Here is a 144179-nt window from a genome sequence, read left to right on the forward strand (position 1 = left end):
TATCGCATCGGAAAATTATGATGGAAACGCCAAAATTGGAATTAAAATCCCCTGATTCGCACAAACTGAAATACACTCACTTTAGCCGGGTTTTGGTTGATTCGAAAAAATGTTGATTCGCAAAACGGGGGATGGAAACAGTTATGTTCGAATTAAGTCTGACGTAGCGCACCTCTCTCCATGGTGATATCCACACTCCGGGTCGGGAAGGCGGTAATGCATTTACAAGCTGGTTGCCAACTGCCAGAAAACGTAGAGGAAGAAGAATGCGAGACTTGTTTTGTTTCCGGTTCTGCGGAAAACTCGCGCGTGTTGGTAGTTTTCACCAAAGTCTGTACATTTAATGGAAACACACAGGATTCGTATTTCTTTTAATGCCCATTTCCCAATGATTCGAATCACCTTTGGATGGAAACATAGCTAATGTCTCCTGTGAAAAGAAGCTTCGAAACACACAACTTAACTTGTTTCAGCAGGAATATGATCCAAAATACGGGAAAAATGTTGCCTTCAAATAAAACTCATGAGCTTATGGTTATGACATGGGAGATCGTGTACACGATATGTTTGCTGTTCAAGAGGTTTAAGCTGTGAGAACTCCGCTGCTAGGCAATGGCAACATGTACGCTACTAACGGCATCTAAGGGCCACAGAGGCACACTATGTCTTTGCAGGAGATGCAAAGACATAGTGACAGAGGAAAAAGATGAGACCGCTGCAAATATCAACATTTTCCTCAGACATAAAATGACAAAGAAATACTGTGTATTTAGCCTATGACTAAATTAACAGTATATCAACGTGTCATCCACCAAAAAATGAACTTCCACGATCTCCGCTATGTCTCAAAAACATCAGTAAACATGTTACAACATGTGAACTTGGAGCTTTTAGAAAATTTCCACTTGCGAGGCTGTGAACACAAGAAGTGGACGTTCGCTCTTTTAGTGAACACAATAAACACAACCTCATTTGAATAACATCAGCAAGCAAGATAACATGTTTCCCTGACGTTAGCATGTAGCTACATGTAGCAGTGTACTTGCAGCCAGGGAATGAGTGTAACAGGGAATAGCAGCACTTTCTGAGGCGGCAGTAGCTCAGTCCATAGGGACCTGGGTCGGGAACCAGAGGACCACTAGCTCAAGTCCTCGTCTGGACCAAACATGGAGTGCCAGCTCGCCTCCTGGGAAACTGCCGAGGTGTCCCTGAGCAAGGCACCAAGCTCCCAACTGCTCAGAGTGCATGTCAATGGGCAGCCCCCTCACTCTGACATCTCCCTTTAATGCCTTTATAGGTCCTGTTTATGCATGTGTGTATATTTCAGGCCTGTGTGTGTATGACAACAGAGTGAAAAAACTGAATTTCCCCTCAGGGATTAATAAAGTACATCCTTTTCTTCTTCTACTGCAAAAAATCACCAATAAAAATAACCAGGACCCTCACAAGTGGGCATGTTCTAGCAGGAATATGATCCAAAATCAGGGAGAAATTTACATCAGCAACCAAAGTTACATGTTTCCCTGATGTTAGCATGTAGCTACATGTAGCAGTGTAAGCTACATGATGTAAACACTTGCAGTAGCGTGACTGGAGCAGATGAGCATATTAAGAATTCCTCTTGCGATCTGATGCTTTTTTTTTTATGAAAATAGAAACAAATAGTCAAATACCGAGTATTAAGAACAGTCTGAAGCTTTAGGGGTTACTTTTGCATACATTTACCTCATTATTTCAAACTTTGGCCACCTTTAATATGAACATCCAACACTATAACATCATTTTTTTATGTATATATGTGACAGAAAATAAGGAAAAGCTTAGGAGGTCCCCTTTGAAATGTTAAATGTGCAATTAAACTTTGCTCCATCAAAACGTTGTTGCTTTTGAGTTCTACCACCCGAGGTCTCCTGAGGCCTTTTGGAAAATTCCCCAAAACAAACTGTGAACTGTCTATTTTTAATTGTTCTAAATATTGTGTACAAAAGTCTCCAAAGCAGAACTTGAGTAAAACAAATGTGTGTCACTATGTACTGAGGATTTACTGTGTCTCTGAGCTGCCTAAACGGACAAAATGCTGGTTTAACTGCTTTGTTTTTGGAGTTCAGTTTAACACTCCTCCATAAAAAGGTGGCAGTTCTTCAATCTGTTGTACTTGGCCGGCAGCAGCACCAGCAGGGCTTCAGACTCCAGCCCCTCCCCACAGGAGTCAGATACCTACTGAGGGCCCCCTGTGTTTGACGTGGAAGGTATAAATCCGCCCTGTTACATAAGAGATCCTGCCTTTATGCTGCTCCTTTAAAGCGCTCTGCTTCCTCTGTGTTGGTTGGATCCCCGAACCGACTCAGGAAGTCGTTTCCTGCTGTCAAGTCTGGGCTTCCCTTTCTGGCTCTTTGAGACGCCTTTAGCACTTCCTCCATGAAGGTTTGCCTCAGAAGAACAGAACAGAAAATATCCTGATAGAAATCTCTCTGTCGCCCTCCATGTTCCTATATGTGTTCAACATGGCTCTTCATCTACCATGGTGAAGAGGTCCCATCCCAGCGGGGGAAACCATGCTAAAAATATGTCCACACATGGTGCTGTGAGCCACTTTGGATCTGAAAACAGACTGTTTGTTGTACTAATGTTTGAAGCAGAATTTGAGCCAACAAGCAACAGTTTTTCTGGCTTCTCTAAAGTTTTAAAGTCACAGTCCACGTTTTAAAACTCAAAACACAGGAGCAGATCCTTCTGTCGCCCCAGATTGGTTGATAGGTTGTTTAATATACCGACTAACACCAGGACATCTGAGGCAGAGAGCTGCTCCCCCTTTATTTTGAGAGGAGCCAGTTGTCTTCTGGACACTTCCATGTGGAGGCATCCTAGAAACATTCAACTGGAGACAAGAGACCCCACAGCAGATGCAGTACATGCTGCAGCCAGGGAAGAAATGTAACAGAGAATAGCGGCACTTTCTACCGCAAAAAAAATAACCAATAAAAGCTTCTAAACCAAAACCTTCACATCTAGGCATGTTCTATCAAGAATATTATTCGAAATCGGGGAGACATTAACATCAGCAACCAAGATTACATGTTTCCCCGATGTTAGCATGTAGCTACATGTAGCATGTAGACTACGTAATGCATTAACGTGCCTGGAGCAAAAGACCATATAAAGAATTCCTCCTATGATCTGACGTCACCTTGTTATGAAAGTAGAAAAAGATAGTCAGATACCTGTCTGAGGTTTTAACTCACAGGGGTTACTTTTACATATGTCTACCTCATTATTTAAACTTTGACCACATTTAATATGAACATCCAACATGTACTCCACCTGGCCTTTAAATAGTCGGCCCCTGGGCACAGATAGGCAAAGGGCCCCACCACCTCTACTACAGAGGAGCAAGACACACAGACAATTTTAGGTAATTTTATTCTCTTTTTGATCATTTTATGTCTCTTTTAGGTCATTTTTGTCTTTTGTGGTAATTTTGCGTCTCTTTTAGGTCAGTTTGTGTCTCTTTAAGGTCATTTTGTGTTTTATTGAGGTAATTTTACATCTCTTTTAGGTAATTTTACGACTCTTTTTGATCATTTTATGTCTCTTTAAGGTCATTTTGTGTTTTATTGCGGTAATTTTACATCTCTTAGGTAATTTTACGTCTCTTTTTGATCATTTTATGTCTCTTTTAGGTCATTTTGTGTCTCTTTTAGATAATTTTACTTTTCTTTTAGGTAATTTTGTGTCTCTTTTAGGTCATTTTGTGTCTCTTTTAGGTCATTTTACTTTTCTTTTAGGTCATTTTACTTTTCTTTTAGGTCATTTTATGTCTCTTTTAGGTCATTTTATGTCTTGTGGATATTTCACGTTTCTTTTAGGTCATTTTGTGTCTTATTGCGATAATTTCACGTCTCTTTTAGGTTTATGTCTCTTTTAGGTAATTTTATGTCTTCTGCCGTAATTTTACGTCTCTTTTTGATCATTTTATGTCTCTTTAAGGTCATTTTGTGTTTTATTGCGGTAATTTTACATCTCTTTTAGGTCATTTTACGTCTCTTTTTGATCATTTTATGTCTCTTTTAGGTCATTTTGTGTCTCTTTTAGATAATTTTACTTTTCTTTTAGGTCATTTTGTGTCTCTTTTAGGTCATTTTACTTTTCTTTTAGGTCATTTTATGTCTCTTTTAGGTCATTTTATGTCTTTTGCGGAAATTTCACGTTTCTTTTAGGTCATTTTGTGTCTTATTGCATTTTGTGTTTTATTGTCGTAATTTTACATTTCTTTTCGGTAATTTTACGACTCTTTTTGATCATTTTATGTCTCTTTAAGGTCATTTTGTGTTTTATTGCGGTAATTTTACATCTCTTAGGTAATTTTACGTCTCTTTTTGATCATTTTATGTCTCTTTTAGGTCATTTTGTGTCTCTTTTAGATAATTTTACTTTTCTTTTAGGTAATTTTGTGTCTCTTTTAGGTCATTTTGTGTCTCTTTTAGGTCATTTTACTTTTCTTTTAGGTCATTTTACTTTTCTTTTAGGTCATTTTATGTCTCTTTTAGGTCATTTTATGTCTTGTGGATATTTCACGTTTCTTTTAGGTCATTTTGTGTCTTATTGCGATAATTTCACGTCTCTTTTAGGTTTATGTCTCTTTTAGGTAATTTTATGTCTTCTGCCGTAATTTTACGTCTCTTTTTGATCATTTTATGTCTCTTTAAGGTCATTTTGTGTTTTATTGCGGTAATTTTACATCTCTTTTAGGTCATTTTACGTCTCTTTTTGATCATTTTATGTCTCTTTTAGGTCATTTTGTGTCTCTTTTAGATAATTTTACTTTTCTTTTAGGTCATTTTGTGTCTCTTTTAGGTCATTTTACTTTTCTTTTAGGTCATTTTATGTCTCTTTTAGGTCATTTTATGTCTTTTGCGGAAATTTCACGTTTCTTTTAGGTCATTTTGTGTCTTATTGCAGTAATTTCACGTCTCTCTTAGGTTTATGTCTCTTTTAGGTAATTTTATGTCTTTTGCCATAATTTTACGTTTCTTTTAGGTCATTTTGTGTCTATTTTAGGTCATTCTGTGTCTATTTTAGGTCATTCTGTGTCTCATTGTGTTTTTTTGTGTCCTTTTGTGGTCTTTTGGTTCTCTTTTAGGCACATTTATGCATTTTTGGTCACTTTGTAGTTATTTTGTGTCTCTTCACAGTTCTTTTGCATCTCTCTGTTGTCTTTTCAGCCTCATCCTGGTCAGTATGAGCCAAACAACAGCTGATTAACTGTTCATAATAACTGGCAAATAGCAGTAATATGTGGATGCATACACATAAGTAGGTGCTGCTATTCCGAATTTGCACTTGTTTTAAAACCCAGTGCTGCTTTGATATCGATCACGGCAAGAGCAGTTCTTGGTCTGGGTTGTATTTCTTCACAGCCAAACACACACACACATGTTCAAAGTGATTTAGGCCAGTTTACGTCTGCAGAGATCCTAAATGTCCTGGCCATGTATGCAAGCTTATAAATTTGAATCTGACAGCCTGGTTTGGTCCGTCCTGCTCAGACTTAAGATGCTTAACACCCCATAAACTGCTTGTCTATGTCTCTCTCTGCAGTCCATTGTCAGCCTTCAGTAAGACAGCAGTCTTGTTTCAGCCTCTCCCAGGTCAATGCAAATTAAATTCTTCATTCTCAGATGTTTTTGTTTGACGGGAGAGTGGGTGAGTGACACTTACGTAAGCGCCATGTGCCGGCCGCGATCCTCGGCCAATAATGAACTCTCTCTTCCAGGCGTCGGTCCTGACTCGCAGCCTCTGTTTAATGAAAACAAGTCTCTGTGAAATACGGTGAGGAGGACGGAGGACACGGCTGGTGAGACAACCGGAGATCTGTTTTCCCTGTTTCCCACAGGACACACAGAGATGTATTAATAGTAACCTACTGAACATATCAGATCCTCCGTGGATTTACTGTCTCATGAGGAGAATGAGGCTCCTTTTCTGAACACAGTCCCAGTGTTTGTGTTGGATTTCCCTCCTCCTTTCCTTCAGCGTGGTTAAACATCCTCCTGGCTTTTGTAGCTTTTTGTGGATTGTTTTGTTATTTCTTGACAAAGAGAACAATCTATTTATGTCATGTTATTCCTATTTCAGTCATCTCTGGATGATTAACTGTATAGATCTTCTTACCAAAACTCCTTTAAGCATGTAATTCCACCTAGATGGAAAAATGTCAAAGTCTTTAGGTGTTATTGTGCTTATATTTGACTTTGTTGAACAGTTGATACCAGTATTAGCAGTATCTGTTCAGACCATGCATTTGAAAATGCTCTAAAAATCCTATTGAAATAATAATTTAAACAAATATACAATGAAATAATGTTAGATTTATCATATTGACAGCAGTTTATGATCAGAAAACATTGCATTCTTGGTAATATTCAGTGTTACCACCACTTTAAAACACTTTATAAAGTCTTTATTCCTGCAGGCACATCCACAGGTATTAACTTGTATGTGCTAGTGTACTTAAATCAGTCCATTGATATCATGACATCACGCCTCTGACTCACACATCACCAGCTGTATGTGTGACTGAGCATCTGCATTCAAGTCGCGCTGACTGTGAGAAGTCCCAGGAGCTCCTGTGATGAGTGTTCGTGACGGGACTTTGACACTTGTACCTGCAATTACGTGTAAAAACAACACTTTGCTGCATGCCTGTATGGTGCAATAATCCGTCTCACCTACAGACTGTGAGGGGATGATCCCATGTCTCGCTGCAGGAGCGCCACACGGGATCATCATGATTCAGACTTTTTGTCACGAGTATGATTACCTCAGGGTTGTTTTATTTTCCCAACGGAAATCACATCCTGAGGGAGCAGACTGTTTTATCCCAGATAATCCTCACAGTAATAGTTTAGATGAAGTCAAGAGCCAGATTTCAACATAGCGTGAAAAAAACTCACTTAAATGATTAGTTAATTGTTTAATATGTGGCTAAAAAGGTCTCTTTATAGAACAAAGCAAAATACACTGGCAGTTTTCATGACCGACAACAATAACAACATTTAAATTCTTTCACGGTCTTACAGGAGCCAACATCCCAGACAATATCCAGTCTCTGGTCACAGCATGTATTAATGACATGTAATCACATGTCTCCCATCTATAAAAGACTGTACAGTGCACAGTAAAGTTAGTGTAGAGAGTTAATCGTGAGCTCTTTGAATCATTAATCAGTGGAAATTAATCAGTACACGAAAGTGGAGAATTGAAATGTGTTTATTTATGATTAATAATGTTTATAGTTTAATATTGCATTACAAATTTGACCAATTCAGTATTTGTTCATGGATGTTAGGACTTTATTATTGCAGCATGTCACACAGGCCAATTCAGTGTGACAGACTGTTCCTACAGAGAAAAAGGACATTCTGGCTCAGTATAGAGCAAGGAAAATTCATACAGAGTTACAAAATAATCAAATTACAGTTTAGGTTTTGCACAACAATGTTCAGGCATTGAAATAATCAGTTTTGTGCTTTATGACACACTTGACACACTGTTGAAAATAAACCTAAAACCTGGGACATGCCCAGAAAATCCCACACACTGCTCTTGCTCAGCTTCACAATTTATAAGTGACCCTAACATTTCGGTCCCACTGGACCTTCGTCAAGACTGTTCAACACCATTTTTTACAGCATTGAGCTTAAATAGAAACTGCTCCCCCCATTCCAAGTGCACAGGTGTGTAGGGATTATTAATCAGCTGTGGGTGTGTTTCACATTAACTGACAACAACCTGTGTACCATCTGTCACAAACCCCACAAACAAAAGACAACAAGGGAACAAGAAAATCACACCCACGCTAAAACATTATTAGAACAGGATTGTACATAGAGCAGTGTGTCTGGGCACACATTGATCATGACCAATTGAACTCTGCTCAAGTGTGGCGTATACGCACATACCCAGGAATACATGGGGTGCACTGCTCAATCTATGTGTTTGCGAGGTACTGAGCGTACAACTGGATGAACGAGACTTGGATTGTACTGCACAAGTTGTGTGGAAGTTTTTTAAACGGACGTTTCGATATAATTCAGTTTTTGTTGGACGTTGTCCCCTGTGACTTCAATTCATGGGGGACCACGGCGGCCATGGTTCAGAGGTAGAGCGGGTCGTCCACTGGTCATAAGGTTGGTGTTTCGATCCCCGGCCCCTCCAGTCTTCATGTCGAAGTATCCTTGGGGAAGATACTGAACCCCAAATTGCTCCCGATGGCTGTTCCATTGGTGTGTGAGTGTGTTACTGAGTAGCAGTTGGCACCTTGTATGGTAGCCTCAGCCACCAGTGTGTGAATGTGATACGTAGTGTAACTGATATACAAATGGTCACTTTGCAGCTGAAGTATTCCTTTAATGCATTGCATTGTGGGAGAACAGCATCCGTCCTCAGCACATTCAAAATTTGACCATATTTAGTTTACATTTGTCTGATTTGAGCATATTAAGTTTGAATACACACGCTCTCTAGTCACTACATCTGCTTAAAATTAATATGTACAGTATGATGAACAGAGACACAGTTTATGTCTCATAAACTGAAGGAAACCTGAGGACAGTACATTCAGCTGGAGAGGTGTCGACAAAGTAGAGAAAGATAAAGATAAAAACAACCAAACAGACTCAACCTATAGAATGTTCTTAACTACAACATGTTAGTGAGTGGAGACTGAACTGTTCTAAATACAGTACGAAGTGTTTCAGGCTTATCTGGACAGTTTGTGAATGAGACTACTCTCTGGGAATGCCGTCACTAAGAAGTAGATAGTGTCAGAGAGATATAAGAGCTGTCCCACAGATAAAGTATCATCAAAGCTTTTAGAAGTCATTTAGAATACATTAGTAGTTTCTTCTACACCAGTGTGCCAGTGTTTTCTCGTGTTAGAGCGAAAAAAGCTTTAAAATAAACTTCCTCTGTTTGACTTGCATTTTGTTTTTCAACTTAATGAATGATGAAATTCATTTTAAGTAGCATTTTCCCACCAATTTAATACTGCTGCTGAAGTCAGTTGACATTTTGTGGTATTTTTATCTCATCACTGTTTGTAATTTTTGTGGTTTTATAATTGTTTTCCTGGGAATTAAAATTGGAAAGCAGTGAGTCACATCAACATTTGCGCTCTGTAGTCCAGTACGTATCTGATCGGCCCAGCTCTGTCTTTCATACTGCAGGGGTATTATGACGCAGTGTCATGTTAATCATGCCACCATTAACAGAAAATGCAGAGGAAATAAGGCACAATGTGATTTGACCAAGTAGGACATGCTCCTGGATCAACACCCAGCATTGTATTCCTGGACAATCAACCAATCACAGCCCTCTGACATCATCAGTGTGCTGTTCCTGTGCTTCTTTCAAAATGCCTTTGTGCTTCCTCTGAGCTAAGCTAGTTTCCAAATTGAAGTTAGCACAATTAAACATAATCTTCCTTATGAGCTACTGCAGGGTTAGCGAGTTAGTTTGCTAAGTAGGTAGGCTGTACTAACAAGTAAGCTTGCGAACAGGCTAGGATAATAGTGAGTTAGCTTGCTAAGTAGGCAGGCTATGCTAACAAGTAAGCTTGACAACAGGCTCCAATAATATGTCTTTTTTAAAATAAAAAGTATAATAGCATCTGTGACCTTATGCGCCCCTCCTCCTCCGTTTCGCTCAAATGAGGAAGGAACCGGCACCTTTGGCGATAGAAGTGATCATAAACAAACATAAACCCTGCACGGTCCGCCATGTTGCTTTGACAGTTTGGCATGACTTGCCTGGAATGCTATGAAGTCGTGAGTCGTGACTTGAAGTGGTGACTTGCGGGCTCAGAAACTTGCCTGGAATGCAGCATTTGTTTGCTAATTAGGTGGACTATGCTAGCAAGTAAGCTTGCCAACAGGCTAGAATATTAGTGAGTTAGCCTGCTAGAATATGCTAACAAGTATGCTTGCCAACAGGCTAGGATATTATGGAGTTAGCTTGCTAAGTAGGTAGGCCATGCTAACAAGTAAGATTGCCAACAGGCTAGGATATTCGGGAGTTAGCTTGCCAAGTAAATAGAATATGCTAACGAGTAAGCTTGCCAGCAGGCTAGGATATGAGCGAGATAGCTTGCTAAGTAGGTAGTCAATGTTAACAAGTAAACTCACTTGCTAATATTCTAGTCTTGGCAAGTTTACTTGTTAGCTTAGCCCACCTAGTTAGCAAGCTAACTCAAAAAAAACAACAACCCTGCAGTAGCTTATAAGAATTTTGTTCAGTGTTTCTGAGGGTTTTGTTAAATTGCACTTACTTCAATTTGGAAAACTAGCTTAGCTCTGTGTCAAATTGTCTCAGTCTCTTTTAAAGTTAAAAAGGAATCATATTTTTACAAACATTTCTAAGATGTTGACAGCATGATTGTACAATCTTTGTGACATGATGCTCAAAACTTAAATAACTGTTAAACCAGACTTTTACTTCTAACAACAAGTCTGATATGATTCAACAGGGACTGAAAATGAGGCTGCTGACCATCAGGACAGAGAAACGTTGGCTCACAGATGATTTGCACTATTTCCTGCTCTGGCTGGAAATAAAGGGTCGTGACCTGTGATATTTTTACTCTGGTGGTGGACTCACAGCCTCTCACTGTTATCATGGTGTTTCTCTATTTCGGGCTCTTTATAAACCCTGTTATCCCACGCACACAGTGGAGGGAAAAGCACCGAGCTATTCAGCGTGTCAGCAGTCTGTCAGATTGTCTCTGTTTGTTTCTGTGAAGATTCGGGGTTTTCAGACACAGCGTGACCCTCAGTAGCTGCACCACACTGATTGTTGCCAAAATAAACTCCTACTGTTTGATACAAGCACTGAAGAGTGTTTCTAGTCAGGAAAAAGTGACATAACATGTCGAGGAAAATTCAAAGATTATCCGGGTTTTTACTCCCAACATAGATCTTGTTTTGTTTTTCAGGGAAATATAGTAAAATATTTAGTTTTTATTTTGTTGTTTACACTCACAGTGACTTGGTTCAAATGTTTTACCTCACAGTTATTTAATAGCTTTCAACTGCTCATTTAACTTTGTCCAACTAATTACAGATTAATATCAAATAATTAAATTTTACAATTTGATTTGACATTTATTTTGGTCTGTAATTAAAAGTAGGTAAAACAAAATTACACCCTAAAAACAGTACATGAGAAAACAGTGCAACATAGTAAGACAAAACAAGAGAGAAACATCACACTACTTTATTTATTTATTTGTTTATTTATTTATACAGTATCTGTATTATAAGGTCAAATGCTATTCTGATCATATATTTTTATATATATTAATTGAACCGTAACTTACATTCCATTGATAAAAATAAGAGTAATAGTTAAATTAAAAAAAATAATAATGATAAAATAAACAAATAAAATAATTTATGAAAATAAATAAATAAATTAAAAATAATGAATAAATAAAAATACTTTCCTCTCCATAAATTAAACCCTTAAACTGAAATATAATATTTTTATATTAGATTTGATCCTTTACATCTTTACAACATGCACATTACCCCTCAAATTAAATTGTCTTTCCTTTATTTTAAACAGGATCATTTGAGGTAGTCATGCAGCAGGTGCATTTGAGGACACAGCGATCTAATGGAGCTAAAATCAATAGCAGAGAACAGACGGTTGTGTAAACAGTGAAAGGAAGTCGACTTTATATCATCAAAAAAACATGACGGTGTTGAACACAGGTTGCAGTCCGGCCCTCAGAGTGAACTTTGGATTATTCAGACTTTCTTATCAATGAATACGACCTGAATGTTCAGCGGCGGCCAATCAGCTGTGACGGCGGAAGCTTTCCTCTGTATTCCACAGAACTGTTTGTCATAAACGGACAGGTTGTTATCAGCTGAATCACCATATGCTACGCAGGGACGATAATCATCCTCTGTGTGTCAAGGACAATATCCACGTGTCTGACTAGTGTGAAAGAACACATTTATTAAGCCTTCAGTTAAACGGTCTAAGTTTCACCTCCTTGAAATACCTTAAATTTGGACATATGATGGTTGGACAAAGCATCATCTGATTTGACTTTGGTGGTGATATCATCCACCTAAAGTATTTATTCATTTCTGTGTTCAGGTGTTTATGTAACGTCCAACATCTGGCACCTTCTTGCTGCTAAACTGTTTTGTATTTTGTGTTTCTTGATTCGAAATCAAACATAGAAAGCCAGGAATAAATATACATAACTGTTGTATGTTTTGCTCTGGTTGGTATTGTTAGAATCAGACACATGCTGTTGTTTAAAAGGTTATTTTATTTTGATATTTGATAAACCCGGTCCACTTTAATTAAAACAACTTGAACATTTTTGATTGTTAGAATTTGGACATTAAGTTTTTCTTGGATTCAGTGCACTGTTGCACCATCTGTTAGAGGGTAGCTTCGGTATTTTCCAACCTCAGCTCTATTTCCCCGTGTTTTTGTATCTATGTGGCTGAGTGGAGCAACAGTTTTCGAAAATGGTTCAGTATTGAGCGGGACCGCTGCAGCTGGCAGTGGTGAAAGAGGCTGCCATTCAACCACGTGGGGCAATTGTGCATCATCAATGTACCGCCACTAAAAGTGTTTGTTTTTGCCACTGACAGGCTCAAAGTGTCTGACAACATTATGAAGGATCCCTACAGAGATAGACCTCTTTGTTAAAGAGTAAGATCCTTTTTGTTTAACCATAAACAGCCCCAAAATAGCCATCGGCAAACTAACCAGACTCCATTTAGATAAACAGTAATCTTAACATGCATAGAGGCAGCAAGTTTTCACATCTAACTGGGTGAATTAAGGGTTTATTTTAACCAAACTAGAGTTGGTGATCATACCAGTTTGCATCTCTCCTCTCTCATACTCTCTGCACAGCTATACCCCACCCACAGTTTCTCCAGCAAAAGCAAGAGAGACACAGAAATGCTCCTCTATTTAATCTGTTTGATTAGTCTATAATCATCGATCTATAATTTGCACGTGCTACGCTAAATCAGTCTGTGAGATGAGTAAAATTACTGTAGCAGCAAACGCACAATACTGTGGACCTTTTCCACTCTCACTTTTTGTCACGCTGAGTCAAACCATGTCGCACCAATTTGTGTTTCCATTGTCAGTTTAGACCATAGACTGTATAAAAATATGGACGTAGTCACCGTGATGTCACCCATTGGTTTCTGAGGAGCGGGTTTGAAGCTCAAAATAGGCGGCTCTGGCCGGCGCCATCTTGGCAGAGCCTGACTCCACCCAACTCCCAGCCAATCAAAGATGAGCAAAGAGGCGGGCCAAATGAAGCCTGGTTGCTTAAACGCTGAGCGAGGTGGGCGTGCTAAGTTAGCTAAGTTAGCTAAGGCTAACAAGCTAGGCTAACACGCTACGCTACTTTGCCTAGCCCTGTGGTGTTGGCTGCTCCCGCTCATGCTAGGTGCCAGCTCCCTCACGAAACAAAATATCCAAAAGGCACAAACACAGCTGAGAGGTCAGGTTCAATGACTTGCAAATTAGCTGAGATGACGCCTAGCAGACAGCCAGCGGCTAGTTAGCCACCCGTGATGGCGCCACCTGTCAAAGTGATCACGCCCTTAATTATGCACAGCTTTAAGCCTTAATAAAATTTAAACAGATGAGTTGTAAAAAAAAAATTCATCCCCTGTACATTTGTCATGAAAGAGGAAATTAGCTATAGAGACCAGAACCGTTTTTTGTAACAGGCTGTAAACATATTTATTTCTGCTGTAAAGTTGAGCATTTTAACATGGGGGTCTATGGGGATTGACTCACTTTTGGAGCCTGCCTCAACTGGCCATTAGAGGAACTGCAGTTTTTGGCACTTCTGCATTGGCTTCACTCGTCATCCCTTGATGTTGCCACTTGGTTTAGACGCACTGTGCCATGCCGTGCTGCACTAGAGATGGACCTTCTCTGGAGTAGGTTTAAAAGCCGGGCCACCCACCCTCAAGCGGGTTGTGGTGATGTCTTGCCGACCTCAGCCAGCCAATCCCCGACAACCCTACTTCTCTCTTTCAAACAAGCTGAGTGTGTTGCAAGACTCATTCACTTTCAGTGAACGTACACTGATGGTGCATAATTGCCCCAAGTGGTTACATTACAGCCTGGTTTGCTGCTGATGACTGCAGCCCTCTCGCTCAATACTGAGCAGTTTCAAAAACTGTTGTTCCCATTAGTCACTTGGACAAAAAAATGATGGGAAAATAAGCTCCAGTTTTCTGAAGTTATCCTTTAAGGTAGGGAGACGCCAGATTTGTAATGTTTTAATTGGATGTCCTGCCAAACATTTTATCTGAATCACTTTTACAGCAGGTTGTTTGTTTTGAATATGCACCAAAAGAGTTAAAGGTAAGTTAAATTTGATTACGTGTATTGAAGTCTACTGCTTTTCTAACAGCACTAACAGTCCTTCATAGATCCACATACTGCTGGTGTCCTGTGAGCAGAACAGTGGGTGGTAAACGGTTCATTTAGACTTTCAAGCTTTATATCCTTTCTTCTTCTTTGGTGTCTATTACAGCTGGTTGGAAGTACACAGAGAAAAGTCACTTTATTTTCTTTCACTGTATTATTCTTTCATGCCTGAGGACCTGCTGGCTCTCAGATATCAACATCTGTCTCCTTACACCCATAAATCTTTGCATTGTGGGATCACTTCCTCAAACTGGCTCAGATTACTCTTTGCACTACAAATAAACACAAATATAATCCTGTTTAAAGAACATAAGATTACTTTTCCCAATTAAACTAAAGGGAGAAAACTCCTCTGCAGCGTAAATAAACAGTCCCAGGCTTGTTAAACGTGCCTGAAAACCCCCAAAACACCGAGCTTACATGTTAAATACAGTAGATCCTAAACATTAGTGCAAATACAACTCAGTAAAGGATATATAAACACGCTGAATGTGTTTTGACTCGTATTAACTGCTGTATCATCAGTGAGATTAATGTAGGCCAGATATTATTTGCAACCAAAATCCAAGAGGCAAGAGGAAATCACCCAGCGAGCTTTGCAATCACTTAAGTCGAGCTCTCAGTGAGAGCACCACATAATTATGGGTCTAATCAAAATCCAAAGATAGCATCAAAAGGAACTGTGTGTTGGGAGCGGAGGAACATTATCAGGCCCGTATTTACTGTTTCTACCACCAGAAAGTTCTACATGCAGCGTCAGGATGTTTCATTTGCACATGACTCACTGCAACAATCTGCATCTATCTGAGTCCTGGAAATATTCCACTCATTACAGCACAGTGAACACTGCATAATAACGTTTAGCAGGGAGGGGAGCATGTAAAGGGTGTGTATGTGAGACAGTGAGGAGGATTATTGTTTAAAAGGAGTATCTTATCTTTGCAGTCATGCTTTGAACAGGTGCCTCCCATAGTGTCAGTAAACACGTTCAGTAATTAAAGGATGAGAATAATGAACATAAACAGAGAGATTAAACTGAGAGAAATCTCCTTAATGTTCCTGCTGGGTCATAAACAATGTCTTTTATACTTAATAACTGTGAGATATGAAGTCGTAAGATTCTTAGCTGTCCAGTCTTTTAGCCTCATTGTTAAAAAATAAATTTTGCTCCAATCATCCTACAGTAAACATAAAGATAAATAGCCTAGCTGTGATGCTACAGTTCAGGACGTTACTCATAATTGTTTTATAGTCTCCTGTTGCATATTATTCCTGTGACTTTTTTTAGTTGTGGGTTTCAAGTGACCTTTGTCCTTCTTTAAAACATAAATTCTATCTAGAAAATACACCTTCCATGCAGCCATGTTATGGAGACAAAAAAAAGCCCTTTTTAGATAGGAATTGTGCAAATTTGCAGGAAAGCCCAATCAGTGTTTTTTCAGCATTGGCAGTATAAAAATAAAATCGGGGAGTGCAGCAAAATGCTGCCTACCTACTTTTGTTTATATAGAATGTGCCTTTTTCGGGGCAATGGGGGGCGTGAGCAAGTAACAAAACGTGTAGCTCAGCGTGTGACGTAAACAGTGATGTACTCCGAGGGAAGCTGCGGCTGGTCAGTCCTTTGGCGATTCTCTCATAAGTCGGCCCGTCCTTCACCGTCCCCGTCATCTGACGGTTAATGGCCTCTTCGTTTGCGAGGACAAGGAGGGCACGCAATTCCTTGTCTCCCCAGTTGCTCATCTTTACAGTGTCTGTCAGGTTTGTGTTTCCCTCTTGCTACTAACTGCTCGCTAATTCCTGCTATCAGCTGTTTCCTGTTTATCCACTGCCAGTTGCTCGCACGTGCGGCGTCATCAACAGCCCCTCCCACAAGTCATCAACAGCCCCTCCCACAAGTCATCAACAGCCCCTCCCGTGGCCGAAGGGCGCCACTCTCTTTTTAAACCAAAAGGGTTCCACCAATATGTCTACCCTATGAGGCGGAAAATTGGGCACCTTGGATCAACTCGCCAATCCGGCTCTGTGTGTCTAAATGCTCGCAGCTTGCCGGCAAAACGGCCCAACATTCGCAGAAAATCTGGCAGTGTAAAAGGGGCTAGTGTTAGCTTAATTAGCAAGCTTGCTGCAGTTAATTATATATGCAAGGAAAAGACCTGCTTGAGGTGCTTTCCCATCCACCTCTTTTGACCTTTATTCCTGGACAGCTGGAGGAAGACAGGAAAGGTGGCGAGAGAATGGGGATGACACGCAGCAAAAGGGCACAGGTTGGAATAAAGCCTCGGGTTCAGCCTACACGGGGTTAACACTCTACCTGTTGAGCTAGAGGTTGCCCCACCATTCCCCTTTTTTATGTGCATTCTCAACACATTGTCACTCCGACCTCATCACATATCGACATTTGCTCATGGACTTTCCACGTCCAAATATGACGTGCAAGTTACCCTGGGTATGTTGCACTACGTCGGTACAACACCGTAAATTGATGGTTTTTTCCTTCAACAACAAACACATGTTGTTGGGTTTAGGAAAAAAGAACAGGGTTTGGCTTTATAATCTTAAGGGATGTGAACGCTGCTCTCCCATGTGAAAGCTGGTGTTCGTTGGACCCATTCACCTGACGCCACTGGGTGTTATTAAACTCTAACGGTGACCGGCCGCATGACATGCTGACATTAAAGGATGGCTTTTTTTGTCTGGGTCTGATGCTGCAAGTCACTGCCCAAGCGCCAGATTTCGACGACTTCAAAGTGAAACCAGGCATTCTCAATTTGCTCATTAAAATAATCTTGAAATATGGCAAACAATTTTTTGGTGGATGTGAAAAACGTTTTTAAATCTGTTTTTGTGTTTGTATTAGACAAACAAAATAGGACATGTTGATCAGTGAGCTTTAGAGGTGTTGGCAGATTTCTGAAACTGGAAACTGGAGGGACACCAGTCCAAGTCCTTATTGGGACCAAATATGGAGTGTTGACTGGTAGCTGGGGAGGTGCCAGTTCACTTCCTGGGCACTGCTGAGATGCCCTTAAGCAAAGTACCAAACATATTTTAAGCATGTATAGTTCCTGTTTGTGTTCTTCTTCTTTGCTTCCAGTCTTTATGCTAACTCTTGGCAAGACAGCAAATAGCCATATTTGCCAAAATTAAAATTAAATAGCTTATTACTTCTATAACCTAGTAGCCACCACACAGAAGCTCTTTTAATTCAATTTAATCTAAATAGCAACATAAAAAACAGACTCTGCAACACTGTGAAATTGGGGAATTTTCAACTATGGCGCCCCCCAGTGGCAGTACCATCATAACTGGAGATATGCCATAAAAACTTGTACTCATACAGCAGAGGCTTTAATTTTTCTGTTTTGCTTCTCTTCCCTTTATATGACTAAAAATAAGTTATGTTATATATTTTGTTTTAAAGTCTCCTTTAACAGTGTTTCAGGAGCTGGTGTCCTGAAGGCTACTCAACTTTATTGTACTTCCGCGTGCCAGCACTGCAGGTCAATTGCAGGTCAATTGCAGGTCAAGTTAATTTCTTCCTGATAACTACCCCAGTAGTTATTACCGTGATCATCCCATAATATTCCCATAATGTCCCTTTAAGAGTTGTTGTTTGGGGGAGTTGTGTTTTTTAGGGGAGGGCTCAGCTGGTGGGAACGGCCTCATGACGTCCCTCTGTTGACAGTAGTAAAACACACCCTTCACACACTGCCTGCACTTCACTCACACACTCCCGCCGAGTTGCCAGAGAGTCACCACCGCTGCTTCTGCTGCTGCTGTTCCTTCACCTCTCCATCTCCATCTGCGCGCCGCGGTGCCTTTCACTCTGCGCGTCCAGCTGTGCGCACATCTCTCTGCGGAGCTCCCGACCAGGGCTGAGGAAACTGAACTGTTTATAAAACTCCCGGACGGACCGGAGAGAAACTCAAACAGGAATATGTCTTCTAAAACGGAGTGTGTGAATCTGTCGCCGTATCAGATCGGAGTGCTGGAGGATAATTTCAAGAAGGACAAGCATCCGGCCGGGACGTCGCTCATGTTGATCGCTGCAGAGGCCGGGCTGACAGAGGAGGAAACTAAAGTGAGTACATGTCAATACTTCTTATTTTTCTTCTTCTTCCTACAGTCTGTGTGTGAATCTGTAGAAAATGTCAAGAGTTAAGTTTCCCCAGTACTGAACAAACACTGTGGAGCATTTCTATAAAGATTATTGAATACATAGTCTGCTACAGATCATTGTAATACTTCTGTGTAGTCTGATACTAAGTTAAAATGAGATTGGTTTGTAATCAGTGATGATTTCCCACGAAATCGCTTAATTTGAAATAATTTTACAGTTTATAGTTTGGGGTTTTTTTCATCCTCAGATTTATGTCTGTATTTATTTACAATTAGATTTTTTGTTTAAAATTTCTTTCTTTATTCTATTTTTTTATTAATTTATTCGATTTTTTTGTTTAATATGTATTCATTCTATTTTATTTCTTATTTTCTTATTTTATTTATTTATGTATTTTTCTAATTAATTAATTCATTCATTTTTTATTTATTAATTTTCCATTTTATTTTATTATTTTTATGTATTTACTTTTAATTATGTATTTATTATTTTAATTAATTAAGCAATTTATTTATTTATTTTTATTTATTTATTATTTTATGTTATTATTTTTATTTATTTTATTTTTTGTTATTGAACAGGCACAGTGCACACTGCACCAGAGTTAGCTATAAGCTTTTTTTTCATCTGTAGTCCCTGGGCAGAATAGAACATATTGATGACACAGCAGTATCAATAGTAAGACAACACAACATCAAGTCATCGCAACAATAACAACAGCAACAACAATACAACTACAACATTAAGATATGACAAGATTTCATAGTGTTAGATCAAGTGTTTGAGTTCATGTGTGATGGGCACATGATTGGGTTGATTTCAGCCATGATTTCACCTTAAATTTGAAATCAACAAAGCTGCTCTGCTGTCTCATCTCACTTGGTACTGAGTTCCAATAGTTTGTAGCTCTAACAGAGAAGAGTGATCTACCAGACTCAGTAGAGATGCCCTCACATTGTTTGAGCAGGAACAGCCAGATCAGATTCTCTGTGGTTTCCCTTAGTCCTTCCTGTACTTACAGTTTTCCTTTAATTGTACAATGTCATTTATTTCCATAGAAAGTCTCATGTCTGGCTGCTGTCTGTGCACTTTATTGAGCAAGAGCTTAAAATACCAAATGACAAATTCCTTGAGGAGTGAAAGTGTCCTGTTTCTTAAGAACACTCTGTTTGTCAGATTGTTGAGGTGCAGGTTTGGATGACACTGAGTGTAACTATATAAACCGCCACTGAGTAGTTTGATGCAGCGTGTCCCAGCTGGTGCAGATTTCTCCTCAATCATCAGTTCAAGGTCCACACAGTTTAATACATTCAGTGTCATACTTGTGTTTGGCCGTGTCATCGAGCTACTTTGCTGTCTCTGTCACGTAACTGTCCATTAGTTACTCACTCTGCAGCAGGAAATTTGACTTTATAGTGTCACAACTTGGTGTCAAGGTTGTGGGTGTTGTCAGTATCACTCAGTGTCTCAGTTTGGCGACTTCTGAGGAAATAGCTGCTAAAAGAACAAGTTTTTCTGGAAGGAAAGATTAAACCTGGAGTCGCTCCACTGACGGTAAATGGAGCACGTCTGTGGACAGTGTCCGTGTGATCCCGTGGCTAATATAGCTGTCAGAGTGTCACAGTGTGATGAAATAATCCTCTTTGGAGTGTAAACTCTGACCACAAAGAGCAGCAGCGCCCCATTGATCATCACTGGAGCAGCTCCAGGTCGTTGTTCCTGATGAAGTCATGTCAGAGTTGAGTTTCCTGCTGCTGTTGTTCATCTGCACAGCATGACCTGACATTTAAAGACGCGACTTTATGGAAAGATCATCTGTGGGTCAAACAGTGAGGCTGGTTGGGCTGTGATGTCACTTCTGTTGGCAAAGTTTGAGCTTCTTCTGTGGTCGCTATCGCCGCTTGTGTTTATGCTACTTTCATAGTTGGTCGGATGTGGGAACGTTTTGCTGAGCTGCTTCTGATGTACCAGGAGATAAAAAACTGACAGCATGTGTCAGTAAGGCTCCTAATATGCAGCAGGAACTTTCATGTACAGCTGAAACGAACTGTCAGTTAACTGTCATCAGTAAAACACCTGAAAATTAAGTAATTATTGTTAAGACATTAATAGTTTATTTACATTTTCAAGTAAAAATGCCCCAAACATTCCCTGGTTTCATCTTCTCAGATGTATTTGTTGTGTTTCTTTATAAACTGAATATCTTGAGTTTTGGACAGTCGGATGGACAAAACAATTTAAAGATATCAGATTGGGCTTTAAGACATTGTCAAGGACATTTTACATTATGTTCTGACATTTTATTGACCAAATACATCAGTTAAATGTTAAATAAATTTGCAGTTTAGCAGTTGAGGCCGAGACTTTTTAGTTGTTGTTGTGAAAGTACATTCTTGACCTTGGGAAGAGCACACTGACAAAATAATCCAACCTCAGTGTTCACTCACCAGCTGTTTCTAGAGCTTTCAATCACATCTTTAGTGGAAGGAGTTTGTTTTCATAAAGGATGCAAGCATGAAAAACATCAGGCTTTAAAATCAAATATAACCTAAGTCTTGATTGGTTTTATTTTGTTTTTCCTGTAGGATGTGGGGAATCTCAAGTTAGAGTTTATTCAGTCCCGTTGCCAGAAAAAAATAGTGGCATTGTACGTTTCTGCAAACCACAAATAAGTTACATTTGCTCATTTCATACGTGTCATGTCAATGTTTCTAAAATGACATAGTAAATAAACCGACTTTGTCATGTAAAGGTGGTGGAGATGGTGGATGGCGTGATGTCTGCCAAGCTGCATCAAATATAACCTAAGTCTTGATTGGTTTTATTTTGTTGTTTCCAGCAGGTTTTTAGGCACCAAATGTGAGTGTTGTATAGCGACCCATCGTTGTATTTCAAGCGGGTTTTTAGGCACCAAATAAGTGTACATTTGTAGCAATCTGTCGTGTTTCCAGCAGTTTTAGGCACCAAATGTGAAGATGGTGTTGTATGGCGTGATGTCTGCCAAGCTGCAGGCCATCAAACAACAAAACCAGTTGTGTTTTTGTTGTGTCATTGCTGTGTTTCCAGCAGGTTTTTAGGCACCAAATGTGAGTGTTGTATAGCGACCCATCGTTGTATTTCAAGCGGGTTTTTAGGCACCAAGTGTGAGTGTTTTGTAGCAATCTGTCACTGTGTTTCCAGTGGTTTTAGGCACCAAATGTGAGTGTTTTGTAGCAATCTGTCACTGTGTTTCCAGCGGTTTTAGGCACCAAGTGTGAGTGTTTTGTAGCAATCTGTCACTGTGTTTCCAGCAGTTTTAGGCACCAAATGTGAGTGTTGTATAGCGACCCATCGTTGTATTTCAAGCGGGTTTTTAGGCACCAAGTGTGAGTGTTTTGTAGCAATCTGTCACTGTGTTTCCAGCAGTTTTAGGCACCAAATGTGAGTGTTGTATAGCAATCTGTCACTGTGTTTCCAGTGGTTTTAGGCACCAATCATGAGTGTTTTGTAGCAATCTGTCACTGTGTTTCCAGCGGTTTTAGGCACCAAATATGAGAGTGTTTTGTAGCAACCCATCTCTGTCTTTACAGTGGGTTTTTGGGCACCAAATGTGAGTGTTTTGTAGCAGTTCCTTGCTGTGTTTACAGCAGGTTTTACAGCCCGAAAAGGGGTTGTTCTTCGGCGAGACATTGCTGCTTTTCCACCAGGGAGAGTTCCCACCAAACCGAGTATTTTAAGCCAAAACATGATCTTTTCCTAACCATAACCAAGTGTTTTTGAGCATTAACCAAACCACACATTAAGCACAGCATTGCTGAAACTTAAAGTTTTAACATATTTGTTACATAATAACGTGCACATGCAGTGTATTTGTAGTTTGCAGAGGCATACAATGTTGACATTTCTTCTGGTGATTAAGTTGAGTTTATTAGGGCTGCACCCAACAGTTATTTTCCTAAGCAATTAAACTGCTGATTACTTCCCCAGTTAATCTCTGTAACTTTTCAAAACAATTAGAGCCCAGGGTGATGTCATCAAATATCTCGGTTAGTTGACAAAAGTCCAAAACCTCCGAAAAATACTCAATGGCTATAGTGTTAAAACAAGGAAAGACAGCTAATCTTCCCAACTGAGAAGCAAGTTTTCCCCAAGAAATAATTTAAACAGTTATCAAAATGTTGTGGTGATTGAACTTCTCAATTAATAGACCGATAATTGCAGCTCCAGAGCTTATAAATTAACACATCACTACTAAGCTGGAACCAGAAACACAACCACCATTCCCCAGAACCACCAGCTGACGACTATTAAGCACAAAAAGCCCATTTAAGACTACTGTCATTTCTATGAATTGACAATGATATAAAACATCACATTATCACTAAAGTATTTAATCTCTACCACCACCACCATCCCTCTTCCACATGTAAACACTCCCACCACCCTCTATCTGAGGAATGCCTCACTGTAAAGTCTGTGCAACTGTCACATCAGGAGCCAGATGTGAAGCCTCAGAGTGCCGATAACAACATGTTGAAAGTGCTCTGAAGCTCTGCAGGCACCTTCAGTAGCATTCCTCTGATAGATAGATCATTGTAAAGGCACTCTGAGAATTTCCGTTTTTTAGAAGTAAATGGTAAAAGTCTTGTTTTGGAATGAAAATTGTCAGGTGATATTCCCCTTCAGGATTAGGCAGGGAAATACATGACTATTTGCTTAGCTGTACTCACCAGGAGGTGAAACCCTACATGTAAATGTTGTCATTTGAGTTTACGTAACGTAAGGTTCATGTCATAGGCAAATTTCTGCTGGTGTTTGTGCTCGAGAGGCTGACAGACGGGTTAAGATCTCACATGTCATGGAACAGTTTGTCTTTTCAAAATTAGCTCTTACAGTACAAATACTTCACCGTTTAATAATGTCACAAACATGCCAGTCGCTGTTCTTTCCACTTCATTTCCACAAACCAGTTCCTCCAGATTTCTCAAGGCTGAAGTTAACGCAGGCACAAAAGAAACTGCAGCAGATCTAATCCTTGTGTGTAAACTGGTACATCAGATGAATTGTTTTGTACTTTTAGTGCAGGTGTAGCTTCTTTTACACTTTGTCTATTTCTGTATAGTCAGCTGCACTGATTTAAAGGAATATCAGATGTGTGTAAGATGAAAGACTGTAAAACCTGGACCGAACCAGCACTTCTCAGACACTGTTCACTGTTCACCCATAACCTTACGTTGAGTTTGTAACATGAAACACCAAACCATGTTTCTTTTCTTAAGCCTAAGCTACATAACTTTACTTAAACAATGTTTCTTTTCTTAAGCCTAAGCTACATAACTTTACTTAAACAATGTTTCTTTTCTTAAGCCTAAGCTACATAACTTTACTTAAACCATGTTTCTTTTCTTAAGCCAAAGCTACATAACTTTACGTAAACCATGTTTCTTTTCCTAAACATAAACTACGTAACTTAACATTAAATAATTGTTAAACATCCAACCATTATTCTTTCCTTTAACCTAACCTTCATCATTTTTTTTCTCCCAAACCTAACCGTTTAATACCTAACTTTACGTTAAGTACGTAACGTGACAACGCCCAACCATTATCCATACGAAATGTGTTACATTTCATTACATGCTAGCAACATAAAACCAATGCAGATCCAAAATCTATTACAAACAGACACAGTTTAAAATATGTCATTCACGTGGTTAGCATCATGAAATGGTTGCGGTTTGGTTAGGTTTAGAGAAAGAATAACATGTGGTTAGGGTTAGAGAACCAAATACTTGTTTAGGTTGAGGGAAAACATTGTGGTTTTGGTCAAAATAACTATGTACAAGACATTAAGTGACATAATCTTGCATACTTTGCGTAGTTACGTAAAGTACCTGGCTAAGTACTTTGTGTAGTCAGGAAAAGCCTGTAAAGTCACGTAATCAGCTGACTTTTGGTTTCCAGCTGGACATGAACAGCAGTCTCCTGGTCAAATGTCCATCTTTGTGTGACCACCACGAAAAAACATCCTCATTGACTTTGCATTGGCATTCTTTTCATGTTGCCAGCACGTCGTTTTAGCTCATTTTATGGACACCACCACAAAATGGGTGCTAAAAGTTCATGTCCATTTCACATATTTCTATGAGACTGCCCTCTCATAGGAAAGACCCCCCTCTATCATGACAGGCTGTGTAAGACAGATGGCCGAATCCATTCCTCAGTACGCACAAAAAATACACTCTAAAGTTAGCCAAAGCTAACTCGCTAATGAGGCTTCAGCAGTCGGAGTTAGCCAGACCAAAGTGGTTTGGTTGGATTCATGGCCTGTGTTTCTTCCTGGTGGCAACAACCTATATGCAACTATCAGGACATTAGACCCCTTTGTTTCGACTCGGCACCAGTCAGCACAGTTGAGGGAATTTCACACTAGAAAAGATTGTACCTTTGACAGATATACATTTGATTTGGCTAACTATTACTGCCAAGCCCCATCTTACTAGAACAGCAAAAGGTCTTTCATTATTTGGCTCCATCTCCTGAGGTTTATAATTCAGCTTTTCCTGCCTGCAGAACAGCCATGAAAAATGTTTGCTACACTAAAACTGCATTATGCTTGGTCCTAATTCCTCTTCCAGTGTTAGTGACTGTTTCCATTCATCGTATACAAAGGTGGGAGGTGCCGGGCCAACCTGACAGGGGAAGCCTGGTCCAGGGTGAGGTAAAGGTCTGGCCCCTCATCAAAAGACCTGACTTCATTTCCAGCTGATGTGGTGTTTTTTTTTCTGGCTCTCTTTTTCTTCCCTCTGCACCCCCCCTGTCGAGTGTTAACAAAGCTCTCATTGGAGAAGGTTTAGCTGAAGAAAACACACCCCAGCTGCCACTCCCCGTTTCACATTAACAGCATTTACAATGTGCTTCAGCGTCTGTGCGGCATGTTTGAACTCCTTTCATAGACCGTTTTATTTGTTTTCAGCGGTGCAGTCAGTAAAGGTAGAGTCAAGTTTGAAGTTAGACCTCATTATGTAATCCAGTGCTAGTCAATTGGAAAAACTGACATAAGTACCATTGTATGGGTCAGCAGGATTATAAATCTCACTATTGTTCTGAAATGGTATGTGTGTAATGCTTTTACAAGACGTTCAAAGATCTTTTGCACTTAGAAAAAGGATCACAAACACAACAAAGTACAAAACTTAGAGAAAATGAGGTTTTGAAAAACTAAGACTGGATCTTATTTAGTTGAGAAATATCTATTGATAAACTGTAGTAACTTTTCCCCCCAGATTTATGTCTTGCATCATAGAAATGAGCTACACGAATATGAAATCCCAAAACACAGATGAACTGTTCAGAGAGCAGTGCTCAAATTGATTTTGTCTTAAGCACAAACCCAGATGACTCCGAATGAGAAACTCATGTGCTTTCAGTACGAAATGTGGAAACCGTCCCTCCTGCCAGGCGTATGTCTCACAAAGCCCGCCAGGGTCTCGTGTCTTAAGGCTGTCATCCCAAATCCCTCCCTTTCCCCTCTGCCTTATCGAGATGATGTCAGCGTTGTTGTGAATCCCTTGACAACATGAACCACAAGGCAGCTATGTGCCGGGTCACGGGTGTGTGTCGAGGCACTCGGCACAGTCATCATCTGGTCAGAGTTTCAGTGGAGCAGTTACTGGTGGAGCAGTCTGTAAAAATTGGATGGAAACATTGGCCTTTTGTGGTTTCTCTAATACAACTTAGCCTCAGGGTCACTGCTGTGTGTATGAGTCAGTGACCACACTTACAGGCACCAAGAAATGTGACTGTAATGTCATTATGAAGTTAATTAAAGTCAGAAAGGAAACATAGCTGCAGTAAATGACTCACTTTTAATTAAAAAAAATTATATTTGGAGTTTCTGTATTGATGATGCACTCTGGCCACAGAAAAACAACATAAAAAACCATAATCATAAAAACCTTTTTATGATTTAATCTTGACTAAAACCTTAATTCTGCATTAATTTGCTGTTTTAGATGCCAAAAACATGACTTTTTGCAATCCTGTTATCCTTTTGACATATTCACATGTGCACACTGTATGATAACATAAAACTATGATATACCCTACAAGTAGCATAATGTTACATGCTAATCATTTGCATGTTAACACATCAACTGTAGACACATTAATTTGCTAAACATTAGCATGTTAACGTACTAAATGTAGATCTATTTTTATGCTAAACATTAGCAACTGTAGGCACACTTATAAGCTAATGCTAGAATGATAAGAAGCTAATGAGCAATTTATTACAGTTAGCTACTGTTAATATGCTAACAAACAAACAGATTCGAATTCCAGTATGTTAAACTCAGTGGATGCATGGATTACACACCATGCTAATGCTTGGAGGCTAAAATTTAAAATGTTGCATCTTAAATGTTAGTGTATGTTCAAACTGTAAAAATATGCTATATCATGTTAATGTTCCAACTGTAGGGACATGAATAAGCTACTGCTAGTATGATGAGAAGCTAACGAGCAACATATTACATTTACTTCTAATACGCTAACACACAAATGACAATGTGCTAAATCATCCATGCTAAATGTCCGCATTACAGTATATTAAATTCAAAGGCTTTTTTACATGGATGTTAACATGCTAACGTTTGGATGCTAAAATTTAAAATGTTGCATCCTAAATGTTAGCACATGTTAGTGTATGCTCCAGGTGTTAAAATATGCTATAGCACATTAATGTTCCAACTATAGAAAAATGAACACACTAAATTAGCATGTTGTCATTCCATCAACATGATAAGAAGCTAATGTGCATCATATTACATTACTGTTTTGTAAATATGTTAACACACAGACAATAGCATGCTAAATGTTACATGCTAGATGTCCAAAAAGTCAGCGACTATGTTTACATGGATGTAAACATGCTAATATTTGGATACTATAAGTAAAATGTCACAAGCTAAATGTTAGCGTATGTAACAGCTGTTTAGGCTAACTTTAGCCATGTTAACACGATCTTAATAGTATGTTAATTTGTGAGTTCCACGTTTAGCAGCTTTGTGTATGTATTAAACATACAGCATTTTAAGTAGTACATTTTGTGTCAGACAGTCCGATTTGATATAGCTGTTTCCCCATCGTGGCCTAATAATTTTTATGCGAAGCTAGGTTAACATGTTCTGACTGCAGCTTCATAGTGCAGAGACATGAGATTGACATCTCTTTTCCTCCCACTCTCAAATATTAAAGTATTCCTTTATCCAAGCAGTGTAATGGCAGCTTATTCACCACATGAAAACACAGTTGTAGTACTACTATTATGAACAAGACAATAGGCTGGTGATTAATGGGGCTGTAATGTTCAAGTTACCTCAAAACAAACTGTAACAGGCACCAATTGAAACATTTCACAGGTCTTTAGGCTGCACATAAACAGGTCTACTATAGTTGTTTCAGTGTCTCGTGTGTCTAACACGATAACACATCTGGGATCTCAGTGACTGTTAAAAGGTTGTTGTGTAGGATATGTAGGCCACCAGTGGCCTGCGGATGAAAACGTTGTGTTAGTAGTGAATCTGGAGAACTCAGTGTTTTGTTAAAATCATTCTTGACACTATAGTAACTCCACCTTCTCAGGAATATTCATGTCATGACTTTATGCTGTCAGCCGGACCGATTACCTCATCATGCTCGTATTTCAGGCTCTGCATCAGTTTGTTTCTAAACAAAACCTCCTGTCACCTGTTGCTAACACCTCCCATGGGTGTATTTGTAATTTCCTTTTTGTTTACTCTTTGTCCTCCAGAAATGGTTCCACCAACGTTACTCACAGTGGAGGCAGGCGGAGGGACTTCCGGCTGAACTGGGATCAGTGTTGGACCTGGCCTGAATAAGAATCTGCTGGATGCCTGAAGCTCTGCGCTGACCTTGTTTCTCCTGAACAAACTGACCCTACCACCTCCTCCCCATACACTTCCCCTCTCCACGTGTCATTCTTACTTTATTTTTTTAAATCTATGAAGCTATTTTAACTTGCTGTACGGAATGTGAAGGTGTTTGTGTGTTGTTGCCAATATAACCGCCGTGTTTACAGAAATAAACATATTGTTATCATAAGTTAAAATGACTTGAGTGTGCTTTGCGGCTTCTCTACGTCTGGGGTCCGAACTCACTGAGGAAGCTGAGATATACAATGGTATAGAAAGAGTAGGGGGCCATTGGGGACAGTGTGCCTTTGTTTCCAGCCTTTGTTTACATGTATGTCTGTCAGCGGGGAGCGGAGCTGGACGCTAAGCTGCTCGCAGGACTATAAAAGATGTAAGGAAACGCTGGCATCACAATAGATGCTGCTGGAATCAGCTGCCGCTATCCAGGAACTTCCAGGGACAAAACTGGAACATGTCCAGTAGTAGAGGGAGGAGGAGGGCGGTGGACATGTGAGCCGACTGAGCTGAATGGCATCATGGGCTAAACAAATGACAGGTGATGTCATTTCATTGTCCCGTTTTTCCCTGTGATCACTCTTTGTGAGAAGGATGTGATCTCAGCGGCCAGTTTGAGCTAAAAAAAAAATCTATATTTTTCTTTCTGTTGAGAACGAAATTGGACGTGTTTCAGCAGAGTTTAGTCACAAAGTGTTTTCAGCCAATTTAAGTAAATTTCTGTCGTACTTGTTTTTCAATTACTGAGCTGTCTATGTAAGTCAGAATAAAGTAAATATAATTATAACCTTAGCATAGTCCACTGCTATACACTATTAAAAATATACAGAAACTGTTGTACAAACTTAAATAATGTCAGAACCTTTATGATATGTCATATCAACACAGACATTATTACTAAATATTATTATGTGCTTAAGTGACTCTTAAATCCAAAAACCTGTTGATATCCAAGTCTTTCATGATGTTTAAAACTAGGCATGCTCCTCCCTCTGACTAGAAATGTAGGTTTTTCTCCCAGGCATGCATCTTTACTAAGCCTTGCAAACTATTGACGAACTGGTTTGTATATAACGTATCCATGACAGTGCACAGAGCTGAATGTAAACAGACAAGGCCGTGTGTTGCAAACTGAAGTAAAAACACCAGTTTAGGTGAATATTCTGAATGTGTGGTGTACATGCCCAAAGAATGCCCCTAAAACCTGAACAAACCTGAATAAAAACCTGTATAATACCAGCACAGTGGTGCAGTGGCTAGCAAAAGGTTTACTGGTTTGAACCCAGGGTGGTGGAGCCCTTCTGTGTGGAGTTTGCATGTTCTCCTCATGTCAGCGTGGGTTTCCTCCAGGAGCTCCAGCTTCCTCCCACAGTCCAAAGACATGCAGGTTAATTGGTAACGCTAAATTGCCGTAAGTGCGTACTAGTGCATCGTCAGCCACACACAGTCGCAGGGGTATTTTCCCCTTCTAAAGTAATCTAACTACCCAGAGTACTTTCAGATAAAAATTAACATTTACCGACATTTACTATTCTAACCAATAATATAGGATCCTCATCCTGAAACATCAAGGCTCCAAATAGAAATGAACAAATATGAAAAAGAAATTTAGTAGCCTGTAATAACTGCTGTGTGCATGTCAGATCTGTATCCCTGAGATAATCCACTGAAACACTACAGAGCTGAAACGATTGGTCGATTCAATAATTCATGAACAGAAAATCACTTTGCTGCTGTTCTGTTCATCAATCCAATATTTCACTTATGTATTACCTTTGGTATTTTGATGCTGATCAGGTCCAAAGGGGCATAAAAGAAAAACAAAACAAAACCTTTTACATAACTAGACCAAAACATAGAGGATTTCTCAGCCTTTGCAGAGGCATGCAAGAGACATGATGTGATTTAGAGATGTTTCAGGCAGCTACAGTGGAGTTTGATATTTTATCTAAAAGGTCAGGTTTTGCTCTCGGTCCTTTAGAAACAAAGAAGCCCTCACTTCTTTTTTGGGCTGCCAAAAAAACATCAAAGAAGAGAAGATACAAAGGGCAGTTTCTTTTTTACTTGAGAGGTAAAATAAATTCTTATCAGCAGGAATAAATGAACCTAGGCTAAGAGAAGTCTGAGGTAGTTTTACAAAATCATTCCACTCTGAGAATGAATGTATTCAGGCCGATACAACCAGATAATGATGTTTGATTAAAGCAGTGTTAGATATTTTTTGTAGGGGAATGAAAATGTCCTGAAATCAGACAACCAGGCTGATAAAGTGGACCGGGAAGGGCTACAGTTTCTCATTTTACAGGACAGAAAACAAATCCTGAACTGTGTGTGTGAAGAGACTGACGGGGCGCGGGGGAGAGAGGGGATGAGGTTTCCTGCCAAAGAGCCTGGAGTGAAAACGCTCTGATTGTGGGAACTGTCTGCACAATGAGCTCGACAGAAACCAACACCGACCCAACAGGTAGTGCAACTGCTCATAAAACACACGGCTGCTTTTTAACAGCCTGTTTTGACAGAGTGTTTACACTGGCATGTGCCTCACACACACATACACACACATTCATACAGTAGAGACACATTAACTCTGATTACACATTTTCTTTGTACTTCTTTGTACTAAATTATAACTTAATTTTAACAGTAAACACGTTCACCTCTTCTCACTCTGAGTGTTTTTTATGTGCTTATGAGGACATTTGAGTCCTCGTATGTATAGAAATACAGAACACACACACACACACTGTCTGTTTCCTGTGCCTGGGGGTGTTTTCCCCTATTCAGTTGGAAAACAAGCATATTTGTTTATGGTATGTTCACACCAGGGGCGCTGCCAGCATTTGACGACAGTGGGGGATTAGCGTGGACCTCTGTAAGGCCTCAATCACACAGAAAGTGTTTAAGCAGCTGGAGACGGCTTTTTGTAACTGTTTTAATGAGAATGAAGCTTTTTGCCTGCGATTTTTGTGTTGTGATGCGCCTCGTGTTTCTGTAGACACCTGGCGTTTTTGCCAAAGCGCTGGTGATAGTGGTTGCTGGCTAGCAATGAAAAAGCACGCACATGCACAAACAAAATCATGCAGGTGCTGCGCCAAAAATGTCTGAAACTGAAAAAATGAAAAAAGCTTGTGGTTGCTGGATACCCAGAGCTATAGAGCGCCGAAGTCACGCCCCTTCCGGTAGAGCTCATGGGACCTTAGATTGGAAAAAATATGAATGGCAGTGAATGGGGAGAGCAATATTATCTTTTGTTCTCGTTTGAGTTGCGACATGAAATCCAAATATGTTGTTAATGAATTTAAAACATACATTTTAAGCTCAAGAAAGTCATACTTTGTGGTAAAACTGTTGAGATATAAGCTTTTTAATTAGAAAGACTCAAGAGTACACAGGAGGAGGTTGCGTATGTGACGTCATAGCTTTCGCCCGCTTCCTGCAGCTTGGCCACCCTGCTGAAATTCCACTGTTTTATGATTAATCGATTTATGATTGAAGATGTCTGTGTGTTTTGTGCCAGGCTGCAGTCACTCCAAGCTGCAGGAAGCGAGTGAAAGCTATGACGTCACATACGCGACCGCCTCCTGTGTAGTTTTTCTAATTACGTTTTTTTCAAAAGCTTATATCTCAGCAGTTTTACCATAAAGTATGACTTTCTTGACCTTAAAATTTATGTTTTAAATTCATTAACGACATATTTGGATTTCATGTCACAACTCAAACGGGACCAAAAGATAGTATAAAGATAGCCCCTAGTATAGGGGCGTGGCTTTGGCACTCTATATGGCCGATGATAGACAGCAGGTTGTCATACTGCCCCTGAGTCATCCTAAAATATGCCTGGAAACGTCCAACATAAATGATGATGATGTATACTTATGGATTAAACGACCCAGCAGTACATAAAACATTTAAAATGAGCTCCACCTTTACCAGCGGCAATATTAAGCTCTTGTGCTCTTATGCTCTTGTACATGATTACACAAAATGCGCTGCTTGAATAAGACAGAGGATTGTAGGAACGAGATGAAACATTTTTGATTATTTTGCCTTTTTTTTTAATATACAGCCTATGCATCAAAGCAACTAACTAAACTAAAAGTGTAATGAACCCAATCAGGTTGATTACTGATCTTACTGTCAGAGGTCATGAAGCCCTGATGCTGCAACAAAATGTTCTTGCTCTTCTGCACTGATCATATACGACAGAGAACATGTGCTTCAGCTCTGTCTCTGTCGTCCAGTCATTCCGGTGAAAGGATGATCCGAGTGTGTGATGGCGTGCCATAAGAGCCGATGAGAGTGTGTGCAGCATTTTAAATGGAGTCTGGTTTTGTCTGTTGCTAAGAGGACTCAGCAGAGCTGTGAGGAATCTGCCATTAAGAAGCTGCCAGGCTCCGTTTGCGTCACTTTGTGCAACCTGACTTTTTGTTCCACTTAATGCTGGATGTCTCAGATTTTTGATGACTGAGTGCCAATGTAGGGAGCCAGGATATGATTGAGCCACACACAGGACAAGTCAACAGATCACACAAAGTATCTTTTCCTTCTCACTTCCACAAGGAACTGCAGAGTTGTCCACCCAAATTACTAACTGTAGCTAACAGCACTAGCATTTATCACAGAATGTATTTTCTATGAAAGGGTGTTACTACATTCAACCAAAACCAAACAGCCAAATAGTGTATTGAGTGTAAGGTATTGAGGTGAAAGTACTGAAATGGATCGTGGATGAGTAAAACATAATGTGTGCATTATATTTCAGTTCAGTGAACGCACAAAATAATTCTCAGGACCTACACTGCACGGGCAAGACGTTCAGAAAATATGTACTAAACGGTTATTTGACATTTTTGATGACACTATACTATACTATACATACTATACTATGACATTTTTTTTTATTAATTTTGAACGACATACTATGACATTTTTTTTTATCAGATTTTGGTGACATACTATATTATGACATTTTTTTATCACTTTTGAGCGACATACTATACTATGACATTTTTTATCAATTTTGAATGACATACTATACTATGACATTTTTTTTAATCACTTTTGAGCGACATACTATACTATGACATTTTTTTTTATCAGATTCTGGTGACATACTATATTATGTCATTTTTTTTTTATCACTTTTGAGCGACATACTATACTATGACATTTTTTATTACTTTTGAACGACATACTGTACTATGACATTTTTTATCACTTTTGAGCGACATACTATACTATGACATTTTTTATTACTTTTGAACGACATACTGTACTATGACATTTTTTATCACTTTTGAGCGACATACTGTACTATGACATTTTTTTATCAATTTTGAACGACATACTATGCTACGACATGTTTTATCACTTTTGAGCGACATACTATACTATGACATTTTTTTGATCACTTCTGAGCGACATGATATGATATATCATGATATTCTTATTACCCCCTTTTTTTAAAATCCTTTACTAGACAGTAATAGGACTTTTTCTTTTTTCTTTTACTTTTTTTGACATACTATATTATAACATTTTTAATGAACCTTGCTGTGGCATACTGTAAGGACATTTCTTTTTAATCATTTTTTAATGGCATACTAAACCAATGCTTTTTTTTCATTACATTTTTGTGATATGCTACGTTAAGACATTATCTTATGTATTATCTTTCCATTTTCTAAGTTCTTCATGCAATGAAGTGTTTGCATGTGTGCACATATTGAGAATAAGAAGTGATCTAATATTTCCACAGTTATTGTTCTTTTACTTTTGTACTATCACTGGCCCATTAAGGAAAATTCTTTTAATGGTTCTTTATAGATTCCTGAGCACAAATAAAATACCAACTACTAGTTTCTTGGGCACAACACCAGGAGGCTTTAATTGAATTCAACAGGATGTCAAGCTCGATACATTTGCATGTTGAACCCATCAAGCATGCAATGTTTACACGTGCTATTAATAACTACACTTTTAAAACACTATCATGTGGCAGGAAATTTAGAATGTGAAGAACAATGAGGGAGTGTCTTTACAATATGTTTTTTTATTTTAACACAACCAGAGAAGATCCATCTCACGCCAAAATTAGCCAGTCAGCATTAAGAAACATTCAACGTAAAATTCACACTGTAGTCGAAGAATATGAAAATCTGTTGTATTGAGCAACAACGTCAAGAACCCTCAGACAAATTATGACATGCAGGTGGTCCTCTGAAATACTTCCAAAATAGAATTTGACCATCCTGGGACTTATGAAACTCTTTCAAACACCTTTATACAAACTCTAACATGCTGCTTTCCTTCCCTCCTGAAAAGTCTACATCTTTACATCCTGAATAAACCAAAGTAACACCATATGGATGTACCTCATCTCATGCAGCATAAGTGGTGATTAATTAAGTAAACACTGAGTTTGCAGAGTGGAGTCCAGTCCAGCACACGTATTGGTCCAACTGGTTCTGATTCAAAACCACAGCAGCACAGACAGAGTGCTGCCGCTGCCAGTTTCTCACAGCTCAGGGAATATTTACCAAAGAGGTTTTGTTTGGAGAGAGTTCCTGTAACTCCACCCTGACACGGTTGTTTGCAGAGTAACAGCATGCCATCTAAAAAATAGAGACAGATAGACTCTCAAAAACTATTTATAAGGAAGCTTAATGAGATGGATCATAACTGGGCTCACGTTATGATCTGCAGTAATTTTAGGAGAGCGGGTTTGAGTTTATTTTCTTCACATAGCGGACTGTTCCTAAAGATTTAACTGATAAATATTATATTATTTATTTTATTCAGGTGGAAAGCAGGAATGTATCAACACAGGAATAATCTTACACTCCTAGGCTAAGTGCCTGTATAATTATCTGACAGAGCAGGGCGATGGCATGAGAATGTCTTGTTTTAACCACTTCCTGTGTTTAGCAGAAGGTGTGGGCTGACTGTACACACACATCCTGTGTGAGGCTGGTGGCACAGAACATTTGACAGCAGTGAACCTAACCACTGACTGCAAAGACATAGATAAGCTTTAAATAATTATAAATCAATATTTACTGTTTGCAACAGAGCCTTCTCAGAGATTATCTATACTGAAATTCAGTGGTTCCCAACTGGTTCAGCCACAGGGTCCAGATTTCTTAGTAGACTTATGATTGGCCAGTCTGCATCAGGGGCCGGGACTTAGCGAAGAGTCAATTATCAAAGAATTGCTCAATAAGTAATGCGTAAATTCATAAATAATTCTTTAAGCATTACAAAATAACAGAAAAGTCTGTCCACCAAAATGCAAAACGACGGCCCCGCAATATAATACAATGTTTATGAAACCCCTGCTGTCAGAAAGGTGTTCAGTTTTCTGGTGAATTTTGAGACTGTATTTCATGATACTGTCAGGAATGACAACATTCATTCTTGTGTGACTTTTTCTCTGACACAGGAGTGAAACATTTGGTTGGGAAAAAACAAAAGCAGCATCAACAAAAAAATGCTGATCAGACTTGCCCTTAAAGATACACTGTGGAGTTTTTGACCACTAGTGATGCCACAGAGCAATGTTTTGATAAGTGGGTCCCCTTTTTGTGTCAGTGGGTTTGCTCAGCAGACACAAACACAAACACAATGTGTTTTGGTGACAAACACCGACTGTAAACAAAACTGTTAACCTATTGTATAAGGCTTTAGTTCAACCTGGTTACTGAAGGTTAGACTCAACCAAATTTTAACCTCTGAGAAATGTTTGTTTGGCTAAAACTAGGGCTGCTCCCTGATAGTTGAGCAAACATTAGTCGACCAGATTTCATTGGTTGCTTAGTCGCAGAAAAACAAACACAAAAATGCGAAGCCTCTATTAGGAGCTGCGCCTTGTCAGAATAAATCAAAACCAATATGACTGGACCATGTGGGACTTTAATTTGAAAGGACAGACACGGGAAGTGTCCACGCTCAGCAGTCAGACAGGAGTCATGTTAATTTCCAGGGCTGGTACCTGCGGTTATTCCACAGGCTAGTTAATAACATGTAGGGCAGGAAATCCAAAGTGTGGGATCATTTTGAGAAGGTGAAGGACGAACCCAAGGTGATATGTAAACTCATCTTCATTGGTCGACTACAAACATGACGTATCATCTGAAACATGGAAGTAGCTACATGCCCATTAGCCCACAGTGTCATTAACAGGCGGCTCGCTCAGTGTGTGACGTGCACTTGTAGATAAAATATAGGCCTATATTAATGAAGGTTCATTAGTATGGTTTTGTATTTCTCTGTAATGTAGCACAGTGTTAACAATGTTACTGATACTATTCTTTCTCACACCTTCAACTCAAACCACCAAAATATATCATTTCATCATTACATTCATATCAGAAACATGCAGGAGACTAGCCGACTAATGGCTCTAAATGATGACTATTGGTCGACTATGAAATGTCAGGGGGCAGCCCCAGCTAAACTCAGTCTCTTTTTTTAAAGCACTTGTCCCCATCTCCTCCTCATTACCTTGTGCTCCCAGGTCACGATCACAGCAGGCTAATCCCAGATTAGCTTCCCAGCGGGACACAGGTTCAATCTCCTTTGATGTCTCGCCGTGCCGAGTCGGGCCAAGCCACAAACCTGCACTGATCTAAAGTCCACGCTGGCTGCCACCGCCTGCAGCGCTCCAAATCAAATTACAGCACAAGGCCTCCACCTCTGAACACATCAACTGTGACTACTTTTTACATAATGCTCACTGACACAAGTGTAAGTGGGATTACAGTGAATTTTCCAAACCGAAACCCCAGCACCCTTTGTGACCGAAACTGTAGCCAGATTGTGGTATTTTCAATAAGTCGTGACCTCTAAAGGGGAAAGGGGAGCTTCTGAAGGCTTTGGTGAAGTTTTCTCACACTCAGACTGCACACAGTGGTCTGGAGTGACTCTGTATAAAATATCAAATACACATGGCAGACACACATCTGTCCCAAATCAAACACTTCAGAGAGAGGCAGAGGAAGTGTTGGAACTGACAAAGAAAGCACAATGTCACTGCAGTTCAGAAAATTACTCCTTAAAGGCGAAAATACCTACAAAATAAAAATCAGTGAATTGCCACTGTGTGTGCAAAGATTCTTAGACACATGTTTGTGATATAAACGCAGAGTCCAGCTCAGCTGCTGAGGAAAAACCCGTGGATCTCAGTATCAAACTGAGGCTCAGACAAAAGCTGCAGATCTTAGACAGACATGTTTTAATTCCCAACATTATTCATCTCCTATGCTCTGATTTTTTCAAAAGCTCTGACATATAAACCGTCAATCTTTCATTGCCTAACATCCACTCCAAAAATTTTTGTTCAAGCTTTTATACACATGGTAACGATATCAACAGACGACCCAACAGAACTGAAAAGAAACAGATGCTGCTGAGTTGTTCTCACTCACGTTTCCTCTCCAGACGTCTCAAGTTTGGAATTTTAACATATTAAACTGACTGCAGATTTACTAATATTCGTTTGCTTAAGTTTATTTTCATGCCACCACTTAAATCCTGTTAGTAGATTCTGCTGTGTTTACTCATTTTTATCGACTTTTGCCTTTTCCTTTTTGGCATTTTTTGGTGTCTTAGTGCATCACTGCTCACCGACAGATAATCTGAATACAGTTACTGTCTTTGAAAATAGATTACTGGAAGAGATTACTTTCTTTGTTTTTGTTTTATTTACATTAACAAAGTGTCCTAACTGAATGCAACAGCTACAGCAGAGCTATTGCCGCCCTTAACGTTAATGTTTGGAAACAGTTTAGAGAACAAAAAATACTTTGACAGGGTTTCGGTTGAAAAAACTACGTATGGGCACAAGTGACAAAAATTTGCGTACTTTGCGTGGTTGACTTTTGGTTTCACATGGGACACAAACACATCGGACTACTGGTTTAAAGTCCATGTTTGTTTGACCTGCTCGCCCTACACAAACTTTCTTGCTCTTTACACTTAAATCGTGCATCCACCATAACAAAAAATCCACATCGCTTTGCACTGGTGTTGTTTTCATTTTGCCTGCACATAATTTTTACACATTTCATTCCCACCCAAGCACCAATCTCTAGGGGTGAAAAACAAAGCCAGTGTGGAAGTGCCAAAAACTGCAGTTCCTTGAATGTCCACTTGTCCAAGAACGAGTCAATTTATTATTATTGTTGTGACAAAGGTGAGTCAGTGATGTAGATGTGAGTGAACAGGGTGAAGTGTAAGATCTTGTAAAGTGAAAGCGAATGAAAACCAAACAAAGGCCAAAGTGTGCCGACGCTGGAGGAGGTGAGTGGAAAGAGGTGAGTCCAACTGGAGAGCTTTTATTCCCCAGGAGCACTCAGCCCAACTGCTCCGAGCCACTGCGCTCCTGTGATGCCTTCAAGAACAGAGAAAAAAAAAAAAGCAGTCAAAGCTCCGCAGTAGACGAGGAATAGCCGATTTACGAATTTGAAGTGAAGTATTATCTACACAACCTGTCCTCATTTAAAAACAAAAACCTAAATAAGGTGGCAGCTGGCTGGAGGTAGATCACCGGGGAGGTGAAAGTTTCTGGTAAATGACCATCACTAATAACAACCTGCCTGCCGATGGCTATATCGTCTGTTATTTCCAGTAAATATCACAATATAAAACATGTGTTTTCTGTTTGTCGCCCATTTTTTAAGTGGTCACATCTCCAGTTAAGCGCAGAGCTGCTGGGTAGCCTACGTGATTTGTTTACATGACGTAACAGAAGTGCTTATTTAATGCATTCAGTGTTAACAGAGGGCACCGCTCGCTTCCTATTAGGACATGGTGTAAATTTCACATGAGGCACATATTTACATTTTTGGTACTGGACCAGGTTGGATCCATTTTGCCTTCAGAGCTGCCTTAATTCTTGGTGCTGGAATCATTCCTCAGAGATTTTGGTCCATGTTGACGTACAGTGAACTCATTGTCATGTTCAAGAAACCAGTTTGAGATGATGTGAGCTTTGTGACATGGTGCGTTATCCTGCTGGAAGTAGCCATCAGAAGATGGGTACACTGTGGTCATAAAGGGATGGACACGCTCAGCAACAATACTCAGGTAGGCTGTGGTGTTTAAACCATGCTCAGTTGGTACTAAGAAAATCTCCCCCACACCATTACACCAGCAGCAGCAGCCTGAAGCGTTGATACAAGGCAGGATGGATCCATGCTTCCATCTGAATGTGGTTTTTCCAATCTTCTATTGTCCAGTTTTGGTGAGAAAACCCGTGTGAATTGTAGCCTCAGTTTCCTGTTGTTAGCTGACAGGAGTGGCACCTGGTGTGGTCTTCTGCTGCTGTAGCCCATCTGCTTCAAGGTTGGACAAGGTGTTGTTGCTTCAGAGATGCTCTTCTGCACACCTTGGTTGGAACCAGTGCTTATTGACTTCCTGTTGCCTTTCTATCATCTTGAACCAGTCTGGCCATTCTCCTCTGACCTCTGGCATCAACAAGGCATTTTGGCTCACTGGATATTTTCTCTTTTTGGGACCTTCCTCTGTAAACCCTAGAGATGGCTGTGATGGTTTCTGAAATACTCCACCAACTATTGGCACCAACAACAATGCCACATTCAAAGTCACTTAAATCACCTTTCTTCATCATTCTGATACTCAGTTTGAACTTCAAATAGCTGTTTGCGTCAACAAGCAGTTGAACAGGTGTACCTAATAAAGTGGCCAGTGAGTGTATACGCACCAGACAAATGAGCTCATCAAGACAATTTTAGCACATTACCTTGTTTATATTTTAGGGCATGTATTCAGTAATCTATAGAGGAACATGTTTTGACAGTAACCCTCCAAACACTGATGGCTGGTGGAGCAAAAGAAGAAGCTTAATGTCTACAACCATCATTACTGTCTTAATCATTTATAAAAATCAAGATCTAAGTTTTGCTGGTTTAGCCTGACATTGAATTATCTTCACAAACTACAAAAGGACTGACTTGGTTGTGATGTTGATGGAAGTTCAGAAGAACAGGACGTCTCTCCGGCTCCACTCTGGTTCTCGTGGAGGGATGTAGTCCTTGGAAAGCTGTTTTGGTGTTGCGAGCATTTCAACACGAGCACTCGCTGTGGCTCTCCTCGCCGCCTTTGAAACCTGATTTTAGAGGAACAGACCTTTTGTCAAAGTTTTAGCACTGACAGCTGTTCCACAGAGAATTTAGGAAACTATCACCCCAGAAAGCATGTCTTAAAAAGATGTTAATCATGTTCAAGTTCAACCAAAGGATCTTTGGTCATTACACATTTTTCTGTTCATCGTTAAATGTTTCATCTGTCAAAATAAGAGCCAGAGTGCAAAACCACAGATCATAAGGACATATAGCCAATAAAAGTCTGGCATGGTGTGTAAGCGGACGATGCGTCAAACTCACATTTGGCTGATGACAGTGATTGGAAAATTCCACAACTAATTGAAAGAACTCCTCATCATGTGAGAACAGCTCTACAGTTTATGACAGAGAGCTGGTTTAAACAGCTGGAAAATATTTTAATTGACTGTTTGATGTCAAACAGAGAGAACTGTTCTCACTGTGTCGAAGTGTTTCAGCCAAGACTATTTTGAAAGAGTTCAAGAACGACTTGATCTTGAGTTCTACACTGTTCAGGAGCTTTTAAAACAAACGGTACCAATAAACACTGAGATGATTTATCAGTAGGTGTTCTTACAGTCCAGATTGATTCCACCGGGTGTCCGAGCTCCAGGCAGATGTTGCTCTGCTTCAGTCTGGGCAGTGACAGCTGGACCAGTCGCTGAGAGATTCGAACCGTCTCGGAAGCAAAGGAGACCACGGATTCAACGCTCTGTGGCGCACAGACAGACGGAGGGAATTCAGACTTCATACGACTTTGTGGTTAAGATCTATTGAGATGACTTGGTCCTAAACCATCAGTTGAAGAAAAACTGGCTGAGGGAGGTTTAGATTTGTTATTATCAGCTGCCCAGCTCAGTTTTTAGACAACTACTACAACAAAAATCCTATTTCAAATCCTCGTCATTCCTGACATACGCTACGTGATTCATTCTCTACTACAGTATATATATATATTTTTTTATCATAATATCAATATGTACTGCAATATAAACTGCTTTTTCTGTAATTCTAATTTGAGGAGAACTGAGAGGAGAATGTGTTTCCAGATAATCCTATGAATTTAATAACTGAAAATAAAGATACTTCATTACATTCATGCAAATATCCTGTGAATCCAGTGACTGCAACTGAACAGCCCTCACTGATTGTTGAAAACTGGAGGAGAGAAGCTTTTAACAGTAACACAAACTGACAGGGTCAAAAATCTTCTCTGTTGGAGTCCATTTAAAATCTATTTAATCAGTACAACAACGCTGATGCAACCTGTCAGATGACTTTCTCTATTAACACACTGCCTGTAGGGTTTACTCAGTCTGTAAGTGCTGTAGGATCTCACCTCTCTGTTGCTCTGGAAATCTGGATGGTTCAGTTTGGGGTTGGAGAGGTGCAGCAGTCGCGGTGTGATCACAGCAGCTTTCACGCTGGGATCAACGTGCCAAACGGGACAGTTATTCTCACACTGAGGTGTGTGAGGAGGCATGTGGGACCTGCAGAGAGACATCGGAAAAGTCAAGTTTCCTAACTGAGCTGTATTTAAGAATCAGAGTCACTTTTATTGATAATATGTGTACACATGCAAGGAATTTAACCGTAGTTTCTGTATTTCCCTCAACATACTTACACATACTGTAAATAAACAGCTGGGAACAAGTCCAACAAAGCACGGTGGATAAAAGTACAAGACAGACAGGACCATTATGTTCACAAGTATGTGAAAGAATATGGGTTTATATAAATGGGTGGGCAAATAAGGTGGACACCCAAGATTAGTGTCACCAATTCAGTATCTGACCAAATGTCTCCCCTTCTGTTCCCGAGATATGACGCTGAATAATTATCAGAAAAGAGTTCATGCAGAACATTATGATGTCAAAGTGAAGCTGACCTTTGACCTTTTAGATATGAAATGTCATCACTTCATCATTTTATCCTGTTAGACATTTCTGTGAACTTTTGTCATAATTAGCCATGAATTCTTGAGTTGTGGCTCAAAACATGTTTTGTGAGGCCACGGTGACCTTTGACCTTTGATCTACAATTCAGTCAAAGTGGATGTTTGTGCCATATTTTAAGAAATTCTCTCAAGGTGTTCTTGAGATATCGTTTTCACAAGCATAAGATGGATGCAAGGTCACAGTGACCCTGACCTTTAACCTACAACCATCAAAGTCTAATCAGCTCATTACTGAGTCCAAGTAGATGTTTGTTCCCATTGGAGAAATTCCCGCAATGTGCTCCTGAGGTATCGCGTTCACGAGAATGAGTCGGACGACGTCACAGTAACCTTTATCTTTGACCACCAGATTCTAATCAGTTCATTGTTGAGTCCAGTTGGACGCTTGAGCCGAATTTGAAGAAATTCCCTCAAGGCCTTTTTACGATATTGTGTTCACAAGAATGAGACGGATGCAAGGTCACAATAACATTGAACTCAGACCACAAAAGTCGAATCAGTTCATAGTTGAGTCCAAGTGGATGTTTGAGCCAAATTTGGAGAAATTCTCTCAAAGTGTTCCTGAGATATCGTTTTCACGAGAATAAGATGGATGCAAGGTCACAGTGACCCTGACCTTTAACCTACAACCACCAAAATCTAATCTGTTCAGTGTTGAGTCCAAGTAGGTGTTTGTTCCCATTGGAGAAATTCCTGCAATCTGCTTGAGGTATTGCGTTCACGAGAATCAGAGTCAGATGACGTCACAGTAACCTTCATCTTTGACCACCAGATTCTAATCACTTCATTGTTGAGTCCAGGTGGATGTTTGTGCCAAATTTGAAGAAATTCCCTCACGGCCTTCTTAAGATATTGCGTTAACAAGAATGAGATTGATGCAAAGTCACAGTGACCATGAATTTGGACCACCAAAATCTAATCAGTTCAATATGAACCCAAATGGGCATTTGTGCCAAATTTTGACAAATTTCCTCAAGGTGTTATTGAAAAATTGCATTCACAAGAATGAGTCAGACGAAGTTGGGGTAACTGTGAGCTATGACCACCAAGTTCTAATCAGTTCATAGTTGAGTCTTTGGGGATGTTTGTGCCAAATTTGAAGAAATTCCCCTTAAGGTGCTCTTGAAATATCATGTTCACGAGAATGAAACTGATGCAAGCTCACAGTGACCTATGGTCCCAAAATTCTGATCAGGTCATCTTTTACTAAAAGTGGATGTTTCTGCCAAATTTGAAGAAATTCTCTTAAAGGCATTCTTGAGATATGAAATTCACGAGAATAGGACAGAGGGACGGACGGATAACCTGAAAACATAATGTCTCCAGCCACAGCTATCAATGGAACAGAGGCATAAAAATAAAAAGTTTACGTACAATTAAAGTGTCTGTAGGTTGTACACTACACAGTCAGTGTACAGACATAAATACTGAATGTACATGGACTGGATGAGTTTGTACAGTATACGCATGTGTACATGTTTATATACTGTATACAGCCTGCAGGATTCATACTGACAGTCTTCAAACAGTTTTCTGACATGAATGAATGTTTTCTTCTTAAAGTAGTAGTTTTCTCATCATATTATGTTTTTTGTTTCTTTTCTCTTTGCTGAAAACCAACTACCATCCCTCTGCCGTACAGCTGCAGGCACTGTCTCTAGAAAATGTGTTATTGTACAGCGCATTTTAAACATATTTGTGGTAAATATTCTAAACATAAAGGCCCATTTACATATGCTGGAGCTTTCAACTGTATCCCACAGAGGACCAGAATAAGACAGTCGCTGAATACAACAGCTGAGAGAATAGCTACAGTAAGTGCACCTTACATTTAGAGTACCACAGATGGGGCGTCCTCGTGGCACAGTGGCTACATAAGATGCATACCATGAAACTGCAAGAATCTTGTTTTTGACCGCTCTCACTCTCCCACTATCCGATCAAAGCAAAATGAAAAAAAAAAAATATATATATATATATATACCTTGTTGAATCTGTGACACCAAGAATTAAGACAGTTCTGAAGGCAAAACGGGTCCAACCCTGTACTAGTAAGGTGTACCTAATAAAGTGGCCGGTGGCAAAGATTTAACTAACTCAGTTTCTCAAATATTGGTTGAAACTCAGTTGGCACTTTTATTCCCTGACAGCACATAACGTGTCATTTTATAAAGTGTTTAATTTGTACCTGCCATGTGCTGCCTTGTATTCTGTCTGGTTTATTTATTAATTCATTTGTTTTTGTGTTGTTTTTTTTTTTGGAGCAACAGGATGAGAGGATTAAGTTCCGACAGCTGGTGATGATTATTTACTGTGCAGGGCATTAAAAAAAATCAATCAATGCAATGTCTGTTATTTAAATTACAAAAACAAATATTCATTTTGTGTTTGTAAACCCTGTGTAAATGGTGTATTTTTGCCCAACAACATGTTCTGCTGCTGCGTTCAGGTTTTATAAAAAGACTTCCGCGGCTGTCTGCGAGCGTCCCAGGGGTCCTGAACTTTGGACAATAAGCTCTATTGTCTGTGCTCCTCGCTCTCCCACAGTCTGACACTGAAATAACAGATGTCCAAATGCTGGCTTCCTCACACAGTGTGGAGACGTTAGTGTTGGAGCGGAGCCTCTGCTTGGACTTCTCATATTTAACTTTATGATAGGTTTTATTCTGCTGCGATCAAACTCTAGACTTTGGTTTGTATGAGGGCCCCCCTGAGAGAGAAGGAAAGCTTTGGAGTTTAAAAACACAAATCTGCCAAAAAAAAGAGAAAAACAGTGACATGGAGGTCTACTGGAGCTGGATGTGGAAATAATCTGTAAAACAGAAACCTCAAAGACTCTGTCATAGTGCTGGTGTACGTACTGAACATATTTCCTAACATTAACATTAAACGAATTAATGTGATGAATTTTTTTCCAAATTGTTGCTGTCAGCGGAGACAAGATAATCAATACAATAAAAACTCATTGATGTACTGACCAACACTGTCCTCTGCTTAGTTCAGTTACATTTAAAGGTGCTATAAGCGACAATCAGAGTCTGGGACGGGATTACCTGCACACAGCTCTCACCTCTGACAGCAGAAGGAAACATCGAGGTGGTGGAGCCAAAATGGCGGCAGCAAGCAGGCTAGCCATGCTACCAATGCAGGGCTAACAGTGCTAACAATAGCAACTGTGCTAGAGGAGATAACAGTGTTAATGCTGCATTCCAGGCAAGTTTCTGAGCCCGTAAGTCACCACTTTAAGTCACGTCACATCTCTTGAATTCATAGTGTTCCAGGCAAGTCACGCCAAACTGTCAAAGCAACATGGCAGACCATGCAGGGTTTATGTTTGTTCACGATCACTTCTATCACCAAAGGTGCTGGTTTGCTTGCTCATTTGAGTGAAATGGAGGAGGAGAAACGGCGCATAAGGTCACAGATGCTATGATACTTTTTATTTTACGTTATCTGTGTGTTTGGAAACGTATTTTGTATTGATTTATTCTTGCACTGGAAGCTAGCTGTTAGAGCGGTTGCCAATAATGCGTTAACATTAGGGTTATTTTTTGTCTGTTTCTCACCCAGTATCACCTGCAACAACACCGCATCCATGGGGCTGCCATTGTTGTTTAGAGGAGTAACGTTATTGGTTTAGAGGGCTGTGTGATGTCAGAGAGCGTAACTGGGAGTACATCAATCTGGTATGAGTTCATGGGTGGTAACAGGTTTGACTGCCGTTCCAGTGCACTTTCATGGATAGAAGGTTGTAAAAACACGAGTTACAGGTTGCCTGGAACGCGCCATAACTTGGTGGGGAACCGCGGGGTGGGTATTACACTTACAGCCACCGTGGGTCAGGACAGATTATCAGCGTTAGCATGCACTAACATGCATGTGTGGCCAGCCTGCCTTCCAAAACAAGAAACAGAAAAGCTCGGATTACAGCACACACAGAGGTAGCGCAACTTCTTTCTCTCCTCAGGACGACATTACTCCACTTACAAAAGCAAAAATTTAGAGAAAAGTGCGAAAAATACGGGCTTTGTTTTGTGTAACAGAATGTACAGTTTATTTTTAGACTGATCAACTAATCATTTCAACACCAGTTACAACATCTTGTGAGAAAAGTGAGTAAAACAACAAAGACCAACAAGCTAATGTTCCTATGTCAAAAAAAATCAAAACTATCAAAAGAAAAGAAACCTAATCATTACTAATGCTTACTGTAAGAAAAATACAAAATTTGTTTAAAATTTCTTTTTATACATCTAGCTTACAACAGCATTCAGTCTATTTGAGTATGAGGCACATCCTGTTTATACTTTGCAACACTGTACAGCAGTGATACTAAATTTACAGCCCACTGGCAAGATTCTGCTGACGGGTGTGCCAGGAGGCCCACTAACCATTTTCTAGTTCACACTGAAAATAAAGTGATTCACACTGATAATTGTTTTGTTTCTGATAATTATCAGGGTAAAGCATGCTGAGTATCTGCTGTACAGTATACCCACTACAGTGAAGTTAAAGGAACAGTGTGCCATCTAGTGGTGAGCATTGCAGAATGCAACCCGCTAAAACTTCTCCCGGTTAGAATTCATTTTTTAATTTCATGTCATTTATTTGACGCACTTACTAAAGTGTGCTCACCTTTTTTTTCCTCTGATTACTTAAGATGCAGACGTTCAGGTTTTTACTGGGGACCGAATTATCTGCAAAGGTGTCTTCCTCTCCAAACAAACAGAGCTAGTGATTTAAACCACGAAAAAAAAAACTAAATAAAACAGTTTCACACAAAAACAAATCTGTGTTTTCTGAAGCTCTCATCCCGGACAGGCCAACCCAAAAACGGGAATGGCCCTATCTAGAGCCAGTGTCTGGTTTGTCCTTTCTGGGCTTCTGTAGAAACATGCTGATTTATGGATGAGGTCCAGCTCGTCGGCTCCTTCTAAGGTAACTAAAATATCATAAGTCTTATTTTTAGGTGATTATACACAAAAGAAAATGAACTTAATATCATAAATATTAAATAAATATCAATTAAAGTATTAATATTAATTTAATATTAATTAAAAATATTAAATCCCCCTAAATCCTGCACACTGGACCTTAATATATAATAATAACGGTTGTACATACAGTAACTTGGATGGCTTTAAAAACTTTCACTTTCACCAAATATAAGTTACCTAAACATTGCAAAGTCTTTTGACCTGCAAATCACCAAAACAAAAACACCAACATAACTTCACAGTAGCACAACAGATATGGTTGTATTGTGTCTGAGAACTGAAGGTTCTAATTTTAGGTCAGACGTTAGCTTGTTAGTTAAACAAACAGCTGTTTCAGTGATGATTTCCAAGAAAAAAATCAACACTTACTGAGCTCAGAGCTCAAACACTGGGCTCCTAAATAACCTCAAACATCACAGCACTAGTTTAACCTGGGTTTGTTTGGTTCAGCTGCACTTGTCTTCACTTTACCGCCTGTGTCTGATGTTTAATGAGGCTTTTACCCTGCTTCCTGGGAGCTCCTGGTTCTGGGTGTTGACAAACGGACAATCTGCTCATACTGGGAAGCCTTAGAGGAAGGACGTTGGGTCTTTCTGGAGAAGCTCGCCTCCTCCTCCTCCTCTTTCCTGCAGGAAAACGGAGGCTATTACCACATCCATTTTATGTTATGTTGTGTGTCTGAGACAAAAGAGCGCCTTGAGCCAGAGGGAGGGGGGAGGAGGAGGGGAGATACAGAACAATGGATGAGTGTCAGCGCACGGCTGATGACGGAGGTACAACTGGAAAATGATCTGCACCCACAAAAACATTTAAATTTGTTAAACACTGAGTTGAGACAGTGGGATGACACATGACCAAGGTCGAATGCTCCCGGCTGACAGTTTAATTCTCAGCTCATTGTTCTTCTCTTAAAGCAAATACGTGGACGAAAACAGATCATGTTTAAGGATTTAAGGAATGTGTCATCTTGGCAAAGTCATTCCTGAGTGAACTGTTAAGGATAAGGCTGGTGATTTTTGTCATTATCAAACATATCCCATGAAAACTATGAATTTATCCGACTAAAAAGTATTGTCTGGTTTATTTTGACTCAATCGGACTGAAAATAGTCCCTAACAAATGCAAAAGTTACTCATTTGAGCTATGTTTGCTTAAAACTACAGCGTGCAGCAGATGGGGAAATCACTAAGCCTTTAAGTAAGTATTTGAGATGCTGCTTTGAAGACACTGCTGTCAGAGAGATTCCTTTCTGTTTTCCTCATTTTCTGCTTTCTCTATTTTGTAATCATTGCGAACTGAGCACTGTCGCCTCACAGCAAGAGGGTTCCTGGTTTGAACCCAGGGTGGGGGAGCCCTTCTGTGTGGAGTTTGCATGTTCTCCCTGTGTCAGTGTGGGTTTCCTCCAGGTGCTCCAGCTTCCTCCCACAGTCCAAAGACATGCAGGTTAATTGGTGACTCTAAATTGTCCGTAGGTGTGAATGTGAGTGTGAATGGTTGTCTGTCTCTATGTGTCAGCCCTGTGATAGTCTGGTGACCTGTTCAGGGTGAACCCTGCCTCTCGTCCAATGTCAGCTGGGGTAGGCTCCAGCACCCCCGCGACCCCTAACAGGATAAGTTACGGAAAATGAATGAATGAATAAAACTACAAGTCGATTGACAAAATTCATTTGTAAATACCTTAGTAACTGATTTTTCTACCTGTTAATTTCCAAGCAAAAATGCCAAACATTCATTGATTCCAGCTAATCAATTGTGAGGATTTTTTTGCTTTTCTTTATTTTGTAATCGTTGCAAACTGAGTACCTTAACGTTTTACACCGTTGGTCAAACAGAACAAACCATATGAAGACATCAGCCAGGGCGTTGAGAAACTGCCAAGGGCATTTTTCACTATTATAACAAAAACAATTATTAATCGAGGAAATAATCTGCGGATTAATCCATAATGAAAAATATCAGTAGTTACAGTCTTGTATTTAATGAAAGTCACAGCTGCCGTGCCCTACATATGGCCACACTATGACACTGAGGTATTACAGCAGTAATATTGTATAATAATTTGTGGAGCTGGACCAGACAGTCTGCCAGATAATCAGATTAGAAATAACAAAATGGACTAGACTACATGGCTGCAGTGATGTGATTAGATGCGGAACAGCAGTGTAATTATCAGAAGTAACATAATTATTACAATCTATATCTTATATTCAACTAATCAATACAAAACAAGCCAATACAAACAAACTGTCTGTATTCAGCAGCCTGAATCAACAGCTGCTGAATCTCTACTGTAAATCTCTGATGAACTCAACCAGCAGGTGATTGCAGTCATCTTCAATTACAGTAAATTACTGTCATTTGTTCTCGGAGCTGCACTTCCTGTGTGGGCCTCTTATTGAATTACACTGCATGTTACTGTGCTTTTAATGTGACAGCTGACGGGGGGGAAACAACAAACAATGTCAAAATAAAAGCCTCAGGAGCTGCCATCACAGCTCCTCGTGCGCTAATTGATCCTGACAGCTCTCAGGGGTGTTCACCTCTGATCGTGATGCAACTGGCATCAGTCCTGAACATCACTTTGCAGTTTGCATTTCCTGAATCAACTCCGTGCCAAAGAGCATCGGAGAGACTTCAAAGTCGATACTCCCCATCAGCTTTGCAAACATTTTCTGAAATATGTCGATGCAGCTCTACATAAAAGGCCTGTGTACGGTCCTCTGGAGCATGAACACAAACAGCCACCCCTGCCTCTCATGCCTTTTTGATAAGAGTCATCAATAATGTTCAGGGTGCAGACAGGCTACAGTTACCTCCGGTGGTCCTCCCTTGCTGAGAAGTCTCTTTTGTGCCTGGCTAGGTATTGGATTCTTGCGCTTGGAACGGCTCCGAGCGCTGAGGCGGAGACGGGCCATATTGGCTCCTGGTTGCCCCAGCTCAGCTTCCCACTGATCAATAAAAAGATGAAAAGTTTCCAATAAGGAGTTGAGATGATGACAATGTTGGCGCAGAAGAAGAACAAATATTTTCCAAGCAGGCGACTACGAAATGAAAGAATGATACTTTCAATCACATGTGACCGTTCTGTTCATTTCCCCATTGTTTCGGCTTTTTAACCGCACGTTTGAAGCGTGCCAGACATCTGTCTTTAATTATGTAGCTTAAAGAAACTGCACTCAAGGAAGGAAACACTGACCACATAGGCTCCTGGGTTCTGGGAGTCAATTTCACACTAGATCAATGAACAAACATGCAATTTCATATGATGTAACAGCTGGAACAAAACCCCTGCAATGATGAAGAGCTTTACAGACCGTAAAAACCGAGACTATAATGAACAGAGGTCACTGTGAAGCTTCTTGTGGTATCACAAAAGTTGTGTTTGTTTTCACATATGTAAGAAAGAATCCCATTTTAATCAAGAGGAAAAATTTCGTATGACTCAGCCACTCACCAAGGAGTTGTGGCCCAAACTGTTTTTGAGGTTTTGTGCTGCGCCAGCTCCAAGATCCTGCCAAGAAAACATAACATTCCCAAAAAACACAAATCAGCTTTAAATACGAGTGTAATTCAGAGACTTTGGGCCCAGGGCGACCGTGCAATCACTCAGTGGGTTTCCCGTCTGTGTTGAGGGTTTTCGTCTCTCTGGCAGAGCTTTGACATCCAAAGACTGGTCTTACTCTTCAGTTAAAAAACGTTGGCTTTAAACTCCAAACCTCACTGTGGCCACTAATCAACTCAGAGACACAACAGTCAAAGTTTATCTGTGAGTCGTACAGTTTCATGAGAGGATTTTCATTTTGCACAACTGACTGAAAGAGAAAAGTTTACAGTTGTGGTTTAAGCTTGTAGTCTTTTTTTATTTTATTCCACTGTGACCAATGTAGTACACTTCACTTTAACTGCACTTTATTAGCAGACATAAAAATACTTAAGTGCCTATTGATGTACTGTATTTTCAACAATTATAACCTCTCCTGTAGAAACATAACTACAGCTGTGTTAAATTATTGTGTCATTAATCAGGTACATACCAACATCAAGTAAGGGACACTTCACAGGAGGAGTTAAACTTACTTGTTGACAACTACATCAAAAACTATTTCAACTGTTTGTTACTTTTAACCAACCATTTTAAGTTTTTTCATTACTTTTCGCTATTTCAACTGTTTTTCATTATGTTTAGCTAACTATTTCAACTGCTTCTTCAATCCTCTTAGCTAACTACAGGGTTCCCACAAATTTACACAGACAAAATTTAAAAACTTGACTTTGACTTTTCAAGGACCCATAATCATTTTTTTTTCTTGCCCCACTTGGCGGGGGTTTATCCGTTACTCTTAGCTAACTATTTTAACTGTTAATTTGTTTCTCTTAGCTAACCATATTAAATGTTTCCTTGTTTCATTAGCTAACTATTTCAACTGTTCGTTACTTTTATCTAACTATTCCAAAGGTTTCTTCTAACTGTTTTGTTTGTTTCTTCGTTACTTTTAGCTATTTCAACAGTTTCTGTATTACATTTAGCTGACTATTTCAGCTGTTTCTTCATTACTTCTAGCGAATTATTTTAGCTCTTTCTTCATTACTTTTAGCTAACAGTTTCAACTGTATGCTCTAAACGTTTAGCTAACTGTTTAAACTGTTTCTTCGCTACTTTTAGCTATTTCAACTATATATCATTACTTCTAGCTAACCATCTATTTCAGTTGTTTATTCATTACCCTTTGCTAACTATTATTGCTGTATCTTTATTACTTTTAGCTGACTGTTACTTTTGGATATTTCAACTGTTTATTTGTTACTTTTAGCTAACCATTTTAACAGTGTCTTTGTTACCTTTAGCTAACTATTATAACTGTTTAGTCGTCACTTTAAGCTAATTATTTTAACTGTTTTTCTTCCATTTAGCTAACTATTTCAACTGTTTATTACCCTTAGCTAACTATTTCAACCGTTTATTCATTACTTTTAGCTACCTATTTTGACTGGTTCTTCATTACTTTTAGCTAACTATTTCAACTGTTTATTTGTTACTTTTAGCTAACTATTTCAACTGTTTCTTTGTTACTTTTAGCTATTTAAATACATGCTACTTTTAGCTAACTATATGTTATTCATTACCCTTAGCTAAATATTTTAACTGGTTCTTCGATACTTTAAACAATTTTAACTTTTCTTTGTCACTTTTAGCTAACTATATCAGCTGTTTATTCATTACCCATAGCTAACTATTTCAACTGTTTCTTTGTTACATTTAGCTAACTAGTTCAACTATATATCTTTTACTTTAAGCTAACTATTTATTTTAACTTTATATTCCGTACAGTTAGCTATAAGTAGTGAATTAACAGTTGAAATGGTGAGTTAAAAGTGTATGTTATATATATATAATACAGTAAATACACAAAATATATTTGAATAAGTGAATAAATAAATGTGAAACACTAATAAATATTCAACAGTTAACATTTCTTAAAAGTAGCTATTATTATCTAATAACACAACTTTGCAAGATTGGTAATTTGTTGTACGTTAAACATTAGTCAAAGACATTCATAAAAATATTTTACTTCACCTGTTTGAGGGACCAAATCTGGACTGAATCCCTGCAAGAATCAAAGAGAAAATAAATCAGACTAAAAATATGAGACTAAAATATTTATAGACTGTGTTGCACATAAACAATCAATAAATTTACCTTGTTTTCCAGACACCATGTCTCACAGCAGCAGCAGCAGGTTGGATGTGTGGGCTTGCTGCCTGCTGATGGTGTCACACTAATCTCCTGCTGTTGCTAAGGAGCCAGGAGTCCTTAGCAACCCGCTTCACACCTGAGGACTCCTTGAAACTGGAGTCTGCACACTCAACCTATCCATCTTACTGTCTCAAGACTTCCACAGCAGGATGTTAAACAGAAAGTGATACATCGAGGTCAGCGGCGACGGGCAGCTGCTGCAGTATTTCTGGAGAGCCGCTGTGTGTTTAGATCAGATTCCAAATTTAAAAGTACTTTGATAGCTCGACAACAGAGTAAATGTCAGCAGCCATGTTAGGACATGGCTTTTTCCTCACGTGAGGACAGTCTGCATCCCCAGATAAGCTGGTGTTATTTGTTTTACACCTAGCCTATAAATGTGGCGCCGCAGGGTGTTCAATGAGCAGAGAGACTGTTATGTATGTTCAATTCTCACAGCTACAATAAAAACATACCAATCATTTTAGTGGAAACAATTTATTTAAGAGTTACAAAAACTGTACACAAGACTAACTGTTCACACAATGCTGTATGTTAAACATGTTTGGTATTGCGGGAAAAGCTCTGACAATCTGAATGACATGTTTTGAAAATGTGCTCTTTGAAACCTTTACATTCGTCAAACACGGTACACATTAAGGCTTTGCACATAACAATGTAGCTCCCCTTCATCCTAACGTTAACAGTTAAGTCAAATCTTAACAAATTAAACTGTATTAAGACAAAGTAACAAGGAGCAGACAGCTCCTCTCTGAACAGCAAAAACTCAAAGGTAATCCAAAAGACATCTGGTTTAGAGATAAATTCCCTTTTCAAGTTAAAGACTTAACATATGTAACAATTAACTTGTCAAAAAAAGTGATAATGTTTTTAAAGCTGTAATTCTGTGATACTCAACTTGTGGTGCGGGTGCCAGATGGCTCGCCAACTATTTTTGTAACTCACAGTGATAATAACTTGACTCACACTGGGATTTTTTTGCACTTAAAATGTAAATAAAGTGCCAGAGTATATAAAAAGCATCAAAATAGAGCTCTTTTTTAATTCAAAAATAAAACAAAAATCCAGAGGGGGGTCCCTCTGAGCCCCCGACAGAGGTCTGAGAGGGACACCCCCGCATACAGCTGACCTCTTGGCAAAGATGAGTGAGGACAGCAAAAGTTCAAAGGCTGAAAACGGGCAATTCCTACACTTACATTATTGTTTATTATCCTGTCATTTTGAAAAAGTGGCCCCGGGGAAAAGCAAGTTGAGTATCCCTGCTGTAACCCAACAAAGACACTCACAGTCAGAAAGTTATTCAATAGTGTGATTGTTTGGTAACTCTCTGTCTGATCATTCAGTAATAAAATGACGACTAAACAGCTGATTATTGGAGCAAACAACCTTCATTATCTGCTCTACCTGCTCCATTTAACAACTCTTTAATTTAGACATTAAATAGTCTTGGTGCAATGATGAAATTGTGTTTTTAAATATTAATGGCACATCAGAAGGCTTGTCAATGAGTCCCACAAGTATAATGTCTTTTTTCCTTAAAGCTGTAACAGTCAAATTTGCATGCTGGCGGCCCCAGATGGCCGAAAGACGTCACTGTTCACATCACGTACCATCACAAACCTGAACACAGGAAACTTAAGTTTTGTGTTTCGCTTTGAATTTTCAGCACAAATGGGACAAAAAGTGAGTGAAAGTAGGGATGGGAGCCTCTCTATGGACTCTTGTGCTTGATATGTAAATCTTGCTCAGCACAGTTTTAAGTCTTTATGTCGAGGTATTAAATATTCTCTGATAATAATGATAACAGCACTTTTACATTTCTGTTGTAACAGACTGTGAGCTCATCGCTGGTGATAAAGCTGCTGCCAGCAGCCACACAGATGGTCCAAGCGAATCTACAGCCTGAAATAAATCCACTGTGATTCTGTACCGTGTGACGATCTGCGCTAAAACCTGAAGGCAGCTTTAGAGTTGCTCGTGTTTCCGTATCTACAGTGCTAAATGACACCAGGAGAAAGAAGAACACAGTGACAGTCTTGCAAATAGAAACATTCACGGATGAAAATAAATCTTTGGTGAAGATAAAATGTCAACGCATGTTGTCTGGATTGTCCTGTAGCATCCTGGCTTATATGTAATTTGGTAACAGAGTAAGTGAAATTTTACACTTCAACATCCAGAATCTAGTTTTTAATCCCAACTCTACCAAAACAACAAAAATTTTTGATTTCCTCATAAATAAGAGTGTCAGCCGACCTGGTGTAGTGAGAACATTTAAGTGAAAAGGTGCAGAGAACTTATTAGACTTTCTCTGAAGGATTAAGTATCAACCACCCACAGAGTGTTTTATCTGCTGTCACAAACCATCTGGATGATCAGGTCCCAAGCGTCCTGAACGCCTGAGCTGAGCTCCGTTTCGCCCTTCTTCACGTAGGTGCTGATGAGGTACAACCTACGGTCGCCAACCTCGGACAGAGACATGGCGTCATGGAGGTCGGTGATGCTGCAGGCTCCTGGAAGGTCCTGGAATCATGAGACAAACATGGTGAATACCTCAAGGTGGAGACTGTAATCACCCCCTTACTATATTATAAAGATACAGCAGAGGGCACTTGCTCCGTCATGAGTTTCACTTTTCAGATTCTAGGGCAGGATGGTCTGCAGTTAAAGTTCCTCTGCAACTTCAAGGAAACTACCTTCTGAATATTTTTGGATTATTTAAGTAAAGCATCCTCTTTTCTCACTTTCATCCTCCTCTTTTCTTTCAAACTTGGACTCCACAGAACCTGCTCATTTTTGTCTGAATTTTAGTTTGTGGGCAACTGTTAAAGCCTTGATTTTAGGATTTCAGTCATCACCATCTTGGTTCAGAAGTGACCACATCTGTGCAAGAGAGTGGAGCTGTGGAGAAGCGGGGAGGTGGCACTAAAGGTGTGTTTATAGTTGTACGTCAGCTCTATGCATAGCCTATGCCTTGGCCGATGCAGGTGGCCTACGCTCCTGTGAGCACTAATACTTGAGTTCTGGTGTGTCTGTGTCACTCTGCAGTTACACCTCCAAAATGCTATTTGGTGGTTCTGTGAAGTGCTGTTAAGTTTAGTTGATTCAAAACACACCTACAACACACATTAAGCATGACTTAATGGCAACAACATCTAACACAAGTGGACAAATTGTCTTCATTATAACTCCCAAGGCTCACAGCCAAAAGACTTGTCTCTTTCTAAACACGTTTTCCGAACAAATGCAACATGCTAACTTATTAGCATAAGTCTATGGCATTTTACATTGTATAAATTAGCCTAGCAGACTTTCCTCTACTCATATGAAGCTGGGATAAATCATACACAAGACTTCCAACTTTATTTTGTGGGGGCTTTATTGTTGTCACACATCATTGTTTCTTATCTGACGTCTAGTGACCTGTCAATCACAAGGTAGCCACGCCCTGAAGCTTACCCTGATTTATTGTCTAATTTACCCTAAATGGGACCATAATTTGCTAAATGAACATCATGCTGCTTTGAAGAAGACTTGAAACTGGCAATTGAGACCATAAACTTGTTTGGAAAGTGTTTACTGAAGTAATTAATCAAGTGAGAAGTAGGGTCCCCTTCTTGTCGACTTCTATACAATCTGAACCAGTGGAGTCTCCCCCTGCTGGCCATTAGCAAGAATGCAAGTTTAAGGTACTGTTAGATTGGCTTCACTTTTCTGTGGAGTAGAACTTGGGCACACACAAAAAAAGCACCTTTCTGGACTTAAAGGGCTTTGGACTTTTTGGACCGCGAGGCTATATACACTTCTTTTATACAGTCTATGGTTTTACTCCTGTGTTGAACTCAGAGTACATTAAAGAACATCTTAAAAATATGCTTTGGGTTGCGTTTACTCGGGTACAGTGCACATGAAACTCGACCTATTACTTGGCCTGTGTAGACAGTTTGATTAGGACTGAATCTGTTCCAGATGCACAAACAACTGGAGAATGCAGCTGAAACAACTCCTGTGCCGACACACTGTTACTCCTTATGTTAAATACATCATCTGTTTGGGAGTGATGGCAGGTCACGATTGTGTTTTAAATTTTAGTTGTGATGCTATGACTTACCATTGGATCACACTTTTACGAAGCTCTAAGCTGAAACAATAAAATCTCATTTGAACACTAGAGATGAATTTGTTGATTAACAGAAAATGAATCAGCAAATATGATGATAATCAAAAATTCACCGCCAACAGCTTCTGTTCTGGTTCTTTATGTGAGGTAATAAAAAACTGAATAAATCTGGGTTATGGAGTTCTGATTGGACAAATCAAGACATTTAAAGACATCACCGTGGACTCTGTCAAACCACAACAGATATTTATCACAATTTTAAGACCAAACAACAAACCAAGAAAATAATTGGTTCATTAATTGCTATTAAAAAATAACTGTTTGTTGCAGCCCAGTGAAAACAGAGTCTCTAATTATAAACTGCTGCGAGTTCTTGGAGGACAACAGGCCTGCAGGCTTTTGCTGAGAACAATCTGGAGTGTTTTCCTGTCACACTCACCTGTTTGTTGGCCAGGACCATTAAAGGCAGGTGAGGGTCGAAGGCCAGCAGCTCGTGTAAGTGCTTCTTAGCAACGGGGAAAAGCTGCGGGTTGGAGGAATCGACCACGAACACCAGCAGCAGAGCCTTGGACATGTACCTTTGCCAGTACGGCCGCAGCTCCTCTTTACCTCCAACTGACAGACAGACAGACATGACATCGACATCAGACTCATGACGTGAAGCAGAAGTGACAGGTCACACTGTCAATCATCTCTTCTCGGTTCAAACTTACTCTCTAGGAACTCGATGTGCAGGTCCTCTCTGTTGATGGAGACGGCGTTGAAGCCCTGCGTCGGCTCCATGTCCTGCTCCAGGCACCCGGTGGCCAAACAGTGCAGCAGGCTGGTCTTACCGGCTCCATCCAGACCCAGAACCAGAACCTGAGTCCCTGCTGACTCCACAGGCTTAGACTGCAGCACACACAGATCACACACATCAGATTAATGCTAAAATAACTTTCAAAATGCTGATGTGACACAGACTCTGGACAGTGTTTAAAGAAAGAAAAAAAATTAATGGATTGACTATAAGTTTAAATATTTATGTCTATTTTAGGGCTGCAGCTAACTATTACTGATTAAAGGTCCAGTGTGTAGGATTTAGGGGGATCTATTGGCAGAAATGGAATATAATATAATATATATGTTTTCTTTAGTGTATAATCACCTGGAAATAATAATCATTGTGTTTTCGTTATCTTAGAATGAGACGTTTATATCTACATAAGGAGCGAGTCCTCGTCTATGGAGATCCCCACAGCCATGTTTGTACAGTAGCCGAGAACAGACAAACCAAACACTGGCTCTAGATGGGGCCATTCACATTTTTTGAGAGAGCGTAGGAAACACTAATTTTTTCTAACACGAAACCCTTGCTGTAATTCAGCTCAAAGTAAAAACTTCCTGAACATCTGGATCAGAAAAAGAGTGGCACACATCAGCAGGGCGCTGGGCCAAATGGCATAGGAGATACACTGATGTGTACACAAAACTGTTTTCTTCTGTGTTTTTACTTGTTTTAATCATCAGGTCCATTTGTTTTGAAGAGGAAGAGACCTCTGCTCTCGGTAAAAACTCCCTGAACAATGAACACTGACAGAGTTTTAACTCAGAGAAGTTAAATTAATCATGTTAATCTAATCTGTACACATGACATGTATTGCACATCCTTCCTCAGTTGCTCTTCTACCAATTTTTTTCCTACTGAAGGGTTTATTCCAGGGAGCTTTTCCTTATACGCTGTGAGGGTCCAAGGACAGAGGGATGCCGAGTGCTGTAAAGCCCTCTGAGGCAAATTGTAACTTGTGGTATTGGGCTTTAGAAATAAAATTGGACTGAACTGAGTTAAATTGAAGAAGTTTCAGCTGGTTGCAATCTGCAATCCTCACCTCTGGACGCCACTAAATCTCCCCCTGTTCCTTTAATCTGCAGATTATTTGTGCGATTATTTGATAATCCTTTGTCCTTTAAAATGTCTGGAATTGGTAAAAAAACCAAACCAAAACAAAAAAAACCACAAATATCACAAAGATTTTTAATTTACTGTTTTTTTTTAATTTTTTTTAATTTAAAAGATCTGCAAATGTTCACAAGTGCACGCAACTAGTGAAAATTAGCTAGTTTCACTTAAAATAGACTCAAATGGCTGACTAATTTAAAAGTTTGTTTAATTTTCTTTCACTGTACCAACCAATTAATTGTTTTAATCTCTTAGTCAGTGAGGTCCTACATTTCCCAGAGTTCCCCACAGCAGCCTCCAGAGAACTTATCTCAAATTATTGTTGTTGTCACAATAAAAATAAAAGTATTAAGCTGGTTGTAGTTTTATTTGATTAACTCTGGATAATGTCTATAATGAAGGCTAAAGTTAAAACACTAAATGTTTTCTGCAGCTGCTGAACTCTGGTCTATTTTAGGCTGTCACACTAGAAATGTCTCCTTCTTCTTCTACTGCTACTAAACAAGTAGAAACCTCAAGTTTTAATTCTTAAATTAAACAGTTTAAGAAACAGAGCAGCTAAATGTGCTCAGTTTTCTTTGCTTTTGTTCTCGTGAGAACATTTTAGAAGTTAGCTTTCTTTAAAATAAGTTTATGTTTGTAGTACATAACGTTAATGGTACACTGTCCACCGGCGGTTTCCATGAAGGTGTGTCCGTTACCGTTTTTACCTCCGATGCTTTCGGAGCTTCAGCAGCAACAACCGGCGCCTCCTCAACGGCCACAACAGTCTGTTCTTCCTCTCTTCTCTCCTCTTCATCTCCCTCTCCTTCCTTTCTGGCACTTTTCCCGTCTTTCTCCGGCCGTGTTTCAGGCTTCTCCTCCCCGGAGGAGGACGCGTAGTTCCAGATAAGATAGGCAAGTCCTCCCGCGAGAGCCACGGAGGCGCCGAGGACGCCGGCTGCTCTCAGACCGGACATGGTGCTCAACAGCCGGGTTTGTTTCTCCTGACTGCCGCTCTTTACCCGACCGTTTCCGCCATCGTTTGACTTTTAGTGAAGATTTCACTTTGTGTGTTCACCTCCTCGTCCTCTTCTTCTGCTCAACAAGTGGATTAACAGACAGGAAGCTCAGGAGGAACTTCTTCAAACGGTATTTCCGGCATGAAGCGCTGTTTGTTGATGCAGTGTTGCAACCTCACCGCCTGAGGCCGCCATTTTGAATACAGCGTTTTCATGATATTCACAAGTCTGCCTCAGAAAACACATCTTAAGTCAAGATTTTCCTTCAAGTCATGGTTAAGGTTACCTCAAAATAAAATCAGTTGCTCAAACACCCTTAAGTCTTCTCCTTAAAGTGTCCTTAAAATGTTTACCTAAGTATTAAGGAATCCCTTTAGACTGTTGCACAAAAGACATTAGCAACCAGAGCAAGGTAAAAAGGAACTTAAGGTACCTCTGACTCTATCTTAACTGCAACATGTTTGCATGATGATAAATTAAAAAAAGCTAACACACCCTGAGAAGAGTTTCTGCATCCAGGAGAACCGAGCACATAGTCTTTTGATTTTATACTTAGGGTTTTACTGAATTAATTTCTGTTGCAGTTTCTTTCTACGATCATTTTCTGGTGTTTCGGGGTCAAATTTACTTTGTAGTTTGTGTTTTCTGTGAATGTATAGCACCAGAAGTTTAATCTTTTCCTCCTCTGACCAATTTGCTTTTCTTGTCGTCTTTTCTTCTGCCATATTTTCAATTTAATTCAATGGTATCAATCCAGTATCATAAATCACAATTTGCCTCAAAGAGCTTTACAGCATACGACATCCCTCTGTCCTTGGACCCTCACAGCGTATAAGGAAAAACTCCCCAAAAAACCCTTTAACGGGGAAAAAATTTCACTTCATTTCAGTGTCTAACTATAAGACAACTTTGTGAGACGATAACAGGCAAACAAACAATCTCCATGAAAACTTTTACTGCTGTAAAATCTCTTTCAACACAGTGAGTTAAAGTTTTTCCTTAACTAAGGAAACCTTTTAAGAGATTCTGTGCAACTATGTAAGTCCCTCAAGCTAAGGACAAATTAAGCCTTAAGTGTAATACTTAGGGAGAAAACTTAAGGTGTTTTGTTCAACCAGTCCCAGAATCAGAATCAAATATACTTTATTGATCCCCAAGGACAAATTATGATTCGTTACAGGCGCTCTGATGTAAGAACAGAGAATTCTAAGTAAGAATAAGAGTATGAAATAAGAGTATGCAAATATAAAGTAATAAAATGAAATAAAATTAAATTAAATTGAAGAGAAATAAATATGTGCATTATGCTTTTTCTTTTTACCAAACATGGAGAAATAAATGAATTATAGTCATAGACTGTATAATAAAGATATAATCTTTATATATAGTCATTCATTATAAACAGTGGTAGAAAATAACTAAGTATGTTTACTCAAGTAGGCCACTGTACTTAAGTACAATATTAAGGTGTTGTAGTTGTTATACTTGAGTATTTGAGTATTTTTTTTCTGCTGCTTGCTTCTACTTGACTTCTGAAGTTACTTGTTATTTTGTACACTATAATTTAACTTTTGACACATAAATAAAAATCATTTTATTAAGTAATTTCAGTCTTTAATTGAGGAACCTTTTTTGTGTGTTTTGAAAAAGTGACAAAATCTGACAGTGCTTTAAGAATATTCCATCCTTTTTTTAATGCCGATTAAATTTATCAAGTACTTTCTAAAATAAACATTTTTGTAATTCCAGTTTACTTGCCTCATTTGCTTTCACTGTATTTTCTCTGCTTTGAAAACATACTATATATATATATATATATATTTGCTTAAAAAAGGGATTTCATTGAATTTTGAGTAGATTATTTCTTGTAAATATTACTTCAGAGATGAGTGTTCCTCGTATATTTAAACTTTTTGTACGATTCTATATCATACATTGTTCATTTTTAACAATCATACATAATTAAGCTTCTTTTTTGACAAATTCAGTGTTATCTTGATGCTTTTGATTGTCTGAGCTGTGGACTTTTCTGATGCAGTTTTAGGCTGTTTGGCAGAGAGTTAAGGCTCTGTAAATATAACTTGTGTTCAAGTCTTTATCCCACCCTAATCCTGTCAGAATTAAGTTTATATCTAAATTGTAAAAATTAACAATTTCATTTATTTTTCTTCACAGACACGCATGAAATGATGATAAAGTCCCACTGTGTATTTTTTAACAAGTTTTCTTACACCCTTTAAAACCAAGATGTCCTAGCAACCCCCTGTTGAGCTTTGGCGACCCCTAGTGGGGGTCAGGGTCTCCAGGTTGGGAACCACTGGTATGGATTTAGAGGCCAGAAGTCAGTGAAAACCAGAGGATGAAGCCATTATTCAATATATTTATTAACAGATTACATGATTCCAGTTAAACAACAAGTGCTTAATAAATGAAAATCAACTAAAATCCAAATGTTTTTCTAAATGAATAAACTTTAACCTGAAGAACAAAAACAACAGGACAGAACTTCTTTAACTAAAAGTCCTCCGTCCTCCCATCATGGTTTGAAAGGTGCAGTCTGGTTGGTCCTCTTCACTGGGACCCTCTCCTGCTGCTCAGGAGCACTCAGGAGCCAGGCCTGGAGCTGGCTCTCCTCCTGCGGCACCCCAAGACTCATCCAGGTCCGAGCCCGCAGAGAGGGAACCTTCTTTCGCCGCCGACCTGCAGTCTCCTGGACCTGCTCGGCCCCTGAGCTGCAGGACTCCACTGTCTCGGCCTGTCGGTGCCTCCTGGACTTGGACGGCTCCTGGAAGTTGCTGTAGCTCTTCTGCTTGATGGAGGACAAGAGTCTGGCTCTGCTGCGGCTGGACTCAGTTGGCTTCTCCTCCTCTTCCTCCTCCTCCTCTTCATATTCTTCCTCCTCCTCCTCCTCCTCACCATCATCATCATCAGACTTCTTGTGTTTTTTAGCTTTTTTGAAAGTCTTCTGCTGCCACATGATGAACTCAGTCATGGAGTCTTTCAGGCTGGCGGCAAACCCTCGATGGGTCATGGTGGCCTTGCAGCTGACCTCCGCCGTGGCCTCCTTCATCTTCTCATACTGGCTCTGGATGTTGGTCAGCTCCTCCAGGATGTCTGCTGAGAGGAGCTCCTGGATGGCTGTGCACCTCCCGAGAAACTCTGCACACACAGGCTGCTTCTTCGGCTTCCTGTGCTTGTGGAAGCTGAGGAAATGTGGCATGGCGGTGTAGTGTATGGCTTTGGTTGCAACAAGCTTTTCATAGATGTAAACGATGTCCTGATGCCCAGAGTCCACAGAGTCCTTCACAAACTTTTGAATCACAGCCCAGTCCTTCAGAGCGAGTCTAATCTTCACAGGCGGAGCAGCAAGTTGTGTGTGGTACAAACCAAACATCAGATACAGGCCTCCAACACGGATCTGGTAGCTGTACGGAGGCAGGAAGTACTTCACGGCTGTAGCCAGCGCCAATCTGCAGAATCTCTTCATCTCAGCTATACTGATGATCCCTGTGAAGACATCAGAGAAGCCCATCTCCCTCCAGATGGCTGAAAACACCTCGTACCTGATGGAGTCGGTCTGCTGGAAACGAGCCAGGAGTTCCTCCACATCTTCTGTCAGAGGCTGGTAGAAGAAATCAGCGTAAGTAGGCGGCGTCCGAGACATCCTGTCCACAAGACGATAACCACAACAGGTAACACTGAAACTCTCAGACTGTCTGTCAGATGTCTGAAGGAGCTCTGAGCAGAGTCAGAGCAGGTGAAGCTCATCTTTGGCAAATTGCCTGCCCATGAGTGGAAGGAGTCAATTAACCATCAGGTGTGGTATTAAAGGGACAGTTCACCCCAAAATAAAAAAAAAAACACTTATTTTTACTCTTACCTGTGGTGCCTCTTATCAATCAAGATTTGGTTAGTTTGAGTTGAACTACACCTCACCTAGAAAGTGAATGAGATCGCGGGCAGTGACAAAAACCAGCAGTCAGGTCAGAGGGCATTTCCCAAACCATGCCATACACTCTCTCCCTACACTCCATATCGCTCATGCCAAGTGTCCACCACATTGAGTGCCATCCCAAACCAACTAGTGAGGAGTGGAAGTGAGATATAAAGCCCTCCGACAGGAGCCTGCACTGATGCTGATTTACTGACCACGTGCAACTCAGAGCTGTGTGCGTCATGGAGCAACTTTACAAGAAATGATCCAAAAAAGCAAGAAATTAGTAAAAGTTGCAGGAAAATTTCTTTACAATTTTTTTCTGTAATGTAATTTAAAAAAAAAAAAATACAATTATTATAATTATAAATACATTTTTCTGGGCATTTTTTCCTAGTTTTAAGATAATTTTCTGATAATTTCCCCCGTTTTTCTTTTTCAGATTACTTTTCTGGTCATATTTTTACTAGTTTCTTGCAATTTGCACGACATTTCTTGCCAAGTTGCTCGTCGCCTTTTTAGAACGTTTTCAAAAGATACCAAAGCAACTCAGGTTTCAAAGTGAAAGGCATCTGAATGCAGCACAATTAAACTTACATAATTAACTGTTTGAGACTGAAAACGTGGAGCTGTATTGTGACATAAACTGTGATTTGAAAATCAGAAAGTGAAACACAAAGATTAACTCTGCTGTGACCTGCCTATTGTCAGTATACAGCACAGGATATGGTATTATTCTAATCTATCAGTAATGACCTCAGCTAGTCAGTGCTGATCTTTAACTGGGCTCAAGGGTTTTTTTTTTGTTTTTGTCTCAAAGGCAGGTGCAAATTCTTAAGTTTTTTTTTTTTTTTTTTTTTAAAAGTTATATTTTAACTGGAAATCATGTGAGTGAAATATATCAAATAATAGCAGTCTACTGTGAGACCACCAGGGGGCTCCAAATGTTTCACAGAAATACTGCCTGATCCAGAAAACCTCGATTAAAACATAACCTGGCAAGTATTTATGTAAAAACCTATCTTGCAAAATTAAAAAACAAACAAAAAACCCATAAATAATTTTTAAAAATCTAAATAAGTGGACAAAATTCAGTTCAGCTGTAAAACAAAACAATGAAAAAAAAACCCCATTAAACTTATGACAACGAAAACCAGTAGCAGCCATCTCGTTAAATATTCAATGAAACACAATAGTCATGTGCTACTGTTAAGGGTTTTATTAAGACTTAACAAAAGGGGACACCTGTTCGACCTGTCTGGTCCTAAAACATGCGTCTGACAAAATTCTACAATGTAAATTCTTTAGTTTGAATTTAGACCAACACAGGGATCCAAAAATAAATATCCTTTAACATCGCGTCTTTGCCGCTGATTGAAAGTAAAGGGACAATTTCAGGAAACATGAAGCGAACAGCCAGAGTGTGATGTCATATTACCAGACCAGAGAAACATTAAGGACAACTCCCCCAAAATTGAACTTTAAGTTACCAAACAAAGGTAGTTTGTTTTCATAACTGTGTGATTAACAATATTAATTAAAAATGAAAAGGCCCAATAAAATGTTTTTGATATCACATGATTTTAATGATTTAATTGAAACTTCATTAATTTGCTGTTAGCATGATAACCCCCCCCCCCAAAAAAAGTATTATCACATTTTATATGTGTTATAGACATTTACAGATGAATGAATGCAGTCTCATGGATGTCATTCTGATTTTAAAAACAAAGCACCAGTTAACAGTAAAGAGAACGCTTGTTTCAATTCATCTGACCTTTAATGAAAAAAACATAAATGTAGTATTTTGCTCATTTTACTTTGACCTCAGAGGGTCACGAGTAAAAACAAAGTAAAAAAACTTTAAGGATCTATCTGCTTCTGCAGAGCAACCAAAAGTTAATTTCAGTGGAACTGTCCTTTAAATTCTCTCTTCAGCTCTTTAAACACAACAAATTAAAGACAGACGAGCAGAGGGAGCTTTTGGTTTCACAGATTTTGGTGGTTGGCGGGGACAAAACTAAAACTTAACTTGAAACATAAAAAAGAGACACGAGTGTATCTCATGGCCCCTCTGCCTCACGTGTTGACTCCCTCCGACTACCAGCCTCCTTTGCCTCCCTTCTTCTTCTTCTGTGGTGCCTTCTTACGTGTGGCCCCTGACGCTGCAGGTTTCTGCTGGCGTGGTGGGACCACATTGCTGGCGGCGGCTGTAGATGAACCGGACGCAGACCCTGGTCTGGGGGAGGTAGGGGGGCTGCTGGCTGTCTTACTGGCGTCCCTGGAAACAGAGGAAGAGAAAAAGTCATATCAGGGAGTGCTCTAACATGTTGCACCTAAAATTTACTGCTAAACAATTTAAACAAGTTGAAATGTAATGTGTCGTGTGTGTATCTGTGCCCTGCAAGTACGTTAAACCAAAAGTTTATGACAAAATCACTTGACGACACCGACTCCCATATGTGCAGGGCAAGAGAGGAGAGGGAGAGACGCTGTGCTGCTGCCAGAGGAGCCGCTGAATGAGTTCCTTCTGAGCAGTAGGTCGCTAAAAGAATCTGGAGACAGGAGCCGTTGCTACCCTATTAAGCAGTGAGCTGACACTGCCTTACTCTCCTTGATGTAGAAGCCTTTCCGATGGTCGTACATATAAATTTCAACTTTGGCTCAGTCTGAGAATAATTTCTATTTTGGCTAAAACAACACACAAGTCCTTTCTTCTGCACAGCAGCTGGACACCTCCACTGAGGATCCACTGGCAGAGACACAACACATGCTTCTCCTCCATTAGTGGAGTTGATTACTGGGTTTCAATTACAGGAAATTGCACCCAGACGACTCCACTCACAGGTGACGTGCACATGTATGAGATCCTGTACTCACAGCTCGGCTGAAGCTCCTGCCGTCGCTCCCTGTGTGCCTTTTCCTATCTGCTCCTTCTTCTTTCCCTTCTTCTTGCCTCTGTAGTAGGAGCGCTCCCTCATGGGCAGCCACCTCTCGGGGTCAGGGGTCGCTTTGGGGTCGTAGTTCTTGGGCAGTTTGCCTAAAAAATAAAGACAGGGGGAGTCACTGAAGGGTGGCACTCAGCGCAGATGAGACAGAGCTGTGGTCAAGAACTATCTGCGTCCTACAAAAGAGGAAAATAAGCTTAATGACATTATTGTAATTCACACTTGTGGCCCATAGAGGTCAGCAGTGTTCACAGTTTACAATATACCCATTTCAAATATGAACAAAACAGTTTATTATCTTAAGAATGTCAATGAGAAAGACTCCACTGCTGCAAGACAAACAATTCAAGAGGATAGTGTTTAAGATACAATTAGAGATTGACCAGTAATTGTTTTACTTTAATCATAACAGCAAGCAGGAGCCATTTCTTTATTATTTTAAAAATAACCTGTCCCACAAATATTTGAGTCATGTCATACCTCTCTTTTTCTTCTTCTTCTTTTTGATCTCGCCTTGGCTGTAAAGAAAATGCAGATATATTAGTTTAAAAGAGGTGGAAGTGTGGCCACCTAAACTCATCCCTCCCACTCTGCTCATTAACATACTTTAAACAGAAAAACAACACATTTGTAAATGTAGAAAATGTTCTCAACATTGAGTAATGAGGGTTTACCTTTGTTCTTTGGGAAGGTTTTCTCCTGTGACCTTTGCAGCCTTTTTCCTGACGTACGTGGCTCCGTGCGAGTTCTCCAGCTCGTCCACGTCCACATTGAAGGCCATTGTGTCTGCGGACGGTAGGTGTTTGCTGAGGCTGCAGAGGAATGCTGAGGACGTAACGATTTTGAATTGGCTCTTTGAAAGTTCGCTTCACAGAAGCACCCTCATGAGGTCGTCTAAGAGTCCTAACCTTTGGGTTTTTGCATTTATTCTGTCAGGAGTGCAAAGCTGTACAAGAGTTTAAAGCATACAAGATAAAATTCAGACAAACATGCACGCTTGTTGAACAGACAGCTTCTCCTGATCTCAGGTAGGATGATACCTGATGGAGCTCCAATGATAACAGCCTCTTCAGTCATACTAGTGTGTTTTTATGTTTCTATGGTGTATGCTTAATTTCTTCTGGACTATTATTGTAAGGCAGCAATACTCGTGCAGCTCCTGAGTCCAAGACAACTTCCTTTTGGTGACAATTATGTTAATCATATCGTACCGTATCGTATCTTAGCCTAGCAATGTGTCAAAAACATCCGTGGTGTGGTCCTCTAGGGCTGCAAATAACAGCTGTTGTTTTTTTTTTTATTATGGATTAATCTGTCTATTTTCACAATTAAAAAAATAATTGTTTTGACTATCAAATGTAAAAAAAAAAATGCCTCTTATAACTTCCCCACACCCAACATGGTGTCTTCATATTCCTTATTTTATAAGCTCATCAATCCAACACAACAAAGATTCTCATATATCACAGAAAAGGACAAACATTCCTCACATTTCAGAAGCTAAGATTAAAAAATATTTTCTCTTGTTGCTTGAAAAGGGCCTGAAACAATCAACTGCGCGCAAACAGGTGCCAGCTACTAAAAACCAAATCATTTCAGCACTGGTCTGAAAGGATACGATTTGGCTTTATCCGTGTCCACCAGAGAGTACGCTGAGATGAGTTGTGCCAGTGTGTGGATGTCGTTGGTGTTCTGCCTGTATCAGGAAAAATAAAGTAAAGTCAGCTTCATTGTTGTAAAAGAAGAAATTCCAACATCTGTCACGGTAAAAATGACCTCCTGACATCACATGACAAACACAGACTAACAGAATAAATGAAAATGTAATAGGATAGTTCAGATTTGTTTGAGGTACTTTTCCATGGCGGCTAGCCTGGAGAAACAAACAGGAGTACCACCATGGAAGCTAAGCAATGTCTGCTGTGAACTTAACGTATTTTGGCCACCTTAAAAAAATCAATATCAGTCTAAGTGTACCCTAAGTTTGGAATATTTTCACAGCTTGCAATCAGAGAGCTCTTTCCAACAGCAAATTAAAGCTCTTATATGCTCACTTCAAGGCCACCAGGCTCCTTTGACAAAAACAGTAATTTTACTTGCTGAACACAGGAGGTGCTGGTTTTTCGCTGCCTAAATCTGTTAGTTAGTTTGTGTATTGTGTGACCTCAGTGAATCTCGCACAGTAACACAAACTAACTAAGTGAATGAGGCAGCAGCAGACCAGCACCTCCTGTGTTAAGTGATGTTAAATTACTGTTTTTGTCAATGGAGTCTGGCTTTGAAGAGAACCAAGCTGGGTAAGGACCGTTTGACAGCAAGGTAAATCTGTAAACATATTCTAAATATAGTGTACACCTAAAAGGCATATGGAATTTTTTAGGTGGACAAAATTCTTTTGTTGCAGCCCTGTCCACAGCGATACAACGCTTGGCTTCTGTGTCTGTTCTTCTGCCTGCTTCTCCAAACTAGAGTTGTGCTGACAGACATCTACTGTAGCTAATACACTGACTTCAAAAGATCTGAACTATCCCATAGTATCCCATAGTAAATAAATAAATGTTTTATCTCTACAATGAGGTTTTTTTCTTATTTTATAATTTGTCTGTTTTCTCTGCTCTGTAAGCGCATTGTAATGATGCTGATTAAGAATGTATGAGCAACATGACATCATGCCGACAAGACTGATCAAACAAGCAGAATGAACAGCTGGGAGACAACCTCACTGTTCCCACCCCCACACATGGTAAACTTGAGAGTGTTATCAGGGCTGTAACTCACTTCCACAGCTGCTCCAGATCACTAATGGCTTCTTTTTTCCGTCCGTACTTCAGTTTGAAATTGGCAGCTTCTCTTACAAGGGCCAAGTGTGCAGCAGATCCGGGCTGTGGAGGAGGAAGGACGGGCCGATTACACAGCGGAAACAAATTCCCCTATCAATCGCTAGCTTGAGTTGGCTTGTCAGATCAAAGCATGACCCACAGCCTTGACTATAGCAGCATGTGTTTTACTAAATTTGTCACCAATCAAATACAGTGTGTTGCAGTGACACAGTGTTATGTTCCCTGAATGTTCTGTTGAGACATCTGGAGTTACTGTAGAGTGTTAGGGGTCACAGAGGACTCACTGGAGTCACAGGAGCATCACTTACTGTGCTAAACTAAAACAGATTTTAGTGAGATGAGAACAGACACAAACCTGTTCAGACTGGTAATGTCCAATAGCTTGTTTGAAAATGTCAATAGCGCTGTCAATGTCTTCTTCGTGGGAGTACATCGTTACCAGAGCTGAAATCTGAGGAGGAAATGACACAGTTTAGATAAATGGCAGTCGACTGAAGCTACATTAAAGAGTTCACACAGAAAGCAGGGTGCAATAACCACCAACCATCACTGTAAAGAGATGAGTATCAGCTGTGGGAATAATACGGTTTTCATTTCAGACTTACCATCCCTGATTTGTGCTTAAACTCTTCGATGGACCTTAAAACATCACAAGCTTTTGTTACGTGACCTGAGGACAAAAAAAGCAGCTCTTTATTATTTCAGTACAAAAACACAAATGCAGCCAGTGACCTTGCCAATAAATCACTACATGTTCATTAATAGAAAGCTAACTTTAATGTTAGTTTGAACCACTCAGTTAGTAACAAAATATTTTTTGTGACAAAGATAGTTTATTATGGGAAGCTGGAACATCTTCAATTGGCATCCTGTCCTGTAAGACAGTCTGGTCTGTCTGAAAACACTGAACTATATTTAATGTACAAACATGCCGGTACCTTGTATTAAATAGAGTTGTGCCATTGTCAGTTTGATGCCAGACGCACTCTCTGGATGTTGGTCTGAGAATTGCTGGAAAACAAGAGAATAGTCAGTTAGCATGATCCAAGAAAATATAACTTACTGAATGCACACAAACTGTCAGAATAACTAAAATAAAATATTCTACAGAATCCTGCTCAGTAGATAACAGGTTTTCTACAGATTAAAGCAGGCTAGATCTAAGAGTTTTTAATGCCACTCAGAATCAAATGTAAGACCAATTTACATGAACCAAAATAGGAAAAAACAAAAACACAAATCGACATCAATCACATGAGCTGAAGGACACTTTTGTCCGTAACACTTTTATTGTAACATGATGTTTGTGGCTCGCGGTGCCAAGAGTACAACAGAACTGGAAAATACCAGACGTCTGTTGGCAGGTTTTCTGGGTGATTTTGCGTTGCCCTCTCCGCATGTGTGATTCTGCTGCCTTGATTCCTATCATGCCAAGTTTCAAAAACTACAGCATAAAATACAACGAGAGGGACGCCGTCAAGGTGCGCACGCGTTCCAGAGCGTCTGTCTTTCAGGGTGTGACGCTGCACCCTGAGATAACCAGAGTTCAACTTTTGGAACACAGCAGCGTGCACCGCATGTCATGTGATGAGTAGTCTCGCTCACCAGGCCTTTCTCAAGAAAAGAAAGGTATGGCTGGGCCGACTCTCACTTTAAGATTGGAGAAAAAAACGCCCTGGCTGCTTGTATTTCTTTCAACCAATCACAATCATTCTGGGCGGTGCCACAGCAACGGTGCGCTTGCAAAAATATTGCCAGGGGGAAACTGGTTTTGGTGTAACACGCCCACAAAAATATCGCCTACAGGATGCGAACCATGGCAGAAAAATGGCTACATCCCCGCAAGATCAAACACCGCAAAAGTTAGTAAAGGACGTGTTGAAAACGGTTGAAAACTGCTACACAACCAGAGGTGGTAGGGCGGGACTTCAGTGGGTGGCTCATTCCGCCCAATGAGAGGCTGATCTATGCAGCGAACTTCCGCCCACTCAGAGTATGTGACGAGGAACAACCAATCCTAGCCAGCAGATGCATTTCCTTTCTTTTGTAAATATCAGTCTGTGGTAAATATGACAAAGAAGTTGATCATTTTAGTGCAGGGCTGCCAGAGCTCTACATCTGTCCCACGGACGATATTTCTGAACTAACACACACTTACAAAACATCATCTGAAAGAAGATGAACTCTGCACTCAGGATTTCTGCTAAGTAGGCTATGATGCGGTGTTGGTTATGGTCGCTTAGCAACCTCAGATGCAACCTGCCGCGCCCTTGAAAGTTGGTACAGAGTAAGCACAAGTTTAGTACCATGTGCCAGACCTCGCCTTTTCCAGGCGGTTGAAGATGCGGCATGCGTACGGCCCCGAAGCATTGGACTGTCTGCTATGGTGATAGGACACTGAGGGTTGTTTGCAGCCTGCAATTGTGCTGCCCAGTTTAACTACATCTAAAGGCTTTGTCTATGTGCCTGTAACTGTAAAGCCATTTGCTGGGAGAAAGGAAATTTGGAGTACTCTGTATGTTTTTATGACAAGTCAACAGCAGTGTTGTTCATTCCTACCTGGAGCAGCTCTATGGCCCTGCTGTGCTGCTTCTCTCTGCACAGCTGAGCAACCTGGATGAGGACCGGCCGCGGGTGACCCGGATTCTGAGACTGAAGACTGGAAGACAGTTTCCTGCACTGGTCAGCCTGTTGACAGCAAACAGCAATGAGAATCATGATCAGTAATGAAATGAAAAACTCTCTCAAAAATCCTCTGCATCTGAATGATGACAGCTCTTTGTCTACCTGGTTAGTGTACATGGCCAGGAGGGCTTTGTTGAAGTCGATCGCCTGCAGCTGCTTCTTCGCCAGCTTGTATTCAACACCTTCAGCGTTTGTCAGTTTCACCTTCTTCTTTGAGTCAAACACGTTTTGGTCCTACGAAAACACACAGAGCTTTAATGAAAACACTTGATCCAGGTGAATTTTTTCTGTTGCCTTTATGATAAAATATTACAGTTGGTAAGATCATTCACTCACCTTGTTTATTGTAATGATATTGTTAGCAGTCACAGCAAGAAGCCCCACATCTGACGGCCTGCAAATCAAGAGTACGTTTGACATCTGCACTGTTTTCACACACCATGTTTCTGGTAAATGTATATACTGTCAGTACTGTCACAACACAAATTCAAACTAGAAAACAACAACATTATTTCAACCTGTGCTACATCATTCTCATCTGCTTTTACAGTAAGGGTGCTGTCAGACCTAGAGTTGTCTGTAAACAGACTGAGACCACCCTGGTCTCAGTCCGTTTGTATTAGTGCGCACCTGAGTGTGATTGCTGTGTCCACACCTGCCCAAACGAACTGCATTTAGGAGGCAAACGAACGAACAAATAGGGCAGGTGTGGAAGCACCCTAAATCTTATGAGCCGTGCACTCACTTGAGCTTGATGACCTGGTTGTACAGCTGCAGAGCCTCGTCTGTCCGACCTTGTAACTGCATGACGTACGCCATCTGAGAATGGATGACAGCCAGCTCTGACTCGATGTCCTCCTCAGTCACATCCTGTAAGACACAAACCAGCAATGACAGTGATTAGCCTGGGAATAAAATGGAAACCAACAGCTGAGGAACATGGAGGAAATAAGACAAGGATGGATACTCTTGTATTTTTAGTTTAAGTGCTGTTCAGTGAGATGTAACTACACAACTACAGTGTTCAGACACAAAAAAACGTATTACTGACAGCAAGATTAATGCCTTCGGTCATTGTTTGTGCCCTCTCCTTCTCCAGGTTTATCAAGTCCTAAAATTAGCAAAATATTTTGTCTGTACATTGTCAGAGTTCATATTTCATGATTTTCATCTCTGAAGCATCTTTCACTGACTTTCGGATGAAGATGTTACAGATTAAAACAGTCTGTTTCTTTGAAAACTGACGAGACTTAATGAAATAAATAAATGTTTGTGTAAATGTTTTAAGAAAAAAGAAAAGCAGCACTCACAGAATCGTCAGCCAACGAGACTCTGCAAAGCTCTGTGAAAGAAAACAATCAGTTAATGTCAAATCCAGAATATTGTACATTAAACAGCAACATGAAACACGACAGAGAAGACAGAGCAAAGTGGAACTGACCTTCTGCTTGTCGTAGTTTATTGAGGGCCTCTGTAAGCTGTCCTTGGCCAATCAGAGCGCAGGCAGCATTGTAGCACAGCTCATACGTGGACTCAGGAAGACCCAGATCTTCCTGCAGAAGAAAACAGAACACATTATGTTAAAAAACATATAACACAATAAACGTACAGTAATCTGACTCCAGCTCTAGTAACCCTGAGCTGAGTGGCAGCCGAACTCCAGATTCATTTTACCCTATTTTGTTATGCTCAGCACAAAAGTGAGCGGAACTGCTGCGGACTTTAAACTTGCTTTGTGTACGGGAACACTTCTGAAATCTGTTTAAATTGCCCTTGAGGGGAGAAACTGATTGAAGGCTGAAACATAAAACATAATCCCGTTTAACAACACAGCAGCATCAGAAAGCCAACAATTGTCCTTACCAATGGAGCTTCCTCCCACTGACTCATTGAAGCCACCACAGCAGCGAGGTTGGTCTTCCTCTCCTCCTCGTACTCATCCTGGGAGTTCCTGATCAGATCCGTGTAGACGGACTTACAGTCATCGTAGCGCTCCAGTCTGTACAACTGGACAATGAGAGGAGAGGCGGCTCCAATCAGACGGAGTGTTTCACTGTCAAATCACTGTCCAAATGCTGTTTTATACATTCTTGTGTTTCAAGGTCTCATGTACCCACACAGATCTCCGTTTCCCTGTGACCAACAAACTATTTACTGACAGCCTCTCACCCTCAACCAGAGCTACAGACATTACCCTCTGCCTCAACATTTTTGGGACTAGATACTATTCAATGTGAAATAAATAAATAAATAAATGAACGGCAGATTGATTACATGGAAAGGTTACGGCAAGGACATAATGAGGTGGTTGCCTGGCAACAATAAAAAAGTGCAGCAGGCGTTTTTTTACTAGTGGCATTCAACTTTTAAAAAGTGTGCCTTGCAACTTGCAAAACCCTTCCTGTGTGATCGGGGCCTCACAGCTTACATCAGTCGTAACTCAAAGATCTTATAGATACGCTGCGTGTTTCTGCACAATTCTTCTTCTTTACAATACTTTTTCTGTTCCTCTAAAGTCTCAAACAGAAACAAATCGAAAGCATCCAGCAATAATATGTCTCTCTTCAGTCTTACCACTTGGCCGTAGAGCTCCTTCAGCTTGTCTGTTTGTTCAGGAGCACTCTCGATGGTCTTCAGGGCACTTTCCACTCTGTTCAGACGGTACTCACAGTACGCCTTCTCAAACACAACCTCACTGACACAGAAGAGAAATAAATATCATTTTAACTGAGAGACAGGACCAACAACAAGGCATGTAGAAAGCTTTATTATTTATTATTAGCTTTATGAGTAAAGCATGATACAAGCATTACAAAAGTTTCATTCTTTATAACTGTTTGATAACAAATGGCTTGGTTTTATATGTTCACTTATACTGGCTTAGACCGGTATGTAAGTCATAGATAATTGGTAATTAATAATATATTCTAAGACAGATAGATATTTGTCGATTAATATTATATATTCACACGGGTTATTTTTGTGTGACAATGTTAAATGCTAATAAAAACTGTATATTTAGACACATCTATGTATAGATTTGTCATTATAAAGAAGCTGTCTGTTTCTTAACATTAAATGACTCATGGAGAAGGGCTGGGATTTAATAAGTTTATAATTCCACTCCTTTTTTTAAATGCATTAATCAAAGTACAGACACATTGACAATTGCTATTGTACTGTGTTTTTCATTATTTGTAAATATCACTTTCTGTTTGTTTGTATGTTGTTTTTTTTTACATGTTCTAAATACATTTTTAATATTAATATCAACATATCAATATCAAGAAGATATTAGAGATTTTTAAGCATTTTTGCTTGATTAGAAAAATAAAATAATTATCTAACAAATCACTTTCTAACTTGTTAATCAGACAGTTGTTCCAGTGTTTATATTAATAATGCACGTTTACTATCAACACATGTGAGAGTTATAAACCAGTAAACAACCACACAGTTTGTTGATTACCTGCCGAGCAGCTTTGAGTGAGTGTTCATGACATTCAGCGCCTCTTTGAAGCTCCCATTCTGCACAAGACAAACTATCTTACAGTGGAGAGCCGTCACATCGTCTCTGTTCTCATGTAAAACTGCGACAGAAGAAAAACAAACACACGTTACGTTAAAGACACAGATGACAGCTACACACCGAGATACTACTGACTGCAAACAAGATCATTAAAAAGAAAAACGTTTCTAAAGGTTTGCTGACAGCTGACTGAAACCTGTTTAGCTGCCGACCATGTTAAGTTAGCAGCAAGGCTAGGGACACGTCACTGATCGGGAGAGTACGGCGCATTTCTGGAGCAAAATACTGTTTAAATAATTCGCATAATACTAACACAATACAGCTGGATTAGTAGCTTCAACACTAAAGAATGCACTCATGAGCATATGTTGAATATGTAAAGCTAACTCGGTGTTTGAGAGACCTGACAAGTAGCTGTCTAACTGCCGTTAGCATAGCCACATGCTAACAGCTGGTCATGCAGCTGGCCCTAGCTTAGCCAGTGAGCTCCGCTGAACACATGCACCGTTTGTCGGCTGTCTCACCGGAGCTCCGGTCCCGATTCAGAGGAACGACGACAGACGTGACTACTTACTTTTAGTCAGAGCTTTCAGGGCTCTGGTAAAGTCTCCATTCTGCCCGCAACGGTTCACTTCGGTCCACAGAGAAGCCACCGAGACCCCTCCACTCGCCATCTTCGCTGAATGGGCTCACGGAGTCACCGGAAGCAGAAGGTGTACACATCCGGGTTAATCACAAGGAAATTTTATTTCTAATTTTAGTATTTATATTTATGTTTTATATTTTCCGTGGTATATTTATTAAGTGTAAAATCTAGTCAGCGTGTGGTCAGTTATAAACATTAATTGATGTGCAGGTTTAGCCGCCGTCCATGCATGGAAAAGCCGCTTTCAAACCACTGTTAAAAAAAAAAAAAAAATCAGGTATCGAAACAAAAATCTGAAAATACACATATTGCATCTAGACAGCATGGAGATGTTGGTAATTTGTTTGTAACAATGATTGATTTGCTTCATAAGTGAAAAACTGATGTTTAAAATTGCCATTTTTACATTGACTCCGATTGTTCACATTAGAGCAAAATTCAAAATGCTGTCAAAAATTCAGTTTTTGAGATAAAATTCTGAAATTTGCCACATATCATCTACCATGACTCTAGAATTTTGTCATTTTTTCAAGAACATTGAAGATTTATTTAGCAAGAATTTGCATGTATATGTTTACAGTACTGTTTACAGTCAAACATTTTGATGCACTGTCGGCTCAATTTTTGATAAATCAAAAATCTGAGAAACGTAGTTTTTGTAGGACAGTCTGAAGATGCTCTGTAGCAAGATTGGTGTCAATTGAGCAAAAATTGTGGGAGGAGATAGGTTTAAGAAGTTTTACAGTTTTTGAAAAAAAGAGTGATGATCTTCATAATTTTTAATAGGTTTAAATGTACAAAAGTTTCTTCAGTATTGGGGCTACAGTTTGATGAAAGTTGTGAAGTTGTAGCACGTATGATTGATTTGTTATGAATTTTCAAAGTTTTGAACTTTAGACGCTTGCTGTAGCGCCACCATCAGGACTATTGGCTTGAGTTTACAGCTGAGGATATCTGGCATGAGACTGGACCTTTGTGCAAAGTTTGGTGAGTTTTCACCCATGGGAAGTAGGATTTCCTCGGAAGAAGAAAGAAGAAGAATACCTAGGATTACAATAGTGTCCTGGCTTTATCTATTTATTTTTCTACATATTCCCTTATGACACACACACACACACACACACACACACACACACAACTGGCAACTGTTTATGAAGAAGGCAAATGAATCTAATTTAGGGAGTGCAAATTTCTCACAAAACTTCTCATGCTGTGACACATTTCCACGCTCATCCATAAAAAGAGCAACAGTCCAAACCTGTTGGAACTCCATTCCTCTATAGACACAGATGTTCTCCTGGACAAGATGCATCTGTTGTTCAGAACTGGTGTGAAATTATGTTTATATGTTAATATCCAATAGAGAAGGACCTGCTGAAGGAAACCAGAAAGTTTAAGTGGATAACACTGATCATTTTGCTACAGCGCAATGTTCTGCCAGTTAACCTTTGATCCTGGCATTTATGTGGATGCTACTTAACGCGCTCCGTCCACCTGAAAACCTCATGGCAACAGCACTTGTCGATGGCAGTGCCCCCCAGTAGGACAATGTACCATGTTACATCACAAAAACTGCTCAGGAATGACCCAGGAACAGGACAAAGAGCTCAAGGGCTCCACCTGGCCTCCAAGTACTCCAGATCCCAATCTGATCGAACATTTGAGGGACGTGCTGGTGCCCCAGAGGTACCCCCGATTCACAGTGGGTCCTCCTTGGACCGGATTTGGCTCTGACCTGTCAAGGCATGGACACAGGACCTCTGGAGGGTGTCCTACAGTGTCTGGCATCGGTACATTGGCTTCAGATCTTTTGAGTCCTGTGGGTTGTGAGGTGGGGTCCCAGCACATCTTACAGAGTTTTGATCAGATCGGGATCCAAGGAATTTGGAGGCCAGGTCAATGCCTCAAGCTCTTTGTCATGTTCCTCAGGCCATACCTGAGCAGTTTTTGTGGTGTGGCATGGTGCACTGTTCTGCTGGGGGGCTACTGCTACTAGGGAGTGCTGCTGCCATGAGGGGGGGTACCTGGTCTGCACTGATGTTCAGGTGGGTGGAGTGTGTGAGGTGGCAAGCAGATGAATGTCAGAACCCAAGAATTCCCAACAGAACATTGCACTGTAACAAGATGATCAATGTTATTGTTAAGTGTCCACCTCTGTGAATGAACATGTGATGTTTTGTGATGTCTGTGATATGTCTGCGCCTGTGATATTTGTGATCGATCTCTGTAAATAATTAGTGGAAACAAATTTCCCTCTGGGACGAAAAAAGTAAGTCTTATTCACTTCACCTGTCAGCTGTTTTAGTGTTTGGGCTGATTGGTGTATTTAAGGAATAGTATGCTTATATTTAATTTAAATATTTCTTTCTTCATATGTGTGTGTGTGTGTGTGTGTGTGTGTGTGTTTGGTTCTCTGTCTCATTTCTAATGTTTTTGGATCAGTGTCCTCGTCGTTTCACTTTTAATTTTTCTTTTTAAAATATTTTCAAATGCATGAATGGAAAACGGACGTATGTTTGGAACTGCTCGTGCACTGTAATTATTAATAAAAAACAAAAAAACAAAAGGAGTGACTATTGTTAATCAAAGATTTTAACCATTTCGACGTCAGGACACTGTTGCATTCACATACTACAGTGGGGCTGTGATAATTCCGATTTTTCTCGGAGTACTTGAAGGCAGCACGACGGGCAGGTTCGGGCGGACTCGGGAGCCGAGCAGGGGGGCACTGTTGTCATTCGTCAGGGCTGCGTGTCGAGCTTTTGTCCAGGAGAAATGGCTGGGATTAAAGGTAAGACATGTCCACGTTTCATTTCGTCCAGAAAGCCTCTGAATTCCTGCGTGATTTATTTAACTGTGTCAAATTATCCCGAAGACGACCGGATGCGTTTGTGACGTGCAGCTAGCTAACGGTAACGTGAAGAAGTAGTTAGCCGCAGGGCCAATACAGTCGTTAGCATTAGCTCAATAGCTTTCATTCTTCAGGTTAGAGGCAGCAGCTACTCAGCGGACACAATTAAAGGCATGTTAATGTGAGCTGAAACACTGCAGTCATGTAACGTCACGTTATGATGCCGTAATTAACGTCACCTCCGTGTGATAACATAATAACGTAGTAGTTACCGTTATATTGCTAAAGCTAGCCGCACCTGAACTTCAGTTATTACACAGCCGCTGATTGAGATGCTGGGCTCTGTGCAATGTGCAGCCGGGATTTATTTCTGCTCACAAGCATCCACACAAGACTGTGTTGCTCGCAGAGTTTAACACGAGCCCCTAATAATAAGGCTTAGATTGCAAATGTAGCTGTTACACGTGAAATCAGCTGATTCATCACATGATAGCGTCAGTAGCCAGGGGCCCTGCTGCTGCGATGTGACTGTGGAGGGTCTCGTGATGCACTGGTACAGATTCACAGAGAGCAGCTACTGTATGTGACACTGCTCCTGACTGTTGATGTCCTCCCCTCTGTCTCCCCTGCAGCTCTCATCAGCCTGTCCTTTGGAGGGGCCGTCGGCCTCATGTTCCTCATGCTAGGATGTGCCCTCCCAGTGTACGAGTAAGTACCACCATCACACACTATGTGAGCCTGTCAGTGTGTGTGTGTGTGTGTGTGTGTGTGTGTGGGAGGGACACTGTTCACACTTGGCACTCAGATGCAGCCTGGGTGATCCCATCATGGGTTTACAGCTTTAAGTGCAGGTGTGGATGCAGAGCTGGATTAACCTGCTTGGGGGCTCCCATATACAGACCTGAGACAGAAGCACTTTCATACAGATATCGTGTTTACGAAGTCCCTTCTTCATGCTGCCTTTGCATTTTTACACATGTAACAGGATCAATTATACCGCAGTAACAAAGTCAAATGGACATTTTTAACATTAAGTATTATAATTACACAAAAAAATGTTTCAGTTGTTATTACCTGACACACTTAGGCCTCCGTACTCAATATGTGGAACGTCTGATACTCAGTTTCTGTACCTCTGTGTTCACCTGTGGGTGCACCCCACCTATAAAAGGCTGTCTCCCACCTTACCTCTCCAATTTTGATGTTGTACTCCATGGGAGAGGTAAGCCACATTACTCTGGTAGCAATTTCCGTGGTTCTAGTGCTGTTAAATTATATTTCTAAGTTCGTTTTGGGCACTTAATTTGTGTAGGGGATTGAGTTTATATGGTCGTAATTGATTGAGGATTTTGTTTTGCCTCTAGCTGTCAGGAATAATCGGCGATCACCTCCAAAGATATCCACGGTGTGAGCCTCTACATATCAACACAACGCAGACAACACTAGAGTCTGCCAGTTACACACAGAGCCAAACAACGGTGGCATCATGCTGCTCCAGTGTGTGATTTTAAATAGCATGCCAGCATCACGACAGAGTCAACCTCTTTTGTATCGTATAACATACTGTTGGCAGTGCTTTATGAACACTGACAATGGCAGTAGCATGGTAATAACAATCATCCACAGTAGGGATACCACGATATCGGATTTTTTGCTGATATTTGATATGTAACAACGTATTTGGCAAATAACTGATATTGATATATCCATTTTTTCACCACCTAATTTTGGTGATCATCAAGCCATTAGCATTTGAAGGAGCCTTCAAAATGGGACAGCCTTGATCTCACCGATGTGACGCAATCTGTCTTCAAATGCAGCCTTCTAAAGCTGCGGCCCCTGAATTGAGACGCAGCTTATGAAAGTCTTGGAACTAGATTTTACACCACACAGGACCACAAGTTTAGGTACTAAAGCTCCTTAGAAACACGCACCATGTAAGTGGATATTTTACCTTAATGGCGCATTTTCACAAACAAAGTCTCAGTTTTTAAAATGACCACAAACCAATCAACACAAGGTAAAGCCAGGGCATTTGGGGGCCACTGTTCAGCTTCCTGCTTTGCATGTACAAAACATCCAGGATACAATTCAGAGGTCTCCAAATGAGACTGTGACCAAAGACAGCCTGGTCAGGTTTGCAGTGTACCTGGAGCACACCTCACTTCCTGTGCGGTTGGATACAGTTGATTTGTCTGTTCAGTCTCTACATGTGACGCCTCGAGCTACACCCTCATATCTGGCTCTAGTAATCTAATCTCATTTTCACTGGAGTCATTATCATTATGCTAAATGACAGCCTGAGCTCTGCAGAATGTAGGGGAGGAAAATCAATTAGTGATATTTATTAGCAGAGCCTGACTGATCGCATCAGCCAGTTTTAGCTTTTCATAGATAAATCAGTATCTGTGAAAGTGTCAGCCAATAAAAAGCAGGAAATTGCAGTTTGAAAAATACAGCAGATACTTTTTAAAAGACATGCATTTACTGTTCATAGTACAGGCTGTGAAATACTAATGTATTTGCTGTTTATTATAGATGGTATAGCTTAGTCTGATTCAGATTTTAAAATCCATATATTTGGGTTTACTTGGTTACATCACACACTGAGTGAGCCGCCTGTTAATGACGCTGTGGGCTAATGGGCATGTAGCTACTTCCATGTTTCAGATGATACGTCATGTTTGTAGTCGACCAATGAAGATGAGTTTACATATCACCTTGGGTTCGTTCTTCACCTTCTCAAAATGATCCCACACTTTGGATTTCCTGTCCGACATGTTATTAACTAGCCTGTGGAATAACCGCAGGTACCAGCCCTGGAAATTAGGGGCCGTACACATGTTGTGTCTTTAACCGCCTGGAAAATGCAAGGTTGAGCGCTGGGTGCTACTCTTGTGCCTTTTTCTGTGCAAGCTTTCAAGATTGCGGTGGCAGGTTGCGTCTGAGGTTGCTAATCAACCTTAACACTTATCGTACAGCCTGTTTACCTGAAATCCTCAGTGCAGAGCTGATCTTCTTCCAGGAGCTGTTTATAAGTGTGTAGGCCTATCGTCCGTGGGACAGATGTAAAGCTCTGGGTAGCCCTGCACTAACATGATCAACTTTTCTGCATTTATCAGACTGAATATTTACAGAATAAGGGAAAGATATCTGTCGGTTGTGATTGGTTTGTAACCTGACACCTCTCTGACTGCTGAGCGTGGCCACTTCCTGTGTCTGTCCTTTCAAATTAAATTCCCACATGGTCCAGTCATATAGGTTTTGATTTTGACAAAGCGCAGCTCCTGATAGAGTTTCACAGTTTAAAATTCACTGAAATATCCTCTGTTAAGTTCGTTATTTACATGTAAAATGTTTCGCCAGGCACAACTCTAATAATAACCAGACGTAAGTGTTTGTGTTTGTTAAAAAACAAACCAGTCATTAGGTAGTAGTTAAGATGTAAAAACGCAGCTCCTCCCACCTGTGCAGTTCGATAACGTGCTGAGTGCTGAACAGTTGTTTAGTTCTTTATCCTTCAGTTCAGCTGATTGCATCTTTTATCATCACACCATGTGGATATTTATCTCTCTGTCTCTCTTTCTTCTCTCTCTGCAGCAAATACTGGCCTTTGTTCCTCCTCTTCTTCTACATCCTCTCCCCCATCCCTTACTGCATCTCGCGGAGGGTGGTCGACGACACAGACTCGGCCAGTAACGCCTGCAAAGAGCTGGCCATCTTCCTCACGACGGGCATCGTCATCTCAGCGTTTGGCCTGCCCATCGTCTTCGCAAGAGCTGAAGTAGTAAGTTACAGAAGCTTCTTGTTGCAGCTTTGTAAGATTACTCCACTGGAGCAGGAAACCTGAAGCCAAAAGAAACATTTTTAAAGTCTGTGAAGTTCAAAATAAGTGCTCAACTTTCTGTGTTAGTTCTGGTTAAACACATCCACTTTTTAACTGTCTTTGACATCTGATGCCAAGACTGCAAAGTATGAGTTTACAATTATATACTCTAAGGTCAGAGCATGAAGTATGTTGAGAAAAGAAACAAAGAATAACTTTGGAAATATTCTATATTATTGTTCAACAGTTAACATAAAAAGATGAGAACACCTGGTTACTTCGATTTTGGCTACCCTCAATTAAATAAACACGATCGACTGAGATATTTGTGTTAAAACTGCGCGCTATGCTCAAATCAAACCTCTTGAGAATTTCCTGAATGTTACAACAGTCAAAACTAAAATCATCCTTCCATCAATCATCATCATTCGTTGTCTGGAAGTATTTCACATTTAGGAGAGAACAAATCATCTGCAAAGAGTGCAAGAGACTTGTGTCTGCACCGCAGCACAACTAATGTCCAGTTGAGACCAAACTACACTTCACCAGCTACTTGTATCATTCAGACTACATCTGTGTGTCTCCATTTATTTTGGGACCAGTTAAAAAAAGTGTTTTGACAGTTGCATACGTGTGATGCCTGTGAATTAACAGCTTAATCAGCACGCTGCATGATCTTCAGGTGTCATATGAGCATACCTGGAGATTCACAGTGAAGTATTCAGACTTCTTTCAGTCCCTACGTCCTTTTCTGACCATTCATTATTTAACTCAAATGTTATTTGTGGTCATACGTTTCATTTTGTGGTGCAAAGGTTGTTACGACCACCCTTAATGTCGACTTATTAATGATTAACATAATTAACGCCTCAGAACACCTGTAAAGCAGAGTGATACATGTATAGCTGTACTGAATATCAGCACTCATGGAACACTTCCTGTCCAATCAAAATGCTCGGTTGAAATGAAATGCTGTATATTTAAATATTTATCATTCTGTTGATCGGCACATCTGGGCGATGCTCTCAAATGTGCGTTAGCATGTCGGATGTGTTTCCATTGAAGACACCACAACAGTGGAGTGACGCCAACGCACCGTCCCTGTCTTACACACAACTCTTTCTCTCGGTTGCACTGTAGCTGACCCCAAACCTGCAGGCCGATCTTTCAGCTCTGGAGTTTCATTTGCGCTCGCCATAGTGTGACTGACTCACATGCCGTTCTGCTTGTTGTGCTAACCACAGCAGATGTTGCTAAAGGCGTTCGGGTAAAAGTTTCCAGGCAGAACTTGCACTTGTGAACTTTGGTTCCACATTACATGCATCAATTAAGACACTGTATATTCTGCGTGCACCTCACCATGAACCCGGTTTAGTACTAATATAAAAACTGTCACAGCCCTATTTGGGAAGTCAGCAAATTGTAGTCTTTCATGTGATTTGATGACAATAATATAAAATTGGAAAACTGCCAGCTGTATCTTTTGATGCGGTGACAATCAGGCTCATCGTTCCTCTCTAACAGGTTTGGTTTCAGCTCCAGCAGCACTCAGTCAGATGTGGCTGTTGGGGTCCATATGGCGCTCACATAAAGACTAATGTGACAAACAAATTTCAAACAGAACCAGATAGGCACTTAATTAAAAAGACTTAAAAATAATGATGTCTGGCAACATAGCAGAGGAGCTGACAGAGCAGACAGATGCACCAGCAGGACATGATTAGCATTTAGCTGCTGGCTGCCGTTAATGTCCCGTCCTGCTGCGTGTCCTGAATATACAACTGTAGAGCAGCGTGTGAAGATGAGTCTGTAAACTGTTGCTGTCGACAGACACCCACTAGATTTGGCCTAAATATGTGCTGCAGCCTGGCAGCATGTGCGACAACATTTGTTAACCTGAATTATTAATGTGTTGGTTTACAGATCGCCTGGGGGGCGTGTGCGCTTGTGCTAACGGGTAACGTAGTCATCTTCGGGACCATCCTGGGCTTCTTCATGGTCTTTGGATCCAACGACGACTTCAGTTGGCAGCAGTGGTAAAGCAGCAGCGGGAGGGGGACCTTAGTCTGAACTGTTTTTATTAGCGTTACAATTATTATTATGGTATTACTGTTTGGTTCTTGTTGTTGTTATTTATATGATGACCGCCCATCCATAGACTCACACCAAACCAGTGCAATACTTCTTTTCTTTTTTTGTTTTGTACCGCCTGCATCATATTGAACTGACACAAGTGGGAAGGAAAATGCTGACTTTCAGTTGGACTTTTACTCATTTTAGTTCTTCTGTGTTTGTGAGTTTTTCTCCATTTGTGTGTTTCATTTTGAGCATCATAAGCTAACGAGCGCTGGTGAACAACTGCTTGTTTTATCTGTGAAAAAAAAAAGAATCAAATTGAATGTCGAATACGACTGAATCTGAACAAAAGGACGGGGTCGTACCTGTCTGGGCTCCTTTCTCTATTTAATAGACACACTGACAGTACAGACGGGTGTGCGTTTCCAGTCAGAGTGCTGAGTTCAGTGTAAATCAGCAGAAAGCAGATAGAAAATCTGCACAACACAAGCTCAGATTTCACCAGTCAGGATGAGGAAAATCTCCATTTCCTTTTGGCACGAGTCTCAGTAGACTGAAACTGTGACTATCTTTTCAGCCTGTTCTCATCCCCAGGTAGTCAAATACCAACAATTTGAAACCAAAGGTACCTTTTCTAGGCTTTTAACCAACTCCAGTTTAAACTCTTCTGATGCTGAGAGTCACTGACGTCGTATAATGAGAAAAATGTCTGTGCGGGGTGAGAGGTGAAATAGATGGGTCAAACAAAACAAGTATTTTACCCAGGAGACCACAGGTCCTGTCTCATGTGAAACCAAATGACAGTGTTGTTATAATGTAATGTTACGTAACGTGCGCACCTACATCTCGTGTAAAACCAAAAGTCAATGCCATTTTAATTTTTTACGCATGGCCGTCCCCAACAACGTCACTTGTGTGTTGAATTTGAAACTTGTGTGTCATGTAACGTTATTTTTACATAACCAGTGTGCTTATTTAAACCAAAACATGGTCATTTTTCTAAACCTAACCAAGTAGTTTTGTTGCCTTGGACCCAATCCCAGTACGCCCCTTGCCTTCACCACTTAATGCTCACTACTCCGATTTACTCCTTCGCACGTCTAGGGGTAAGATGTCCTGATTGTTGTTGGAATCGAGGGATAGGGTAAAGTATTCGGGCTACATAGCTCTCCAAATTTAGTTTTTTTTTAGTAGGCAAGATGGCTGCATGGGCAACTATAGAAACCCACTAATTAATTTTCTCCATTAACATTACAATAACCATTGTATTATCGTTTTACTGATTGTGGTTGCTTTATTACAAGCATAACAAAAGAAACTGCCAGTGTGCTGATGTCTCGCTAGCTAACTAGCTAGCTAGCTAGCATGACAGTCCCACATTTTGACACACTTCATGATGCATTCCCCTCTTTTTATGGCACATGACGCCTGAAATTTAACTGAAGTCCAGCAGCGAGGTTACTGCACTTGTTATTGCTCCTCTAATACCAGTACAGACTGACAGGGTAGGAGCACAGGCTGCTAACGTTAGCTTACAGAGCAACGCTAGTGGCCTGGTAATGAAGCAGTGTTCTTTTTTTATTTGATGTTTGATCGATTAATTGCTGGAAAACATACAGTGTGAAAGAATTGCGAGCATCCTGACGACCACAGAAGGCTGCCTGTAGCCCATGTAAGAGAAGTCACCACAGCAGAAGATGGCATATTTGCATTCACATAAATGCCAGCTTCGACAGCTACCGATGACGTGTCAGGGTCTAGAAGTTTGTCCCTTTTCACAGGGAAATAATTTAACCACTACCCCTTGTGATTTTGTTCCGAGGGGCAGGGTGGCACTTAAAAAACGGAGGGTTGGCGTAAAAGTATGATAAGGGATTGGGCCTAACTCTAACCATTTCACAACATTAACCACAACGCAGTGTGTTCCAGATGTGTGTCATATAGAGACGCTAAAGGCTGCCCTGTGCGTCGCTATGAGACGCCTTTTTTAACAACCTGGGAATAAGAATGAGTTGATTTTTTCTCACAGTTAAAGGTGAAAACTGAGCTGCTAGCGTGCAGAATTTTCATTAGCTTTCTGCTAATGTGATGCTACTGTCGCTAAGATGTGACAGTCACAAAGATCAGTGAGTGTTTGTGAAAGAGCTGGGCTGTTACTGTCACCACTCATCTTCTAAACCCTGTTACATGTGTTAGTGTAAATCAGTCCAGCAGTCTTTCTCTCTTTCTGTCTGAGAACATGTTGGATAGAAGTGTTTTCACTTTAACATGTTTTCCCTTTGATTTTGTTTTATGTCTGCAATCCAAACGTATCATAAAGAGACGATGTTCAGGAGCAGCAGAGTGTTTGTTTCCTCTGAACTTAGAGGACAGGATTCATTTAAACACCCTCACCATCACCACAGAGATCAAATTAAACTGACTTGGTGATTTCCCAGGTGCCAACAGGATGCAGGCTGCTTATTCACCGTGTCATTTTGCATACGATAGCTGTTACCTCACTCTGTGTATGGGTAAGCCTCGCCCGTGTCAGGTCAAGAAAGCATGAAAAGCCTTTAGTAGCCGCCAGCTAGCGTAGGATTAGCTCGAGGACAGCAGCCTTGTTGGAAACTGAGCCAAGCTAAGAACCGGCCGACTTATACCCGAGGCCCGAGCAGTCACTGACAGCTCTTAAGCTTTTAAATGTGACTCCTTCAAAGTAAAAGCATCCAGCGTCAGTCTGTGCTCAGTGTTACTGTCGTATTTCTCTCTAGAAGCACATTAGGTCCAGATTTGGCGCAACGTGCCGTCACATTTCCTCACACCAGCATTTTCATGATAAAAGTTATGTTGTCTTATTTGAAGTGTTTCTGTGTGAAGGAAATCTGTACTTTAGGTTGTGTAATCTGTTGGCAGCTTGTAGGCTGCAGTCAGTCAGGTGCAGCTCTCCTGTTCGCTGTGTAACTGCATTAGTGGGAGCTAAACGAGGAGTTCAGCATCTGCTGCCTCGCTGAAGCGCCGATGTGTTGAGTGGAGGGTCGAACATTTCCTTTAGACGTCTGTCTTTTTTTTTGTTGGGGGGGTTTGTTTCTGTGGATGGTTCAGTTTGAATATGTGCTCTCTGGAAGATACAACAATGTGATTTTTAATGAGGACTAATGTTGATTTGTTTTCATTGTGTCCCATAATTTCAAAACCTAAATGAATTCTTTAGCTTTGTGTCGTAGGTCGGCCCAGAACGTACTTTTACCACGGGTTTCCAGACGCAGCAGATTTCCAATGAAAGTGTAAGACACACTGTTTGTCCCACAGGATTATTTCCACTTTCAGAATCCTTCTTTAAAACCACAGAATAAATAAAACTTGCATTAAAGGAATAGTTCAAAATTTAAGCCCCAGCTGGTCCAGGAGCTTCTCCTCCCTGATGGACGTTTCCAGGCATATTTTAGGATGACTCAGGGGCAGTTTGACAACCTCCCGTCTATCATCGGGCCGTATAGCTCTGTGTGTCCAGCAACAGCTACCACCAGTTTCTTCTCCATTGTTTACCAACACTAAACTTGTTGTTTTGTCCACCACAGAAGACCCGCCTCTCAAATCAACCGACTGGACAATTAGAAAAGCACTCTCGCAAAACTCCTAGAGCGCAGAAACACGAGGCGCATCACAACACAAACACAGCGAGCAAAAAACTTCATTCTTATTGAAAACAATTACAAAAAGCCGCCTCCAGCTGCTAAAACGCTTTCTGTGTAATCAGGGCCTTGTTTGCTCTTCTGTCAAGAGTCAGGAGAAGAGAAGATTAACTGTCTTCATATCACAACCAAAAACAAAAAATGAGTTTGGTTTAGTTGTGCGGGGGATTGCTACGACTAGCAAACTCAAAGGGAACTACGATGACTAGTCAAAGTTGCGGAAAAGTTGCGATGATTAAACAAAAGTGAAAAGTCACGCAGAACTCCTGCAGATTGGTTGAATTTGCATTAATTGTTGTGATCGTAATTTTTCACCATAAATAAACCACAATTTGTCATTTTTACATCTCTGTGCAACACATTCTCACTCTGACCTCGTCACATATCGACATTTGGTCATGGACCTTCCACGACCAGATACCACGTGCAAGGTACCCTGGGTGTGTTGGTTGTTGACGTTCTGGGACGCCGTGTCAACTTCAGCCTGTTACATGCATTGTCTGTTTTCAAAATGCACTTCTGTTTTCACAGGAAATTTATCGTTTACATACAGTCTCTTTCAAAATAAAAGCACTACGTCAGGACAACAATGCAAATTGACGTTTTTTGTTGTTTTTTTTTTCCATCCAACAATAAACGCACGTGGTTGGGTTTATAATCTTACGAGACACAAACACTGCTCTCACAGGTGAAAGTCTGTGTTAGTTGGACCCATCCACCACCCCTCTTGTCCGCCCCACTTGGGCTTTCACTGCCTTAACTTTCGTTATTGTCCCACAGCGTTTCCCCTGACACTGCTGAGCGTAGTTAAACTATAACGGCTGCGTATCATGCCGCTGTTAAAGGATGGATTCCTTCGTCAGTGTCACCACAAGTCACTGCCCAAGCGCCGGATTTCGACGACTTTGGAGTGTTGATGGGTGTTTCATAATCTGGGATAGCTGTTTTGCTTCCAGTCTCGATGCTAAGCTAATCACCTCCTGGTCCATACTTGATGCACAGACATGAGCGACAGTTATTTCCTCTATAAATTAAAAAAAACAATGGGAAGTAGAAAGTGTTGGAAGTCTGCTGAGGAAACCCGTACCTAAAAATACTGACGTCTGGGTTTTATCACTACAAATAGGCATTAACACTTCTTCACACTCAGCTGTGATATTTATTTATCGTCTGTTACGTGGCTCTTCCAGAGATCACATCCTCAGTGAAGGCACTGATTGTATTAAAAGCACCATAATGATGGCAGCTTTTTAGTTCCATTTGAAAAATGTATTTAACTAAGTTACTGAATATTGAAAACTACTGACATGATTTGTGCATATTGTTCTGTAACACTACTTTGAATCTAACCGAACATGCTCTGAGCAGAACATTTACACACTGGTGGTTGTCTGTATGAGCCAGTCTGTGGTTGGACGAGCAGGGTAACTCCACATTGTGTTCCTGAGGAGTGAACGTCTGTGTGACACGACATGAATTTTAAGCTCAATTTGTCAAATGTTCTCTGTTTTGTAGTCTGACGTTCAAACTCCCTGATGTGACAGGAGCTGGTGTGTAGCTGTGGGATGGGTTTCTCTGTGTTTCTGTTCCAAGAGAAATGTAAACGCTTTGTTTCGCACAGATTTGGGAGGATATTGTATTTATTTAATTTATCGGACGCTTGGTGTCGATGTCCAACGCCATTTTCTATCTACAACTTTTCTGTTAAAGAGGCAGAAGTCAGCATGGTGGTTTTCTTTTCTTTTTTTTAAATAAACGCCATTTTTGAACATCCTCTCCTTTGAATGACTACAGATGCGTTTGCTTTGTGATAAGACGGATCAGAGAGGCAAACAGGCTCACTGACTTGCTCACGAGATGCACAGGAAATAAGCTGAACTGATGTCATCAGCGTGGACGAGTTAATATGTCCTGTTGGTCAGCAGCACTGCGGACCATCAGACCACTGTAAGAGTCAAAACAGGAGGAGGGAATTTAAAATATATTCAGTGGTAATTTTTGATAATCTTAAACCTTAAACATATTGAAGTGAAGTCAACTTGATTTTCCAGCACCAACATCACCAGTTTAGTGGATCATTTTATTGATAATTAAACTACTTACAACACTTCACTGTAATCCCCGTATTTAGCATGTATAAACATTATATTATCATTTATTAAATGGTTCATAACACACTATAATGTAGTTTTTAAGTTAGGTTTGGCTACAGATTTAAACAGCTGTGGTAATATAAATAATAATAATAGACTTTATTTATATAGCGCTTTTCAAAAACAAGCTTACGAAGTGCAATTACAAGATTGTAGCAGGTTCAATGCAGCTAAAAATGGAAACAAATAAAGGTGATAATGAATAAAAATTTGAGGAAATATAAATTAACAAATGTATAAAACTAACAAAGACACAAACACCCACAAAAAAACCCTCCAATCAAAAGCCAGTTTATAAAAATGAGTTTTTAAAATAGCTTTGAAAGAGGACCAGGACATCCTGATAGAAGAAGTGACCATATATCTGTGTACAGCTACATTATAAAGTTTATATATTGCATTCTAATACTAAAAAGGGGGCCTTAAAGTGAAGTGTTACCAACAGAGCTGCAACAACTAATTGATTAATTGATCAGCTGTCAACATATTAATTAATTGCCAACTAATCTGATAAGTGATTAATCGGTATGAGTATTTTTTTGAAGAAAGTTGCATTCTCTGATTCCAGCTTTTTAAATGTGAATATTTTCTGGTTTCTTTACTCTTCTGTGACAGTAAGCTGAATATCTTTGGGTTGTGGATTAAATGAGACATCTGAGGACGTCATCTTGAGCTTTGGGAAACACTGATCATTTCCTGACATTTTAAAGACCAAACAAGTAATAGATTACTCGAAAAAAAATTTTTGACGTATTAATCGGCAATGAAATAATCATTATTTACAGCCCTAGTTAATCATCCACCTGTTACTGTGCAAACTGGCTTTGGGAAATTTTCAAACTTTTTTTGTTGTAGATTTTTTAAATTATGAAGCTCATAACGACAAAGAGAAAACATGTTTTTAGAACTGTTCACACATTTATATGAAATTAAATATCAAATCCCTCATTGACAAAAGTATTCAGACCATTTTCTCGAGAGATGAGATGGCGTCACTTCTTGTCCCTCCATATAAATATGTTTTGGATGTAGATTAATGGCCAAAAAAAGTAATTTTTAAATTATAAGTAACACAAGTGTGCAAAAAGTGAATATTTTCTAAAGCCACTGTAAGTGACCAAACTTGAAACTCATAACGTCATGTTCAGTTTGATATAATCTATATAACAAAGGACTTGTGTTTACCCTACACCCCTGTGTGCATGAGGTCTTTAACAACTCCTATTGATAGTCACACCTTATTTAGAGTTGACTGTTTTTATTTTCCCACAAATAAATCCCATGAATTAAATTTTTCCCTCAGAGATGTGTCCATGTCAGGGTGGCAAAGAATTTAAAACAGTGTTGAGACCATCATGAGAAACTGTTCACCTAAACTGAAACACAGAGACTGGTTTAAAAAAAGAAAAAGGAAATAGTTTTCTGGTGGTGGCTCCAGAGGGAGGATTGATCCCTAATGTGTCTTCATTGATAGACTTAACTGTGGGCGACATCGCTCCCCCTACACAGCACAATCACACAGACAGAAATATCTGGAACCACTAAACTCATTCGGTAAATAAATACATAAATACCTGTCTGTCAGTTGGAGAAGCTGTCCTTTGTCTCCCTCTGCTGGTGTCTTACAGTAGGTGCATCAGCAGCAACAGTCTCCTACAGTTAGACACTGTCAGCAGGAGTCAGGTGACATCAGTGTTTCATTTATAGACATTTTCTGGCACCAACGAGACAAAACTTTACACTGAATATATTAAGAATAACTTCTATCCTCTGTGTGACCTCATCTTCTTCTCACCAAAACCTTTAGCTGTTATTTATTATCACTTCACTTTTATCTGCTGTCCTCTAAAGGCTTAATAATACAGCTACACAATATTCTGTGCATTTCTCATGAGTAATTTAAATAAGTAGCAGTGAAGAAGTCTCTGGAAACTCAGATCGATAAACTTCCTGTCCTGTCACACATAGTGGTGGGGTGGCGTAGCTCACAAAATTAAGACAGTCGTTCATTTTGTGATTAAAGCACCAGATTTAGTACATATGTAGCTTACAATATGTAGAAGACATCTGGATATCGGGGCATCACAGATTGGCATTCTGATGACCATGGCGGTAAAATCCAGTATGGCCACCACCTGAAAACCGTTTCGGCTCTAACTTTTGAACCAGATTGGCTACAAATGCAAGCTGGGTGTCTGTTTCAGTGGTTTCCAGTTAGACTGGTTAAAAGACGGCACAAAACAGTTCTGTGTTTAAAAAAAAGTCAGGGGTTTCTTTACGCTGTTCAGCTCGTTGCTGTGGGGCCGCAAGCCCAGAACCTGCTCATGTGTGCTCACCTTTTTTCTCTGATTACTTAATATCCCAACATTCAGGAAGTTTTTACAGGGAGCTGAATTATTGTCAGAGGTCTCCTCTCATCCAAAACAAATGGACCCTATGATTTGAATTAGCAAATACACTAAATAAAACAGTTATACATTAAAAATCAGTGTTTCTTCAACGGTGTTTGGTTCATTGCATTGGGGCTGCAAGCCCAGGACCTGCTCATGTGTGTTCACCTTTTTTCTCTGATTACTTAATATCCCAACGTTCAGGAAGTTTTTACTGGGAGCTGAATTATTGTCAGAGGTCTCTTCCTCTCCAAATCAATCCGACCCTGTGATTTAAACTGGTAAAAACACTAACATAAAACACTTACACATTAAAAAATCAGTGTTTCTCCAATGCTGTTTGGCTCACCACTAGCTCAGGACCTGCTCATGTGTGCTCACCTTTTTCTCTCTGATAACTTAAAATCCAGATGTTCAGTAGGTTTCTAAAGGAAGCCGAATTATCCACAGAGGTCTCCTCTCCTCCAAAACAAATGGACATAGTGATTTAAACCAGTAAATCACTGAATAAAGCAGTTTAATGTTAAAAATTAGTATTTTTCTAATGCAGTTTGGTACAGCAGAGTCTGGAGCCGTGGTGCCGCTGACATTTGCTCAGCTTTTTACTCTGATAACTTGAGATCCAGACATTGAGGAGATTTTTACAGAAAGCCGAATTATGTGTAGAGGTCTTTTCCTCTACAAAACAAATGGACCCTATAATTTAAACCACTAAAAACACTGAATGCAGCAGTTTCACATTTAAAATCAGTATTTTTCTAATGCAGTTTGGCACACCAGAGTCTGGAGCTGAGCTGCTGCTGACATTTGCATCCAGTGACTACAATCTTTCATCTGGTTAAAACATATAGTTAAAAATGACCTTGATCTGAAAAGTGTATTGTAAAAATGTGTCTTAAAACTAGATAAAAAGTCAATTTATGACTGTTTCTGGCGGACAACCTCAACACTGATGCATGTGCAAAGGGGATATGATGCCACTGACAGGAGACGGTGTCCTTGATTAAACTTAAAGGTTTCTTTGGGTTTGAACATTGTTGGAAATGTTTGGGATGAAAACAACTCAACAACATTAATTAAGCTGTTTTTAGACATTTTAATGTGGAAATGTATCTTTAAATAAATCAGGTGCGGAGCAAACAGGAGGCATATCATCACACATTAACATGTTTCGTGTATAAAGAACAAGATGTTATTAAATGTCAGAGGTATTTTCCTCTATAAAATCTCTCACACAGTCCTATAATATAAAAGAACTAACCCGAGGCTGCTTTTATAAAGACGCCCGCCTGCCAGACACAACATGCCCGACCTGCCTCAGCTCTCGATGCCTCAGGGGGGAAACTCTAAAACAAAATTAGCATTTAACGCCAGATTAAACCTTCAGTTTGTGCACAAAACGAGTCATAGTTTTCCTATTGATTCAAGCAGGGAGCCAGGTGTCAACCATACACATCAGGTCTGAACACACACACACCTCACACACACACACACACCTTGCCTCCATGTTATGAAAACAGCAGCTGGGATTAATGCTTAAACTTGCCCTCTGTAGGTGCCCTGCAGTCTTCTCCCAGACAGACTCTGTGCACAGGGAGAGTGAAATATTGTAGGAAATGTGCACGCTGTGTCCTATCTGACCAGGTGAGACACACCTGCCCTGCCCAGAGGATCATGGGAAGGTGGAGGTGGAAGAAGCTTTAGTTCGGGGTTTGGAGAGAGAAGTCAAGACGCTGATGAGCATGAGGAGGTTTTTTCGAGCCCACAGGGACGAAGACTACAGTCAGATCCAGTATCTGACGGCCAAGTGCACCCGCCTGGCTCATGACAAAGGTAAGCTGCTTGACCTTTGAGAGTGAAGTTACACATTTACATTTCGGAGATGTTACTGGAGTGTGCTGGAGCAGTCTCGTCTTAACTGCCATTTACCCCTCGTTCGTCTGTTGTTGTCTCCTCTAATTCACAGTTTTATTATTTACACCTGAGGCAACAATAAGTGCAAAGTCCCAGATTCTATAACTAACAGAGGACTTGATTAATGAAATGTCTCATTTTATTTAGATATCTAAGAGTTCACACTTCCTGCTATTTACTGGATTTGTGAATGTATGAAGTTGATGTTTAAATCTGGTGTCACGCCATATAACGACAAACACAACTGCCAAAAGAAGATTCATGCTACATGCTGAATAGTAAGATTAACCCCTAAACAGCACCTCTACAAATCGTCCACAGCAGATAACACACCTTTTTTCAAAGGTCATAATGACGTGAAAGTGAAACTGTGCCTCACTGACTGTAAAAGTGTCTCTGGTTTTATTTACTGCTTTGATACCGTCAGGGTGAATGAAGAGGAAATAATATTTAACAGGATTATCATCTGAAAACAACCACTACAGTTACATGACAGCAGTTTTGAAAATATTTTTGGGGGTGTGATATTGGACCACAACATCTGCTTGACAAACAAATGTAAAATATGTGCAAGCAAAGCTGTGAAGAAGAGTTGTACTTCTGGTAAAAACAAAACACATTCTGGATGATAAAGCTTTGTACAATCTGTATTTATCACCTGTGTATCTGAACGACTGTGTGGAGGTATGGGGCAACACCAAAGCACCATACAGTCATTATGCACACTACAAAAAAAGATGAGGATAGAAAACAATGTTGGATATCAGGGGCGTCATTTAGCTCACCTGGCAGAGCAGGTACCCCATGTGCAAGAGGCCATGTCTTTGCCACATCATTCCCCGGCTCTCTATCCCTCTTAGACCATATCTGTCCTATCAAATAAAGGCAAAAAGGTGGGGTCGGAGGGACACATATGAAATGGGCCATTGGGGTCCTCTGCCAGAAAATCTGGAGCATGAAACACTTCAATTTTTGCTCTCTGGTGAATTTTATACACCAATTTGTGAATTTCTGCATGAATTTATGGTGAATATGATTTTCAACTTTGTCAAACTAAAAGTCCTCTACTCATTTTATGTTTTAAATATTGAGGGTAATGAAGAACGAATATGTTTTAGAGGCCTCAAGAGGTTAGACTAAACCATATTTGACAAAAGTCAAAAAGATAAACATAATTTTGTGCAGCAGAAATCATTTTGTCTCATTTCCAAGTCTTCTATTAGTGTCAAACATGTTTCAGGAGAGGTGAGCCTCGTGACTTAAAAAAACAAAAACTTAATTTCTCGAGATAAAACTACTTCCTGTCTCTTCTTGAGATCATGGGATAATTATGGTGAACTCAAAATGAGCATCTGGTTCATTTGATCACACCTGATTTCAGCCTTCTCCTTAAATGACGAGGCATGGGCTGATAGTCACCTCTAGACCTTGACTGAAGCACTGGTGCCGGAATATTTGGGACAATGAGACTTTTTGTTCCCACCTTCAGGTGTTGTGGTAATGAAGTGGTAACACGGTGCCCTTTTGCGCACACAGAGCCTCTGCCCCCACTCTTGATTTCTGATGAATATCACAAAGCCCTTTCACCACTGCACATAAACCTCCTCACTGACACACACTAACATTTGGCTTTTGTACTGAATTGGAAAGGTTACAATCGGCATTCACACCCAGGTCAAATGATTCTCAGTAGTCATGGGTATTCATCGGCTCCAACTCTGATCAGCAGTGATGGAAATATGATACCCAGGTGGACGCGCTAATTTTAGCTCCTTTGCCTGTGAGATGCAATGACAGCCCGCCACAAAATACCATCTGTCTCTGCCCAAGAGACACTTGAACATCGATGCAGATTTAGTCAGCACATAGTTTTAAAGAGAGACTGAATAAGTAAGAGATATAAAAAAAAGAAGCAACCATAATGTTGTCACAGGCCTCCATGTTGCTTTCTACTGTTTACGAACCTGTTTTCTGGTGTCCAGCCTGTCTGTGCCATTGAACTTGTCATACCAGAAAAAACTATTCATCTGCTGAGCTGTCCACACAGGCTGCGTTCAAATGGGGTCGTGTTTACCGTGTTTACAGGAAGAGTTCATATTCACAACCTCGTAAGTGGAAATTCTCTGGGGTCCATGTCACTGGTCCGACATCCCATTAGTCCGACGGTCCGCGGTGCTGAACGGCTCCCGGTGGGCGTATTTCTGCCTTGATGGTGCGCCGCGACCGGCTCTGGGTCAGCTGGGAAAGGCTTGAGGCGGAGCAGGCTCACGGCTTATGTGTTTGCCACTTTCTTTTTCATTTTAACCCACACCATGATCTTTTCCTGACCCTAACCAAGTGGTTTTTGTGCCTAAACCTAACCAGACCTTAACCACAGGGCATCATGATGATTTTGGAACAACGGGACTTCGGAACAATGGGTTTAATATGGTCGGAACAATGGGCTGTCGGATCAATGGGCAGTTCCAAATTCTCTGTGATCTCCAACTTTATGACATCATAAACACAACTTCCCCCGTCGTAACCACAAACTTTGGAGTTCCATTGAACGCAGCAACATTTCTGGTCTACTGGCAATGGAAAAGGAGTGTATCAGCTATTTTGAACACGTTTACCAGTGATTTAAAAACCCGGAAACGTGCCAAATTTGGTGAAAAACAGGTATTATTAGCCTAATGCTAGGCTAATAAAAAATTAGAGGGTGTTTGTGGGTTTTTAAAACACTGGGAAATGCATTAAAATAGGCCATAGACTTCTTTTGCATTGGTGGTAGACCAGACTATGCCTTTCTGGGTTTTTTTTTTTTTTGTTATTTTTTAAACTTTTTCCGGGTGTGTCACATTTAACATGGACAGGCCAGAAAACAGGTTAGTAAAGAGTACAGTGCAACATGGAGGCCAGTGTGTATCTCTTACTCATCCAGACTCTCTGAAACTCTTTTCCGACTAAATCTGAATCAGTGTTTGAACCCTGCTTAGACGCAGGCAGATGCTATTCTGTAGCAGCACGCCATTGCATCTGGCTGGCAAAGGGGCTAAAATTAGTGAGTCCTTCCAAGTGCTGTATTTCCATCACTGTTGCTCGGAGTTGAAGCCAATAAATACCTGTGAGTACTGGTGAGTCAATTTATACAGGAGTGAATGCCAACTGTAGCCTTTCCCATTAAATGAAAGGGCCAGATGTTAGTGGAGTTTTGTCCAGTGGGACTTCAGGGTCTTAAGAGGAAAAAAAGATTAACTTTCTCATGATAAGAGGCTGATTATCTCAAGATAACAGAGCTTGTGTTCTGTAGCCCCTTTTTTTCAAAGATAATAAAATAATTCACTTGTGATCTCGAGATAAGGGCATTGAAAAAATTATCACAGGAACAGCCGTTATTGGTTTCTGCAGAAATGAGACCATAAAAAGAGAATTTCTCAAAAAAGCCGTCTGACCTTTATCAACGAAACATGACGTGGACAATAAAGTTAGAGACGAGGACAGCAAACAGAGCCAAGATCCAAGAGCAGTGTGTGTGAAAAGTATCACGGACACGAGTACAGTGATGAGATTTAGGGAGAGGAAAGTGTTTCAGTGCCAGAGATGTCAGCAGCTGACACACAACCCTACAGTTAAAGTGCTGTGGTTTAAAACATTATGGTTATTTTATGGTTTTATGGTTATTTTTTTTTAAAACACGTCCATGTGGCTCGCATTCAGCAGATCTTCTGTTCTAATGAAAATCATCTACAGCTACGGTTCAGCGGTCAGAACCTGACTCGGGTCTGTTGTTTGTGGCTGCAGCTCTGCTCGACAGGGAGTTCCTGCTGTCCAGAGAGAGGGAGAGGAAGCTGCAGAATGATCTGGAGACTGCGAACGCTCGACTCGTCCACCAGGAGCAGCTGAACATGGAGCTCAGGATGAGACAGGACCAGCTCCTCAGCAGGATCAACCAGCAACAGGTGAGCAGATCATGAATAGGAAAGAAACAGTTTTATTGTCTGAGTTATAACATAGTCGGGGGGGGGGGGTCATTTATCTTTATATTTATGATGACATTTGTTTTTGAACAAAAATAACCTCACATTATACTATACTAAAGATTTGCAAAAAAAGATGAGTTGAAACAGGCAGATATTTGCAATGCGCTGTTCTGCAACGTTCTAAAAACCTGCTGGTTCACACCAATGCAACTAGATGAGATGGTGTATCATCTCTATGCAACAACTCTCTGTACTTTGTTGTGATTTGCAGCTTTTCAGGTTTATTTTGTGACTGAATATAATTTGCAGCTTCTTAAAATATGAATGAGGAGAGTGATAGTGAGATACTGGCTACAGAAGAAGTCGTTTTGGGCCCCAAGGCATCATGTGATGAACCCAGAAACTGTTGTTTTAGGTTCGGCCCCTATAGAGTGCTCCTGGGACGACGTTTTTCTGTAGGTTGACACAGAAGTTGGCATCGCACTGATTCCCTCGTCAGAACGCCTGTGGGGATTTGTCCATTGGATTATGGATTACTGCCAAAAAATAAGATCTGTGGCAAAAAAACGTTTATGATACTAATACATTTGGTTTAGCAAGATAATCTTCACAAATGAACACTCTTTTGTGATTACTGAAACCTAAATGCAAATGCCAGAAGTAAAATGCTAACGTTAGGCTATAAATGAACTACACAACAGTCACATGACCTAACGTCACCACCATAATAAGACTGTAAAGCTGTGTTCAGCGCGGCTCGAAGTGATGATCTTCAAAGACAAGAGAAGACACAGCAAGACATGACAAGACAAGACAAGACAAGGCAAGGCAAAGCATGACAAGACAAGACAAGGCAAGGCAAGGCATGACAAGACAAGACAAGAGAAGACAAGACAAGGCAAGACAAGACAAGACAAGAGAAGACAAGACAATCAAAACACGACAAGACAAGGCAAGGCAAGGCAAAGCATGACAAGACAAGACAAGAGAAGACAAGACAAGGCAAGACAAGACAAGACAAGAGAAGACAAGACAATCAAAACACGACAAGGCAAGGCAAGGCAAAGCATGACAAGACAAGACAAGAGAAGACAAGACAAGGCAAGACACGACAAGACAAGACAAGACAATCAAAACACGACAAGACAAGGCAAGGCAAGGCAAAACACGACAAGACAAGACAAGGCAAGGCAAAGCATGACAAGACAAGACAAGAGAAGACAAGACAAGGCAAGACAAGACAAGACAAGAGAAGACAAGACAATCAAAACACGACAAGACAAGGCAAGGCAAAACACGACAAGACAAGGCAAGGCAAGGCAAAACACGACAAGACAAGACAAGACAAGACAATCAAAACACGACAAGACAAGGCAAGGCAAGGCAAAACACGACAAGACAAGGCAAGACACGACAAGACAAGACAAGACAAGACAAGATAAGGCAAGACATGACGAGACAAGGCAAGGCAAAACATGACAAGACAAGAGAAGACAAGACACGACAAGACAAGACAAGACAAGACAATCAAAACACGACAAGACAAGGCAAGGCAAGGCAAAACACGACAAGGCAAGGCAAAAAACATGACAAGACAAGACAAGAGAAGACAAGACACGACAAGACAAGACAAGACACGACAAGATGATACGATAATCCTTTATTTGTCTCACAGCGAGGACATTTGCAACATTCCATAGTCTCATTTAGCAACTTGTTAGCATCCAACGTTTTTAAGATATGAAGAAGCATCAAAGCTCATGAGTGGGGTATATACTGACGTATTTATGTCGTAGAACAAAACGTTATAGTCTCTTAAGCTTGTGTAAACCACAGACTTTATTTCAGGCATCCAACCAAAGACCCACTAACTTTGAAACGAGGGAACCATGAGTGGTAAAATGCTAACATATCTGAGTTTTAGCACTCATTCCTGGAGCATTCTTCAGTATATAAAATTGTCTTTAAAGCCCAGCGTTGTTCCAGGGGGCTTGGGACTAACATGTATACACCGCGGGACCATCTACTACAACAACGAACAGAAAAGCTGGGATTACAACACACACAGAGGGAGCGTGATGTGATTATCTGCTCAGGACGCCTTTACACCACTCTATCTTTACATAGCAAACAGCCGTTTGCTGCTTGACTAATATGCTGAATGTTGCATACAAAACCTTTAATTTCAATGTTCACACTCATGTTTTGCTCTGTATTTGGTCTCCACCATCTCCTGAGAAAAGACATCTGGCTCTTTAACTTCTAATGTTTCACTTTTTCACCAGACAGGCTCTGACGCTGAGCTGTTTGGTGTTGGTGCTGTGAATTTAACAAGCTTGGTCAGCTGGAAAAGCTCCATGCTTCTGCTGGGAATTAAACATAAAGTAAATGTGCCTTAAAACCAAAACTATTAGCTCAAATAAGCTAAAAGGCTCCACACAGCTGCAGAATTCGCTGATAATTCGTCACTATGAACAACGTCTTTCACCAAATCCTGATTCCCGAAACAACACTCAGCTCAAACATTGGTGTGGTGATTAGAGTCCTGTGGGGAAACACTTACCTGAAGGCCAACGTCTGTCCAATTCAGAACTTGTAGCATTTAACCTCATTACAATCCCATAATTTGAACGCACAAAGCCATGACCGTACCAGGCGGCCACCTATGCTGCAATTACTGAAATTACACTGGAATTAGGCTCACAGTAAGTGCCAGTGTTAACATACTGTAAATGCAGATGCTTTGGCAGAGGTTGCCAAACTTTTCGGGGGTTTTGGCTCCTCGACTCAGGTTGTACAGGTATGAGCTGTGAGCTGTGGGCAGTTCATTCTTTTCTCTGGTTTATTTCAATAATTTTAGAGGTGAATACCAGAGAAAACTCAATTTTGTGTGGCATAAGAAGGGTGTTTTCTTCTTCTCGTCTCACTAAATACCTTTCACCTTCTTATATTTATCCTGCTTCACAGTAACATCTCGATGATATTTGTTAAGGATTTGGAGAGTGACTCACTCACTTTCCACACATAGATATGATATGGTGCAGGTTCGGGCTTGCCACAAACTCTTTGACCTATAGTTGTGTTTGAAATAATTGTGCTGTCTGTACAAGATAATAATGCAACAATCAAGATGTTTCCAGTGAGATTTTAAAAGGTCAGGACGAACAGAGTCATATAAGATTAGTAAGCATGGTAAACATGTGCCATGTATGTACATTTTGTCCATGTTCAAGTGCATTTACCTTTATATAAGCACCTGTATCAGATGAGATGAAGCTATTACACTCTGTAAGGAAAAGAATTTAGCAAAAAATAGTTAAAAACCGGACACTGAATACCATGAAAAAGATTTTGGTTACGTAAAAACATTCTGCAAAAAGGTCTGAGTGTCCACGTGTGTGTCCTGCAGGACCTGGTGGACCTGCTGCAGCAGCGTGTGGTCCTGCTGGTGGAGGCGAGCGCCCGGGACGAAGAGCTCCTGCAGCAGGTCAGCTCAGAGCTGCTGTGCCTGCAGAGCTCCGAGGTGAAGCTGGAGGGCCTGGTGGAGGAGCTGCACGCTGAGGCCCATCACAGAGCTGTGGTGGCAAAGAGCCTCGAGGAGGAGCTGCACGATGAAGCCCAGCGCAGAGATGCACTGGTGGAGAGCCTGCAGGAGGAGTTGCACAAGTAGGACTTCTTTTCTCATTTTGTGATTTCATTAACAGATTCAATAATGATGAGAATAATCTTTCCAACTAAATATGTGTCATAGAAACTCAAGCAAAGTATATCTTCTCCAGAAAAGTGATATTATTTTACAGTTTGGGTGGTAGTCACTTTGTGTGGGTGGCCTTAACTTCAAGTTAAGTCTTCACAAGTTGTCAGTTAAAATCGTAGCACCAACCTTCACTGAGCTTCAGACGGGGACCTGTCACAGCTCTGATTTCTGGAGGAAATACCTGACAAAGCGTCTGTGGTAACCTCCATGTTTTCCTTCACCATGTTGAATTGTTGATGGTTTGATTTGAACACATTCCTCCACGCTCCACCCAGCTGTTCAAACCTAACGACATATAAAAACACACGTTAACCCAGATAAGGCCGCAGACTTAAAAACAACAATTCAAACTGATAATAAAAACCTCCCTACTGATGTTTAATTACCATCTCCAGCAGACCGAAGCCGAGCGAAGGAACTTCATCTCAAACTGTTTCTCAGCACTGAATGAAAACATCCAGTTCTGACCTGAGATGTTAAAGTCAGCAGAAATGTCTCAATCTGCTGACTTTAAATCCCAGTGGAGAGTTGGCTTACTGTCAGAATACGTTATCATGTTATGAATCCAGCCTGTGAGTCAAAAAGCTGAAAGAAATCTGAAGGTTGATGTTTACATTTTTCATACATGTACCTTTAAAATTCTTATTAACATTAAAATCATTGATACGATCATGAAAATGAATCTCAGAGTAGAGAGAGACACGGAGGGTTGGAAACAGAAATCCAAATGAACAGAAAGATCTGTGGAAGAAACACCTGGAAAAACAGTAAAGATTAAGGAACATTATTTTATCTAAGAGCTCTTTAAGCACCAAACAGTCAAATATTATATTCAAATTGAGACTTAAAGCCCTTTAAATGAACAGTAGTCGTCATCATCCTTTCAGTAATTTAACCAATGACTGTTTAAATTAAAGTTCTGCTTGTTTCTTCTCATCCCCATTGGCTAAAGAAATTAAATTATAGGTTTCAAGATAAATCTCTAGGATGCGCTGAGCATCATCCGTGACGTTCCTGGGGTCACAGGAGGTTTCAGGTCTTTCAACATCAGACCCCCTCACCCTGGTGACCCATCCAGGGTTGATCAAGTCTCGGCCTGCATCCCAGCTGCAGCAATCCACGGGCTCGCCCTCTTTATCTTAAGCCACCGAGCGGCTCCCTCTGCGGCTTCAGTAATGGCTCGTACGGCCCTCCTCATTACAGCTGTGGCCACTCTTTGCCCCACCAGCTCTTGATATTTGATGAGCTTCCTCTCATGAGCCTCCTCAGTGTGCTCCTCCCAGGGCTCAGACAGCTCCCACATGATCACCTGCTTGGTGGAGCCTGAGAAGACGATCTGGGTGAAGTCTCGTGTCCTTCTGAACTTCAGATCCACTCTCGGTTGCCAGTCGGCACGGTCTTGTCTGTGGTCAGAAATGGGGTTCCTCCCCAGCCTTGAGGAGAGAGATATTTTTCTTCCTAGGGTGGTGTTTACTGGACTTAATAGCTGTGGCGACTGGTTCCACAGCTGCCTTAAACACCTGGTCTTGGTCACATTAACTGAATACATACTGAATTTGCCAGCTAGCATATTAGCTTGCGCACACAACTTGTGACACTGTGTGTGGATACCTTCATCACCAGATAAATCATTGAGAATATAATGGCCAAGATATTTAATGTCATTACACACTTTAAGAGCAACACCAGATAATTCAGGAAATACTAATTTTCTTACACACTTTATCTCATTGGTGTTATATTTAATGTCAGGCCCGTTTGAGCAAATCTTGAACAGCTTTTTTAAAAGATGTTTTTGTGTTTTAATGTAAGAGATCAGATGGATGCAGTTTGATTAAGAAAGCCAAAATGCAAAAATCATTATAAAAAGTCAATTAAAGGTCAGTTTGAGCTCTATATGATCCACAGTGACACAGCTGGGTGGTAGATTCTGGGGCAGTTGAGGGCCGTACCTGACACAGACCATACCTGCAGTGAGGTTAACTCTTGAGAAGACCTTGTTTTAAACAGGTTTTAAATGTCTTGTTTGTTTTATGTTCACTGTGTTTATATTCATGTGAAGCACTCAGTGTATACTGCCCTCATTGTGAAGGACTTTGAGCTGCATTTCCTGTATGAAAGGTGCTTTATAAATAAAGTTGAAACACACAAACATGATGCTGACAGCTACGCTGACACAACTCTTCTCTAGCAAAATTAAACTAGCTTCAGGTAAAGTACACACAGCTCAAATCTTCTTGTTTTTGTCACCAACAGTAAGACGGTGGAGCTGGAGGAGCTACAAGACACCAACCGAACTTTGACAGAGAAGCTGAAGGATTTACGTTCCGCTCATCAGAGGGAGGTGAGAAACAGAAAGCTCTGACACATTTTGGGTCGGTGGGTTTTCGCAGCTCTGCCTGTCAGAGCTAAAGTGGAGCTCCTCTAATCAAAAGGCAATATCTAAGTTTTCTGCATCATCAAAAAATCAAAAAATCAAAACTAATCAAACCTCCCAATCTGCCCATTATCTCCTGAACGAATTGTCTGGTCATTAAAATGTCATATTGTAATGAAAAATGCCCGCCACAAGTTCTTAAATCATAAATTGACATATTTAAACAGCTTGTTTTGAGCCATAGATATTACATTTACTATCATAGAAAACTGGGAAAACCAAATACTTTTCTTTTTCACTTCGTAAAATTGTTGCCAGATAATTTGCTGCCAATTGACTAATAGATTCAGCTTTATTCAAAACACACATTTGGGGTAAACTATTCACTTCATGCCTTAATAAATGATGTGCCCACTTATCGTCATCTTTGAGGGGACACTTCAACCCAAAATGTAAAAACATTTCCTTTTACCCGTAGTGCTATTTATCCATCTAAATTATTTTGGTGTGAATTGCCGAGTGTTGGAGATATCAGCTGTGGAGATGTCTGTCTTCTCTTCAGTATAATGGAACGAGCACTCAGCTTGTGGATTGTGGATGTTGAATTATGGTGTAGTCTGTGATTACACTATCTTGTTTTAAGATCTTAATTTATCTGTATTCCCATTTCATGTTTGTACTGTATTTTAATGTGTAGGACCCCAGGAAGACTAGAGCAGGGCAGTCAAACATAGTATGACCCAAGGGCCAGAGCCGCCCTACCAAAGGGTCCAATCGGGCCGACTAGATGACTTTGCACACTTAATACTTAAGCAGTTGTGAAGGTTAAGATGTGCAGCTCTCAGGAGCAGGTTTAATAAGTAGCCTACTTCATGTAAAGTGCTGCTCAGAGGCTTGTCCACCCTGACCAGAACACAGTTCTCTGAAAATACAATAAATACTTACTGTGGTCATATTTAAAGATACTGAACATTGTGCAAAATATTGTCAACCAGCAGCTTCAGTACAAAAGAATCTGTATCAGACTTGTATTTTAAAACACTTTTGGTGGAACCCTGCAGCTGAGGTTCGGCCAGAAGTTTAGATTTGTAAATGGTTTGTGAGGCAGGAGATAACTTAGCCTGCTTCCTCAATAGCCTCCACTTTAGTTTGATGTGGTGACGCCAGCATTACTAAGAAACAGTGGAAATGTATGGGAAAATATCGACAGACTCAGAATTACTGTTGAAATTGCACTTTTTTTTAAAGATATCTCAGGCTGTCCATCATCTGTTATTAAATAGATAAACATTATTAACATGTACTTGTACTTTACACTAAAAGAAAATCGAAGAACGTGAAGGTTGTTACTATTTTGAGGTTTTTCTACAGTGGTTTTTCTGGTCCGGCCCACTGACCTAAAATGAGTTTGACACCCCTGGACTAGAGGCACATTCATGTGTTTCTGATGAGGATCCTTGAATAAACAGTCAACATCCCCGATGAGATTATTTAAACAGATTAATTACCAGCAAATCAAACATTAAGCATGCACCAGTGTTATCTAACAGCTCAGTATAAAACCAGCCTACAGATGCTGTCGTGTCCCTCCTGCTCAGAGGTTGTAATGTGACTTGTGTCCAGCAGATGTCAGGGTTGGACTCTTTGTTTCCTCTCTGCTCTGCTGCTCTCTGGCTGAACATAAATAGATAAGTAATGGACTTTTAATGGTTTTATAATGAATGTGGAGTATTTCTCTTCGTCGAGCTCGCAGCCAACTCCTGCAGAAATAATGCAGCACAACATCCTCCTGCTGCCAGCTTCCCCCCTATCACCAGTAATGGATTAACACTGTTCTCAGGCTAGTTTGGGTCAACGTGTCAGCGCGCCAGGTAAAAACCCAGAATAACAAGTCTGCTGCTTTATTTTGAATAATTAATTTCATGAAACATAAAACCTCAAGGTTCAAATTTATGTGCTGTGGCCAAATTTGACAAACTACAGCCACCCCAGAGAGAACGCACTAATTCAGATGTTTTTCTGGCGTTGGGTTTGTGTGAATGTGTGTGGCGTCTGGGCATTAGTGAAACATTCCTACACACTGTCAGGGTTTTTTTATTTACACTTGGCTTCAAAGACCCACTCCTTTCCTGGCCTCGCTTTCAACCAGTCCATCAAACAGCAAACAATCCAGCTCTACAATTATCTCTCCTACGAGACGGCTGCACACGTCCAACAGAACAAAACAGCACACTGCACTGTCACTGAAAAACTTAATGAGAACATTTATTTGCAGTGGATAGAGTCGGTGAGTTATTGTCGAAGTCCTGGGAGTCAGAGATTGAGTCCGACTGTTGCATTTGCTCATCTTTCCAGATGACGGCACTGAGTTCAAGAGTCTTTTTCTCATCTGTATCTGGGCCCAGACAAACACGCCACAGTCATCATTTCCTGCTTTCTTGTTGTCTTAATCTCATCCTGGTTAAAACAGAAATATGAAGTGATGTTTTCTTGTCTTTGAGGTGAGGGAGCTGCAGCTGGAGAACGAGGGGAGTCTGAGGAAACTACAGGGGACAGCCGAGCAGTTTGAGTGGCTCTGTCAGCAGCAGCGCTACTGGATGTGTTGTGTCAAGAGGTCAGTGGGTTCTCCCTGAACTTTTACAATCAAACACAGCATCTGAAAACTTCCCTCTACGCCTTCAAACGACACGGGCAGCCCTGAAAAACATCTTTCTAATAACGACATGAGCACACTGTTAACAATGGATGTCAGACGGATGGAGGTTATTTCACATGAGCGACTGCTGTATCTGTGTTTTGTCTGTGCTCTGCTCACTCAGTTCAACATGGCGGGCCTATTCTGAAAAAGGTAATGTCAGGTATTTACACATGCCAATGAAATTTCAAGGAATAGATCAACATTTGGGGAAATCTGTTTATTCAATGACTCTAAGAAGTCACTGACAAGAATGTTTTACACCTTGTTCAGTTGAAACAATCCAGTTATAATTAATTAGTTTTGGAGGTGATGGTAGGCAGATTTGATGACATATTGATACCAGTCATACCTGTGGGTTACAGGAACGGTGTGTCAGATTTAAGGCGGGTTTATACTTGTGTGTCAGCTCTATGCAGAGCCTATGCATGTAGCCCACGCTGTTGTGGCCATTTATACTTGTGTGTTGGGTAACAACTCACAGATTCGTCTTTATCTGGACACATTTTCCCCACAAATACAACATGCTAACGTTATTTGCACAAGTCTATGGCATTTTACATTGTATAAATTAGCCTAACAGCTAGTGGACTTTTCCTCTACTCATATGAAGCCAGGGACAACAGCAACATTTAACAAAGGTAACGTTACAAAATTCAGCTCCATTACAACTCACAAGGTTCACCGACAAAAAAAACTGTCTTATACTAAACACGTTTTCCAAACAAATACAACATGCTAACGTTATTAGCACAAGCCAGGATAAATCACACACAAGACTTAAAGTGCTATTTTAGTGGAGGCTTTATTGTCTTCACAATTTATTGTTTCTTATCTGTGAAATTAAAGTAAATAAAAGCTTTGTTTCCACTGAGGGAAATGGTTTCAGCTTACAGAGACAGACAGGAGGTCTGCGTCACCATGACTTGTAGTTACATTTCTGGGGAGGTGCATGACAGGCTATGGTGTAGGGTACAACGTAGCCTCTGTGTCGGCGCAGAGCCTATGCCATAGGTACAACATCTGTTTAATGCAGGAGTATAAATCCAGAAGCTGGACAGTACTGTGTGTATAACTGATTTAATGAGACACAATTAAGACAGAAGTGCTAATTAACAGTTCATTACGGCAACTTTTACTACTATTAATGCGTGGAGCAGCCATCTTGGATTTTTAGGTTGGGGTTGGTGGGGTTCCTCCGGCTTTCTGAGTCAGAAATATGGCAGAGAGGGCGTTCCAATTGACATTTCCACCTGGGAACACGATGCAAATTGGATGCACCATAACCTCCCTATCATATCTCTATATATATCTGTCTCACAGTCTAACCCTTTTTTAAATTGCAGATTCAAAGACTGCCTGATGGAGGAGAGAGACGCTCTGCTGCGACAGGTCATCATGTTGAAAAAGAAGGCTGAGAAGCTACAGAAGAGTTTACATGATGACAATCCCACACAGAACGTCCTATGTCCCTTACAGGACACTAAGTGCTGCGACAGGTAAGGAAGCCAACACACTCTCACTCCGATCTCGTCACATATCGACGTTTGGTCATAGACTTCCCACTTCCAGATATGTTGAGCAGGGTACCCTGGGTGTGTTGGTCGTTGATGTTCTGGACACTGTGTCAACTTCTGCCTGTTACATATATTGTCTTCTTTCAAGATACACTACTGTTTTCACAGGAAATGTACAGTTTGCATTCAGTCGCTTTCAAAATAAAAGCACTTTGTTGGTATACCAACGCAAAATAACATTTTTTTCCTTCACCAACAAAAGCATGTGGTTGGGTTTAGGAAAAAAGAACAGGGTTTGGCTTTACAATTTTACAAGAGGCGAACACTGGCCTCTCAGGTGAAAGTCGGTGGTTGTTGGACAACAAAAATGGTGACCGGCTGTGTATCATGCCAACGTGAAAGGACAGCTTTTTTTGGTAGGTGTCTGACGCTGGATGTCCCTGACCAAGCGCCTAATTTCGACGACTTCAGAGTGAGGCCGGGTTGAGGAAGCAGACAGACAGATGCAACACACAATAAACTTATCACTATGACGAAGCTGCAAATCTTTTACCACAAATCAGGTCTGGAGTGTTAAAAAAAAAGACTCACACAGGGCACTGAATAAAGAGAACTGAATTTCCCTTCATCTCCCATCACTTTCATACTGTACACTGTGTTCCACTCCTACATGCTTTCCTTTACAGCACAATATTTACAGCCTGCCTTTCTTTTAAAGCAGTATAACATCGTGGGACACAGATGAAATGGCTGACCTGCAGTCTCAGCTGGAGAAGTCAAACATGCTGTATAAGGAGCTCTTTAACCAGGTACCAGATTCATTTTTCTACCCCTTAATGGTCATATGATCTCTTAATGCACACAAACTCTTTGCAGTGTGTTCAAGGAATGCTCCGCGGAGTCCCTCCATACATGTCAGAGTGCACCGCTTTGTGTGGGAGACACGTGCAAACCTCAGGGGGAAAATATTAGAGATTTATTAGGGAGGGCTAATATTCATCGAAAAGTGGTTGCAAATCCTCAGAGGAGCTGCTCTGCTGTCATCCTCCAGAAATTAGAAATACTTCTTTAACAGTGGTGGTGGTTACATGTGTTCTATTTTTCTGTAGACTGTTAAAAGTGAAGAAGCTTTGAGGTGCTTACTGAAAGCTCTTTGGCAACCAAACATGGAACTAATGGTTATTTTCTTTATTAAATAATCCATCTGTTATTTTTCAATGATTTGATTTATTATTTTGTCTATACAATGTCAGAAAAATACTGAAAAATGCCTTTTTCCCAGACTAAGGTGATGTATTCAAAGTGCTTGCTTTACTTGGAAAAACAGCCCCAAAGATACTCATAAACCCTGTTTCCACTGAGCAGTGCGGGTCAGTTTGGTACGCTTTTCCACTGTGAAAAGTCGTGGATGGTACCAATGGAACCGTTCTGTACTGTCCCCATTATTAGTCCCCCCTCTGTTGGGGTACCTAGCACACAGTCTGGTTTTGAGGCTCATGTAACCACTGTTCATTCTGTGGAGAGTTTTATTAGTAAACTGTGACTATAAAATGAAAGGATGTTTTGCTGCCTCTCACAGCAGCTGGAGTCGGAGAAAAAAAAAAAACTTCATTCACTGGGCCGACTGCCGGCGACTTTTAAGGTGGAACGTTAACTTGTAATGTTACTCAGTGCATGAGGTGACGACATGAATCCATCAGCACACCTTAGATTTCACTGTGACAACTTTGACCATTACTTTGGTTTTTATATGACAGCCACTTTTAGTAATGAGTGGATCTTCAAGTGTTTATATTTATTAATTTCGACCGGGACGGAGGAAAAAAAAGTGCTGCGGAGTGTCGTTCCTGTGGGCTCCAGCAACGCTAAACCCCTGAGCTTGCCTGAGAAGGACTAAATGCACAAAGCTGCTATTTTAAATATCCCATGGAGAGAGACTCTCACTGCAGCCTGTTCTGTTTTGTTCTGAAAATGTCGGCGCACATCCTCATTCTGTAGACAATAAACGAGACGCAGACTTCCATCTGTGTCACCGCTGATGAGGAAATACAGCGAGTACTGGACGGAGCAGTGAGTGACAACAACCCTGCCCACATTTAAGAGGACTGTTTGCGATGGAAATGATAAAAGGACCGGGGGTCTAGGTACCATGTCTGAAGCGTTGCTTTTGGTTCCAAAGGTACCAGGCTATACATGACAAAGAAAGGCATCAAACTCACATTTGAGAGGTTAGAACCCGAAAATGGTCGAAAGTTCTGCTGGAAAATTATTAAGTAAAACTACAAATCTATATCAAAATAGGTGCTGATTGTTTGTCTTTCGATCAGCTAATCGAATAATCATTGTTCCTAAAAGAACCCTTGGATGAACCTTCATTTTAAGAACGACCACTTGTGTATTTAAACACTTCTGGATCAAAGACAAGGACTGATCTGAAGACTGAAATCCAAAGAACAGGGCTAATATTCATCTGGGTGCGACTGCCAGTCCCCACAGGGGTTGTCGTACAGCCAGAGCTCTGAGACTTCGTGGGTACTGGAGGCTCATCATTGTCTTTTAAAGCTTTCTTTGTCTTTATGCAATCACTGCGTGACCGCAGAATGTTCCTTAAGAAACAGCCTAATGAACAAACACAGAGTATTTTTCAGTCGTATGTTCTGTACACCATCCATCCACCCTGAACTCCTTTATAAGAGTGTTTGCAGACATGTATGAACATCATGTTTCGACTGAACATAAAAGCAGCTAATCAGTGTTTTAATACCAACAATAATCATGATGTGAAAATGATGTCACAGTGTTTCTGCTGCCCCCATGTGGCCAAAAAAATCACTTCAGGTTTAAAAATCATTTTGTTTTCCCTGGAGAAGAGCTCCTTCGGGTCTATTTTACTTGTACTGTTCTGATTTGCTACACTTCTTTTAGAGTTTAGAGGGGACCAGTATCTTTAGAGTGATCAGTTCAGTGTTTTAAAACCTCTGGACTGAGATCTCTAATAATCATGGGCACAGCTGCCAGTCCACAGTGGGTTTGTTGTGGAGCCAGGATTTAAAAAAAAAATAAAAACCCTCTGAAACTTGATTCAAAGGCATTGAAGTCTCATCAGTGATATTTTGTCTGTCTGCTGTGTATTTTAACAAGGAAATGGGACTCCGACAGTGTTCAGCTGCACTGCAGAGATGAGGAGCGTTTATTATCAGGCGTGTCGTGGAAGACGTATCACCTAACAACCACTAGGGGGCACAGAGGCCAACTATATTTATTTATTTTAAAATGTGGGAATTTGTTTTACTGTTAGTAAACAGAATGACGTTTTTGGTGGGCGGGGCTTAGCTGGAGGCAAAACAATTCTCCACAGACATTAGCTAGTGCTAGCTAGTAAGTTCTGTTGTCTTGTTTTAGACAATGGAGGAAGATGATGCAAGTGGTGCATTCAGAAATACTCATTCCGAGTGTCGGAGTTGGGTGAAGTTGGGTGATTAGCGTCTTTGTTAGATTAAAACATCAATTATGAAGAACAATGGGGCATAAAAATGTTTGAAAAACAGGTCAAACTGATCTGCCCCTACGTAAGTTTCAACCAAAATGATGAGCCTTAAGAATCTTTCCAGTTTATTACAATTTGGTGTGTATTTTCGTAGTTTTTGGCAATTCTTTCCATCAGTAATAATAATCCGGTACTCACCAACCACACGTCAGTGCAGGGATTGAGAATATAGCGACATCTGCACAAGACACAAGAAGTTTATTAAGTGAGGAAATGAATATGCCAGAGAATTATCACCCGAATTCCTGAAATGCTCCTAATCTAAAAAGTGAACAAGCTTTGAGCATGATTTGTTGCCTTTGTATAATAATAGTACCTGATATGAGGGTTTATTTGTTCATCTTTCAGGGCCAAGGTGCAAAACTACTGAAGCTGGACTTTTAGAAACATCGTCTACCTTTAGAGTGACCAGTTCAGCCTCTGGAAATCTCTGGATCAGATACTAGTGCAAATCCCAGGGTTGAAATTAGAAATTCAAAACACAGAGATATTCATCAGAGGACGACTGCCAGTCCCCTGTGGACTTGTAGGGCTGCCAGTACATTCATAAAACTGATACTTCACGGGCACCAGAGTCTAATCAGTCTGCTTTAAAAGAAGTTAGAGGCCTTTGAGGAACTTTTGATTGCAAAGTCATTTTGCAATCAAACAGGAACCCCACAATGTCCCACAAAGAACTCCTTCAGGAAGCGTTCACAAATCCTGACAGGACCTCGAACACCTCACCCTCCTGCCTGGTGGATTTTTTTATAGTAAGGACCCAAAAGGTGTTTGGGATTTTTAAAAGCTTCCACGTCTTCAGAGTGACAAGCTCAGTGTTTTTAAAATCTGCGGATAAGAGGAAGCCTGACAGACAGAACATAAGGCTGATGCTCGTGTGCGGATCGCTGCCAATCCCCAGAGGAGCCGCTGCGCTGCCAAAGCCTTGAGAGATCGCTGATACTTTCTGGGCACCGGAGTCACATCAGGCCTTTTCTCTGTCTGTCTGTCTGTCTGTCTGTCCGTCGGCAGCACATGGCTTTCTCCCAATCCGTCCGGGTTCTCTTCCAAAGCAGCAGAGAGATGACTAATAATGACTGGAGGGAGGTGACTGCCAATAGCCTCTGTGCTTCATTCCCCTCACCTCTCACAGGCTCTGCGCTGCATTTCTTTGGATAATTATTCTGATTGAGTGCAGATGATGCAGGGTGCTTTTTTTCTGCAGAACTGAAAGAAGGAAATGTAGCTGGAGGAGCAGGGACCGCCGGAGACATAGAGGAAACAACCATGATAAAACGCATTACAGTTCTGACATGATTTATATAACCTGTTGATTCACACTCTGTGGAGAGGAGTATTGTTCTTCAGAGCTAGAGAGATAAAAAGTGAGTTTTTTAACAGGAGTTTGGACCTTTTTCACAGTAAATTCATTCATTCATTTTCCATTACTGCTTATCTTGGTACTGGGTCATGGGGGAGCTAGAGCGTATCCCAGCTGACATTTGGCAGGGTAGCCTACACCAAATGTAAACACGTTGCATTTGTCCATCATGTATCCATCCATTTTTATCCACTTATTCGGGGCTGGGTCACAGGGGAGGCAGCAGGCCAAGCAAAGCACCCCAGACGTCCCTCTCCCCAGCAACGCTTTCCAGCTCCTCCTGGGGGACCTCAAGGCGTTCCCAGGCCAGATGGATATGTAATCCCTCCAGCGTGTTCTGGGTCTGCCCCGGGGCCTCCTACCAGTGGGACGTGCACGGAACACCTCCAGCCAGAGGCACCCAGGAGGATCCTGATCAGATGCTGAACCACCTCTACTGACCCCTTTTGACGTGAAGGAGCAGCAGCTCTACTCCGAGCTCCCTCTGGATGTCTGAGCTCCTTACCCTATCTCTGAGCCCAGCCACCCCACGGAGGAAACTCATTACAGCCGCTTGTGTCTGCGACTTCATTCTTTTTGTCACTACCCAGAGCTCATGACCATAGGTGAGGGTTGGGACGTAAATGGGCCAGTAAATCGAAAGCTTTGTTTTAGATATGTAGCAGACATGTGAAAACACTACATTTTGATTTGATGTTGCAACAACGCTGTGGTTAGGTTTAGACACAAAAACCACTTTGTTAAGGTTAGAACAAACATCATGTTGTGGCTTAATTACCCCACTTGGTCGCTACAAACACAGCTGGAAATATCCTGACATGTCATAAAAACTACCTGCTCTTGATGGTCTCTAACAGTGGTCTGCTGCAGCGTCTTGGTCTCACGCCATCCACCATCCCTCCCTCCTCCTCCTCATGAGAAACTCCGCTCATAAACATGTAATCTGAACTATGTACTAATGTAACATATCTGTGGTTTGCAGAACTGTACAATGCCAACATTTTATTCTGGTGACTGGGCTGATCAAGAGCTTGCCCCAATTTTGACTTCAGCACTCACGTTACCCACTGATGTGGTCACATAGTGCAAACTTTACTAGTAGAAGTGATTTCGTTGTTCATCTGTTCACTAAGAAAATCTCTGACCAGAAAAAGCCTAGGCTGCAAAGGTTACCCTTTAGCTTGTTCAACCAGTGTGTCTGTTTAAGTTGCTACACTTCTTTCAACAGTCTGTTTCTAACTACAAATATGCAACCTTGCTCTGCCATTACTGGGACATTCCTCCAAAAGGCATTTATCTCTCTGAATTCCCTTCTTGCACATCCTTTATGTTTATTGTCTTTGGTCATCTTCACTTACAGTTTATTTTTCTGTCCTCAGGCAGGGAGTCCTATCAACGGATACCAAAAACCTCCTTGAGGACAGAAGCCTGGAGCCTGGGCTCGTCTTCTTTTTCTCTTCCCACCTCCTGCAAACCAGAAGATAACCACTACATGTTTGTGTGTGCGGTCAGCTTTGTGGAGCACTTCCCAGCCATTGTCGTTAAAACCATAAAACCTTGGACAAACGTACCTGTGAAACCATACATCCATTGTTTTTCTTACACCATTGTTCACCTGTCTTGAAAATAATCTGCTTAGTGATATATGACTGAATTAAAACCCTGTGCAGTGCGCTCCTGTCTTCCTTCTGCTGTGACACATGCACATCACATGTGGCCAACGTTCCTAAAGTCACATTTTCCTGTAATTGTCCATTATTCAGACCTTGTAATCAACACCACTAACAACAGCAGAAAGCACCTGAGAATGTTCTCTTTTGTTGTTTTGCCAATGAATCCTCAGAGGGGAAGCAGCAGCAGCTGGTGTGCAGAGGAAACAACAAACGTGTTGTTTAGACCAAAATGAAGCTCTACTGATTGTTCCCCCGCTGAGGATCTGCTACGTCTCCACTCTGATGATCAGATCTCTTCACTTATCACTTGTCAGCAAGAATTTAAAACGTATGTGAGGTGATATCAGCGAGATTAGAGAACCATGTGATGCACACATGCTGTAAACAGTTAACAGAAAAAGCAAATATTTGGGGAAAGACATATGAAGCAGAGATTATGTCACACTACTATTATACACTAACTGAATCCAGCAGTGACGTAGTTCAGTGGCTTTTAAGGAGGTGATTAAGTGTTGAACTCTGTCAGCACTGCTTTAAAATCAGGTTTTAAACAAACAATAAATAAGCAGCATTTTCATGTTATAGTCTCTGCAGGTTGGAGGTGTCGCTCACCAACATTCGCTTCCCTTTAAAAGCGTGTTGTTCATACTTATACTCTCCCCAGCCACTTTATTAGCCCCTTAGTACCAACTGAGCATGGTTTAAACACCACAGCCTACCTGAGTATTGTTGCTGAGTGTGTCCATCCCTTTATGACCACAGTGTACCCATCTTCTGATGGCTACTTCCAGCAGGATAACGCACCATGTCACAAAGCTCACATCATCTCAAACATGACAATGAGTTCACTGTACTCCAATGGCCTCCACAGTCACCAGATCTCAGTCCAATAGAGCACCTTTGGGATGTGCTGGAACGGGAGATTCTCATCATGGATGTGCAGCCGACAAATCTGCAGCAACTGTGTGATGTCATCATGTCAATATGGACCAACATCTCTGAGGAATGTTTCCAGCACCTTGTTGAATCTACGACACCAAGAATTAAAAAGGAGGTCCGACCTGGTACTAGCAAGGTGTACCTAATAAAGTGGCTGGTGAGTGTATTATTGCATTCTATTTGGTGACACAACCGCACAAGTATAAATATTCACAACAGCGTAGGCTACAGTGTAGACTCTGCATAGAGCTGAAACACAAGTATAAATCCACCTTTAAGTTGTCAACTACAGCAGAGGAGATAAACACGGAGGAAGTGAAAGCTATGATCAGAATAATCACTCGTATGACTCTTACTCACATTGGGTCATTTGAATCAAATAGTGAAACTATTTGACTCCTGTGGGTGATATTAGAAGGTAGGAACCATAGACTGTATATAAAGATGGACGACTTGACAGCTCCCCAAAAGTGAAGCCGAAACATCTTGATCGCCCCCTGGTGGCTGGCTGCAGTACAGGTCAGTGTAGTGTTAGTGGATGGGACATGAGCTGAGCTAAAAACTCAAAAGTCACTTCTCGTAAATTTTCCCCCAAAATGGTTTCTGTCATTTAAGGTAGTTAACGCTACAATAACATTACAAGGATAACGTTACTCCTCATATATGTAACACTGCCAAATGTGGACATGTATGCAATTAGCTCACGTCACTAGGATGACTCTGATACTCATCTCTATAGTTTACCTCGAATTATGGAAGCTAACTTTGTCTCAGCAATTTAGCAAGGCAAAGTCGGGTGCAGCTTTCAGTCAGGTTGCTGGTGTAGGTGGGTGTGCGTAGTGTCCTCTGGCTCCCTCAGTCAGATCCACCCCTCGCTCCACAGCTCCACCCTCTTGTCCAAATATAAGCATGTCTGGTTCCAGAAATACAAGATGGCGACAGCCTAAGTGCTAAACTAAAGGCTTCCAAATGGCAGTCCACAAACCAGTGGGTGACGTCAAGGTGGCTACATCCATTATTTCTACAGTCTATTACATTTGGCTTCCCTTCTGTACGGTCGGGGTAAGTGTAGATGCGTCATCCATCTTTTTATACAGTCTATGGTAGGAACAAATGTGTTCTGTGGTCATATCTCCAATGTCACATCAAGTTGTTAATAAAATAAGAACAAGTGACAAACCCTGTGTGGCAACATGTACACTATCAACACATTTAATTTGTTTCCCTACAGTATAACCAGAGCTGTAAACTGTTCTGGTATCAGCTACAGCATGAGTCATGCAGTCATCTCTGGGCACTTTAACACACTTGGTTTAAGTCAGGAAAAGATGGTGGTTTTCATTAACTACTAACAAAGTTAATACAGACTTTAGGCACAAAACAGAAGGAATTTACTTTTTAAATATTCAACAAAACCACAACCTCTTTCCTAACCTCAATTATTAGTTTTAATAGCCTGAGAGCACAAACAACACAGGATGAAAACTTGGTCTCAGGTGTCCAAAAGTCCTGTACGTTGTACCTTAAAGCTACAGGCATAGGATTATACACCATTTTAAAGTGACTATTAATGCAATGAGAAACATGAAAGAAATTCTTCTTGGCAAAAAGATTATTGGTAAAACTACAAACTTTAAAAGTTGCTTTAAAAGTAAATAGTTTCCAGTCAGTCTTGTAAATAGTTTACAGCCGGGGGGTTTAGCTCAGCATCTTAGTCATCTACCAAAAAACACTGAATTTCATTACCTCTCCCTGTGTGATAATTAGGGTGAACACCGAAATTAATCCGAGATATTGAGGTCAGAGTGAATTTACAACAAAGCTGACTTTGCATGAAAAAGACACACACTCTTTGTTTGTTCATTTACATTCAGTGCCAGTGGGGTCACATACCTATTAACAAACAGCTACAGGGGGGAATATGAGGATTTAACAGTGGTTTAATGGTTCATACATTACAGATCCAGTGGTCAACAAAAGCTATTAACATAGGCAATGAGGTGGAAAGGAAGCGAAGATGTCTGTCTCTAAGGAAACCCAACCAGTCCACTGAGATTAAGGCCAGATTTAAATTAACACTTACTGTGAGTAGCTCAGCCATCACAAGTTAAATACTGGACCGGCAGTTGGTGGGTTCACACAGGACTTTGACATCAAGATAATTAAGTTCAACAACTTTTCAATCAGTTTTAAAGTCTTATAGTTACGAGAGACAATTTCTGCACTTCAGTCAATACAGCGTTCTATAGTTTGCAGCGTAGCCTTCATCAGATCAAACCATGAACCTGAACACCATGATTTTATGTGGTGCAGAGATGGAGTGTCCTTGTTTTTGGGAAGATTTTTTGGAAACGTCCCCCTGCAGAGCCAGAGAGCCACTGTTTTAGATGTGCGCATGCAGCAAGTTAGCTGTTAGCTGTTAGCAGCTGGTGGGCAATGGAGCTCTGCGGTGTGTTGGCTGACAGAGCTAACAGCTAATAGAGCTAACAGAGACAGCTAATGACTGAATATAATATATAATCCAGATTAAAGGTTTGATAAATAAATAAATAAATCCCCATACTGCTAGCCCTAACGCAATGTTACAGTTCCTGATTAATTTTCCATGAATACAGCAAGCAGTACTCATTGCTAGCTAGCCAGGGCTTGAGGCTAATGTCATCCTGTTGTACTGGTTATGATTAAAAATGTTTTTGGATCAAACAGAGATCTTCCCCAGGACACATCAGTGATGAAATCGTTTATCAACTGACAAAGTGCATCGAGAGACTACGATGGAGTGTGTCTCAGTGTGCTTATCATTAAGAAGAGGGCTAGATAACTGTTAGCAGCTGTTGGACCGCAGAGCTCTGCGGTGTGTTGTCTGATTGAGCTAACAGCTAACTGAGCTAATAGAGCTAACAGAACTAACAGTGAAATGAGCTAATACAGCTAAAGATCTAACAGAAGTAACAGAGCTAACAGCTAACTAAGCTAACAGAGCTAACAGCTAAGTGAGCTAAGTGAGCTAACAGCTAAGCAAGCTTTGTTTTTTGGTCCTGTCTGATGGCATTTCTTTACTCAATGTGTTTATTGTCCTGTGAACTTAGTTTGGCTTCAAATTAAGAGGTAAAACGTAACTTTAGGGAGGTTTAGGCCAGGAGTGGTTTGTCTTCAATCCTCTCAGTGCAACATCATCGTGGGAACCCCCAGCTAATCAAGCTAATAGAGCTAACTGAAGCTAAATGAAGCTAACACAGCAGGACAGAGACCTCATGAAGCATTTAACAGTGAACTGCAGTTTAATATGACAACAAAACAAGTTTACATTAAATTAATGTAATGTTACTGAAGTCAGGGTGTCTGTAGGTTATCAGACACTTAAATTTAATGCTTTTTAATACTTTTTCAAAATATATTTTTAAATAAATTTAAGACAGAGTTTTGGACAAATCATCTTTTTTTCTTATTCAAGCACTTAGTAAGAAAAAAGTATTAAGTATAAAGGTAAGTAATATTTACATAGTTCCGTGCAAAGGTAGGAGTTCGGTTAACCAATATTTGCCAGCAGGTAGACTAAAGTAAAAAGACATAAGTAGGTCCAGTGGTTTAATGATTAGTAACAACAGAAATTTGGACACTCATACCCAAATAGATAAATAAATGAATAAATTAGATAAAATGTTTGTGGCAATACTACCTCAAAAATCCAAATTTAAGACAATTTAATGATTTTAAGGCCTAATATTCATAAAGTTGACTTTAAGACTTTAACTAATTGCCTTTTCTGTAGGCTACTGTTTTTACATTTAGCCTGTAAGAAAAAAGCATTAGTTTCTATTTAGTTTCAATGGCTGAAGTACAAAAAAAACGGTATCACATGAAACACTCTAGTACTGGTATTGTCATTTTTAAACAATATCCAGCACTATTGGATTGGTGATGAGCAAAACCATACAAGTAGTTATTTTTCTAGATCTGGACACAAAAAGTATTGAATACAGGTATTGTTTGACTTGAAAATTTTGCTACTGGGTTATTTTGGTTGATACCTTAAAGGTATCCAGCACTGATACCCAGCCCTATACTTTTTTAAATGAAACAGCACTCAGACCGTGCCAGATGTTTGGGCCTGAGGTCTAGACTCAACTCTACCCAGTGCCTCCCCAGGTGGTCCATTTGCCACTGAAGGAGTGCCACTAGAAAGGAATGTGTGCATGTATTTGACGGTTGTATAATAAGCCTGGGAAGGAGGTTGAGAGTGCAGCGGTAAACAGAGGTGAGGTGATGCTGCTCTCAGTTAGACGTGCCAGGCTGTGGAACCCAGCAATACGTCTTGTCAGAAAGGTGTGGCCCCAGATTTGCGGCGCCGCCGATGACCACGAGGGACACCAGTGGCAGCGGCGGCAGCCTGCCCTCTGACTGGCAAGCGCCAAAAGAGTCTGACCTAAATGAGACGTGAGTGGCAGAGGTGTAGCCAGAGATTAACAACGTGCGGCGGCTGGAAACAGGTCGCGTTTGCACACAATAAATACTGTTGCACCTTTCCATGCAGAACGAGACTCAGACATTATGGGCGTTATTAATAGAACAATTATAGGTACGGCAAGAATAGCATGTTTATGTCCAACCGTCGTCACAGCCAGGCAAAACACATTACAGATATTTAACACCAGGATATACCCATTAAAAAAGTGAGACTTGTTAAAATGGAGACCAGGAGACTTGTATTTCCACGTGTGACTTTTGTCTGTGCACTTGCTTGTACAAACACAGATTATGTGGCACAAGTATGTACTGTATGTAGCTTATATAGATTATAAATACCACCACATGGGTTTGGAAAAGCTTTGTGAATAGAGAGCGTTCATTAAACATTTATGAGAGCTGGAGTCCATTTAGAGAAATATTCGTCTGTCTCTGCTCACAAAACAAACCCTGGGATGTTCAGCACATAGCTGCTGCGGTTCGGAGCTTAAACTAAAAGACAAAATGTTAGTGAAACATGGAGTCACGTCTTATTCGCTCCTCGTGGAGATGAGACTTCAATCCAGCTGAGTTAAAAGTTGTTTACTCCTCTGTCCTCTGTGTATACTGCTGTTTGGTTTCATCAGATTGATTACTATGGATGTTTTGGGAGTGTTTCTCCCTCTCGAAGGATGAGGCAAACTGCTCAGGAAGCATGCTAATGTAAAACAGAGCGGGATGATGCGGTTTTCCCTATGACACTGTTTGGATGGGTACGTAAATGTTTAACAGTGGCGTGAGTAAACACACACAAGGGTTAGGTGTCAGGGTTTTAAGAGGGTCCTGTTTGGCGGCAGAGGATCTTTGCTGTTAACGCCCGTGCTGCGAGCTGCGAGCAACTTAACGGCACAAAGCTGTATGTAAACACCAAGCTATTCTTACCCTAAAGAAACACTGACATCGCATGGAGAGGAATCCTCCCCATAAACAAAATGAACAGCCGAGTGAAAATGCAAACCTGGCAACATGCTTAGGAGGGAGTTCAGGTTCTTGAACAATAAAGAAAACAGCACATATTAGGCATTTGTGATGGGAGTGCTTCATTTTAAAACAGACATCAGAGTTTTTAACATGAAGGGAGTGTTTGCAGGAGCCGCTCAACATACTCTATGAGTCAGATGTATACAAACATATCGTAAAGTTTCATGAATCAAGTAAAAAATGAATAAGAGGCAGTATTAATTAATGTTAGAATAAAATGTTTGCTGCACAACTTGTAGCAGAGAAAAATGAACTTGTTTTCTTTCTCCTTCTGCAACGTTTTTTGGATTATGAATAAAGATTATTGACAAGTTAGTTACTGTCATGCAAGTTCACAATGGTCGTCATCTTGTTTGTTGTCTTTGTGGTGGGCGAGTGGATCTTTTAAAGAAGACGTAACACGAAAGCAGGAAGAGCTGCACGAAATGTCTTAGGTTAAAATGTTCACAGTGACAACAGAGGAGAATGTTGCTGTCATCTACTTGCTTCCTTCTTGTTTGCTATCCGTTTCTAGAGTGTACATGAGGGAGGTGAAAGAAGAGGTGAATGGAGGAGCGAGGTTTTTTGCAAGACTGAAGACCGTTGTGAGAAACATGGGCCTGATGGTCTCTGCTCTTTGACGTGAGATTGGTTTTCCACACACGTGCTGGCTTGGCTTGGCTCGGTTTGACTTAGCGCAGCAGGGATTAACATCTCCATCACAACAAGACTACCTGCTTGAAGGTGTGTCATGTGATGATGCGCTTGTATTGAGTCGATAACGCCAAAAAGCAGCAACCTCTTCAGTGCTTTTTACTATTGAACTGTGTAGCGGTTGTTAGTAGCCAGCTAGTTATCATCATGGATTTTCAGGCTGTTGTTACAGTTTAACTTGGCATCTACCAGGTGCTGCTTGAAAAACAGAGACAGGATGATGAAATGAATCTAGAAGAATCACTAAATCATCCCTGAATGATGACGAAGCCCACCGGACACCACTGCAAACCACGTGGAGGCAGTTGGATGCATTTTGAACCAGCTTGGTCCATTTTTAGGGTGACTTGGCACCATGCAGCTTATTTAAACTGGTAATGGTAAGCAAGGTTAGAAAATAACGTTTTTGGTCCACCTGCCACTGTTCCTGGTGGATTCTAAAGTCACTCAATAGATTACCACAGTTTTTGGGCTGATGAGTGAAACTAATCGAGCAGCCACTTGTCAACGTCCAATGGAGTGAAAGCTGGACCAAAGAAACATCTAGCAAAGTAGAAAACAAATAGTCTGAGGAAGAGCTGTAGGCTCCAATTGTCACGCTGCAGTAAAGTCCTTCTAAACAGGAGCTGCTTGTTGTGAAGATACATTTTGCTTTCTACTGGATCGGCTGTTTGGTGCGGCATCTGTAGAGTTGTGGGCACTACACCAGACCATCGTGATGAAGAGGGAGCTGAGCTGGAAGGCAAAGATTTCTATTTATGGGTCCATCTATGTCCCAACTCTCACCTGTGGTCATGAGCTCTGGGTAGTGACTGAAAGAATTAGATTGAGGACACAAGCAGCTGTAATGAGTTTCCTCTGTGGGGTGTCTGGGCTCAGTCTCAGAGATAGGGTGAGGAGCTCGGACATTTGGAGGGAGCTCGTAGTAGAGCCGCTGCTCCTTCGTGATGAAATGGGGAAGTTGAGGTGGTTCGGGCATCTGATCAGGATCCTCCTGGGTGCTTACGTTAGGGGTGTTCTGGGCATGTCCAACTGGTAGGAGGCCCCGGGGCAGACCCAGAACACACTGGAGGGATTACTGGCCTGGGAACGCCTTGAGGTCCCCCAGGAGGAGCTGGACAGCGTTGCTGGGGAGAGGGATGTCTGGGGTGCTCTTGGCCTGCTGCCCCCGCAACCCGGCTCTGGATAAGCGGATGAAAATGGATGGAGCTAATTTCCAACCATGATGGTAGGAGAAATCAACGCAACATGGTTTGTTTTGGAGCGCCCAAAAGTGCCTATGAATAAGTCCTAACAGAATAGGTAAGATACTCTTAGAGGCCGCATCTGATGTCCGTGACTGCATGATATAAATGTCGTCATCCATCCATGTCCATGAGGGTCTGCATGAACCCCTATGCAGACGTCTGTGTGCAGCCCATTTTTCTGTGTCTGCATGGATTGTATGAATAGCAAGTGCACTGACTGCGCATATTCCAGTTACAAAATATAGTCTCATGTTCCACACTCCAGTCCAGTCCAAAACACTGCGGTCAAGCCGGCTGTGGCTGCTGCACTATAATGAAGTTAATTTTAAGTCTGGATATTCGACAGACAGCCACTCAAGATCCAGCAGCACCTTTCTTATTTCAGTTTCACCTGATGTTGGCAGTTGGAGGAAGATAAGCTCACCTCCCAACCTGTTTACTGCTGAGGCTGACACAGTCCCTCAGTTGTGACCGCAGCTGTCTGCAAACAGTGCGGACAGCATGTCTGAACGTTAACCAGGAGGGCAGGACGCTCATCAAAACACTCGAGTGTCTTCTGAGGAGGTAAAAAATGTCAACAAGCTTCTGTAACGCCCTTTTTCACGTGACGATGCTCACCATGTCACTATGAATACGATGACCTATTTACTGCTTCCTGGCTCGTTTCCTGCCTTTATAAAAATTCAATAGTTTCTCTGCAGACAGAAAATGATTGATGAAAGCTGCAGCACCATCTGAGTGGGTGTGTCCTTGTTTTTGTATTCAAATGAGAGCCAGTGTGAGGTCAATTTGGCCCGTCTTCCCTTCTTTAAGGAGCGTTTATGGGTTTGGACTTCAGTTTAAGGTAGAAGTTGTGGTTAAGCATGCAGAGCTGGAAGGAAAACGGTCTGAGGTTTGGGGAACGAATGTAGACAATAAAGGCCCTCCCTACTGTATTAATGCAAACATGTGCGTAGCTGCATGTGCATGTGTTTTCCCTGCTTGACAGTGGTAAGATGTTGACACACCATTGACCCCTGGTTGGCATGTGGCGGCAGCTTATTTTACAACCCATGGGGTGACTGAAGGGTGACCGTGTGTGTGTGTGCGTGTGTTTGGCGGCAGCGATGAGCCCCAGACAGCAGCCTCAGCCGTCCGGACCATCGAGTGCACAGGTGAAGCACAGCGACAAGGTCGTTCCAGCATCTGCCTTGTGGGAGGAACAGCCTCCCTTTACTGTCGTACGAAGCCTAATATCAATGGTCTGGAAGACAGATGTGTTTTATGTTGAGAAATATACTTTCCACTCTTTGGAGTGTTTACCCTGGCACGCCGTTTTCACTGATATTATGGTGGCCGTTTCTCTTTGTTATTACATTGTCAATATTGCCAGTGTACTTTGCTAAATTTTGATAAATGGCTGCGGAGGAGATTTCCAGGATGACCTGCAGACCAGATGGATGGAGGTGAAAGCTGTAACCTTAATTTGATTTTCGGCTATTAAATGGACTTTTTATGATCTCATTCATGAGGCGGTGATGTAGATGAAGGCACAGAGACAGAAAGTTTTTCTTTCAACTCAGAGACACATAAATTGTGAAAAAGAGGGTGAAAGTTCAGCTCTTCAGCACGCTTCATGGATTGTATCATTCTCATGTATGTATACACATGTTTTACACATCAATGCACAGAGCTGACAAATCCAGACAAATTAACACTTTTTAAGAGAGTACTTTGACATTTTGGAAAATACGACATATGCTACATGAGCATATAGAGAGCCAAAGTCCTGACGTTGAGTCCGAGTTCACCTCTGTTCAACCGGTTTATGTAACTCAGTGCGATCAGAATTTTTTTCATCAGTCTTTCTGAAAAAATGAAGCGGGTTTCTGGGCTCACCTTCCATATCTCAAGACTAATCAGCTCCACCACAGCATTTACTACTAGAATTTAAAACCCTTGTGATTTTTACAAAGTTAAACAAAAAACACTTTATGAGCACAGAACAACAACAGCTTCCTTGAAAACTAAAAGTGCAGCAGCCCCTTGGTTTCATCCATATCTGTAAAACTCACCACTGCTCTCCTGCTGTTATCTCTGCTGTCTTAAATGTTCACAGCATTTGCTCCTCTCTGTCCCGCTTGTACAACAATTGATGCAGAAACATGGTTGTCACTCTTCAGCTCAACCTGAAAACACAGTGTCAGGTGCCGCTCGTCAAGTGCCACCCTCAGCACACACTGAACATGTCATGCTGTAGCTTATCAACAGATGACCATGCAAAGTTATAACGACTTTTATGAAAGATCTGTACCTCTTCCACCTCTGCATTAGCTCAAAATCATGTGTGGACACCCACTAGTTAATCATGATTTCTCACCTGAAGAGCTGATCTCCAGAGCTATGACTCGCCAGACAATATCTTTTTGGCCATTGTCTTTCTGTCTATAATGACAGGAATCGCACTTCGTCACACTCAGGACAGCAACATCTACAGAGTTCTCTTTATACATCCATGGTGAGGAGAGGAGTTGAGCTGTCATAGGAGCAGAGAAAAAGAGCTGCTGTGGGGGCCAGTGTTGGGGAAGTTACTTTTAAAAAGTAGCGTTTGCTCGTTACTCATTACTTCTTAAAGAAAGTAATCCCTTACTGTACTTTGTTACCCTCTGTGAAAAGTAACTTTTTACGTTACTCGTTACTTTTACGGTGCTTTACTTTGGGCAGAACCCCATCTCATTTCCTAAATGTGAAAAAATCCAAGTTTCCCACTGGTATTTACCACTTTGGTGATAAAATAAAGATTAAAGAGTGAGAGTTAATTTGTGTTAACTAGGCTACATGAATTTGTTACATGACAGATTACTACTACTAATAGCCTATTTGCCAGACCTGCTGCATCACTGAATGAGGAAAATATTAATATTCACAGACACTATCTTTGAACAAATAGCGTCATATTCATGAATAAATCATTTTCTGTTCTGTTATTACGTGTGTAACTGTGAGACTGTGTCTGTGTAACAGACTCATACTTTGCAGTAAGCTACAGACCTGCACGAATAAATTAATTCATTTTCTCTTCTGGTATGGTATGGTATGTACTTTATTAACCCCTCGGGGGGACATTTCAGTGTCACAGCAGCAATTTAAAATACACAAAATAGGAGCTGCTGCAACAGGCTGCCGTTCACACAGCGCCAGGAAGGTAGGCAGGTTATGATTGTTCTGTTTTCTGTTAACACAATGCTGCATTATATTGATGTTTTGGGGGTCGTTTTGATTTCCTTTGAGGTTCCGGGGTCGTATCTGTTTGTGTCCTTGTCGCTGGCTCGGCAGTACTTCGGTCCGTAGAGCACAAAAACCATCAGATAAATCCCGGTATTCAATATCTTGGACATGACCACAAAGTACAAAATTATACACATCAAGGGATTTATATGCCTTGAGTTTTTCATGCGTATAAACGCTGGGTTTCTCCACAAGATATAAAAAAATGTCCGGCCACTGTAGCCTAGGCCATTTCGTTGGGTCGGTGACCCACTGACCCGACATTAAGTACGGGTCAGGAAACCTCACTCTGTTGCTAATTGTTAGCTTATTACAATAAGCTAACCTGTCTTCGGTTGACAAACTGTTAAAATAATCCGAGGAGGCGTGTGTATCTTCCATATTCCTCATACGATTCTTGATTTTGGCGCTCCTGTCTGTACTGTTGACATGGCAACTGTCACAGTTCCTGCCTAGTGCGCAGCTGAGGCAGACAGGCAGTGTCACCGTCAAATCTGTCCCCGGAAAAAGTAACGTTGTACCCAACTGACAAAGTAACTACGTTCCGTTACCATATTATCAATAGTAACGCGTTACACTACTTTTTACCCAATAAAAGTAGTTACGTTACTGTAACGCGTTACACACAACACTGGTGGGGGCTGATATATACAAGCAGAGAAAGAGTGGGGGACAAATACATTTAATGCTGAGGGCAGCAAGGCTTGAAATAGGACAGTGACATGAAGTGCCGCAAGGCCGCGTGTCCTGGGGCGCTGACGTGCTGCTGGTGTGGGGTTGTACATTGAAAGTAATAGGGGCATATTTTTTGACGCACGTTGTTCACTGCCGGTGATATGGCGCCAAGAAAACAGGCAGCAACAGAACAGGGAGAGCATGGCAGAAAAGTTGGACAGTCTTTTTTAATGAATAGCCACAGATCCATCCATCCATCCATCCATCCATTTTCAACCGCTTATCCGAAGCCAGGTTGCACCTACCCAGCAACGCTTTCCAGCTCCTCCTGGGGGATCCTGAGGTGTACCCAGGCCAGACGAGATATCTAATCCCTCCAGCATGTTCTGGGTCTGCCCGGAGGCCTCATACAAGTTGGACCCATGTGGAACACCTAAAACAGGAGGCACCCAGGACGCATCCTGATCAGATGCCCGAACCACCTCAACTGACCCCTTTCAACATGAAGGAGCAGCGGATCTACTCCAGGCTCCCTCCGGATATCCAAGCTCCTTACCCTCTCTCTAGGGCTGAGCCCAGCTATCCTACAGAGGAAACTCATTTCGGCCGGATGTATCCACAACCTAACTCTTTCAGTCACTACCCAGAGCTCATGACCATAGGCGAGGGTTGGGACGCAGATGGACCAGTAAATTGAAAGCTTTGCCTTCAGCCTCACCAAACAAACATGATTGTCCTACTTTACCTGAACATTTCCTTGGAATGAGGTAGGAATACTTGATGTGTTTGAGCGTCCAAACTTCGTAATATTTTTTTACTTGGCAACATATTTTATTTATAGAAATATAGCAGAGAATAAGAACAAGTTATAAAAGTAACGCTTAAAGTAGTCTTCAGAGTTTTAGATGGTTTTTCTTGGTAATCTACCAAGAAGCATCCAAATTATCTGACTTGACACTACGGACAAGAGCGTGGTATCAGTCTTCTCCTACACTTGACAGAAAAATGAATAAACATATTCAGAACTGTTCCTTTAAGAGGTTAAATGACCTACATCTTGATATTAGACTTTGCCCACAGACTGTTTTTCTGACAGGCTGATTGCTCAGTGCTTGTTTTTGGAGACCTTGTTAGCTTATGTTGCTTTTTACCTGTGGATTTTCTGCTTCGCTGTAACACCAGCGAGACATCAGGCCGAGCTGCTGGCATCAATTTGGTGTACAAGGTGGACCAGGTTGTAAACATTTCCTCCTCAGGTTTTGGCAGCGACATCTGCAATCTATTTTCTCTCAGACCTGAAATGCTTTTTTTGTGTGCCAGGGCAGGATTGTTTTGGAGTTTATTTCTTCACTCCATCTCTTTTTTCTCATCTTTTCTTTTACAGATATCCAGCTATTCTTTTGGCACATTGAAAAACAAGAAGAGAGAGGCCTGTGAAGGATCCTGGGAAGACTGTCAAAGTTTTTTTGTCAGATATCAGTAGTTAAGGATGGATGTCTTTCTTTGCCTTTTCTATTTTTGGCCATTAAAGCATGAGTTGAGCTACAGCTGCCTGGCTCCTGGTGGGTGTAAATCACGCTGTGCGCAGCAAAGTTATTGTCAACTCTCTTTAAATCAGGACGCTCTTCCTCAGCATGTGAAACCACGTTGAAAGCTCTGGTAAAGCCAAGCATTAAAAGGCTCAGTCAGCTCACTCTCTGCCTCACATTTCCAAACATGTCGTGAACCAGAAGAAAGAATCTGAGTAGCACCAGAGGACTGTGAGCATGAGCACGTAGGAGAAAACTTGGTGCCACATGTTCAAGACGGCCATATTGGCCACAATAAAAGACGAAATTCTGGGAATCTGGGAATTAAATTTTAAAAAGGTGGTGTCTAGTTTTATTTGAGGATCAGACAACTCCATGTTGACAAGATCAGATAAGAGAGGAGTGAGTACTGGTGTTACATCAGCTCCTACAAAGTGTTGCATTGTGGGCTGTTTGTAGCCTTATGTTGTGTTCACACCAAATGCGATGAACATTTTTGTGTTGTGATACTCACATGAGTTTGAATGCTAAAATATTTTGTGTTGAATTGCTTCATACGTGCGTGAAATTGCTGAATCAGTGAATTAACTTCCACCGGTATATCCTCAGTGTCGTATGTTCCCGGAGGATCTAAATGTGGATTGGCTATCGCAGCGCAAATTGGTCACTTGAGTTCAGATTTTTCAAATCTGGCTAATAAGTGTATGACGCGAATTGAGGTACTCTACTACTTTATTTGCACTGCTTAATTTGTGTTTTCTAATTGCGTCTTTACATTGGGAGCTGAATTATCCCCAGAGGTCTCTTTTGTTGAGCTGTGGTTGGCGTTTGCTGAGCTTGTTTCTCTGATAACTCAGGATCCAGACATCCAATGCCTAAAATCCTTCATCCTGTCAAAGCATATACTTCAAAGCGACCAAAATTGGCTTAAAACTATACAAAAAGTCAGTTTATGACTGCTTCTTGCAGACAACCAGAACCCTGACATGCACAAATAGTGACAGCACCCAAATGACACAACCAAATGCCCTTGGTTAAAAGTACAGATACAAAATGTTTGGGATAATGCAATTACACCACTCAACAAAATGTAAAACATTAGTTGGCTTTTTTTGGACACTTTAATGCCTACAAGTCTTTAACTGCAGAGACAAACTGGGACTGAATCATGTGTCAAGCAGCAAGTTATTACTGTCTAAGAAAACTATTCACCACATCCAAGATTTGGGTCAGTATGGTAGATTTTTTTTCTCCGTGCAAGTGCTTGATCTGGCATCGACTATATTACATGACTGGTCAATTCGTGAAAAACATGACAATCAACATACCTGGTCCACTGTATACAGTCTACGGGGGCCATGGGCAAAGAGGCCCGTCCAGGGCCCCCAACCCCCCTTTGCCTTCTCTACTTGTTTTCCTTTTGTTTTTGGTGACCAGGAGTCTCATTTATAAAACAGTGCGTAGGATCAATACTAAAAATGTACGTACAGACAAAAGCCGAAAATGGCGTGCACCAAAAAATATTCGACAGTTTCTACAATCAGGGTTCCACCTCATCTGCATCGCCAATTTCCCATCTCTACAAGCACGGGCCAAAGTTTCTCCCATCATTTTTATGGATCACAACTTTTCAGTGGGAATTGGCGACGCCTCTTTCAGGCTTGCTCCAATCAACAGTACCCAGCTGCCATACGGTGGCTAAAATGGGCCCCATTTAGGGTTTATTTGGGGCGATGCACTGTCATTGTATCATGTGCCAAGATCCTTTTCCAATTTTCTTTTTTGCCTTTCCCAGTGGTGCGCCCCTGACTATATAGACCAGTGTCTCCTTGACGTCCCCTGTCTCATGTTTTTTATCTGTTATATGCTGTTGTGTATAGCCTACTTTGTGTGCAAATATCTAAGTTGATGCTTTTATTCTAGGCGCCTTTCAGTAAACTGAGTTTGTGCAACATCAGGTGGTTTTGAACCGCAGTATTAACACAACGATGTAGCCTTGAATTCATTCATTAAAAGACTACAGGAACAAACTGCTCTTCATCGTCCAGATTCTCATTAACTGTCAATGAACTGAAACCATCCCGACATTTCATCTAAATTTACACCACTGTAATAAAACTCAAGGCAGCTGAGGTTGGTATACGTCTGTGTTTGACTTCCAGAGAACTCAGTCATGAGCTGTACATCATATCTGACATGTATCTCAGAGCAGCAGCAGCAGTGTAACGCCTCATGACTCACTCGGCCACTGGAGGTCCCTCTTGCACCAGGATTGCCGGATCAGTGAGAGCCCGTTTGGCACACAGTGAGACATCTCTCAAATGTGTCTTCAATTAGCGGGCTGCAGTCAACACCATCCTCTGAGTTGGAATGTCAGCTGAGCTGGAGATAACCTTCTTGGTTTTTCTTTTATCTCACCATAAAAACCTCAGCGAGGGGACAGCTCTGTAATGGATGTCCTGCACACATTGTGTAAAACAGATTCAGAGTTGCAGATAACAAAAAAGAGAAAGAAAGCCACTTCTGAGGAAGACTTTCACTCCAGTTTTGATATGTTGGCACGGTTGAGTTATGTGCTGCCACTGCGTGAGACGTATTCCTTTCAGCATGTACCAGGCGGGTAATCTCGTACTGATCGGGTAAGATGAGAAGATGAACTCGCTCGGTGCACAGGTGAAGATTCTTCAGCAGCAGGGTGCATGGGTAAAACACATGCGTGCTTTACGGTTTGACCAGCAGCGGCTTTGAAAGTTGTTCCGGATATAATGTCCTGATATTCAATATCCATAAATTTGGAAACTTTAATGCACAAAAATGAAAAGAATTCAGCGTTTCCCCTGGAATTTTATTCACATCATCATGGGAAAGTCTTTAAGAGCATCACGAGACACTAAAACTCCCCACTGAAATCCAGACTAACAACATTATTACAGGTTTTTTACCTTTTTTACAGCAGGCAATCCAACACACATATGGTAGGGAGACTGAGGTTGATAACTTTAATATAATTTAATTTAGCAGAGAATTAGGGTGATGTTTGCTCTTCTTTCTTCTTAGCTCAGGGAGCAGGAGTTGTGTGTGGGAGTTGCGGCGAGACGCTAGTTCAGAGAGCTAACATCGAAGTTAAATCATTTTTGTCATGACTAGTGAGTGCTGTGGCCTCAACACTCAACTCAGAGTAACGTATAGAGTCAAGGTGTGATGTATGGAGTGCCTAAATCACGGAGGGATGCCAATGGCATAATGTCACTAAACACAATATCATAATTAAGAACCGGCCTGTGAGAAAACATGCTCACATCATAACTTCTAATTCTGATTTGAAGATATCATGGCTGCTCCATGACTCTTAGTTATAAATGCGATATTAGCAAAACAAAGCCGTCTTTTCATGGTGGCATGATACGCAGCCTGCCCGGCGTTGTCAGGGGGAAACGCAGCAGGACAAGAACAAACGTTATGGTGCTGTAAGTCTGAGCAAGGTGGGTGGGAGGCTTGATCGATGGGTCCAACAACAACCAACTTTCACCCAGGAGGCCGATGTTCACTTCCCGTGTGATTATAAAGCCAAACCCTGTTCTTTTTTGCTAAACCCAACCACGTGCATTAATTGTTGAAGGAAAAAATAACATATATTCATGGTGTTGTACCCACGTAGGGCATTAATTTTGAAAGAGACTGTGTGTAAACTGTTCATTTCCTGTGAAAACAGAAGTGTATTTTGGAAATGACAATGTATGTAACAGGCCGAAGTTGACATGGTGTCCCAGAACGTCACCAACCAACACACCCAGGGTACGTTACACATCATATCTATGTGTGGAAAGTCCATGACCAAACGCAGATATCTAACGAAGTTGGAGTGAAGTTTCGTCTCTGCCCTCTGCTTGTATGTTCTTCTCATTTTGCTACGTTCAGGACGTTCCTGGGCACAGCGTGCAGGTAAGATCAGAACTTTAGAAAAAAAGTAGTGCCCAGGAAGTAGTAGCATGCATGCAAGAGGAAGCTACGAAAATAGCGGACGCAGCGTTGAAAAAATGCAAATGTAACCTGAAGAGGTGAAATGCCAAGTGAACAAAGCTCGTTCCAAAACATGATGGTGAGCACTGAAGGAGAGGATGGCAATGAAAGGTTAGTTAGCTTGCTTAAGTATCGTCCTTTACAACAAATGTAATGTTCCTACAATAACAGCTTGAGAGGAGGGGCCAAGCCTGAATGTAGTGTTTACAACAGTGAGCGACAACTGCTGCATCATATACCTTTAACGTCCTGTAGAGATGTTGGAATTTAGCAGATATTACAAAGTGTTTTAGTCCCTGTTCACACAGATATAGCCGAAATCAGTTAAATAGTATCCAAACTGTCAGTGTTGCTAAAATCACTGTTACAGCAGAAAAATAAATAAACTTTCTTCGTTTTAGTTACTACAATTCTAATAAGTACACAATGTAAAACTATGATGAAAAAAATGTGGGAAGAATATTTTTTATTTCAAGTTTGTGTCCGTGGTCGTGTTATAGTGTATTGATTACCTGGTGATATTTTACACATCAGCTGACATGAATAAGTGCACTCTCTCTTACACACACACACACACACACACACACACACACACACACCCTTAACTCCTGTGTAATATTATTGTAAGGTTTCCCACCTGTCTGCAGCTGTCAGCAGGGTCTTCTTGCTACAGACACCTCCCACCTACTGTGTCTGCAATGTTAAAACACACACACACACACACACACACACACACACACACAGTAGTAGTCTCCTCCCCAGCAGGAGAGGGGCCCTAGATGAGCACAATGACCGATTCGTCCACCGCAGGAATGCCGCCTGCCCTTCTGCCAAACTTAAGCATGACAACAAACCTTCAAACATCCAGCAAACAATTATCGATCCCTTCAGCTGTAACGAGACCCATTTTCTGAAAACAAACGAAAAAAAAAAAACAAAAACACTGGGAGACCCAAAACTCTCCTTTTCTCTCCAAGTAATTTCAGGGTTTTTCCGAATTCTTCCTCCCATGCCGTCACATCACTTCCAACAATATGTTTTGAATAAAGAGCGTATGTGGTGCGAGGCACGGTCACTGTTGATATGATGTGAAAAATATGCCTGTAATTAGGTAAAAATTAATGGGTTCAGTGTTGTGTGATGTGTGCGTGTTTTCTGTGTGCGTTTCAAACAAACACTGTGTAGAGCCAGCGTCCAGCTGTGAGGGAAGGTGGATGACATCACTGTAAGGAGCTGTAGAAGAGCCATAAAACAAATATTTGATCAATCAAACGGGTGATTGATAGGAAATTAACTGGTAACAATTTTCAGACTCGTTTAAGTCTGTCATGAAAAAGCATTTGCTCATTACAGCATCTCAGTTGTAAATCGGCTGCTTTTCTCTGTTTTGAATAATTATAAAATCAATATTTTGGGGTTTTTTAAACAGTTGGACACTCTGGGGGCTCTGGGTAATGGTGTTTCTCAATTACCGCCTCACAGCTGTATGCCTCTGCCAAAGATTCAAATATGGATGTTGCTGCAAAGAAGCTACAACTTCTAAAACATGGACGCATGGATGATAGAATCACCTCAGTTTTAAGGTGGACAAGATTAGTGTCACCAATTCAGTGTCTGACCAAATGTCTCCCCTTCTGCTCCTGAGATATGATGCTGAATAATGGCCAGAAAACAGTATGTCAAAGTGAAGCTGACCTTTGACCTTTTGGATATAAAATGTCATCACTTCATTTGATTCCAATAAACATTTGTGAATCTTTGTCATAATTAGTGTATGGGTTATGATCAAAAGTGTGTTTTGTGAGATCACACTGACCTTGACCTCTGACCTTCGATCACCAAGTTCTAATCAGTTTATTCTTCAGTCAACAAAGTGGACATTTGTTTAAAATTTGAAGTCAGTCCCTCACGGTGTTTGTGAGATATGGTGTTCATGAGGATGTGATGATGCAAGGTCGCAGTGACCTTAACCTTTGACCACGAAAAGTTAATCAGTTGATCTTTGAGTCCAGGTGGACGTTTGTGCCAAATCTGAAGAAACTGCCTCAAGGCCTTCTCAAGCGTTAATGAGAATTAGACGGATGAATGGACGACCAAAATAATAATGCATCCGACCACTGCTGGCTCTGAGGCATAAAAACAGTCCATTGATTTAATGATAATGAAAATAACCATTGGCTGCAGCCTCACTGTGAACTCACACAGAAGTATTTGTTATTATGGCTAAAATATGGCTAAATTTTAATGATATGATATTCTGTGAATGGACTTGCACTTGCATAGTGCCTTTCTAGTTTTCCAAACACTCAAAGCACTTTTACATTATGAGTCACATTCACACATTCACACACACTGGCCAAGGCTACCATACAAGGTTACACACTAATGGCAGGAGCAATTTCGGATTCAGTACCTTGCACAAGGACACTCTGAGATGCGGACTGGATGACAGGAAAGGTGGATTTATACTTGTGTATCAGCTCTATGCAGACCCTACGCCGTAGCCTACACACATGGCCTACGTCATTGTCAGCATTTATACTTGTGTGGTGTTGTGTCTGTGTCACTCTGCAGTCACACCTCCAAAACACTAGTTTAGTTTAGTTTGTTTAGTTGATTCAAAACACACATTAAACACACATTAAACATGGCTTATTAGAGACAGTTTCAAACACAAGTACACAAATCAGCTTCAATATAACTCGCAGCATTCACAGACAAACACTTGTCTTTATCTGGACACATTTTCCCCACAGATACAACATGCTAACGTTATTAGCACAAGTCTATGGCATTTTACATTGTATAAATTAGCCTACCTGCAAGGGGCTTTCCCTCTACTCATATGAAGCCAGGGACAACAGCAACATTTAACAAAGGTAACATTGGGGGCGGCAGTAGCTCAGTCCATAGGGACTTGTGTTGGGAACCGGAGGGTCGCCTGTTCGAGTCCCCGTCCAGACCAAAATATGGAGCGTGGACTGGTGGCTGGAGAGGTGCCAGTTCACCTCCTGGGCACTGCCGAGGTGCCCTTGAGCAAGGCACCGAACCCCCCAACCGCTCGGGGCGCCTGACCAAAGGGCAGCCCTCTCACTCTGAGATCTCTCCACTTTGTGCATGTGTAGGTCCTGTTTGTGCATGTGTGTGTCTTTCAGACCTGTGCGTAATTGACAAGCAAGAGTGAAAACATTGAATTTCCCCTCAGGGAGATTAATAAAGTGAATAAACTTAAACTTAATTACTAAATTCAGCTCCATTACAACTCGCAAGGTTCAACGACAAAACAACTGTCTTATACTAAACACGTTTTCCAAACAAATACAACATGCTAACATTATTAGCACAAGCCTAGATCTAGACAAGGTTAGAAGTTGCTCCAACTGACCTAAACAAGAAGTCAAAGGTAAGAGACTCTTACACAATGTGTAATAATACCAATAGTGTTAAATATTGTGTTAAATACTCTGTAGACCACCGAGAAGTTTATTATCGGTTAATCTATTGAAAATAAAATAAAATAAAACCAAAAACAGCACAATTATTTTCACAACACTGCAGTTACATATTTTCTCCTGGTTGTTTATCCCCACTTTCAGTGGAAGGTTTTGAACCACATGATGCTCTGAGTATGTTTTTGTGGCTTTTCTGCTTTGACTAGAATAAATTTGTGGGTGGAAAAACTCTGGCAAACACTGCTAAATGTTTGCATGTATACCTTTGTATTTGTTAAATCTACCGTATATGTTGATGCATTTCGGTGGCTTGACCTGAAGCTTAATCTGCTGCTGCTCTCTGTATTACTGTCTCTGGACGAGAGTGTCGAGTCGAAGCCTGCGATATAAATGAGAAAAATGTGTGTGAAAGCTCCCCACACATACTGTCCATGCGTGACTGTGTATGCATTGGATCCTATTTGTGTGTGCATCTGTATGTGTATGTATATATACGTATATTCAGTGAGTAAATCCTTCTCCACTTGCTCCCTGACGTCTCTGCCAAGCAGACAGGGTGACATGAGAATTGAACCATCTGTGTCTCCCCCACTGGCCCGATCGCCAAACAGTCAGTAACTCGCTCCAGCTGTGTGGGAATGGAAAAGACGATCCCGAGACGTTCCAAACGAATGGCAACCGCGATACAAAAGAATGAAGGATGGAATAAAAAATGAGAGCGACGTGAGACGAGGCAGATGTGAGATGGTACTTTCTTTAAGCTCTCAGTCTTCACGTCTCTTTGAGTCACCGTACTGACCAAAGGAAACCTCCGGAGGCCTCCTCACAACATGGACGAGACAGAGCAGCAGGTTTAACCCGTGTTCTTGTGATGCCTCCATGTCAGGACTGTCAGAGACACAGCAGGATCACGATAGCTGAGAAACATGAAGAGTGAGACGAGCTGAAGGCCATAAAATTGAAGATACACGTGTCACTATCACAGCAGCTGTATTTCATACCGCTCCGATGCTTGGCTTCGTAGCTTTGTGCTGGACAAGAATGATTCGGAAAATTAAAAACACTCTTTTTCTCCCCTGTTGAATACAAGTCACATTCAATATGATCACAGCTACAGTAAGAAATTATATTTTATCAGCCTGAAAAACTGTGATAGAGAAAAACATTCCATCTCCTTTAACTGAAACTCCACAGACCTGTGGAGTGCATTATTCATGCACAAATTAATTTAAGGCTCCAGGGACAAACAAGAACTGAAAGTTTGGAAATTAAAGGAGCCTAAAGGAGTGGTTTTGGTTGTTTTATCCCATTTACAACTAACTTGTACTCAACTTATAATCAATTAGCTCACTCTGGAAATGTTTTTAATATAAACCTTTATGATTCATTTTCAAAATGTGCCTGAAGCACTACGGGGCAGCGTTTTTACAAGTGGGTAGCAGTGTTGGACAGTATAACTATACTATATGACTGGACCATGGGGTAATTTAATTATGAAAGGACAGACACAGGAAGTGTCCACGCTCAGCAGTCAGACAGGAGTCATGTTAATTTCCAGGGCTGGTACCTGCGGTTATTCCACAGGCTAGTTAATAACATGTCGGGCAGGAAATCCAAAGTGTGGGATCATTTTGAGAAGATGAAGGACGAACCCAAGGTGATATGTAAACTCATCTTCATTGGTCGACTACAAACATGACGTATCATCTGAAACATGGAAGTAGCTACATGCCCATTAGCCCACAGCGTCATTAACAGGCGGCTCGCTCAGTGTGTGACGTGCACTTGGAGATAAAATATAGGCCTATATTAATGAAGGTTCATTAGTACGGTTTGTATTTCTCTGTAATGTAGCACAGTGTTAACAATGTTACTGACACTATTCTTTCTCACACCTTCAACTCAAACCACCTAAATATATCACTTAATCATTACATTAATATCGTAAACCTGTGGGAGACTAGTCAACTCACGGCCCTAAATGACGACTATTGGTCGACTAGGAAAAAGTTATATTTAGGCAGGCCCAAATCGAACAAATTAAAATTGCAATATTAATATTACAGTTTCCCCCAAAACAAATAACTTGGTACAACTGTACTTTTGTTGTCACTACCCTACTACTTTTTTTTTTTTTACTTTTTTTTGGAACTCTAAATCACTACTATCAAGCCCCACTTCCTTTTATTTTGGAAGTCAATGACCCAAGTCAAATCTTTGACCCATCGTCACATTGGTCACTGACGTGGGGGACTCCAGCCATGAAACTTTGCAGCCTGAGGATGAGGTGGCAGCCTACATCAAGTTCAAGACACCCAGGGAGGATTCTTTTGAGGTTTTATGGTGGTAGAAGGCGCATGTTAAAATGTTTCCTAACCTGGCAGTGATTGAATGTTTTCGCCGTCCTGCCATCGAGTGCAGCCAGTGAAGAGACTTTTCCTCCGCTGGATTTGTAATTCAAGAACCCAGCTTATTGTGAGTGACTGGAGCCTGTGTGTTTAATCATGGGTGCTGGTTGGGTTGCAGGACTTTTATTAACTGGTGCGGGCAGATGTGGCTTTGACTTTGACATAATGACGGGTAACGGTTTGGTTCTGGTACTGAGCTTTACCAGTATGTGTGGGTGCTTGTTTTCAAAAATTGACCAGTGCAGGACTCTGGCACCGGTAGGTAGCGGTAGAACACCTACGATGACAACACAACAATATAAAGCTCATACACAAGATGTGCCCTCTGTGGCAGAGGTTGGCTGTAGCCCTACACTGGCTGAACAACACAAACTGGACTTTAAATGTGGACAGGAGACTACAAGGGATGAGGAACTAACAAGGCTTGTGGCTGGATCCACAAGCTTCATCTCCACAATTGACTCTCCTTCTTTCAGACAGTTCTTTGAGAAAATATCTGGCACGGGCAACAAAAGAGCCCCCAGTAAAACAATCATTTGCAGGCTATCTCACCTCTGCTATGCTTGTCGGAGGTCACCCTGACATTCACAGAGAGGTGCACATGTTGAGTCTGAATTTTGAGGAGAAAGGATGCAATTACTGATGTTGTGGGGTGTCATCTCAAAGCAAAATAAAGAGAAGTGTAAGGAATTTTTAAATATAAATATTAATATTTAAATAGAGAGAGATTGCAGCCTGTTTTATTTTGTTCTGAAAATGTCCGCGTTTAACCCCTTTCCAATACAGCGAGTGCTAGACGGAGCAGTGAGTGACAACAACGCCGCCCACATTTAAGAGTCCTGGTTGCAGTGGAAACACTGGGGTCTAGATACATGCATGAGAGTGACACGGATTGATGCTGCTCCACAGAAAGATAGTTGGCGGCTTCAGCATGCATAGATAGCAACAATGTGTCAGTGAAGTAAAAGAAGAACACTGCAGCCTTTAAAGCATGGAGGTAAACCGCATTAAATGATTTAAAATATTAAAGTAAAAACCCAATGTTTCTAGACTAAGCAGCAACTTCCTGGCTGAAAATGAAGCCAAAGTGCCAAAAACTGCAGTTCCTCTAATGGCCACTTGAGGCTGGCTCCAAGAGTGAGTCAATCCCCATAGACCCCCATGTTAAAATACCCAACTTTACAGTAGAAATAAACAAGTTTACAGCCTGGTACCAGAAGAGGTTTTGGTCTCTGGAGCTAATTTGAATGCTCATGACAACTGTACAGGGGTGGGTTTGTATATAACTTATCTGTTTACATTTTATTAGGCTTAAAGATAAGCATAATTAACAGTGTGACTGCTTCAAGTGACAGGCTGTCTGCCGATAGTGTCCTCAGGCTCTTAGTCAGATCCCCCCTCACTCCTCCAAACCTCCAAACTCTCATCCAAATCTTGCTCCAAAAAAAATTCAGTGTGGCAACAGCCAAACGCGAGGCTTCAGAAAGAGAGTCCACAAACCAATGGTTGACGTCACGGTGGCTCCGTGCATTATTTTTATCCAGTCTATGGTCCAGACACAGCTGATTTCACCATCTTCACTGTCTGTATGGACCATCTCAGACCAAGCTGACAGATGCGAACGTACCATGTGCTGCCCAGCATGTGCAAAGCTGATCAACGCAGAGCTCTGATTAAAATAACAACAAAGATATTGGCGCCGCTGCAGTTTGATGAGCCAATGATCCTCACACAGACGTTAGAAAATGGAAAAAAAAAGAGCTGAATGGTTGAAAAGTTTAGTTCAGCTGAGCCACTGTCAAAACAGTTGATGCAACGCTGTCAAAACAAGCAGCTGTGAGTAAACTCTTGATTACAGAGAGAGATGTGTATCTGCAGTATTGTTATGGAAACCTGCGCGCTGCTGCATGGTTTCTCTTATAAAGCGCTCATGTTTAACCCGTTTGGTGATGTTTAATCGTGATGTTATCTGGGCACGAGCTCAGTAGCCTTCAGCTAAACGTTTTAGCGATGGTATCACTGCAGAGTTATTCACTCTCACTGTTTTATAATACGCTGACAGCAGATATAAAGCAAACTGCTGCAGAACATCATGTCAGGTTCAAAGAAATATGGAATACATATTTAGATTTTGTTTACCCACCATCCAAAAATAAGCGGTTTGGATGAGGATCTGCAACTAGTGAATGAGCGTGCGTTCTGCTGTCTTTCTCCATGTACATCACATTTGTCTCTGTGTGTCTCAATTGTGTATTTGGTTAGTTAATTTGATCCATAAGCCGAATCTTAAGGGTGGTAATGCAAGAGACGAACTCTTAGTCAGTGCAGAGGAACAACGTTTTCAGCATCAGGCAACAAACTGAGCCACAGAGTCATAAATCAGCTCAAATGTTTCCTGGCTACAGAAATGTTCCTCAGTGATTCTAAGAGTGCTGCTGAGGCAAGTGTTTGGACGCCGTTTCTCTCCGCCGTGGCCAAAAGAGCCGCCCCGCGTGTCACTGCAGCAGGCACGTTTTTTCAATGCCACCGATGCACACTGTGCGCTACTCCGAAGCCCGAATTTGGTATCAAAACATAAGGAACATATTTTAATACTATTTTCTGCACAGTGTGGCTTCTGTACATCCATTAAATTGCCTCAGAGCTGAGGTCCAAAGCACTTCAAGACCGCAAGCTCCCCAAAGAAAAACAACACATTGGAGAAGAAGAAAGAATACCTATTCATCTGAAGGCCGAGGTATTTTCTTTGCGGCGTGCTCATGACTTTTTTTTAATAATCCTATATGGCCAGGTTTAAATCTTGACTTTATAAACGTCTGTCTTCCCTCCAGGTATTTTCATTGTCAATTAACCCGTATGGATTGGTGTCAAGGGGTGGTGGTTGACTCCTGGACCCCAGACAGGTTGGAGAATGTCTGGCTGTAAAAAGAAAGGAAGAGGCGTCTGGGTGTGGAGCTGGGAGTTGTGGGTTTTGGAGTCTGGGGGTATACGTGTACAATCCACAGCGCTGGTTTTCACTCCATCTGCAGAGTTTATGTTTTTCAGAGGCAAACGATAAAAAGTTTGCTTTGGTTCTCATGTATTTTTTTGGACACCGTAAAAAAATTAAAGTAAACTTTTAGTTTGGCTTCAGAAAACATCAGAATTGTGGTAAAACTGGGCCTCATTCACCAACTGTTCTTAAGAAGAAATTTATTTTTAAAGCCCACTTATGCAGTTTTTATAAACATTCTGTCTTTCACCAGTATTTTCTTTTTTGGAATTTGTTCTTAGGTAAGAACATCGCCAAGTTATGAGACACTGGGTCCCACCACCTCTCCTCCATGGGAGCAAGAAACACAGTCTCTGTAGTCATTTTGTGACTCTCTGGTTGTTTTGGGTAGGGAAGCATCATATTGGATTTTTGCCGATATCCAATAGCAACTCATTTGTCCGATAACCGATAACAATATGGATATATACATTTTTCCCCACCTAATTTTAGTGATCATCTCTTCTCTTCTGTAGTGGAATTAATGTCATAATACACATGCATACTCTTATCATGATGGCCCAGCAGCAGATGGACACATGAAATACTTTTCCTTTATTAATGCCGTTATAGTTAAATGGTGCCCGACAGCGCCAGGGAGAAAGACGGCAGGACAAGGGCTAAAGTTAAGTCGGCGAAGGCCC

General features: G+C 40.8%; 7 protein-coding genes and 1 long non-coding RNA gene across 12 annotated transcripts; 4 read left to right on the forward strand and 4 right to left on the reverse strand.

Annotated features, from left to right (window-relative positions):
• The first annotated feature begins 3442 nt into the window (after window positions 1–3442).
• LOC125894875 (uncharacterized) lies at window positions 3443–5592 on the forward strand. The gene is made up of 3 exons (XR_007450121.1): window positions 3443–3514; window positions 3599–3908; window positions 4646–5592. It is a non-coding gene; the product is annotated as an uncharacterized LOC125894875 (long non-coding RNA).
• A 12593-nt stretch (window positions 5593–18185) lies between these two features.
• hopx (HOP homeobox) lies at window positions 18186–28721 on the forward strand. The gene is made up of 2 exons (XM_049586306.1): window positions 18186–18571; window positions 28404–28721. Exons 1-2 carry the CDS (start codon window positions 18428–18430, stop codon window positions 28485–28487), a joined length of 228 nt encoding a protein of 75 aa, XP_049442263.1. The 5' UTR covers window positions 18186–18427; the 3' UTR covers window positions 28488–28721.
• Window positions 28722–34546: 5825 nt separating this feature from the next.
• On the reverse strand, window positions 34547–53450 carry LOC125894196 (testicular haploid expressed gene protein-like). Of its 3 annotated transcripts, none has more exons than XM_049585449.1 (9): window positions 53317–53448; window positions 53194–53224; window positions 51070–51126; window positions 50429–50563; window positions 48119–48241; window positions 42001–42151; window positions 41239–41373; window positions 40512–40666; window positions 34547–35153 (listed from the first exon to the last, which is right to left on the reverse strand). In XM_049585449.1, exons 1-8 carry the CDS (start codon window positions 53333–53335, stop codon window positions 40535–40537), a joined length of 783 nt encoding a protein of 260 aa, XP_049441406.1. In that variant the 5' UTR covers window positions 53336–53448; the 3' UTR covers window positions 34547–35153; window positions 40512–40534. The 3 variants fall into 3 exon arrangements, with proteins under 3 accessions (XP_049441406.1, XP_049441405.1, XP_049441407.1); XM_049585448.1 differs by lacking the exon at window positions 34547–35153 and adding an exon at window positions 37736–38929; XM_049585450.1 differs by lacking the exons at window positions 34547–35153; window positions 48119–48241 and having other exon boundaries at window positions 38994–40666; window positions 53317–53450.
• Window positions 53451–53834: 384 nt separating this feature from the next.
• arl9 (ADP-ribosylation factor-like 9) lies at window positions 53835–60597 on the reverse strand. 2 transcript variants are annotated; one of them, XM_049585441.1, is made up of 4 exons: window positions 60134–60597; window positions 58207–58384; window positions 57933–58108; window positions 53835–55896 (listed from the first exon to the last, which is right to left on the reverse strand). In XM_049585441.1, the coding sequence occupies exons 1-4, from the start codon at window positions 60389–60391 to the stop codon at window positions 55720–55722; spliced, it is 789 nt and encodes a 262-aa protein (XP_049441398.1). In that variant the 5' UTR covers window positions 60392–60597; the 3' UTR covers window positions 53835–55719. The 2 variants fall into 2 exon arrangements, with proteins under 2 accessions (XP_049441398.1, XP_049441400.1); XM_049585443.1 differs by having other exon boundaries at window positions 60143–60593.
• A 2337-nt stretch (window positions 60598–62934) lies between these two features.
• LOC125894186 (snRNA-activating protein complex subunit 1-like) lies at window positions 62935–64425 on the reverse strand. Its single transcript, XM_049585434.1, has one exon. The coding sequence runs from the start codon at window positions 64095–64097 to the stop codon at window positions 62970–62972; it is 1128 nt and encodes a 375-aa protein (XP_049441391.1). The 5' UTR covers window positions 64098–64425; the 3' UTR covers window positions 62935–62969.
• Window positions 64426–65571: 1146 nt separating this feature from the next.
• Window positions 65572–77070, reverse strand: srp72 (signal recognition particle 72). Its single transcript, XM_049585421.1, has 19 exons — window positions 76944–77070; window positions 76310–76430; window positions 75415–75535; window positions 74704–74847; window positions 74282–74393; window positions 74151–74182; window positions 73586–73710; window positions 73177–73234; window positions 72943–73074; window positions 72715–72843; window positions 71094–71166; window positions 70761–70825; window positions 70511–70606; window positions 70094–70197; window positions 68934–69011; window positions 67990–68127; window positions 67796–67833; window positions 67248–67407; window positions 65572–66648 (listed from the first exon to the last, which is right to left on the reverse strand). The coding sequence occupies exons 1-19, from the start codon at window positions 77041–77043 to the stop codon at window positions 66468–66470; spliced, it is 2007 nt and encodes a 668-aa protein (XP_049441378.1). The 5' UTR covers window positions 77044–77070; the 3' UTR covers window positions 65572–66467.
• Window positions 77071–79705: 2635 nt separating this feature from the next.
• On the forward strand, window positions 79706–91216 carry leprotl1 (leptin receptor overlapping transcript like 1). Its single transcript, XM_049585457.1, has 4 exons — window positions 79706–79806; window positions 80499–80574; window positions 83467–83653; window positions 85616–91216. The coding sequence occupies exons 1-4, from the start codon at window positions 79791–79793 to the stop codon at window positions 85730–85732; spliced, it is 396 nt and encodes a 131-aa protein (XP_049441414.1). The 5' UTR covers window positions 79706–79790; the 3' UTR covers window positions 85733–91216.
• Window positions 91217–95033: 3817 nt separating this feature from the next.
• LOC125894188 (FYVE and coiled-coil domain-containing protein 1) lies at window positions 95034–116829 on the forward strand. Of its 2 annotated transcripts, none has more exons than XM_049585437.1 (8): window positions 95034–95818; window positions 99683–99840; window positions 103271–103527; window positions 105875–105962; window positions 108497–108609; window positions 110037–110189; window positions 110929–111016; window positions 116494–116829. In XM_049585437.1, the coding sequence occupies exons 1-8, from the start codon at window positions 95722–95724 to the stop codon at window positions 116530–116532; spliced, it is 993 nt and encodes a 330-aa protein (XP_049441394.1). In that variant the 5' UTR covers window positions 95034–95721; the 3' UTR covers window positions 116533–116829. The 2 variants fall into 2 exon arrangements, with proteins under 2 accessions (XP_049441394.1, XP_049441393.1); XM_049585436.1 differs by having other exon boundaries at window positions 95036–95818; window positions 110926–111016; window positions 116494–116828.
• Window positions 116830–144179: the final 27350 nt, after the last annotated feature.

This window comes from Epinephelus fuscoguttatus, linkage group LG9 (genome assembly GCF_011397635.1).
Source record: "Epinephelus fuscoguttatus linkage group LG9, E.fuscoguttatus.final_Chr_v1".
In the NCBI taxonomy this organism is placed as follows: Eukaryota; Metazoa; Chordata; class Actinopteri; order Perciformes; family Serranidae; genus Epinephelus; species Epinephelus fuscoguttatus.

Coding starts and splice junctions, on each gene's coding strand:
- hopx (XM_049586306.1), top strand. CDS start 18,428: ATGTCTTCTAAAACGGAGTGTGTGAATCTGTCGCCGTATCAGATCGGA. Junction 18,572..28,403: donor TGACAGAGGAGGAAACTAAA/GTGAGTACATGT, acceptor TTTGTCCTCCAG/AAATGGTTCCACCAACGTTA.
- LOC125894196 (XM_049585449.1), bottom strand. Junction 50,564..51,069: donor GTTTGGGCCACAACTCCTTG/GTGAGTGGCTGA, acceptor TTTATTGATCAG/TGGGAAGCTGAGCTGGGGCA. Junction 48,242..50,428: donor GCAAGGGAGGACCACCGGAG/GTAACTGTAGCC, acceptor GTTTTCCTGCAG/GAAAGAGGAGGAGGAGGAGG.
- arl9 (XM_049585441.1), bottom strand. CDS start 60,391: ATGTCCGGTCTGAGAGCAGCCGGCGTCCTCGGCGCCTCCGTGGCTCTC. Junction 58,385..60,133: donor AAGCATCGGAGGTAAAAACG/GTAACGGACACA, acceptor TGTGTGCTGCAG/TCTAAGCCTGTGGAGTCAGC. Junction 55,897..57,932: donor TGGTCCTGGCCAACAAACAG/GTGAGTGTGACA, acceptor TCATGATTCCAG/GACCTTCCAGGAGCCTGCAG.
- LOC125894186 (XM_049585434.1), bottom strand. CDS start 64,097: ATGTCTCGGACGCCGCCTACTTACGCTGATTTCTTCTACCAGCCTCTG.
- srp72 (XM_049585421.1), bottom strand. CDS start 77,043: ATGGCGAGTGGAGGGGTCTCGGTGGCTTCTCTGTGGACCGAAGTGAAC. Junction 73,711..74,150: donor TCTCGTTGGCTGACGATTCT/GTGAGTGCTGCT, acceptor TGTGTCTTACAG/GATGTGACTGAGGAGGACAT. Junction 67,408..67,795: donor GAAGAAGAAGAAAAAGAGAG/GTATGACATGAC, acceptor TTTATTTTTTAG/GCAAACTGCCCAAGAACTAC.
- leprotl1 (XM_049585457.1), top strand. Junction 80,575..83,466: donor TGTGCCCTCCCAGTGTACGA/GTAAGTACCACC, acceptor CTCTCTCTGCAG/CAAATACTGGCCTTTGTTCC. Junction 83,654..85,615: donor TCTTCGCAAGAGCTGAAGTA/GTAAGTTACAGA, acceptor GTTGGTTTACAG/ATCGCCTGGGGGGCGTGTGC.
- LOC125894188 (XM_049585436.1), top strand. CDS start 95,722: ATGAGCATGAGGAGGTTTTTTCGAGCCCACAGGGACGAAGACTACAGT. Junction 95,819..99,682: donor CCGCCTGGCTCATGACAAAG/GTAAGCTGCTTG, acceptor TTGTGGCTGCAG/CTCTGCTCGACAGGGAGTTC. Junction 108,610..110,036: donor TGGATGTGTTGTGTCAAGAG/GTCAGTGGGTTC, acceptor TTTAAATTGCAG/ATTCAAAGACTGCCTGATGG.